The 144,179-nt window shown below is 41.0% G+C and overlaps 5 protein-coding genes across 10 annotated transcripts; 3 read left to right on the top strand and 2 right to left on the bottom strand.

The window, feature by feature from the left end:
• Positions 1–33,917: 33,917 nt before the first annotated feature.
• il17rel (interleukin 17 receptor E-like) lies at positions 33,918–43,852 on the bottom strand. Of its 2 annotated transcripts, none has more exons than XM_072453690.1 (17): positions 43,804–43,852; positions 42,873–43,022; positions 41,712–41,818; positions 41,357–41,471; positions 41,197–41,241; positions 40,954–41,096; positions 40,368–40,439; positions 40,242–40,296; positions 40,004–40,167; positions 38,076–38,120; positions 37,633–37,690; positions 37,176–37,318; positions 36,570–36,635; positions 36,435–36,489; positions 35,670–35,783; positions 34,592–34,651; positions 33,918–34,375 (listed from the first exon to the last, which is right to left on the bottom strand). In XM_072453690.1, exons 2-17 carry the CDS (start codon positions 42,907–42,909, stop codon positions 34,257–34,259), a joined length of 1,398 nt encoding a protein of 465 aa, XP_072309791.1. In that variant the 5' UTR covers positions 42,910–43,022; positions 43,804–43,852; the 3' UTR covers positions 33,918–34,256. The 2 variants fall into 2 exon arrangements, with proteins under 2 accessions (XP_072309791.1, XP_072309792.1); XM_072453691.1 differs by having other exon boundaries at positions 40,954–41,093.
• A 2,582-nt stretch (positions 43,853–46,434) lies between these two features.
• LOC140368131 (protein phosphatase 1H-like) lies at positions 46,435–74,436 on the top strand. The gene is made up of 10 exons (XM_072455029.1): positions 46,435–46,947; positions 60,920–61,109; positions 62,429–62,812; positions 63,921–64,033; positions 65,113–65,197; positions 65,786–65,904; positions 68,791–68,854; positions 71,859–71,966; positions 73,326–73,477; positions 73,792–74,436. Exons 1-10 carry the CDS (start codon positions 46,712–46,714, stop codon positions 73,937–73,939), a joined length of 1,599 nt encoding a protein of 532 aa, XP_072311130.1. The 5' UTR covers positions 46,435–46,711; the 3' UTR covers positions 73,940–74,436.
• Positions 74,437–83,150: 8,714 nt separating this feature from the next.
• LOC140368127 (ubiquitin carboxyl-terminal hydrolase 15-like) lies at positions 83,151–102,925 on the bottom strand. Of its 5 annotated transcripts, XM_072455020.1 has the most exons (22): positions 102,770–102,924; positions 101,966–102,093; positions 101,542–101,672; positions 100,023–100,149; positions 99,369–99,514; positions 97,267–97,328; positions 95,690–95,779; positions 92,630–92,777; positions 92,062–92,235; positions 91,828–91,986; positions 91,523–91,747; positions 91,365–91,448; positions 91,180–91,274; positions 90,444–90,632; positions 90,142–90,272; positions 89,435–89,716; positions 89,200–89,270; positions 88,434–88,549; positions 88,196–88,345; positions 86,502–86,605; positions 86,086–86,174; positions 83,151–85,691 (listed from the first exon to the last, which is right to left on the bottom strand). In XM_072455020.1, exons 1-22 carry the CDS (start codon positions 102,856–102,858, stop codon positions 85,236–85,238), a joined length of 3,246 nt encoding a protein of 1,081 aa, XP_072311121.1. In that variant the 5' UTR covers positions 102,859–102,924; the 3' UTR covers positions 83,151–85,235. The 5 variants fall into 5 exon arrangements, with proteins under 5 accessions (XP_072311121.1, XP_072311122.1, XP_072311123.1 ...); XM_072455021.1 differs by lacking the exon at positions 95,690–95,779; XM_072455022.1 differs by lacking the exons at positions 101,542–101,672; positions 101,966–102,093; positions 102,770–102,924 and adding an exon at positions 100,988–101,134.
• A 78-nt stretch (positions 102,926–103,003) lies between these two features.
• pyroxd1 (pyridine nucleotide-disulphide oxidoreductase domain 1) lies at positions 103,004–109,309 on the top strand. Its single transcript, XM_072455025.1, has 13 exons — positions 103,004–103,224; positions 103,313–103,393; positions 103,476–103,595; positions 103,724–103,852; positions 104,241–104,314; positions 104,445–104,641; positions 104,727–104,821; positions 105,428–105,530; positions 105,607–105,722; positions 106,125–106,247; positions 107,573–107,710; positions 107,814–107,903; positions 109,051–109,309. The coding sequence occupies exons 1-13, from the start codon at positions 103,153–103,155 to the stop codon at positions 109,207–109,209; spliced, it is 1,497 nt and encodes a 498-aa protein (XP_072311126.1). The 5' UTR covers positions 103,004–103,152; the 3' UTR covers positions 109,210–109,309.
• A 6,063-nt stretch (positions 109,310–115,372) lies between these two features.
• Positions 115,373–128,651, top strand: etnk1 (ethanolamine kinase 1). Its single transcript, XM_072455030.1, has 8 exons — positions 115,373–115,553; positions 119,363–119,622; positions 119,757–119,897; positions 121,172–121,314; positions 123,625–123,708; positions 123,785–123,945; positions 125,109–125,182; positions 125,758–128,651. Exons 1-8 carry the CDS (start codon positions 115,407–115,409, stop codon positions 125,828–125,830), a joined length of 1,083 nt encoding a protein of 360 aa, XP_072311131.1. The 5' UTR covers positions 115,373–115,406; the 3' UTR covers positions 125,831–128,651.
• The last annotated feature ends 15,528 nt before the right edge of the window (positions 128,652–144,179 follow it).

Below are 144,179 nucleotides of genomic sequence, written 5' to 3'. Positions count from 1 at the left end.
ACCATAAACTAGAACAACAAATCTGTAATCTGACTAATTCCACCACAGAACTCCGACCTGAATGTTGCGCTAAACACTGTAGAGAGACTTTTGTAACCAGTCTTTCCGGGACAGGCTAGCCGAGACGTAGCTGCAATCTGCACCGACCAGGGTGACGTGAGTTACAATATACACTGGTTATGGTTGGGATAAAACTGTATTTATAGCTGTAAATGCATTTTAACATAAGCACATACATAGTGTTTATGGAAAAAGGGAAGCCTCATATGATGAAATGTCTCTCTTAAATATACATTTATTCACCTAGTATTTTGGGTGCTCTGTACAGTGAGTGTCTTACTCATGCACTACTCTGGGAATAACTGTGAGAACCATGTACTGTAAATGTTTACTCTCTGAGCCAAAGAAAACATCATGTTTATTCAGACTATACATTAGACCCTGCCCTTTATGCTGTATGTGCGGCAGTAAATGAGAGATGGGGCGGTGCACTGGGAGTTGTATGGTAATATTTAATGTCTACGGAGACAATGTAGTCCTCCTCAAGAAACACGACATCTTTTCACTCAGAAAATACACGCTGTAAGAGATTTTTCGGTATTATGTGCTAAATATTGTATGTATCCAAATTGGTATGGTTCTAGTCTCTTAACATTGACCTCACTCTTGCCAGTCACTAAGAGAATAATAGTGTCAGGGCCTCAACCTGCCCAACACTCTATTGCCCCTATTCAAATGGAAATTAATCAACTGATGATTACAAGCCTCATGACTGTGAAGTGAATAATAAATGGCATAGAGTCAACGCAGACCAGCAAAACAACAAATCATATTTAATCAACATTCATTCATTCATTTTCTACCGCTTGTTTGTTCCAGTTACGGGTGGCGGGTGACTTTAGGCCCTTAGGCAGGGTTCACCCTGGACAGGGGCCAACTCGTCGCAGGGCCAACACATGGACATAGTGTCTCTCTTCTTGACTTTGGTGATCACTGTCCTATTGGGTGTGTGCAGAAGACAAACTGTTTTAAATCCAAATCAAATGACAGTGACTGTTAAAAGGTCCTATAAGCATTCTGAACAAGCATTTCCATCTGATCTGTACGATAGTGACATACCATATCCCAGAACCCATCACTGCACTGGACTTTTACATTAAAACATGTCATGATATTGCAGATGTCCCTCTTAAAAGAGTCAGGGTCAGAATAATCCCTGGTTTTGTCCAGATATTATCTCGAGAACGTGATAAAGCATGGGCAGAAACCAAGAAAACCAAATCAGCAGCAAACTGGCAAAGGTTGTTTCTATTGTTCGTAAAGCCAAAGCATCTTACAATGTCAAAGTTTCACTGAATCACAGGGAAATATATTTGTGGTGCGTTTAACCAGCCCTTTGCTGGCTCTGGAAATATGTGCTGTTACCCCAACACATGATAAAAGGGCTGATGATGACGTGTTTTCCCTTAAACCCTTTACATAGTATGAATTATTAAATATTTTGCTCTCTATAGATCCAAAAAAGTCCACTGGAGCTAACATCATTGAACCTAGGTTGTTATTGTTAGCAGCTCCACTGAACGTAAATTGTTTAACTCGTTTTTTAATCTCACAATTCAAACTGTATCCCATTACTATGGAAAACTGCTTTTGTTCTCCCTTTGCACAAAGGAGGCAAGAAAAATGATTTGAATAATTTCCATCCAATCTCAGAACCATCCTGCCTAGTAAAACTCTTGAAGAAGCTAATGCGTAACCAGGTACGTGCTTTCTTAACCAAATATTCAATTTTAATAGCTGCCAGTCCAGTTTTAGACCAGGGCATAGTACTATCACAGCTGCTACCAAAGTTATATAAATTATATTGCTATTTCATTGGACAATCATGCTAAAATGTGCTGCTGTTTTTGATCTGTCAAAGGCCTTGGATTCTGTAGATCACTGTATTCTCTTTGATTGTCTGGATGCTATTGGGTTTGATACAAATTCAAAAAAAGATCCTCACAAATAGAGTTCAAGCTGTTTCTGCTGATGGCTTTCAATCTGATCTTATCTTAAACAAAGGAGATCCTCACGGGTCCATCCTTGGACCACTCCTATTGATATAATTGATATAAACTCAATTGGCCACTATCTAAAACACAGCAGCATCCACTTGTATGCAGATGATGTGATTCGATATGGTAGCCCCTCCTGTTGCACAAAATATTCACTCAAAGCTTTATATCAAGGAACCACTCAGCCATTCACACGCACATTCATACACGCAGACATTGGGGTAGGATTCGAACGGCCAACCTTCAAACTCGCTACCAACTGAGCTACTATCTTATCTGTGCTTACGTGATTCCTAAGATGTACTCCATGCCAAGCCTTTAACACTTCCACCACTAGAACATATGACCCGCAAGTCTTCCTCTGGAGCATACTTTTCTTCTCTTGGCATTTTGGCTGCAAACATGTGGATGCCCTTTGCTCTTGAGATGGAAAAAGAAATATATGTTTCAATTAGGCGCTGGTTCCAATAGCACCACCGTAAACAGAGCTGTGCGCATGTGTGTTTCTGTGTATGGAGCAGCCTCCTGAATGGGCCCATAGAGTCACCATAACCACACACTGCCCATTACACCTAGTTACAGTCACCGTCGGATTGACCAGGAGACAGACAGTCTGCAGCACTGACAGGACTGCCACTGTGAGCGTGCACGTGGGCCTGCGAGTGTGCACGTGGGGGGTTGTACTTGCTACAGGGGTAAAGGGGATCCCCAGAGCTACTCCTGTCCTGTTACTAACACATGTTTAGGAGAAAGTGTCAACTGTCCTGGCCAGTGAACAGGGCTGAGGCGAGCTCTTCTGTCCCTCACAGAAAGCCCTCTGTGTGTTAGCCTGTGTTTGCTGCCCTACGCCACTTAAATGTCTGTCTGTCGGCTCTGTCTCCGGCTCACTGTGTCGCCAATGGAAACAGTGCTCCACTGTGCACATGACCACAATCAAGAAAGCATTCATGATGGTGAGACTGGGAGCTGTGAGGATGCAGCTTGGCACACGCACTCAAGGTGTCTTGGGGTTTGATCACATTTTGCAATGTTTATAAATGTTAACTGGTTTGTTTGTTTGTTTGTTTGTTTGTTTGTTTGTTTGTTTGTTGCTTGTCAAGTTTGCAAGTAAGCATATGGATGCGTTGTCATTACATATGCAGCTTTGCAGTATGTTCAATGTTTCAAGATGAATCATTTGTATTTATGTATTTTATTTTGGTCCATGGACTTAATTGGACAGGGCAGTATAGAAATGGGGGTTAAGTGTGGGGGGGACATTTAGTAAATTATTGAAGCCTGGCAGAATTGCTCCAGCTTAGACCGCTAGACTTCCAGGCAGCAGACAAGAAGCTGAACGTTTTGAGATCATGTGCAAGCAACTATCAATATGTAATGTGTATACCTGGAATGTTTAATATATACAGTAGCTATTGTTCATGTCATGCAATACATCCAAATATGTTTTATTTATTGTATTAACCTTTATTAAAGCAGGTAGTTTTAAATAAAGGTTAATAAAATAAAATACATTGCGAGAGTTTGTAAGTGTTGCATCTTCTGTCCGGTAAATCTTGATTTAAATGACAGGTTTGAAGAAGGTATTTCCTCTGCCTGTTCCCAAAAAAGTGAATGTATCTTTATTTAGAGCTGACAAAATATTAAATTATTCACTAAAATCGATTGTCTTAAAACATTATGTATTCACCAAAAGTCTCTGTCAAAGAAGTTATGACTTTTAGTCTATATTTCAACTGGACAAAACTACGGCGTCCCACTCGCGCATTCAACTTAAAATATTTAGACTGGTGTTGACCTGTGGCTAGTGATGTGAATTGCATTGATAAACTTTATTCAGTCTCAAAGCTTCTTTTCATGAGAAACTTGTGAGGAAAATGTGATGTGAAACTAAATTTGTCATTTTCTGAACTCCTCACTGTTTCTACACCAAGCCGCCTCAAGCACGTCTGTCTGCACACTGACGGCTATAGGGAATGAATGTTGGAAGAATTATCACTGGTGAATAAATCAGCATGTCCTTATTTATGCTCTTAATAATTTGTACCATCTTAGCGTGTTTTATTATTCTAGTCTTAGGGCAAAGTCCGCCTGTCAAAGCCATACCAAGGCATTCACACTACTCTCTGTCTCTCTACACAGCACCACTTGTCTCCTCCTGGCTCCTTCAGGACTCCCTCGCTGGCTCGCACTAGGCCTTAAATGGAAAGTCTATACATGTTTGCGAAGGCCGAGCGGGTCTATTGGACAGCTGAGCGTTTGTATTGGTCTGTTTATGTTTGAAAAGAGCTTTTACACAGTAAGCCACTGTCGTAAGTGTGGAGACATGGAGGAGAGGCTGCAGGGAACAGTAGCAAATACAGAGCAGAGCGAGAAGCGGGGATGGGGTTCACAAAAACGCAGATTTGAGTTTAATTGGTTGTGTTATTGTAATTGTAGTTAGTGCATGGTGGGTTGTGTCATTGGTGCATTATACTGTATGTATCAAAAGATGAACATACCACAACTACTGTATACCGTCCAAAAAGTTAGATATGTATTTCAAATTGCGCTGTAACTTTTCTGGTCCATTGTCAGCCATCTTGTTGTCTCATAGAGTTGTTATTGTTTAGACTCGAATGGTCCACTGTATGGCATTAAACATTGTTGCACAAAAATGCCTTAAAAAGCATGTTTTCTGTCCAGTCCTTAATATTCAGGTCCATTCCCTGTCATCCATCTCCTTGTGATTGTTTTTCTTTTCTTTTTTTTACTGCATCCAGAAGTACATTCCATAGGTATCCATCTCCCAAGTATTACAGCTGAGAGATTATTTAAGTAAGTGGATTATATAAGTCAAGTGGAATGTCGTTATTGAAGTCTGCAGTGCCTCATTAGTCTCAGTCCAGTATTTATGACTTGGACATTTACAAAATGGAAAGGCTAACTTTTGCAGTGAACCTGAAAATGAACAAATTTGATGGATATTGGGACAAATGGGAAAGGTACAAAATGTAACAGGTATTAAAGGGAACATATGCCAGACTTTCTTTTGACTATACTCTTTTACTTCTTTTGCTTTCTCACCCTCAGTGTCACATTTGTTTTGTTTTTATCATATGGTATATTTTACAAAAATAATAAAAAGAAAAAAAGATAAATTTTTTTGTGTGTACTTACAAAAATGTTGCGTATGTGACTTTACATGTTATGTTTGTGATCTATAAAAAACAACAACTTTGTTTTATGCCCGTATTTACATTTTCAGTGAGAATAATGGATTTCCAGAGTTACCTGGCTGTGATGTAGGATGGAGTAGGGACACTGTGATGCCCGGGCTACTGGACACACATAGTATTTTGTCCTGAGGGCTGTTACTCGCTTCAAACTGCCTTGAAACACAATCCATTGACTCAACCTGACAAATCCTCCTGCTAAGCCGCACAGAGGCCTTTGACTGAAATACAAAGCTGACTGAGAAGCGGGGTAAATGTTTCTGAATTTGAATTTTCTTCAGGATAAGTAAATTATCTATCTCTATCATTTGCTAGTTTCTGTTGTACTATAGATATGCCATCTAGAGCTGCACCTTTCCATCTGAATAATTAAAATACACAACACCATGGTCCTCTATGTGTCTCAAGTGCCCATGTGCTTTCTCTTCTGATACAGTAAAGCAAGCCCTCTTTGACTGGCAGGTGTCAGGCACTAATGGAGTTGTGAAAGTGGGAGGAGCTCATATTCTCTGTAGATTGATCTTGATGGAGAGGCCCCAACGACAAGCACACATGCACAAGGGCTGATATGTGCAAGAGGTGCTGGGGCGAGAGGGGCTGTGATTGGCATGAGGTTGGAGGGGTCGAGGTGTGGGGGCTGGGGGAGAAAGGCCCTGCTGTTAATTGTCCCTCTATGATTTATTCACAAAATAACATCGAAAAACCAAAGAATTTAAAGCTCTTAGGAACTTCTTGTATACAATTTCAAAACCAAATGTAAACAAAACCAAAAAAATTGTTTAAGTAAATTTGTTAAAATGCATTTTCAATAAGCAGTTATTCATTAATGTTATAACCTTGTTGCCATTTCAAATTACAAGAAGGAATCTTGTTGGAATATTTGTTGTTTAATTTTTAACAATACTTCAAATATACCCTAAGGAATGTATATTTCAAAAATGTAAATTATATTACAAATGCACATTGTAATTATAGTAATTGAATATGCCATGGATGGATGGGGGGTGAGGGCACCCGTGGTTAATTGCCCCTGCTCTATGAGTCGCTGGGGGGGTACAAAGCAGTGGGGGAGGGGTATATCTCTGGCCTGCCAGCTGGTCTGACTCCTGATCCCGCCCCTCCTCCATCGCACCATGCAGACTCTTCACAAATCCCACCTTTTTCCACCATCCATCCCTTTGGGGTTTGTTTCCATTATTCCACAATGAAAAGACAACCTTGTAACGCATGTGTGTTTTTAAATGGGGGTTGGTGCGCTCACCTCACATGCAAGCCACACCATCCCCCCATTACATCCACATGAGGAGCACAAGTGTCAAAGTACGGTGATTAGGAAGATAGGAAATGTAAAATGAGGGCCGCTTGTGGTCGAGTGGATAGCACACACACATATGTATGTTATCACATGATCTCTCTGGGTGGAGTCTGCATGTTCTCCCCGTGTTACCGTGGATTCTCTCCGGGTTCTCCGGCTCCTCCCACCGTCCAAAGACATGCATGTGTTAGGCAAAATTGGCATCTCTAAATTGGCCCCAGTGAATGAATGTGAGAGTGAAGTGAGAGTGAATAATTGTCTGTAATGTTTATGTCTCTGTGTTGGCCCTGCGACGAGTTGGCCACTGTCCAGGGTGTACCCCGCCTAAGGGCCAAAGTCACTGGGATAGGCTCCTGTCACCTGCGACCCCGAAAGGGAACAAGCGGTAGAAAATGGATGAATGGATATGTATGTGTTTTCTTTTACTGTTATCCATGTTATATCATTGTCCCCTCATCAAAAACGTGCCTATTGGATTTTGCTTTTTTAACGCTTAATTAATCCTGTTTTAAGGTCATCTTGCTCTGAGCCTCGCAAAATCAGCTCTTCAGTCCAGTCCAACCGGACCGCTTTGAGCATTTCTTCAGTCAGATTCAGGTACACATAATGATACCTGCATCAGATTACTACATCTTAATCTGTGATCTGTGTCCCTATAAAATAAACAATAAATTAATAATAAATATCTATTAACAAGCAGTCACATTGCCTAATGGCTTTGCTGACTCTTCAATCCCATTCAAAAGTCTTTCTTCAAGTTGATGATTTAAGGACGGACAGATAGCTGTGCCGTCCGGAACACAAAAAGTACCGTGTTCGACCCTAACATGAAACAGTTTATGTTGAAGTTTGTCTGCTTCTTCAACGGAAGCAACTTAACTTCTACTGGGTGTATATTTTGAGCGAGGAAAGAAGTGTCGTTGGTCTAGTGGATAGCACAGGATTAGGGTTAGGGTCTTGCCCCAGCCTCATCCCCATTTCACGCTATACTTTCCTGTCTAATAAAGTCTATGGGCCAAAAAAGTGATGATCCTAATAATTCTAACAATACTGATAAGTGACAAAATGAATGTGAGGAAATAAGAGCCTATTGAACAGTTGGAGTTGTTCAAGGGTAAATCTGATCACTATATATGCATAATTAAACAGAAACCTTATTCTTATTCAGCTGTTGTGTAGCTGTAATCTTACAGTAATCGTGTCATTTTAAATAAATCAACACAATTCATGTTCAGTGTGTTGTGCCCCTTTGTCCTTTACACACACTGTAGCAGCAGAAAGACACAGCCAGACTTCACTGTGATTGACAGTCATGATTTGTGGTTCTGACATATAGCCGGTCAAGCAGCTGTGTGGCTATATGTGCCATTGTAGGTCAGCTTTCATCCATTTTAACATGTTATTCTTCTACTGAATTAAAATCCTTGAATAGTGAAAATATAATGGAACAAAGCATGTATGATGTGGCTTCAGCCCACGTCTCTGGGGATTTCAGTCCTGGGTGCTCCAGAATGACAAGTGCACAGAGGACAGTCTGAAAGGGTAAAAAACACCTTTTATGTAAATTATTTTCCATTTTATAAAAACATTCAATAGCTGTTATGTGTTGACTATTGAAAAGTTATCATTATAAAATCTTGCCTGGACTGTATACCATAAACAGTATATCTGCAGTCACTGTCTATGACCACCACATCAGTATTCACCACATTTTGTGAATATGTCTTGTTTGTGCTCTAGGCAGTGTCATCTTTCCACCATGTTCTTCACCTGAGGCTCCTGTGAAACATGAAAGAAGCATAAGATAAAATGTCAACTTTAATAGAAAGTAAATTATGATGGAACATGCCAAATGGTCAGATTGCTTTTAAAGTTACTATGGGTGCAATGATCGCATTATGTATCAGAAAATATTTGTATCAAAAGACTGAAATTGGAGTCGAGCTTAATGTAAAATCAACACAATGCTCTGTGAAAATGCCTCCTCAGCGTTGGCTGAAGGTGCTTGTGTCTGACCTATGGGCCCAAATGTTCCCCTCTCCACAACAGCAACACAGTCCAACAGTGCATTGGCATTAATGGGCCAGCCCAGTGGCCCCCTGGGTTTTGTAGTATAATTACAGGTCATTCAGTCTTGGGTCGCCTCAACATGCTTGTCAAGAGCTGTCCCTTCAGAAAAGCACCACAAAACATTTTTCAGCTCTGGCTTCTTCAAACTAAGGGCAGATGTTTGTACATATGCATAGGCCAGCAGCTGGTGTAAACATAACCAGAAATATCACAGCATATTTACATGAATATATCATACACAACTAGAAAATTTCCAACGGCTGAAGCCATTGCTAGAGTGTCTGCGTCTCTCCCTCTCCCCCCATCTCCCTCTCACTCCCTCCCTCATTCTTTAGACTTTATTCTTGTAGTCTCACTCCATTTTTGTAGTTCCTCCTCTTTATTTTCCTGCCTCTGGACAGGCGAAGAATAAAGTCTCTTTATTTATAATCACAAATAAACGTGATTATTTTACATAATCACGTTCAGTATACAATTATATAATTAGAGTATATATATTGCATCAATGTATATAAAACACAAGATAATCTTACCTGTTGTTGACAAAGATCCCAAACTACTAAAGAATAAAGCCTAAAGAATAAAGTCTACCTCCCTCCCTCTCTCTCTCTCTCTCTCTCTCCCTCCCTCCCTCTCACTCCATCCCTCTCCCTTTCTCTCTCCCTCCCTCCCTCTCCCTCTCTCCCGCTCTCCCTCACCCTCCCCCCCTCTCCCCCCCTCTCTCTCTCTCTCTCTCTCTCTCTCTCGCTCGACTGGCTCCGTCACAAAATTCTTAAAGAATAAAGCCTAAAGAATTCCGCAGACACTCATAATGCCCAAATTCATTTAAATGGGGAAAACTGATACTTTTGAAAATTCGACAATTCTGCAAAAAGTACAAGTTGTTCAAATGTCAAAAGTAATAGCACACGTACTACTGCAAAAGCGATCGTAATGAGGTATAACATGTTGAAATCGGTTGAAGCGTTGTTGAAACTGGTTAAATGGAGTACTAATACTTTCGCAAATTTTGTGGTCTCCCAGGACGTGAGCTGCAGAAAGGTCTTGGGGCCACTGGGGGGGTTATGATTACAGCACAATCAAACTCCCAAAGGGGTGCTATATGTGAGAGGACACAGGCGACAATATAGGCCTACCATACGTATATGCTGCCACGATGAAATGCATTCCTATAGAGGCGTAATATGTGCATGCCTCAAGCCAAACAATGCAGCCCTCCCTCACCTTTTTATCATCTAATAAACCAAGGCCAACGGGTTCATGCTGACCGCTGAGATGCTGCAGTGTAACAGGAGTGTGCCAGCTCTGTCCTAGAGTTGTATATCGCTCTATATTTCCACGACTGGAATGTTGATCTGGAGCCAAGTAAAGTCACATGCGCATGGTTGAGGATGGTATGCTCAGAAAAGATTAGTCAGCCTTGAACAACATATATAAAATAATAATTACTACAATTGTAAAGCTAGTTTTACAGATTTGATTTCTTTTTTTGCCATGGCAAATGGTATTTTGGTATTTTATTGATCCAGTGTGATGGCCATTATTATTAGCACATTCAGCTGGGAGCTTTTTCAAAGGTTACAGTGCTGCTATTCACAGGTTGAATGTGGCATTTAACTGGAATCCTGTCAACCACAGCAAATATGTCATGGAAGTCTTTTAAGGAGAGAATAAAAGCATTTCCCTCTCGGAGCCAAATCTCCTGTGACTTGGTGATATGCATAGAAAATCCCATATGGAGGCTCGGGATTCACTTTGGCACTGCACAGTGGTTTCAGAGCAGTAGCAGTGTATCAGTGTGATGATAGAGAGACTACACCATATGTGAATACCAGCAGTACGTTATTTATCTGTATCCCATTGAGAAATATTATGGAATATTATGCCATATTTTTACTGCTTTTAGACAGATCATATATAATCCCTCATTCGTCCAGGAGTGTTCCATTGTAGAAAAGGATTCAGTTGTAGTCATCTGGACTTTTTGGGAAAACAAAACGTTTCGACTCTCATCCAAGAGTCGATTGACAATAACTCTTGGATGAGAGTCGAAATGTTTTGTTTTTGCATTCACATAAGATAAAGGCAAAGGTCTTCACAGCTGCATTGGAGTCGGAGCATTGGCTGTTCTGTGCCAAAAGCCTCAAACGCAACAAAACTTACAGTCATACCAATAGATTTACAGGCTACGGGCACAATAGCCAAATTAGCAGGGAATTAAGAGGGATTCCAACTTTTAACCTTTCAGATAAGATGACCGCTTCACTCCTAGACCAGTGTCTTCTGTCAGCTATCCCTCTTTACCAGTGGATATGTAAGAGTAAAATCCTTCTCCTAACTGACAAGCAATTGTCTTATAATCATACTTTTGGTCATAATACAAATGTCCAAACACTGATCATTTTATAATACTTTATAGCTAACATGCCTTATTATAATTATAGTTATAGTTATGGTTTGGACCGCTCAGAAACCCCTGTGGACCCCTTAGAATTGAAATCAGTTCCCTAAAGCACTGAGAATACAGTTCAAACAGGTTTGCTATTACATTTTAGATGAATAGCAAAAGTAATGTCCCATCGACCAAATAATATACCTTTTCTATCTAAAATGTCTAAACTGTTTTTTCAGTGAGTGTAATTATATCAAAAGTTTCAAATTTAGTGGATTTGCCATTTGCACATCGTTGAAACACATTGGAAAATGTGTGCAAATAGCTCAAACTGAAAGTGCACAGCAAAACATTCAAAACTAAGAAAGACTAAAAGTAGCTTATCAAGAAACATTTTGTAACTATGAAAATGAGCAAGCAAAACCTATGATGTTGCTACACATATATATATACATATTTTTTTTTTTTTTTTTTTTTTTTCAAAGTTTTCTCATTTTGACTTTCATCACCATGTCCTCCCCCACTGTGGATATATTTTATGTAAATTAATAATAGCCAATGAGGCTTTGTCTGAAAATCTTTCTTTGAAGAGCTTTGGACCGTTGCATATTATAAAATAAGCATTCTAAAGCATCAATCCAGTACTACCCACACGTTTGTGGAGTAGGGGGGCGGTACAGCCCTCTGAAGTCATGCCAGCGCTGATATCAGCCACACAAATGCACACATACACATACACACACGCACATTTTCAAACTCACGTAATAATCAAGATAATCCAAGTAAGGACCTGGCACTGTTTCACTACAGGCCTCGTAGCCCCTCCCCCATCGCTGCTGCTTAGCGCACAGCAGGGGGTTCCACAATATCCAATCCAGCAAAAATAGAAGATACAGAGCTTCTACCATTGTACTCCTATGTGTCTTTTGAATCCCAGGCAGCATTAGCCGCGAGGGCACAAACAAAGCAGAACCTTCACCCAGATAAAGACATCGCAGTGGCTCAAAGTGTGGAGGCCTGACAGAAAAACAACATGCTCTATGTTTCAATAAGGAGAAAACTGTTCGATTCATATCTCTCACTCTCTGAAATCCCTCAAAATCCAGGATACAAATTATTCATTTTGACTGCTAATTAAAAATTAAAAAAAAAAAAAAAAGTCATCATAAACTGTTCTGCAACTTAAAATACATATTCCTTTTGTGATGCTTTTCAGGGCACGTGCTGTAATATGAGCTTGAGGCCAGAAGGGTTAAAGTATGCATGCATGTATTTGTGTATTTTTTTATGTGTGGTAAATGTATATTTTTACATATTTTATAGGCTTACATGCACATTTAATCCCTACTTTGATAATACAGAAAATTAAATCAATTTCAATTTGTTTGTCAATATCGTATAGTTCACACAGTAACAGCAAGAAGGAGATCGTGTCTTTTCTTGATATGTATTTGTATGATTTGTGCCATTCATGACACGGAATCCATCACATGATGTCTTCATGTGATTTTCCATGGCTATTTATAGCATCTGTTGTCATTTTAAATACACTTTCTCCATTAAAGGACATTAAACCGTTTCTTTTTTGAGTGCCCATGTTACTTCTATGTTTTATACTCCAGTGCTTTTCCAGTTTATCCCACTGGCTCCTGACATTTGTCTTTGGATGAATTGGAAAAAATAAATCTTTTTTTGTCGATTGTCTTATTGATAACAAGTCAAATGGGTTTCAAAATCTCTCTAAACCACAAGGTCACAATGTTTACTGACAAAGGATTGGCTGAACCTGAATCCCAATGCATATCATTAATGTGAAAATATCTCAATCTCAAATATTTAATTAATAGCACATTACACATATTTTACAAGCTCACATACAGCATATTAGCTAGCAAACAACCAACACGGTTCTAGTTTACTGTGATCAGAATAAGCATTATGTTATTAAGGACATTAAAAAAGTGCATTCCACAATGTATACCACCTTAAATGTGGTTTGATTTGGATTCTGTCGAGTGGTTTTGTCTGTGTTTCTTATGTTTCATTGTTGGTTCGCAAACTGCTGCAGTTTATACTGAGAATTCTCAGTCGTTTAAATATCTACTTATTTTAGAGTTAATTTGATTCACCTTGATATCAACATTTGAGTTAGTACTTTTTTATAACTAGTAGCAATAAATATTTCAATAATATTGCAATTGCAATAATAATATTACAATATAATATAATTATAAGTAAAAACATACTGTCATATGCCACATAGTATTTTGTGTTGTGGAAACTCTCCAATCCACCTGTCTATATCCCACATTCAGCCCCTGAGCGGGGGTCAAAGGTCAGGAGTCACAGGTTGCCTGCAGCAGATGGACTGACTGTTGCTATAACGATTTATTCACGGGGCTCTAACACGACAACAAGAGCCACCAAAGAGAGGAGTGGGTCCGGTGCGAGTTGGCGTGTGCCAGGGTCACAAAAGGTCAAGGGTCATTCACGCCCCTTATTTTGCTGTCCTAGCACTGACCTGGCATTTATGATGTATTCCCTTCTGATCTGACCCTTGATGCATTGAATGAAGGGGATCTGCTGACGAAAGCTCGGAATTAATCTCAAAGATTAGCTGTGGTTATTAAGTAGTTTGGAGGAGGGGAGCAGATCAAATTTAAAATGAGTGAGACATAACAATAACATTAAAATTGTGTTTATTAGTTGAATGAAGCGATAAATTGCACTTTTGCCATGATCTAACCAAACCCATTTTTTTTTTTTTACCATAAATGGTAAAAAAAAAATGGCAGATATCTGTTTATGCAATTTCTTAATGTTTGGGTACCTACGTTTCAGTGAAATGAGGCAGTCGATGTCCAAACCGAACTCTTTCCTAGCTCTCTGGCACATCATTAGTATTCACATGTATGGTTTTATTTTTGTTTTAGCCACAGCTTTATATCAGCTTTTTCAGACACAAACGTGAAGCAGGGTGGTATCCCTAAACAGCCAATCAGCTCTCACCCCAAAGTGTCATACAGAGACTCGCATGTCTCTTTCTCTAAAGTTTGAAAATATGTGTAACAAGTAGAATAAGACAGCATGTGGACATCTGTTTTTCCCCCACAAAGTTCTGTTTTTACTTATGGGGTGGAAACAGAATGTCCTAATTATGAGGCGAAAAAGAGTTGTTGTACTCAATTAATAATGGCTGGACAATGATGGCTTATATAAACGAGTAAATACAAAATACAAAATCAAAGGTTTGCTGAATAGCACAGTATGTTTCATTTCATTATAGTTTAAAACACTCCTCTCAAAAAGAAAAAGAGAGGAGTTCTGCATGCACATAAACGTTTCACACATTTTGAAATATATTTTGGCAGTGCTTCTCTAATTTCCCAGTCAATACAAAAATGGATTCCAGCTACAATCTCCAGAGAATATTCTTTATTTCTTGTTTCATTCTTTCTGTTTACTCCCAGAAGATGACCAGCCTCAGAAAATATGGACCATGGACATCATAACATTCTCTGCAACAAATATACAGTACATCTAGAGAAACAAGCTACAGTACACGACCTCTGAACCGGTCAGAAACGTCCCGAAACAATCACATAAGCAATTCAATCCAACCTTAAACTGGACAAATCCAGATATGACGTTTCCACAGTGTAGTTCTTTGGATCATATCACTGCCCTCCACGTCGGCGTCTCCCCCCCCAGCTCCGCTCCTCCCCCCTCCCCCTCCCATCACACTGTAATCCCACCGCTGTTTACTGATGACTCAAGTTTGCCGTTCCTCTCCGGGTCCACGTGAACAGGGCTCCAGCACCTGATGAACCGATTTCCACTGTTTACAGCTGTGGACTTTTCTAGAATGACTCACAGAGAAACAAAGGGAGCTCTGTGTGAGAAAGAGTGTTTCCAATTTGAGTCAACAAGGCCCAGAGTGTGCCGTCCCTTTATCTGAACGCCCCACTACCTTGATACTGTTCTTTTTGTTCTCTGGGATTGGGGGGTATCGGATCTTAGCGGGATGTTCTAATTGAGTTCACTGTGAAATTTCTCCGTTTTATTTTTGATTGGCCTTTGGGGACTTAACAGCTGGGTCTTTGCTGGGATTTGAGGAGATTTTGTCTTTAAGAATGTTGTGAACAAAGTAAATCTGTTCACATGTGGGTCATGCTGAAGCAGAATAACATGTTTAAAAAGTACATGCCCAGCCACAATGGGAGGGACTTTCAATGGACTCTAAAATAGCTGTCAGGGAAGTTACAGAGTATTTGTTTTGGAGCAATGTACGATTAAGTTTATGCAACAGCTAATTTAATTCTATTTCCAAGCTTTGATTAATGGGAAGGAGTGTGTCAGGAACAGGAAGGGCATCGTACATGAAAGTTAATACCAAATCAATACTAAATCATGACATGGTTTAAGAGGCAGCTTGTTTTCTACGGCAACTCGTCATGAAAATGCATGAAAAGCAATGTGCTTTAAAATAGTGCTAATGCAAAAATACATGAATAAAAAGTAAGCAGACAGAATTATATTGTTAATTTTATGATAAACTAAAGGCGTCATGTGTTTTGGGACTGTCTTGTTGTCCATAAATATTGAACTAAGATTAACAAAGTACTGCAGACCATTTTTTTTTTGCCGTCTTTGCCATTATTTGAAATAAGAACTGTATCATGTATCTGGGCCTTAATGAATGGATACCTTTGGAGCATATTTTTGGCAGCAGGGAATAAGGACATTGCAAAGAAATGGATGACACAAAATTCAGACTTAATTAGAAATTTGGACAAATATGTTGGGAATTGTCTTTGGATGTCTTTTGTTCACTTTTTTCTTATTCTCTCTCTGAACATGCAGTGTTTTTTATGTTTTAAACGTTTAAAACTGAAAAAAGACATGTACCGATAGTTATCTCAAAGCTGGTATTGTTAGTGCACTCATACAGTATAATGCACAATATTTGGTAGGATTTGTACATTTTCTCTTATGCATTGCTTCATTAAATAGTCAATTATTGGAAAAAATGGTGGATGAAGCACCAATGACAGCACAGTCCTGCAGTGTAATGCTGGTTTGTATTTTCTTTCCACAACTACCCGAACATATGCATAATCACATCTGAAAACTCCTCACTCCAGTTACAGTAAGTGCTTTCCAACAAAGCAAGCCATGTTTCCCAATGAAATGTTTTAATGAATTACACAAAGATAAGTATTATGTTTATGTAAAATGCCAATTCTACAGATACAAAGATCCATAAAGATCTTCCCAAAACAACATTAAATACATAATTTAATAAGCTCATGAGCCGCTATGCTAATCTTCACTGTCGCAGCAGAAGCATCAGCCTCTATAACTTCTTCTCTATGTTGAGCGGCGGTGGCTGAGTGACCAGAACTCTTTCCTCCTGATCAAGCCGAGCATCAAGATCGGGAGATGGGTCACTCTGCGCTACTCCTGACAGTTTGCCTCAGGGTTATTGACGGATGGGTCAAAGGCAGAGGATACATTTCCCAACAAAGTGTACAAACTTTAACTCTGCCCTTCCCCAGTCTCATATTCTCCATAACAAATGTCCCCTCACTTGTCTCCCTCATCTGTTTTCTCCTTCAATGTTTTGTGGCTGTCTTAATCGAGATATTTGTTACTTAGGCGGATATCTGTTGACTTGATCCCAGCTCCGACCTTTTGTTGTGTCCTTCGGCAAGACACTACCAAGACTGTATGCAGAGAATTTGTGTGTCAATGATTTGTCGTGGTCAAAGAGGAAGTTGGTGCAGTTGGCCCCAGGGCAGATGTGGCTACAGAAATATTTTACCTCACAGGATATTGGATGAATAATAGACACAGAAGATTGTCAAAATGTGGCACACTGTTAATTATATTGTGTTATGGTTTTATACTTTGTTTTGCCTTGATTTGATTGAAAATAACATGGCGAATAACATGGCGAACTTGATTGATTGATTGATTGATGCATGTGATTTATGAATGTGTAAAGCGCAAAAATAATCCAAGCCATTATCATTATGCTCAGATGCTTATAACGTTTTTATTAATTAATTCATTTCAATAGAAACTCAGAATTGCAAGCAAGGAAGCATATACCGTTTAATTCCTTTACAATTATTCAAGAATATTTAGATTTTACAAGTTTGAACTCTGAAGAGGAGAGGAATTTCCTTCACTAATAGCGCTCCTGTTAAAAGCCTATTGGAAATCCCCTCCCCCCCATGCTTCCTCTTCTCCACTGATGAACCTTTCACCCTTGGCCCACTTTCCCAGCTCCACTTACCCAGTGTATATCCGTATAGGCCTAAGTGTATGAGCGCGGCACCTGGGGCTCTGAATACTCCAATGTGCTCAAACTTGTACATGAACGCAACTATTTGATGTTTAAATTTCCACCAGTGCACTCAAGGGGCATCTCTGTGAGCTCAGGGCCCATCTGAGGCGTGAGCAGTGGCGCTCCCCGATTATCTGTGCGGGAACAACACCCCATCGGAATGTCTGGAATTCGCCACAACAAGGATTAGCTCATCCCTGTCTGTTGTCTCTGGCTTCTCTTGTGTTTGCCATTCTTTCACCACACAGGCTTAGAGTCCCATAGATGGACATGGAAGTTGAGCAGTGATAAAGACAAGATAAAAACTGAGTAGGACAGTAGTGGAAGAACCCGAGGCCTGCACAAGTCAGATATGTGGTTGCAGTGAAGGCCGCACATCTTTCAAAAGTGGTCTGCATGGGTAGGCAGCTGTTGGCGCCTGGTTTGTTGTGAATATCCAGGGATAACCAGAGCCCAGACGACATGACATCATGGTGGGATATTTCCAGCATGACCAAAACACGGGCCCAGGCGAACAACAACAGTCTGTTTAAGTGGTTGAGTTGAGAGAGGCACACAGGCACTGCAAGTCAAGCATGTCAAACAACTAATCATATCATTATCACTTAGACCTTTTCTGGTTTTCAGTCAGTTTCGTTTTTAGTAAATGAAGTAAAAGAGGGCCAAGAAGGAATGACTTTGCATATTGATTGCACTACAATATTTAAGCCTGCCAATTTACTTTTTATTTGTTCGTGTAAGTTAGGATTGTTTTTATTCCTGGGGTAAGAAAGATTTGAGTGATCGCCTTGAGTTTTTCAGTCTTAGGATCAGCTCAAAATGTCTTCATGTCCCTCCTGATCAGCCCCTCCCATCCCATAATAGCAATAAGTTTAAGTTGAATTGCCATGAATCGACTTACAAAGTAACATGATCGTGGATTTACAGCTATGATATTTGTATTTATTTAAGATGATCACGCTCTTACAATTTAAATGCCATGTGTTATCTTGCACTAAACAGAATATACATAGTGAGACAAAGGTTTGACACTTACATACAAACAACCTACATTGTGTTTCCTGGAATAAGCTTCTATGTGTGACAGCTCGTTTCAACCTAAAGCGACAGAAGGCCATCAACCTCAAAAGGGAGAGACGAGTTCACTAAAGAGGCAAGCACAGATTATATCATAAACAATCCAATGAAATCAATAACTGCATATGCATTTACCAACACGGAAGGGATAGTGCAGCTAAGCCTCTTAACTGTGCGAGGTCTCATGAGGGTTAATGCTTTGCTGCATGTCCGACTATATGTCCGAGCACTTTAGTTATTAACTTGTATTTAAAGCTCTGGCTCACAATCCTTTTAACATCTATTTCTAAGAGACTTTTTTCAGGTAAAGAGCTACAGTGTCATGCCTTAGGCAACAGCGACATCTTGTGGTAGTACTTGGTTTGTCAAAATAAGAATAAAATAAAAAGTACAGTAGCCAAAATGTTCTCATGTTCGCTTAAAAAACAGTAATATTATTGTCCCAGTAGCACTTTTAGTATAGATTTTATTGCTTCAAAAGATGATCCAAAAGTCCCTTGAGGATCAATAAAATATACTGATTCTGACATGTACTGAAGTATTTGGAGAAAATTATTAACAGTTTGGTTGTAAAATGTATTAAAATTGTAATTTAGGATTTACGGATTACGAAACATCGCTGGTTTTAAAAAGAATGCACTCAACAATTACAAAAATAAATGAAATACATCTGAAGGTAAGGTGTAAGAAGTGTGATTGTTCAAATAATGTAATATTGTCAACAAAAAGCTTTTGTCACTTTATTTACTCTAGAGTACCAAGAAAATTACACCGAAAAGTATTTTAAAAGTCAGTATAAGTTAGATAAGTAAATAACAGTGTAAGTTTATTCAATAATAAATAGTAGTAATAATAGTAAAAATCCCAAACAAATGATAGAAAATTGGGTGTTGAAACAAAACACCAAAGGTTTTTCTCTCTTTAATGTTTTAGGTTAATTGGTTAATGATTGATTCTTTTAAATATGAAAAAGCCCTTGCAAGACTTTTGCCCGTGGCTCGTCTCTGTAAACCAGGAAGACATTTTTTTAATACATATGCTTTACCAACAATTACCCCTAGATGTCGTCACACTCTCACATTTGGAATAAAAAACTTGATAAAAAAATGATATCTGAAAATGCATTTAGGTATGTTTTTTAATAAGCTTATAACAATGAGTTCATATATTAGTGAAAATATGTATTAAAGGTAGCTTCTTCCATTCATCCCAATACCAACCAACGTCATTTTTGAAGTAGGCTATTCAAGAATGCAAACATACATGTAGCTCGATAAAAAAAAATATCCACAATACATTTAAAACAAATAATAATGATGGTAGCTCAAGGCAACTGAATACCTTACCTCTAGGCAAACCTAATCCCATGTTTGTAGATGTGGAACAAACACATAAAATTATGCACATAAGAGCTTTCTTTTGAATAAAAATGCAATTAACGTTCATAGAAAAATGTGCACTGTGTATTTGGCACTAAGCAATGATATAGTTTTCATAGTATCAGCGTGTTATTCTGGCATATTCACTGCAGCGTTGTGGAGTGTGGAGAGATCATATCAGCAACACGTCTCAATGAACTTGAGCAGGGCCGTATGACCAAGAAGTATTTTGCATCAGATTAACTCAGAAGAATGGTTTATTAAGGTTAAGGTGCACTTTATTGTCCCCATAGCAAAATTTGTCCCCTGCTTTTAACCCATTGTCAGGAGCCAGGGACCCATCCCCAGATCTTGTGCTCGACTCAAGGTTTTATGGTGTATGGCTCATGGATGATAGAAACATGCAAACGCTACACAGAAACGCCCAGGAATCAAAGTCACAACCTTCTTGCTGCGAGGCGACGCTGCTGGCCGCTGCTGACGCTAACTCAGAAATATGGTTTATCTGCGTCAGGTTTACTCAGAAATATAGTTTATTTGCATCAGGTTAACTCAGAAATATAGTTTATTTGCATCAGGTTAACTCAGAAATATAGTTTATTTGCATCAGGTTAACTCAGAAATATGGTTGAAATATAAAAAAATATATAAAAAGAGAAAGAAAAGAAAAATCGATGCTGAGGTAAATGAGGATAAGATTTAGGTTAATTCTTGACAAACGCAAACACAAAGTGTTTCTAAATAGTGTGAATTCCAGTATTGTAAAGGAACTCTGCATACTTTACTCTTGACTCTGTACAAGGAAAAACATGCACTACGCTAAATAATTTCCATTGTGTCTTTAGATCACCAGACTCCGGTTCTTAGCACGTGGCATTTCCTTTTCGAACTGTACCTGGAACTGGCTTCATCATTTAACATCGCCCTCCTCTTCTGTGCACAAGGAAGGAGCGTTCTCATCCGTGCATTCAAAATATGGGTTGAAAAGTCCATGCTGGTTCCCTGTAAATGTTTATGTATTTTTCACGTTGCTTCCTTCCCACTTTACATATTTGACGACAGAAATGCAAACGCACTATATGAGTGACTTATTTCCCATGCACTTTAGCTAAAGTTTGCATGCACATGTTTCTGTCAAATCAAAAATACAGGAAAAGGTTTATGACCTGAAGTGTATTAAAACTAGGTCCATGCAAAGTTAGGCCTCATTCTGAGACTGGCTTTTAGGAATATGTGTGTTTCTACCAAAATGTCTATTCCACGGAATGTAAGGGGCCCACATCTGATTAACTACCGAATGGGAGATGTCTCCATTGGCTGCGAGGCCTTGAGATGCCTCGTGTACAGCTGTGTTTTCTCATGATCTAATTTCTGTAAGTTCTCCAGTTTAGAGAGGAGGGCTTTTCGGTCCTCATCCTACCCAAATATGGATATTCTTTACATCTGATCTCTTATTGGCTAACCGGCCTTTACATGTGTGATATCATACCTGTCAGATATTGTTTATCGGTCTTTGTGCGGTTTCAGTATATAAAGGCGAGGTACGCCCAGAGACGGGGTTCGTCTTCCTGATCACCAGCGGACCCAGGGCGCTGTTTTCTGCTGTCCTGTATTTAACACTGCTTTCTCTGTAAATAAACTACCTTGAAAAGTTTACAGAGCTTTGTCAGCGTGAATCCTTTGTCTACACCCTACGCCCCAAACGAGCATTGATCCAGCCACCACAGACCAACATGAATCTCCTGGCAACAGAGATTTAAAGTAATCTAATTTCCTTGTGTTATGTTTTGGATGCAGGTCTGCTACCTCAGTTACACCATAGATAGATCACTGCTTCCTTTCTGCTGCTGCCGGTTCTGTGCAAGTCGATTTGAATATGTAAAATGTCGGCGTAGATGCAAAACTAGGGCAGGAAACATTTCCCCAATTCCAGAGGTCTTTTGTTGCCATGTTGGATCTAAAAAAAAAAGCATTGGCCCTGAGTGTTTGGCAACCAGCATACTGCAAAACTAAACTAAAAATCAATACACCGACCAAGTCTATTCTGTTAGTAAGTAATATTATCTTTTTGTGTTGGTGCTATTTCTTCCAACAGAATTCCTTCAAAACATGAGATTTTGTGGTTCTTCTTTGGGAAGTGCACACATTTTCCAACTGTTTTGTAGATACGCTGTCCAGGTCATGAATGCATTTATATACTTACTAGATATTATTCCCCTTGAAAGTTCTGATTTATTCATAAAGCTTTCAGTCAAAGTTACAATAATCATTGCTTTGTTTTATTTCTTGATAATAACGTCTTATTTGTAAATACCTAAAATAAAAGTCTTGTTTCTCCAAAAGGATTCCTTCAACAAATCAAAGCTTTGTATTTTAATTTATTTTTAAAAAAAACATTTGCCTTTTGTTATCCAAATCTTGAATTTCAGGTCGGTGCCATTCGGTCATGTGATTTGTCATTTGAAATCTGATTTGAAATCTTATGACAAAGCTTTTTCCATGTCTTGAATACAGATTTTACCCAGGGATTCTCAACTTCCTTCAGATGACTCAGCTGTTTGTCGTCTGCCAGTAAGGCCAATAAGGCCAATAAGGCCAGTAAGGCCAGTAAGGCCAGTAAGCCCTGTAATGACACAGCATTACATTCAATATTTTCTATTGTGCCTTGTACTCCAGGTCACACCAGAACAGCAATTACAGCAAGTGAAGTAATTTTTCAGATAGGGTAGGCCGTAACCACCTTTTTCACACTTAAATTTGATACAATAATGTTTTATACCATGCCATTTAAATATAGGGCAATCCTTAGACCAAAATATGGAATAAGGTATTTTTTTTCTTTCTTGAGGAAAAAAAGAAGATATAGCCTCATAGCTAACCCTAACCTTAACCCTAACATTAACCTTAACCCTAACATTAACCTTAACCCTAACGAAAGGGAGTGAGTCGGGGACAAAAGGGAGACTAATAGCCCAGTAAAGGACTGGTAGTAAACAAGAGGCTAGTTGATAGAAAACAAAGAGAAACCACCTTTTTTTTTTTCATCAGAAGGGCCCACACAGAATAGGATAAATATCGCAGATTGAGAATGACTCTTGGATGAGAGTCAAAAGGTTTCGTTTTTTCGAAAAACGGAGTCCAGATGACTGTAACTGAATATTTTTCTACAATTGTGCCCAAAACGTTCAAAAAGGTCCTCTGGTACGGTACAACATTTTCACCTGAATATTTACAAACCAAAGTTGGAACACACCGGCCCACATTTGACATACACTCACATGTCTCCAGTACAGTCCAAGTCCCTTTCATTGAAATAAAGATAATATAAGGGAGAGAATGTCACACTAGATCCGCTTCTTCTGCTGTAGTGAATGTTTTTTATTTCTCCATTTACATTGATCCTCAGCGTTGCATGATAAAGCAGAGCGTATTCCACGTTCTCTCTCTCATACAGGATTTCACCAAATTGACCACTTGCACCGACTAGTTGTTGAGAAAGAAAGAGACTTGGGGCTTGGTTGGTCTGAGTTGGCCTGCAGCGAGACGTCTGGACTCAGCCATGAAACGAGGTTTATCACTGAAGTTGTGTAACTTCTATATAATGTGTAGAGTCATAGTAGAAAAAGCTTCAGTTGTAGTCATCTGGACTCAGTTAGAAAAAATAGACGTTTCGACTCTCATCCAAGAGTCATTGTCAATAAAAGAATTTAGATCGAGAACTCCGATATTAATACTGTTCTGTGGTAAGTCCAGCCCATTGGGCGGAGCCTTCCTGAAGTAGAAAGAGTTGTTTGTTTCAACAGAAACTCCCCCCTTGTATCTACCGAGCTAGCCTATTCAGAATTTTAATGGGCTCTTAGAATCCTCTTTGTCTTTGTGAGACCCTGGCTCAACCACCCTGAGTACCTGATTAGCATCCAAATGTCCTGGTCCTGGTCCTCTACCTTTCCAAGGGTTCAGTATACCATTATAGATACCAGGCAGATTGAATCTTAACCCTCCATTTCTGTTTAAAGAAGGTCTTTCTTTTTTAACAAAAATAGCTTCCTTGACTCCTCTTTCAAACCATCTTTTCTCCCTGCTTAAAACCTTCACCTCACCGTCTTCAAACGAGTGATTAGAGGCTTCAAGATGGAGATGCACAGCGCTCTGAGGTCCTGAACTAGTATTTCTTCTGTGCTGATAGAGCCTCTTGTGTAGAGGCTGTTTAGTCTCACCTATGTACCGTTCTTTACAGCTTTCTTCACTGCATTGGATCGAATAAACTACATTGCTCTGTTTTTGAGTCGGCAACTTGTCCTTAGGGTGAACCAGTTTTTGTCTTAAAGTGTTTCCTGGTTTAAAATAAACAGGGACTTTGTGTTGTCTAAAAATTCTCTGCAGTTTTTCCGACAGGCCAGAGACATAAGGGATAGAAACACCCTTCCTTCTCTGTTCAGTTTCCCTTTTGTCCTGCTTCTTGGTTCTCTTCACTCTGTTGAGAGCCCAAGCGGGGTAACCACAGGCTGAGAGGGCATTTCGGACATGTTTTTCCTCTTTCTTCTTGCCCTCTGAGCTGGTGGGCACACCTTGAGCTCTGTGTTGTAAGGTTCTGATCACACCCAGCTTGTGCTGTAGTGGGTGGTTGGAACCAAAGAGCAGACACTGGTCCGTGTGTGTAGGTTTCCTATATACTTCTATTTGGAGTTTCCCGTCCTCTCCTCTGATCGTGGAACAATCAAGAAAGTCCAAGCGATTCTCCTTAGCGTCTTCTCTTGTAAACCTGATATGTGGGTCCACAGCATTGATTTGATCAGAGAAGGTTTCCAGCTCTTGTTTCTTGATTGTTACAAAAGTATCATCGACATAGCGAGGCCACAGTTTTGGGGTTATGCCTGAGAATGAGGCCAGTGCCTTCTTCTCAAAGTGCTCCATGTACAGGTTGGCCACTATGGGAGAGACGGGCGAGCCCATGGCACAGCCATGAATCTGTCTGTAAAATTGTCCCCGGAATTGAAAGTAAGTGGTGTTCAGACAGAGGTCCAACAATTTACATATGTGTTCAGGTGTCAGTTTGGTCCTTTCCTGTAGGGTGGTGTCTTCCTGCAGTCTGATCCTCACCGCTGCTACTGCATCAGTGGTCGGGATGCAGGTGAACAGGGACACAACATCATATGAAACCATGAGGTCATCTGGGTCCAGTTGGAGATGTTTCACTTTATCCATAAAGTTGTGCGTGTTTTCCACATGATGTTCCGAATTCCCCACAAGCGGAGCCAATATAGTTGTTAAATGCTTGGCCACATTGTAAGTGATGGAATCTGTGCTGCACACTATGGGTCTGAGTGGAACATCCTTTTTGTGTATTTTTGGAAGGCCATAAATGCAAGGCATGGTTTCACCAGGATACAGTCTGTAATACAGAGGCCGGTCTATCACTTCCTCTTTTTCCAGCCTTTGTAAACAGTCTATCACTTTCTTCTTGTAGCCACTGGTCGGATCTCTTTTCAAGCGTTCGTATGTGGTCGTGTCCTCGAGGAGGGTGTGGACTTTGGCTTCGTAATCAGCTGCGTTGAGAATCACAGTGCAACGTCCCTTGTCTGCTGGGAGGATGTTGATGCTATGATCTTTTTCTAGTGCTGAAAGTGCTTTTTTGACACTCTTCAGAGTCGCTGTGACACGTAACCTCAAGTCTGCAGCCTCCGATTCAGTCATTTTGTTGTTCCTAATTGCCGTTTCAGTGGCTGTGATGTAGTCCTCTGTAGGGATGTGTTTAGAGGTGACAGAAAAGTTGAGCCCTTTAGAGAGCACCTCCTTTTCTGCCTGTGTCAGAACACGATCTGATAGGTTCTTAATCCAATTGTTTTTGCTGGTCGCTAATTTGTCTGTCTCAGTCCTAATGTCTAGCTCGACCTCACCTGCATTCTTTTTGTTCAAAAGAATGTTGAACTTCTTGATTTGGCGTTCCTTGCTCTTCTTGTGCTGTGCTTCTTGTGCTGTCTGTGTAAAATCCAGCACTCTTTTGAAAGCTTCTTCAGGGAGTATGCTGGTTAATTTCTCCTGTAAAGTTCCTGTTCTGTCTTTCAATTTATCAATTCTGACGTTGTTTTCCTGGATCCTTTCACTGAGCATCTGCATAAGGCTCCTTCTAGAAAAAATAGACGTTTCGACTCTCATCCAAGAGTCATTGACAATGACTCTTGGATGAGAGTCGAAACGTCTATTTTTTCTAACTGAGTCCAGATGACTACAACTGAAGCTTTTTCTACTATGGAACACGCCTGGACCAATGAGGGATTACACCGACATATTTCCAAAAATTTTGGGCCTAAAACCTTGGATTTAGTTCGGGAACTCGAATCTGTAGCCAGGAAACTAGCAGACAACAGGAATCACTTGAGGTTCAATCTTAGATGCAGACAGAACAACATGATCCCGAAAAGCCTGCAGATCAAATCACCGGTCAGAGGACACAGAGCAGAGAAGATTTGGAGAAGGAGCCTTATGCAGATGCTCAGTGAAAGGATCCAGGAAAACAACGTCAGAATTGATAAATTGAAAGACAGAACAGGAACTTTACAGGAGAAATTAACCAGCATACTCCCTGAAGAAGCTTTCAAAAGAGTGCTGGATTTTACACAGACAGCACAAGAAGCACAGCACAAGAAGAGCAAGGAACGCCAAATCAAGAAGTTCAACATTCTTTTGAACAAAAAGAATGCAGGTGAGGTCGAGCTAGACATTAGGACTGAGACAGACAAATTAGCGACCAGCAAAAACAATTGGATTAAGAACCTATCAGATCGTGTTCTGACACAGGCAGAAAAGGAGGTGCTCTCTAAAGGGCTCAACTTTTCTGTCACCTCTAAACACATCCCTACAGAGGACTACATCACAGCCACTGAAACGGCAATTAGGAACAACAAAATGACTGAATCGGAGGCTGCAGACCTGAGGTTACGTGTCACAGCGACTCTGAAGAGTGCCAAAAAAGCACTTTCCGCACTAGAAAAAGATCATAGCATCAACATCCTCCCAGCAGACAAGGGACGTTGCACTGTGATTCTCAACGCAGCTGATTACGAAGCCAAAGTCCACACCCTCCTCGAGGACACGACCACATACGAACGCTTGAAAAGAGATCCGACCAGTGGCTACAAGAAGAAAGTGATAGACTGTTTACAAAGGCTGGAAAAAGAGGAAGTGATAGACCGGCCTCTGTATTACAGACTGTATCCTGGTGAAACCATGCCTTGCATTTATGGCCTTCCAAAAATACACAAAAAGGATGTTCCACTCAGACCCATAGTGTGCAGCACAGATTCCATCACTTACAATGTGGCCAAGCATTTAACAACTATATTGGCTCCGCTTGTGGAGAATTCGGAACATCATGTGGAAAACACGCACAACTTTATGGATAAAGTGAAACATCTCCAACTGGACCCAGATGACCTCATGGTTTCATATGATGTTGTGTCCCTGTTCACCTGCATCCCGACCTCTGATGCAGTAGCAGCAGTGAGGATCAGACTGCAGGAAGACACCACCCTACAGGAAAGGACCAAACTGACACCTGAACACATATGTAAACTGTTGGACATCTGTCTGAACACCACCTACTTTCAATTCCGGGGACAATTTTACAGACAGATTCATGGCTGTGCCATGGGCTCGCCCGTCTCTCCCATAGTGGCCAACCTGTACATGGAGCACTTTGAGAAGAAGGCACTGGCCTCATTCTCAGGCATAACCCCAAAACTGTGGCCTCGCTATGTCGATGATACTTTTGTAACAATCAAGAAACAAGAGCTGGAAACCTTCTCTGATCACATCAATGCTGTGGACCCACATATCAGGTTTACAAGAGAAGACGCTAAGGAGAATCGCTTGGACTTTCTTGATTGTTCCACGATCAGAGGAGAGGACGGGAAACTCCAAATAGAAGTATATAGGAAACCTACACACACGGACCAGTGTCTGCTCTTTGGTTCCAACCACCCACTACAGCACAAGCTGGGTGTGATCAGAACCTTACAACACAGAGCTCAAGGTGTCCCCACCAGCTCAGAGGGCAAGAAGAAAGAGGAAAAACATGTCCGAAATGCCCTCTCAGCCTGTGGTTACCCCGCTTGGGCTCTCAACAGAGTGAAGAGAACCAAGAAGCAGGACAAAAGGGAAACTGAACAGAGAAGGAAGGGTGTTTCTATCCCTTATGTCTCTGGCCTGTCGGAAAAACTGCAGAGAATTTTTAGACAACACAAAGTCCCTGTTTATTTTAAACCAGGAAACACTTTAAGACAAAAAACTGGTTCACCCTAAGGACAAGTTGCCGACTCAAAAACAGAGCAATGTAGTTTATTCGATCCAATGCAGTGAAGAAAGCTGTAAAGAACGGTACATAGGTGAGACGAAACAGCCTCTACACAAGAGGCTCTATCAGCACAGAAGAAATACAAGTTCAGGACCTCAGAGTGCCGTGCATCTCCATCTTGAAGCCTCTAATCACTCGTTTGAAGACGGTGAGGTGAAGGTTTTAAGCAGGGAGAAAAGATGGTTTGAAAGAGGAGTTAAGGAAGCTATTTTTGTTAAAAAAGAAAGACCTTCTTTAAACAGAAATGGAGGGTTAAGATTCAATCTGCCTGGTATCTATAATGGTATACTGAACCCTTGGAAAGGTAGAGGACCAGGACCAGGACATTTAGATGCTAATCAGGTACTCAGGGTGGTTGAGCCAGGGTCTCACAAAGACAAAGAGGATTCTAATAGCCCATTAAAATTCTGAATAGGCTAGCTCGGTAGATACAAGGGGGGAGTTTCTGTTGAAACAAACAACTCTTTCTACTTCAGGAAGGCTCCGCCCAATGGGCGGGTCTTACCACAGAACAGTATTAATATTGGAGTTCTCGATCTAAATTCTTTTATTGACAATGACTCTTGGATGAGAGTCGAAACGTCTATTTTTTCTAACTGAGTCCAGATGACTACAACTGAAGCTTTTTCTACTATGGAACACGCCTGGACAAATGAGGGATTACACCGACAATGTGTAGAGTCAATCTTTATTTTTTCAGTTTTTGTTGGAAGTTTGACATATTGTGGGATCCAGGTCTCCATATACTTGAGCACATCTTTACCTTCTGTCCTCTGGAAAGCCGACAATCTGCACATTACATTTGCGTTCTCAGCCTTCCAGTTTGTCTGTCAAAACACGCACCTGGTTTGTCAAACTACTACAAACCAAACCACTTTGGTTTGCAAAGTAGAGACGGTGTCTCTCAGGTCAGAGACCTCCTCCTCGGCCGCTGTGGCTCAGGTGACCAGTTCTTCTTTCTAGGATTTCATATCTAGGCGCATTATAAGTCTGCTCCCATATAGAAATATGGGGTTGGGATTATTTCCACAGCTGGAACCAAACAGACACGTCCAAACTAAACAGCAGCCATCATCAGGGAAGGTCTCAACTCTTAATGCTTGATGTTGGATCGTCGTAAAAAGTCCCAATATGTTTTATTGTTAAATAATCTATTTGAAATTTGGAAGTGAAAGCACTTAAAATAAATAGGGCCAGCAAACAGAGTCAAAAGATTTCTCAGCGTCCAAACGTGTATGTGGTTCATTGTCTGAGAGATCGACTTGTCGTGTGTTTGTCGTTTGTTAAGGCAAGGCTAGATTATTTGTAGAGCACATTTCATACAAAAGTGCTTCACACAGCAGGAAAAATGCATTAAAATCACAAAGAAATTACAGAAACAGAAATACAATAAAATTAACTAAATTAAAAATTATCAATCCAACTGATTGTCTAAACTAATAAAATCACAAACAAAAGAGAAGAGTGCAAAGAAAAAATCCTTTCAGTCATATGTGCAGCTAAACAAAACTGTTTTTAGCTTAGATTTGAACATTGTCAGAGTAGAAGCGTGTCTCACTTCTTCAGGAATAATGTTCCAGATTTTAGCTGCATAAAACTGAAACGAAGATTCACCATGTTTAGTCCTGACTCTGGCACCAGCAGGAGGCCGGTCCCTGAGGTCGTCAGAGTCCGAGATGGTTCATATGGCACTAACATATCCAAGATGTACTTTGGTGCTAGGCCATGGAGAGACTTGTACACAAGCAGAGCTGCTTTAAAGTCTATTCTCTGAGCCACAGGGAGCCAGTGCAGAGACCTGAGAACAGGACTAATGTGATCATACTTCCTGGTTCTAGTCAGGACCCGAGCAGCAGCGTTCTGGATGTACTGCAGCTGTTTTACAGCTCGTTTGGAGAGGCCAGTGAGCAGGCCGTTACAGTAGTCTAATCTACTGGAGACAAACGCATGGATAAGTCTCTCTAAATCTGGTTTTGACACTATATTTTTGATTTTGGCAATGTTTTTTAGATGGTAAAACGCTGCTGATGTTATTGATTTGATGTGGCTATTAAAGTTCAAGTCTGAGTCCATTATTACCCCCTTTCTAACTTGGTTTGTAGGTTTTAGAGCGAGACTCTGGAGGTGACCGCTAACACTTTCTCTTTGTTTCTGTGGCCAAAAACGATGATTTCAGTCTTGTCTGAGTTCAGCTGGAGAAAGTTGTTCTGCATCCACAAACTGATCTGTTGGATGCAGTGACAGAGTGAATCTACTGGTCCATAGTCACCTGCCAATAGTGAAACATAGATCTGAGTGTCGTCTGCATAATTGTGATAGGACACATTTTCACTGCGTATCAACTGACCTAACGGCAGCATGTAGAGGTTGAACAGAAGGGGACCCAGGACTGACCCTTGGGGCACTCCACAGGTCAGGGTCATGTGGTCTGAGACACAGCTACCAATTTCAACAAAGTACTTCCTGTCTTCCAGATAGAACCTTAACCAGTTTAGGGCAGTGCCAGTGATGCCCACCCAGTCCTCTAGTCTCTGTAAGAGGATCCCATGATCGACAGTGTCAAAAGCAGCACTCAGATCCAACAGAATTAAGACTGAGGCTTTGTCCGTGTCAGTGTTCAGGCGGACGTCATTTGTCACCTTGACAAGAGCAGTCTCAGTGCTGTGATGAGGTCTAAAACCTGACTGAAAAACATCAAATGAGTTGTTTATTAAGAGGAAATCTGTGAGCTTTTGGTAAACAACCTTTTCAAGGACTTTGCCCCAAAATGACAGATTAGAGATGGGCCGGTAATTACTCAGTACTGCGGCATCAAGACTGCTCTTCTTTAGGAGAGGCTTTATGACCGCAGTTTTCAAAGACATTGGGAATGTTCCAGATTGAAGCGACATGTTAACTATGTGAGTGAGTGGTGCTAACAAACTGTTCAGCACAGACTTTAGAAATCTGGTGGGTAACACATCGAGGCAGCATGTAGATGAACTCAGACTGGTGATGATCTCATGGACAGTTTTGTCAGTTACTGGTGCAAAGTGAGTTAGCTCTAAGTGTCTTGGTGGTTTTAGGGTAATTTTTTGCATTGTGGGATTTATAGCATTTTTAATGCCCTGAACTTTGTCATTAAAGAATAATGCAAACTCATTACACTTGGATGTGGAAATGAGTTCTAACGGCAGCTGAGCTGGAGGGTTTGTTAATCTGTTTACAGTGGCAAACAGGACACGCGAGTTGTTACTGCAGCTTCCAATAATTTCAGAGAAATATCTTTCCCTAGTTCTACATAAGATTAGGTTGTACATGTTCAGCTTCTCTTTGTAAATCTCTTTTTGAACCTGGAGCTTTGACTTGCGCCATTTCCGTTCGGCCCTGCGGCACTCCCTTTTCTGTGCCCTGACCGAATCATCATTTCTCCATGGCGCCTTCTGCTTATTTTTAACCATTTTAGCCTTCATAGGGGCAATGGTGTCCAGAACATTCAAAACACTAGATGTAACAGAGTTCAACAAATCATTTACATTAGAACATGAGACATTTTCAAAGTTTATCATTTCCATAAACAGTGCACCTGTGCCATACTTATGTGTCTCCTCTGAACAACTGCAGGACCAACCGGAGGTTTGGGAGAAACAGACAGGTCAAAGTAGACACAGAAATGATGAGACAGAGCAGCATCAACCACATTGACATTTGAAATATTTACCCCCTTTGTGATTATGAGATCTTGAGTGTGCCCTCTGCTGTGGGTGGCAGCATCAAGCTCTTTAGCGTTTCTGTCACAAATATTATCAACATGCACATTGAAATCATCTGTAATGACCAAACCATAAAAGTCTGTGCATACGACTTTGATGGTTAATAAATCCTGTCTGATCATTATGTATTATCTTAGATTAAATTAGATTGTTTTGGACATAATTGAGGTGTATATACGATAGTTAGAATCAATTCCCCTCTTTAAGTGTGATATGATGACTTCCTCCAACGGAGGGATCTGAGCTTTTTTAAGGGCCCAGTTAAAAGTTGACTAGAGCAGGAGAGTGAGTGTGTCTTCTAGAGCTTTATATCACTCTGAGGTGAACCCGCCACTCCCCGGTGATTTATTGTGTTTTACTGTTTTAATTGCAATTTGAATTTCAGTAGGTTATTTTAGAATCTAATGTTTGTTATACTTTTCTGTCATAGCGGGTAGATTTAGAGTATTTAGAAAATATTATATTTCTTCTTTTATTATTAATAATAAATTAATTAATCACATTATTCTGTCTGTCTCGCCTGTTGTTTTCTTTGAGGAATTTCGAAGCAATTTCTTAATATCTTTGTTTGGTGAAGAGCATTTTAAAATGATTTCCATTGAGGCCAGGTCATGAATCGCCCCTATTATCTTTTTAATTTCCTTTATCATTTGAGAATACTTGTTTTCTGCATGTTTAGCTTCTAACAACTTTAGTTTGCTCTGTTAGTTTTTTCTGCCTTTGTTTCCTTTATCTGAGGCGAAAGCCCCTGAAAACTGCTCAGCTGCATCCCAGCAAACGGGTGGAGAAATGTCACCACATCGTTATCCTCTACATAAGTCTTGTGGTGGCAAAAATCTCTAGATAAGACAAAGAAGCAAGTTGTCTCGTTTCAAAAGTAAACTGTTTAATCTTGTGGCTGAATCAGGAAGAAACTCGTGTGGACTCGGCCATTCTCATAGAAGGCCGAGTCCACGCGTCTGTCTCTTGCCTGCTTCCCAAACTGTGTGTCTCCCAAAATCCTCCCGTCCCACGTCTGTCCCCTGCCTTAAATCACAGATGGTCACATGACCACACACACACAGAAGGAGCAAATGGGACATCAAAGAAACAGTGGTTTCAGGAAGGAGACAGTACATAACATTTGCATTAATTCAATTCACATGTCTTGCCTAGTGTGAAACATAACGTGGGACTTCCAAGCCACTCCAGGGAGTCCGGACATGTAAATTTCCAGGCCAAAAGGGGTTGTCAGGCTGTTAGAACTAAATCTGATTAGAAATAGGATTGAAAGTTAAAAAGTAAAGGGCCAGATTATATTTTTTCCACAACAGTCTCATTTGACTTCTTTTTTTTTTCTGAATGTAATTGAGTTATATACATAAGGGAATCACTTAGATCTATTGTAACTATGTCTACTGCTTTAATTTTTAATCTATCTTTGTTGAAATTTACCAAAGAGAGTATTTTATTCTAGTATAAATCTTAGGTGGATTAGGAAAATGTGAATATTGGTCTAGACACTGTTATTTCCATGGTTCAACCAAACCCATTTAGTTTATAATCCAGTTGGCCATTTCCCCAATGCTTCTTTTTAGTAGAATCATTTTATGTGTAGTTAGTTAATAATCAATACACCCAATTTTAACATCTGCCTTCCTGTCGCACATCTGCTCACAAGCCTCATTTGAGTTAAGAAGTTCAAGATTTTTATTTTGGCTTGTGATTTGTCTTATTTTTGTCTAAACCACACATGGGACACATGGCTATCCAAAAAATATCAGGTTCTCTTTCACTGTTATTTCACATTTTGCCTATGACCTGTGACCAAAGCTGATTCTAAATATTGGTGTAAGGCCTATTTGCATATACTTGCACCATTTATTTACAGGGATTTACATCTATTTAATAGCAAACTATTTAGAGAATATTATGTATTTTCTGCAAGCTCAGAACATGGTTTTAGTTAAACAAGACAATGGAGATGAACATTTTATTGAAAAAAATAACAATAATTTGGTAGCTGCAACCCGAGTTAATACAAAATTGAAATTGCAACACCAAACTACAACAACAAATGGACGATATTGCTACATAAAATGGTAAATAAAACCACAATCAGGGTGAAATAAAAAAGAGAACATATCATATTTGTAACATAGAGGCTGCATTGGACAATGTTTTGACCCAAACGATGGAAAATGCAAAAATGTTACAATGTGTGCAGAGTATAAACAGGCCTGACCTCATATGATTACTGACAGATGCTGTTGCTTTGGCCTGATTATTATCTTTCAGCACGTAGTCCTTTTAACACATCAGTCAGACAGAAGATTGGCCTTCTCATTGTTCCTATTTTGAGGTGAGTTGACAAAGATTCCCTCGAGTGGAGTGGATTTACAGTGCAGTGCAGCAACCACACATTCACGAGCACAATCTGTAAAGACAACATATGATTATATTACATTATATTATAGTTATTACCAAGTTTTAGGTTTGGAACATGTATTTATTCTTTTCTTTTCTGGCGTTAACTAGCTTTTTTCATTTAAACATTAAATTTAGTGAGTCCAATATGGCTGTCAACATGTATGCAAATATAAAGTTTATTTACATTAGATATCATGTTCAACGGTGAGAATAAAATACAAACCTTTTTGCTTTTCATACGAACATAGGCCAATTCCCTGCGTCTGAGTCCTTCTCTGGTGAACTAGAGGAGAATATTGGTTTTAATAGCAAAGAAACTTCAACATAATCTTAAAGTATTCATTGGGTTCATTGAAATCAGCCAGAAAAGTAAAGTTTAGTTCAGTTGTACAATCTTCCAACAGAAAGATAAGCGGGATATAAGCTAGAGTGAACCAGCATTTTGGGTAAAAAAAAATCAAGTTGTGTATAAAATAAAAAAAAGTTTAAAATAGTTTCTGTCTATCTTTCTTCTGTGTTTAAAACTGGCTTTGTTTATAGGGCAGGTAGTTCTTGTTTATAGTTCAGGTAGTTCTTGTTTATAGTCCAGGTAATTCTTGTTTATAGTCCAGGTAGTTCTTGTTTATAGTGCAGGTAGTTCTTGTTTATAGTCCAGGTAGTTCTTGTTTATAGTCCAGGTAGTTCTTGTTTATAGTGCAGGTAGTTCTTGTTTATAGTCCAGGTAGTTCTTGTTTATAGTCCAGGTAGTTCTTGTTTATAGTCCAGGTAGTTCTTGTTTATAGTCCAGGTAGTTCTTGTTTATAGTCCAGGTAGTTCTTGTTTAAAGTCCAGGTAGTTCTTGTTTATAGTCCAGGTAGTTCTTGTTTATAGTCCAGGTAGTTCTTGTTTAGATAGAACATTTAGATGTCAAAACAGCATTTGTGTTCGGATTTAAATTGAAGGATTATTTTTACATTAAATGTAAAAATAATAAAAAAAGGTCATTGATATTTTAAACATGTTTTATTTTGGTTACATTTGGCACAGTTTATACTACCTTATGTTTGACGTGCGTGGGATAATTATTAGTGAACTTTGAGTGCTTGAGAATAATAAAAGAAACAAAGAAACTAACCTGTGGTTCCTCATACCGATTCATAATAATACTGTTTATACAGTATGCCATGTGAAAGTGAATGTGAAAGGGTGTGGTCATACTTCATTATAATAGAAAACATTTAGAGAAGTATTTGTTTGGTGCTCTCATAAAACAAATACTCCAACGACAACAAAGAAGTTTGATAATTATATTTTGAACTCACCAGTTAACCAAATATACAGCATCAAGCTGGTAAGAATGACCAGAGCAAGCAGGACTCCGGCTGGTACAATGATCCATGTTGGATTTACAGACGTAATTAGATCTGTTTGTAAAACTGTGGAGCAAAAGACATCAAAAACACATCATTATTATAGAAATAGTTACCCAATGCAACAAGAGCTGACACAAAACTGATAACTATTTAGCCATTTTGAATGTTGGTGGTGGTTTGTAGGTGGGTTAAAGGTTGGACAGTAGCTGGAGAGCAGAGGTTACTATGGTATGTTGTTGGTGTGTTGCAACACTGGAATTTCCCCCTGCGGGACAAATAAAGGTTTATCTTATCTTATCTGTATCTGTGCAGGCTTTAGCCCTGAGTAAACAGCAAAGTGAGAAATCAATTCACTTTGAAGGGAACAAATGAACCGTTTCATCTTACTCCAAATACAACTTAGTCATGAAAACAAAGCGCCTTCTAAGTATGGTGGGAGAGAAGAACATTTCAAATGCCAGATCTTTATAGGTACTCTGTAAGGACAGTACACTAAATATTGTTCAAGAGTCTTAACTCTTCCCAGGAGTCACCTTTAACAATTATGACTCCAACCATCATTAGGACTAAGTAGACAGTTCCTTGAGGCTCTTTTTGTTCTGTGTTTCAAAACTCTTGCAGGAAAATTGAGAGGATGTAAACATGCACTCCTGCTGCAAGTAATGGAAAAACTGGAAAGATTAGATCAGAGAAAACTTCAAAGACAATACTTACTTGGATCAAAACAGTGAACAAGTGTGGTTGAGTAGCGTACATCCTGCCTTCTAACCTGTTTTAGTAGAAAAATATTCATAGTTGGATGTATTATCAGCCATAGCTCACTCTTCACATAATAACAGCAGACTGTACCTGAAGGCAAAAAGCTCTGTGACATAGCTCTGTTGGTAATGGTACTTTAACTGATGCCAGCTTCTCCTGTAAAACATTAAAGAGGATGAGTTGGCAGACTTTCCACCAGAGAAGTTAAGAGAAGTGCACCTTTCATACACGGTAATGGCACAATGGGTTGCACATATTAAACTATAAATCTGATCTGATTAGTCTTATTTTCAAACCGCAAACAAGGAGGTAACTTCAATGGAAATCACAGCATGTGCCCTCCAGACAACAGATAAACAAGAAGAAGAAATACAAAATATACATTACAACCTTCAGTTTTTCCTGTTCTAACCAGCTTTTGTGCCAGACAGAATGGAGCCTTATTGAATTGTTTTTGCCAAGAACAGAAGCAGGAACATTTGATGCGGTGATCCTTTTGTTTAGTTTCTATGACATGGTTGCTTTGCAAAAAACAAATCCAATATTTCACGCCTTCACAATATTAATAAAGTACAAAGTGGAAGAAAGCCTACATTTACAATTTATTGGATGACGCACGCCTTGACCTTAAATGAATGTGAGCAAACTACTTTGTTACGCATTTAGATTGTCAACATCGAAGTGTGGCACACCCACCACTTTGACGGTGTAGTTTTGTGTGAACTGGCAGGCTCTTGGAGGCACCACAGACTCCACTTCACACGATTCCACTGAGAAGATCCCAGGACCCGGAGAGGACAAAAGAACAGCACCTTCAGGATGTCTGGACATCTCCCACGCTGTAAAGCAATGACACAACAGCAGCGCTACATCAGGACTGTTTAAACAGTCTGTTTTTAGCTCATTCGATATGACTAAGCCCATCTCAGTAGACTCATAAACCTCACATAAATAAATAACTAGTCACTGGGACAGGCTCCAGTCACCCCTAACGAGAACAAGCGGTAGAAAAATATTGTGCTACTGACTTTGAGGGAAAAAACAAACATTAAAAACAACATTCTTGTTTTGCATTCATCATCTACAAAAGCCTCTCTGTCTTTGTGGGGCATCTGGAGTAAACAATGTGCAAATGTAAGGTTTTAGGTGTTACCTGTGAATCGTCGATCATCAAACGGACATCTGATCCAGTCTTCAGAATTCATAGAAAACTTTATAGAAAAGACAAAACAATAAAAGAACAATCATGGCAGACAAAATGTTAAATACAAAATAAGGCTATTACATCTCTAAGAGTAGTACATCTAGTGTTTATACTGTTCCTGAAGATGGACAAACTACACCTATGGTTGTTGGTGTATTATACTCAATGTTGCCAGAAACAGTACTCAGTTTGATGGATTGACTGCTGTGATCTGCTTTTCTGATTTATCCCTTATTTACGCAGTTCATTATTAGATAGACTCATTGTTATATTTTCAGATTGGTAGAATTTGTATTAGCTTACAAGATTTGGATTTAAGAGTTAAACAAAACAATCTGTCAACATTTAAAAGGCTGTTTTCCATTACATCCATTTGTCCTGCAAACACATACCTTCATGCACAGCTGAGGATGTGACTCCACGTCAGTGTACTTGACCTAGAATATAAAAATACAAGACATATTGGAAAGTAACATTTTAAAATAAAATTCCATGACATCAGATATCTAGACAGGCTTTGTGTTGAGGCTTAACAGTGATTGGCGTCACAGGCTATTTTCATACAGGTTATTGTTAAGAATTCCCTTCCAGGTCCAAGGTAAACCCGTGACGCGCCCTTTTAAATTGCAGCCTAGACAGATTGTTTCATTGTAAAACTATTTCAGAATCTACAATTTAAATAGTTAAAAGGCTGTTACACGCTGGCTTATCTGAAATTGTAAAGGGCTCCTGATGTTTTATTGTTTTATTGTTTGTTTATCTTGGAAAAAGGGAACCCATGGCAGTTTATTCTCTATTTTGAGAGAACCGATCCATATTTGTGTATAAGACAGCGATGCTGGGGGAAGTATGGCAGCTTGAGCACTATCCTCTGCTTCCTCCTACTTTTCCTATTACAATTATATAATATTTTAGTGCACCTGTAGTCTGTTTATTACTCTTCACTTGTTTTTCTCCTTCTTCCACTCCTCTCGGGAGTGTTACTGCATCACACATTCCTAATGCTGCTCCAGTGACGACTGCACTTTAGGAGGTGCATCTCATGAGCCTGATCTGTGGACACGGATGCTCCTCATCTGCCTGGATAAACTCTCTAATCTGCCTCAGTCCTAGACCATCTGCAGCCTGGTTTTTTGTCATTTTTCCTCACCCAGAAGAAGAAACTAAGGACAGAGGATGATGGAACATTTATCCATGTTCTTAATCCTTGTGAACATTGTTTAATCTGCTTCTCTATTTCACTGTCAATCATCGAGGCAACTGCTGTTGTGATTTTGGGCGTTACAAAAATAAATACAATTTAATTACACAGCCGTGAATAGGTTGGTCTAACCAGACAAACTCTTTTATGTCTATATTGTCTCTTTTATGAAGAATTACAAAGCTATTGTGCCAAAGATCTCCATAGGTGAAAGCAGGTGGATGTAGAATTACCCTTACCTCTTTTAGATTAGTTTTTATTGTTAATTTACTTGTGTACACAATTATTAGATATGAGCTTCCACTAACACATGTAGATACTAATTCATCAGGCCAAGTCATATTTATGACCACAAGGAACTAAATGTGCAGTGTCATGGAGGAAGTATTTTCTGCCTAACCATTGTAGTTGTATATAGTAGATAGTAGTCACACACCTGTGCCAAACCTATGAGGGGAACAACGTGGCCAGTGTTATTAGTATTACCGTGTAAATATCTCATGTGACAACGTGGGCACATGCAGCTTATTGACAGGTGCGGACTGTATATGTACTATTTTATTTTTCTTTGTAAATTTGGTTAGTTATTCAGGAGCCCGAAAAGTACGAGTACTCCCCTTTAGCTGAGTCATTGTGTTATCTAGATTCCGTTAGCTCAGCAGTATAACTGATACTGAGACAGTCATTTAGTCATGGTTTAGTCATGGTTTAGTCATGGTTTAGTCATGGTTTAGTTGGAGGCTCGTTAGTGATTTGTCATAGTTCAGGACTGAAAGTTTTAGTCCAGGTTTAGTTCTGTTTTTGAATGAGCTAATTCTTCATGTAGGTTCAACTTAAAGGTTCACTGCGTAACTTTTCTGGTAGCAAGTAGACCACCACAGTATGGCATTAAACGTATCAGGGAATTTATTTTTAACTGCGGGTGATTTCTTTGGGCTCACCTCTCCACAGATCTGACTTGGCCTGGTGGAGCTTGTGTCTAGTGACATACATGGAACATTTTAAACAGAGCAATGGCCCCATGGAGAAGAGCAGGTGAGGTAACAGTCATGACAAAGGTTCCACGGTGCACCTTTAACCTCAATAACTGATAAACACCATTTGTACTTGGACTCGCACCTTTTGTCTGGTGACATTATGGGATGTGTGCGGTAGATCAATGCAGTCGCCATATTTCTGTTTTTGGCAAAGTGTGATCCGTGCAGTTACTGGGCAGGAGGGTTGCCATGACAGTGTCGCTTCAATGGGGTCAAAGGTAATCCCGGTCCACAATTCCTCCACATCTGAGAAGGGAAATGATATGAAATGAAGCCTTTGGTATCGCTGCATTAAACGAGTAGAGACGAGGGAGACTTACGCTGTCGGAAAGGGCACACCCGGACTCTGTGTGCGTCAAGAACAGCAGACCAGCCCTGCAGAGGTACAACTGTAAATGAATATTGTTGATGAAGCGAGAGAATATATAGAGACAATAACTGTTTACCTCGATGCAAAGACAAGGCACGAGTCTGGAATAGGAAAGAGTGGTGCTCTTGATTGTATCCTCCTTTTTTATCTAAAAGACAAAAAATAAAAAGGATTAGAAAATGTAAATGAAAAGTTTGAAAAATCTGTACAGCCGAGAAGTTCTCAACTAAACCTAAGATAAGATAAGATAAGCCTTTATTTGTCCACACAATGGGGAAATTTCAGTGTTGCAACGCAAGTAGATAACCAAACCTCATAATAGCATACACACAGTTGCAAGAAAAAGTATGTGAACTCTTTGAGACTACTTGGATATTTGCATAAATTGGTCATGAAAAGTCACAACAACAATAGAAAAACAGAGTTTGCTTAGACTAATACCGCACAAACATTATGTATATGTATATATTACATATTTCGAACTGAAGAACTTGTTTCCACAGCATTTTTGGAGAAGTTGAGCTGTTAAACTGAGTAGTGCCATGTCATCACTGCGGTCATGACTCTGGTTTAGTGTAGTTTTCAGTGTAGTTGAGTCTCGTAACAGGGTGGATAATGAGGTCCTAACTGTGAAGTCCGTGACACTGGCCTGATTTACTCACCACTGTCAGAGGTCCAGTGCTCGCACAGGTGTACCCCTTGGCATGGCACAGGCGGAGGTTGTAATTGTGGCCTTCGCGCATCTCAGTCACATTGATGGTGACGGACTTCTCCATCGGATTTACCCTGTACAAGAGTTTCCCTGCTGAGATCCACACACCCGGAGATGTGCGGCGGACAACGTTAATGTTAGACGGATACTATAGGGGCCCGGCTCTGTAAATCAAATAAAAAACTACACCTACTGATGCAGTCGGCCACATTGTTTTGAAGATCTTTATTGGCGCATCCTGTAATAGAAAGTATTAAATATTTCTAAAGGAGGAATGGCTTAATGCATCAGGCTTATACAGATAATTCCAGTTTACAAAATACTGACTTGCAAGACAAATAAGCCGTTGTTACCTGGAGCTGTATACACCTGTGTCCAGTCGGTGCCGCAGTAATGAGGATAAGTTTCCACTGTTATTTGAACTTGTTGACTCAGTGACAGCTTAATACAGTCATCTTCTAAGTCCACCTACGCACAATGTAAGTATATATCAGTTTAATATTTGACGATGCAAACAAAATATGTGCGTTTGCAACATAATCATTTGGCCAAGATGAGTTCAAGATGAGATGAAACTAGAGCTACAGTGTGTATGGTAAGGTAAAAGGTTGCACCCGAAAGAGGATCTGGTATGAACTTTAAATACGGAATGAAATTTAAATAAATAAAACGCGTAAAACCAGATATATCACCGGTAGTATGACTTACCAGTGATCCTGAGAGTCTTTTTCTTGAGTCCTTGCTGAAGCTAATGATTCTGCAGTTTGGAAATAGTCCTGGGCTTGAGGTGCAGATAGACACACCATGAAGAGAGTCTGTGAAAGAAAATAATCGTGGTGAGCAAATGTATATTTTAACTCGAAGTGACAAAAAAAGTGACCGAATGAACGTTTCACACAGAGAAATGGCTCTGGATTCTCTATTTAAAGAGTAATTGAGTGATAGTTTGAACAAAAGGCAGATGGCTATTTGTATTCAAATATGAATTATATTTCCGTCAGCCAACTAATTACTGGTTTAACATTTAGAGACAGGAACAGGAACCAACTGGAAACATCAACTTCCTTATTGACCTGTGAACAGATGCCATGTGGATATTATATTTATTTTGGCCAAAGCAATTAGTGATTTCATGTAAGGATTTTGACAATGCCAGTAAGGTAAAGGTTATACCTGTAAATAAGAGTGTTCTATTTTGTTTTTATCCGGTGTACTTACCTGCTAATAGTATTACCTAGTCTTGTGCTAGCTATTTTCACTTTATTTTATTTTTATTTTATTCTATTATCATTATTTTATTATTATCTTATTTTTATCTTTTTATTTATCTATTTTATTTTATTTCCCCCCTCCATTCCCTATTAAGATAGGAGAGGAGTTTTGTTAATAAGAGTTTTTTGTTTTTGTTCATAAGAGTTCTATTAAGAGTGTGTTTTTGAAACTTCCTATAATCTGTCCTTTCCTCCTGTTCTACTGCGTTGTAACAACAAAATTTCCCCTTGCGTGGATATTAAAGGATTATCTTGTCTTATCTTATCTGTTAGAAAACATCTACCTTTAAATGTACGTGTCAATTCACGTGATACTATTTCATTTATTTGACAGGGACAGTCAAATTAAATATGGCCATCAAATAGGTGACAGATGTCACCGTACATAGCTTCTGTGCAATCTTCAGGTCTGGATGTTCCCAGGGCGGCACAAGGTTTCTAGCTACAGTCTAATACAGCCCCCGTCTCTGGTTAGGTTTTTAAAAGGTTTCAGTACAAACAGAAACACATTTTGCAATGTAACACACAGTATTTTAACAATAAAATACATCCTCAGCCACACAAGTATTGCTCTAATCATCAGAGGACATGTTCCCACCTCTTATTTGCAACCTGGTTTGAATTCTCAAATGCATTGAGCACTTATGTCTCTCCTCACACCTCAGGACTGTGGACACACTGATGTTCTGAAACACTGAGACTGTGTTGAAATCATCTGGAGGGCTCTGACACAAGGGAGGGAACAGAGCTATACAAGGAACAAGAGAAGAAATACAAACATAGAGGAAAATGTCAATGATACAAAACATTTATCTAAATACATTTTGGACCAATTTTGGAATAAGTGGACCAGATTTTCCTGCACCATAACATCTTGTGCTCGCTGTATACTGGGTATAAAGTATCTAAGTTAAGGTTTTAGTGTACTCATTAATCTTCTGCATTCGGTGCTCCTGGGGCAAATTGTCAGTAGTAGTGGGCAACAAACAGTACAGTGCACATCTCTAGATCTTGAGCTAGGCTTGGTCAGGAGGACTTTCGCTTTAGAATTACACATATTATACAAAAAGGCCCCATTAAACTGCGAGCCAATTCTATGTAGTCCATACATCAAAAGTCTTTGTTGTGGCAATAATGCTAATCTCTTCTGATATTATATTTTGGAGGGTTCATATCTCACTTGTGAATGCACTTTGTCAAACAGAAGCCTATGTCAGACAGAGTTCTTCAACTTAATTCTTTTGAGACAGAACTTAACTTAACACATGTCATCAGATAACACTGGGATCATAGCCAGAATCTTCCCTCAATTTGTCACACTTAAGACGTGACAGCATGTTCTGAATCTCAGGGTTTGTGCTTGTCATATCCTGCTAGAATTGCATACACACATTTATCATGTTGTAGGTGTGGTTCTGATTTGGAAACGTTTTACACAAAGTGCATTATTGGCCACAGATAAGACATTTAAAAGTGTGCTAAGTTAGAACAATGTCACTTATGATACCAAAGAAAATGCATATACTCACAGTTGGATTTCAGCTTACAGCCAAGACCCTACAGAGAGACAAAGAGTTATAGAGGTTTACCTGGGGACACAGGTTATGTACAGCCCCCCCCCATGTTTTGTTGCCACAACAGAAGAAATACTGAATTGAATTCCATTTATTTTTGCTACACCCAAAATCACAACAGCATTTGCCTCAAAGGGCAACAGTCAAAAACGTGTCCTTAGATTCTCCTTCTACTACAAAAAAACCTACAAAAGTCCTCTGGGAGTTCCACAGTGAAGGAGATATCCCATGGACAACGCTCAATATAACTTATAAGGCTTAAGTGAGGGGATTCCCCTAAAAAGAGATTTTACATCCTCATTCAGATACAGCATACTTTGTAGTACAAATATAAACATACTTGTGCATGATATATTTATAGTAACTACTAACTGATATATATAGTAACTATTTTTTTTAATACTCAAATTCAAAAACAAATATTCATAGTCATAATCAAAATGTGTTATATTGTGCAAGATAGCAATTGTATCTCATGCATGTTAGTTTTAGCACCATTGAGTAAGAATGGCAGTGACAGCATGGATGAGTGACTGAAGTGTGTTTCTCTATGATTAATAGTCTATTGCTTGAGGGTCTTTACTGAAAACTGAACAGCTATTACGATATTGTTGGAATTCCAGTAAATTCATCTGATATAGTTTCTATGTAATTTGATGAGCAATACACTTATGAAACATTTGTGCATAACATATTGAATAAGTTTAGCTGTAGTTTCAAAACTTTATAAATAACAGTTGCTGAAAAAAACTTTCTGAGGCCAACTTTATTGATCCATGTAAAAAATGCATCTGACACAACAATACTAAAAAAATATAGAATTAAATCAATAGTAACAAAGTGTGTTGAAGACATTTTCAGTGTTTTTTTTGTTTTGTGTGTGTGTGTGCGCGCGGATAAACAATTTGAGTATTTGATATAAGTGTGAGCAAAGATGTAGCAGTCAATAGTTTTACCTGAGAACATTTGATGCCGCACGCCTCTATCTTCTGTAATCTGTTTTGATCTTCTGCAGCTCCTGTCCAACTTACACAGAAAACTATCATCAAGGAAGCTAGAGATAAGCTTTTCAGGCAAAAAAAAAAGTTGAGAACTTCCTCCATGGTGTTCACAGGCGCCTCTATCCTCTTCAGTCTTGCAAGAAATAAGAGGATAGAAGAGTGATTGTTTTCCTTGGTGACGAGTGAACTGTGCTGTGCCAAAGACAGACTAATGAAAAGCTCTAAAAGGGAGGACATAAATCAGAAAAGGGGGCGGGGCTATTATGATGCTTGTAACACTATTTCCAAGGGAAAAAAAAACAAATACATTCTTGCTTCCAATTCCTGGCATTAGTATTTGTGATACCTTAAAATGTACAAATTCAGGAGATGCCCATAAAAGGACACTGGGAATTTTGTACGGATGCTGTGCAAGTAGTGACCAATTCTGAGAAGCCATGTTTCAAACTGAAACGTGTATTGCAACCTCGGTTCTGGTCTCCCAGTAAATGGACTTAACTAAGCTTTTTGTAATGTATATTTAACAGTTAACCTCTATAGTTTAGGGTTAATGCTACAACCGGCACTAATCCTCGAGAAACAAGCCCTAAAGAGTTAATTTTCTATCACATAAATCAGGCTTCCTGTTTGCCTGGGTTTTGTCAACCATAAGGCAGAATTGTAATAATAATTGTAATAAAAAATTGTAATAATAATAATAATAATAATAATAATAATAATAATAATAATAATAATAATAGGGGTTAACCATGGATCAGCCAAACAAATAAACCCAATGTTTTATTCTGTGTTGTTGTGAAGCACGTTGTGACTTATGTCTGTGAAAGGTACTATACAAATAAAATGTACTTACTTACAATAAGTGACGCCTTAAGTCACTTATTGTACTCACTCAAGTGTGGTCCACTACAAGGAAATAGGAAATAGGAAGAACGTTCGTTATCTTATCTTACAAGCAGTATGAGGTCAAACAAAAGTCAGTGATGACAGAATTTTGGAACTGCAAGTAAAATGAATACAGTAGCTCACATATCCATGTAGTTCATCCAGAGCAGTAATTGAAAAAAAAAAAGACGAGTAAAGTCTAATTCAAATAGTGACATCCTGGGTCATCATGGGATATGGCGCCATTTACTGGGACTACCTAGTACTACAGGTGGATGATGCATTTTAGACTAAATAACCCCGCAGCAGTACTAGCATGCAAAAAAATATATATATATACAAAATAATAATGTTTTTTTTGGCTATAATTTATTGATAATTTGTCAAACATAGTATAGCAATTTGTTAATACAAGGTACGTTTTGTGTCACTTTGAATTTACCTGACGATTATTGCCTAAATGCTGACTGTGTGAGCGAAATGATATATTATTACATATTATTAACCTATTTATCTGGATGATAAATAAGGCAAGATTATCGACAGTTCTATATCAATGATGGGCATTAAATTAGGCAAAACAGAGCACTCTCTTCTGTGCGCTCAGGTTGACACGAGTGGATGATGTACAAAGAAAAGCATTTTTGCAGCGCTCATCCGCCCGTGCGTCACGTGACCCGTTAATCGCGTGTATTTCCGCGTTGACAAAGCCAGGCTGTTATCAATGACCGTCAATGGAGATGTGCTAAAGCATCCTCGCTGTGCGCACCAGCCCAGCCTCGCACGTCCACCCCGGGACGCAGCGTGTTCGCGCCGCTGAATGAATGAAGCGCTAGCCCTTCATCCAGCGTCCTCCTCCGCCGCCTTTGTCGTGCCCGTCTTCGTCCTGCGTGGCCGAGCTGGGGGGCAATCCGGGGAAGGGCAGCCGCGGCGCCACTGATCGGCCCACGGAGCCTCCGCCACGCCGCTCCAACAACATGCTCACGCGGGTCAAGTCTGCTGTGGCCGGCTTCATGGGCGGAATTATTTCAAGCGGAGGGTCCGGAGGAGGAGGCAACGGCGGCTCCGAGCTGCCCCTCAAATTCCCCTATATGAGACCTGAATTTTTGGGGCTGTCCCCGGATGAGATTGAGTGTTCTGCGGATCATGTCGCTCGGCCCATTCTGATTTTGAAGGAGACTCGGAGATTACCCTGGGCCACGGGATATGCGGAGTAAGTATCCACCGTGAGTCAGGTGTAATGACAGTGTAATGCTTGGCTCGGCTCCTGACATCTTTATGAGGTCATGTCAAGAGTTGAGGCCACTTGCTGGGAGCACCTGTTGTGGCCATGCAACTCCAGTGCATCTTCAATACACCTCCAGTACACCTCCAGTACACCTCCAATACACCTCCAATACACCTCCAGTACACCTCCAGTACACCTCCAATACACCTCCAGTACACCTCCAGTACACCTCCAGTACACCTCCAGTACACCTCCAATACACCTCCAGTACACCTCCAGTACACCTCCAATACACCTCCAATACACCTCCAGAACACCTCCAGTACACCTCCAATACACCTCCAGTACACCTCCAATACACCTCCAATACACCTCCAGTACACCTCCAATACACCTCCAGTACACCTCCAATACACCTCCAGTACACCTCCAGAACACCTCCAGTACACCTCCAATACACCTCCAGTACACCTCCAATACACCTCCAGTACACCTCCAGTACACCTCCAATACACCTCCAGTACACCTCCAGTGCACCTCCAATACACCTCCAGTACACCTGTAATACACCTCCAATACACCTCCAGTACACCTGTAATACACCTCCAATACACCTCCAGTACACCTCCAATACACCTCCAGAACACCTCCAGTGCACCTCCAATACACCTCCAGTACACCTGTAATACACCTCCAATACACCTCCAATACACCTCCAGTACACCTCCAATACACCTCCAATACACCTCCAGTACACCTCCAATACACCTCCAATACATCTCCAGTACATTTCCAATACACCTCCGGAACACCTCCAGTGCACCTCCAATACACCTCCAGTACACCTCCAATACACCTCCAGAACACCTCCAATACACCTCCAGTACACCTGTAATACACCTCCAATACATCTCCAGTACATTTCCAATACACCTCCTGTACACCTCCAATACATACCTCCTGTACACCTCCAATACACCTCCAGTACACCTCCAATACGCCTCCAATACACCTCCGGAACACCTCCAGTGCACCTCCAATACACCTCCAGTACACCTGTAATACACCTCCAATACACCTCCAGTACACCTCCAATACACCTCCAGAACACCTTCATTGCACCCCCAATACACCTCCAGTACACCTGTAATACACCTCCAATACACCTCCAATACATCTCCAATACACCTCCAGTAAACCTCCAATACACCTCCAGAACACCTTCATTGCACCCCCAATACACCTCCAGTACACCTGTAATACACCTCCAATACATCTCCAGTACATTTCCAATACACCTCCTGTACACCTCCAATACATACCTCCTGTACACCTCCAATACACCTGCAATACACTTGTAATACACCTCCAATACACCTCCAGTACACCTCCAATACACCTGCAATACACCTGTAATACATACCTCCTGTACATCTCCAATACATACCTCCTGTACACCTCCAATACACCACGTACACCTCCAATACACCTGTAATATACCTGTAATACACCTCCAATACACCTCCAGTACACCTCCAATACACCTGCAATACACCCCCAATACACCTGCAATACACCCCCAATACACCTGCAATACACCCCCAATACACCTGCTATACACCTCCAATACACCTGCAATACACCCCCAATACACCTGCAATACACCCCCAATACACCTGCAATACACCCCCAATACACCTGCTATACACCTCCAATACACCGCCAGTACATCTCCAATACATAACTCCTGTACACTTCCAATACACTTGTAATACACTTCCAATACACCTCCTATACACCTCCAGAACACCTCCAGTACACCTCCAATACACCTCCAGTACACCTCCAGTACACCTCCAGTACACCTCCAATACACCTCCAATACACCTCCAGAACACCTCCAGTACACCTCCAATACACCTCCGGAACACCTCCAGTGCACCTCCAATACACCTCCAGTACACCTGTAATACACCTCCAATACACCTCCAATACATCTCCAATACACCTCCAGTACACCTCCAATACACCTCCAGAACACCTTCAGTGCACCTCCAATACACCTCCAGTACACCTGTAATACACCTCCAATACATCTCCAGTACATTTCCAATACACCTCCTGTACACCTCCAATACATACCTCCTGTACACCTCCAATACATACCTCCTGTACACCTCCAATACACCTGCAATACACTTGTAATACACCTCCAATACACCTCCAGTACACCTCCAATACACCTGCAATACACCTGTAATACATACCTCCTGTACATCTCCAATACATACCTCCTGTACACCTCCAATACACCACGTACACCTCCAATACACCTGCAATACACCTGTAATATACCTGTAATACACCTCCAATACACCTCCAATACACCTGCAATACACCCCCAATACATCTGCAATACACCCCCAATACACCTGCAATACACCCCCAATACACCTGCAATACACCCCCAATACACCTGCAATACACCCCCAATACACCTGCTATACACCTCCAATACACGTGCAATACACCCCCAATACACCTGCAATACACCCCCAATACACCTGCAATACACCCCCAATACACCTGCTATACACCTCCAATACACCGCCAGTACATCTCCAATACATAACTCCTGTACACCTCCAATACACTAGTAATACACTTCCAATACACCTCCTATACACCTCCAGAACACCTCCAGTGCACCTCCAATACACCTCCAGTACACCTCCAGTACACCTCCAGTACACCTCCAATACACCTCCAATACACCTCCAGAACACCTCCAGTACACCTCCAATACACCTCCAATACACCTCCAGTACACCTGTAATACACCTCCAATACACCTCCAATACATCTCCAATACACCTCCAGTACACCTCCAATACACCTCCAGAACACCTTCAGTGCACCTCCAATACACCTCCAGTACACCTGTAATACACCTCCAATACATCTCCAGTACATTTCCAATACACCTCCTGTACACCTCCAATACATACCTCCTGTACACCTCCAATACACCTGCAATACACTTGTAATACACCTCCAATACACCTCCAGTACACCTCCAATACACCTGCAATACACCTGTAATACATACCTCCTGTACATCTCCAATACATACCTCCTGTACACCTCCAATACATACCTCCTGTACACCTCCAATACACCTGCAATACACCTGTAATACACCTCCAATACACCTCCAGTACACCTCCAATACACCTGCAATACACCCCCAATACACCTGCAATACACCCCCAATACACCTGCAATACACCCCCAATACACCTGCTATACACCTCCAATACACCGCCAGTACATCTCCAATACATAACTCCTGTACACCTCCAATACACTTGTAATACACTTCCAATACACCTCCTATACACCTGCAATACACCTCCAGTACACCTCCTATACACCTGCAATACACCTGCAATATACCTCTAGTACACCTCTAGTACACCGCCAGTACACCACTAGTACACCCCTAGTACACCTCCAATTCACCTCCAGTACACCTCCAGTAGTAAGTAAGTAAGTAAGTAAATTTTATTTGTATAGCATCTTTCACAGACAGAAGTCACAAAGTGCACAAAGTCACAAAACACAGTACACAGTACACGTCCAATACACCTCTAGTACACCTCTAGTACACCTCTGGTACACCTCTGGTATACCTTTGGTACACCTCTAGTACACCTCTGGTACATCTCTAGTACACCTCTGGTACACCTCTAGTACACCTCTGGTACACCTCTGGTACACCTCTGGTACACCTCTAGTACACCTCTTGTACACCTCTGGTACACCTCTGGTACACCTCTAGTACACCTCTGGTATACCTTTGGTACACCTCTAGTACACCTCTGGTACATCTCTGGTACACCTCTGGTACACCTCTAGTACACCTCTAGTACAACTCTGGTACACCTCTGGTACACCTCTAGTACACCTCTGGTATACCTTTGGTACACCTCTAGTACACCTCTGGTACATCTCTGGTACACCTCTGGTACACCTCTAGTACACCTCTGGTACACCTCTAGTACACCTATAGTACACCTCTAGTACACCTCTGGCACACCTCTGGTACTCCTAGTACGCACCTCTGGTACACCACTGGTACACCTCTGGTATACCTCTAGTACACCTCTGGTACACCTCTGGTACACCTCTGGTACACCTCTAGTACACCTCTGGTACACCTAGTACGCACCTCTGGTACACCACTGGTACACCTAGTACGCACCTCTGGTACACCCTGGTACACCTCTGGTACACCTCTGGTACACCTCTAGTACACCTCTGGTACACCTCTGGTACACCTCTAGTACACCTCTGGTATACCTTTGGTACACCTCTGGTACATCTCTGGTACACCTCTGGTACACCTCTGGTATACCTTTGGTACACCTCTGGTACACCTCTGGTACACCTCTAGTACACCTCTGGTATACCTTTGGTACACCTCTGGTACATCTCTGGTACACCTCTGGTACACCTCTGGTACACCTCTAGTACACCTCTGGTACACCTCTGGTACACCTCTGGTACACCTCTAGTACATCTCTGGTACACCTCTGGTACACCTCTAGTACACCTCTGGTACACCTCTAGTACACCTCTGGTACACCTCTAGTACACCTCTGGTACACCTCTGGTACACCTCTGGTACACCTCTAGTACACCTCTAGTACACCTCTGGTACACCTCTGGTACACCTCTAGTACACCTCTGGTACACCTCTGGTACACCTCTGGTACACCTCTAGTACACCTCTGGTACACCTCTGGTACACCTCTGGTACACCTCTAGTACATCTCTGGTACACCTCTAGTACACCTCTGGTACACCTCTGGTACACCCCTCTAGTACACCTCTGGTACACCTCTGGTACACCTCTAGTACACCTCTGGTACACCTCTAGTACACCTCTGGTACACCTCTAGTACACCTCTGGTACATCTCTAGTACACCTCTGGTACACCTCTAGTACACCTCTGGTACACCTCTGGTACACCTCTGGTACACCTCTAGTACACCTCTGGTACACCTCTAGTACACCTCTGGTACACCTCTAGTACACCTCTGGTACACCTCTAGTACACCTCTGGTACACCTCTGGTACACCTCTAGTACACCTCTGGTACACCTCTAGTACACCTCTGGTACACCTCTAGTACACCTCTGGTACACCTCTAGTACACCTCTGGTACACCTCTAGTACACCTCTGGTACACCTCTGGTACACCTCTAGTACACCTCTGGTACACCTCTAGTACACCTCTGGTACACCTCTGGTACACCTCTAGTACACCTCTGGTACACCTCTAGTACACCTCTGGTACACCTCTAGTACACCTCTGGTACACCTCTGGTACACTAGTGTCCTGCCAACAGAACCACCGCGTCCTGGTGCCCACTGTGAGACAACAGATCTGTGCTCTTAGGCCCGTGGAGGATCCAAGTAGGCTTTTGGGTCATCAAATATCACTTATCTTATTTTATTTACTCTTTTATCACATGGTGGTATACTCTACACCTTTTTCAAATAAAACTTCTGTGTTTTTGTAGATAATGAACCACAACAACAGGAACAAAACCATTGCTTTGATATGCTTGTACCTTGACAAAATGTCACCAGTCGAATACTTCCGCACGCTCATACCTTTGTACAAGGAACCTGCAGTGTAGAGAAAATACAACACTTTTCATGTTAATGATATGTTTTCTATGGAAATGCATGAGATGCATTTATCTCTGGAACACTACAGTCACAGAGTGTGTGCACGTGCAGAGGACTGTGTAGTATTAACATGAACCTACTACTACAACTCTATGTATTACGCTACTATGTCAGCATCAGCATCTGCCCCGCCCACAGCACTGGATGTGGCAGTTCTATCTGAGCTCTTGCATGTCCTCTGTAGTAGTTTAAGCACCTATCATTATTAACTATATGCAGTGGTAAATATCTATTAAGAGTGTTTCTGTGGGTGCATTCATAGGGTTTCTCAGTGTAGTTAGTTTCAGTGTTAAGATCAAGAGGAAGCAGTAACAGCAGTAGTTGTTTCATGGTCATGAAGAGTAATATTTTCTACCATGTTGATAGAAAATGTTTATCCGAATCAGCCAAATGCACTCCCACTATCAGAGTTTTTCCCACTTAAAACTCTGACTGTTTGTCGATTCACTCCACTTGCATTCATGGGTTCTGTTTCCTGAAAATACCACAAATTATGATGGTGAATTATTAAAGTCCTGCTGTTTATGTTGCATATTTGTGCAGCAGATTACACCCTGTCTTTGCAGCACACAATGCATTCTGCGCTAAATGCTATGGAGAATTTTGATCAAACCCAATCCCCCGCCAGATATTTAAACATCTACGTTTTTGCGTCAAGGGTCGAACTTTAGCGCGTCTTGCCAGTGTAGCCTTTAGCGGCTACAGTAAGTATGTGTGGTGGCTGGGTGTCCACTGACCAGGCACATTTAGGCTCTTCCCCCGCACAAAGAACGTGAACTCAATGTCACAATTACATTTACGACCAATCAGTTAAGAGCGGGCTAGAGCGAGAGCCAAAGCTGAAGAGTAAAAAACAGCTGATGATGTACAGAACTTTACAGTGTTTCTCAGCCTGGTTTCCCCTACCACTAAATGCACGGATAATAGGAGTGGCTATCATGGTTAAATATTAAATTAATAATAAATACAAATAAAATAGGATTAATCTTCTTGTACCCAGACCCTAATAATGTTTTGCTCCTGCCGTGCAGCTTGTTCATTGTAAAGAATCTGAACTCTAGTGTTGGCAAAAAGGCATAGCAGCCTCTTTGGGACTAGTGTGGATAATGAGTTCAACTTCCTCTGTAATTAAAAACCATGATGTCATCATGAAAAAAAAAATAATAATCTTAAAACGTGGCAGGTAAAAGTGTCAGTTTGTGCCTCATGCTAATTTCGAGGTTGTGTCCGTGGATAAGGCACCTCGAAAATGGGGCTTTCCACTAAATAAAATAAATAAATAAAGAAAATAAAGAAAATAAAGAAAATAAAGAAAATAAAGAAATAAAGAAATAAGATTAAAAATAAATAAATATTAAAAACAGTAATAATTACGGTAATAATGTGATCGACTGTGACAGGAAAGTCCTCCGTCTTAAAGGAAGGACATGTAGCCTGCAGCTTCCTGTGCCGTTAAAATCACAACTAGACCTACAGTAGGCGCAGCGCCTCAACCTACAGGAGCTGCAGAGGCCAAACGAACTCTGATTCATGATCGGCGCAGGGGTTGTTCAGCTCAGAAAGAGGCATTTTAGTCATGTCATGTTTATGCATTTTTAAATCAAAATTGTTCATACCCTCCAATAAGGAGTTCATAGGTTCGATTCCTGCCCTGGTCAGACCAACATCACATGATCTCTCTGGGTGGAGTCTGAATGTCCTCCCCGTGTTACCCTGGGTTCTCTCCGGGTTCTTTGGCTTCCTCCCACCGTCCAAACACATGCACGTGTTGGATAAATTGACAACTGTAAATTGTCCCTTGTGAGAGTGAATAGTTGTGCAGTGTTAACCCTGCAACGAGCTGGCCCCTGTCCTTGGTGAACCCCGCCTTAAGCTACGTACAGACCGCCGCGGCCTAATCGCGCCCGACGCAGAATTTGAGCGTGTGTACATTTGAAAGGTTTGCGCACCGGACGCACGCTATTTGTGGCTGGGGCGCGCTTGAGCTCTCTGCGCACATGCGCAGTAGAGGTGTTGTCGCATGAGCAGTGGAGTTGTTGACGGTGTGGCCTTTCATTGTCTAAAATGGCGGATATCGAGAGTGTTGTTTTCACATATTTGGTTTTCAAAACCCTCACACGGAGGCGCCGGTCTCTGTTTTCCACCGTGAATACATCGTACAGCTCCTTTCTCCCACAAACAGCCACAATCAATCGTTCGTCTGCCATTGTTGACGAGCAAGGAAAAAGTGGCGCATCTTGGGGAATTCCACGGGAAATACCGGAAATGCGAGGGGCAATACGTACGAACGTACGTCACTGGAGCGTCAGCTCTGATTGGCTGCTGCGGCTGCTGCTACGCTTCAGCTGCCAGAGACCTCAACATATCTGAACGCGTCGCATAGCCGCTTTCGTCGCCCCGGCTGCCTGATACGCGCGCTCAAAGCGTCGAGAGCGTAAAAAAACGCACCAATCGCGCCGCGAAAACGAAGAAATCGTGCCGCGGATAACGCACTACGTGCTCGATGCGCATTTACCATAGACTTTGAATGTAAACTGGACGCTTCGGCCGCGGCGGCGTGGACGGGCCTTAAGGCCCAAAGTCACTGGGATAGGCTCCAGTCACCCACGACCCCTAATGGGAACAAACAGTAGAAAATAAAATGAATAATCACACTGAAAATGTGGATTGATGTGAATTGTTTCATTTATAATTCCTGTAGATTACAGAATGTCTTTATGAAATGACCTGACTGTTAAGACAACACATCTTTGGTCCCGCTTCTGCCCTTGTACGCATGCATTCAGCGCCTTTGATGCTCTCCGTGTCACCATAGTGCTCTGCCAAATAATTATCACATCCTCACGGGCCCGAGAGTGCTGTGGAGGACAGACAGACAAAGAGGGCATTAGACGTGTGACAATGGATGGGGAAATTGGATTTTGTTCCAAATGGGGAGGAAGCTAATTGTGCAAAAATGAACTAAAAATGTGATTGCCAGCAACTCAAATTGTCATCATTCTTTGTGTAAACGGTGAAATGAGGACACACACAAGAGCACCAGCTGCACCTTTTTATCCAACACAGCCCATAATATTCAAATGTATTGAGAATAAGGCATTAAAAAAGGCAAATTGAGATGTTTCGTTCTCACATTTTATTCAGCTAGTTGTTGAGAGCAGATTAGGAGGGCAGGACAAAGCTTTTCGTATATCATTGTGGGCTGCTGTGTCAGAGTGCTTTATGGCTGTAATCAGCGGGCATTTTCAGCGGCGGTAATGGGGCACTGGCAGAGCACTCGTGCAGAGCACTCGGCTGGATCAGAGCTGAGGGAAAGGAGCGTAATGTGGGGAGGACCTGATGCCCAGAGAAGGGTGGGACTGGGAGTCGTGTTTCTGTTAGTTTAATGGGATCTGCTGCTCAAAAGCCTTGTGTTGTCCAAGTTATCTATAGGAACAGCATTGCAAGGTAGTTTGAGTTATTGAAAGATCTATAATGGCAGATTCCTACAAAGTATTGCAACATTATGATTACCGTATTTCTAGACTATAAGTTGCACCTTTTTTCATAGTTTTGGCCAGGGTGGGACTTATTTATACTTATATACTCCGGAGCGACTTTGTTATTTTCACACTTGCAACCGCATTTCATACTCCAGTGCGACTTCTATATGTTTTTTCTTCTCTATTATGCATTTTTTGGCTGGTGTGACTTATACTCCTTATAGTACGGGAAATACGGTATATGGTTTCAATGCAGTTTTTTAATGAACGATTAGAACTTAGAAATGCCTTTCACAAGATTAAACTAAACAACTAGACTACAGACTAACCTAAACTTCTGCATAATAAGGCTATGGAGACATTTGTTTGTTACAAAGCTCTGCAACAAGTTATTGGATTAATCGCAACTACCGGTAACCGATTATTGAAATAACTGTAAACTAATTGAGTAATCGAATAATCCTTAACTTGTTTATACCGTACATAGGTTCCAAGATATGCCATGAGCTGAGAAAATACGTTTTATGACTGAAATTGAGCCGCAATTTAACTGAAAACGACGTGGGAAATGTGTAAGTTTAATGTACTTGATGAAAACACTCAAATGTGCTCCACCAGATCCTCAAACGCGTCACTTCAGCTTCATCTGGGTCAAATCGAGTACAAATCTTTTCATCTTTTGGCCTTCTAAACACCAGATAGATAAGCAAAATGATGCAGCTCTAGTACAACCCAAATAATTACTGCCTTGGCTAATTGCAAAAGTTGCTGTTTCATTGCATCTAGCTCCAATGAATGTCAATCCAGTCATTTAATGTGTGTTTTATGAGACCGAACTGCACACTGTTCAAAATGTCTCTCAGTTTTTTCATTGTTATTGTTTATGTAATGACAGAAAGTGGTAGAAAAGCTGGTCTTATTTGCTAATTTGCCAGTCCTAGCATCTTCCAGACGTCGGTCCTCTGAGTTTGTCTCTGACCGATTCTCCCCAACTGAGCTTTGTCAAGTCAAAACGGTTGTACGACTTTGAAACGGGCTTGGGCTGCTGCTGCGTTGTGTCAGATCAAAGCAAACACATTTTAGAACATGCTGTGGAGTTGTGACTGACAGGACCTCGTGTATCTCCACAGGTTATGAAAGAGACGCTGTGATCTGTTGAAAAGTGTGATCCGACTCAAGTCTTTCTCCTCTATTATTACAAGCAAATAGAATATGTTTTTCTCTTTCTTAAAATATAAGATAAGATAAGATAATCCTTTATTGTCCACACATGGGGAAATGTTGGTACAACGCAGTAGATACAGAGGGAAGGACAGATAACTTATAGGAAGTTTCAATAAAAAAAATAATAAAAAAAACACTCTTAATAGAAGAACTCTTATTAACAAAACAAAACAAAACAAAAAACTCTTATTAACAAAACTCCTCTCATATCTTAATAGGGAATAGAGGGGGGAAAAAAAGATAAAGATAATAAAATAAAGTAAAGTAAAAATAGCTAGCATAAGACTAAATCATACTAATACTAATGGTAAGTAAATGCTCTTATTTACATCAGTTATATGCACATGATTATGGCCTTAATTGCTTGTGAGTATGACAGTAATTGCACATGAATATGATGGTATTGCACATGATTATGTGAGTCAAGTATGTCTGTGTATTGCACGTGTTCAGGGCTGTTGAAGTTCTAATAGTTTTGGTATTTAAAGGGGAAAAAACAAAACAAAACGCAGGTTGTCTGTATAATTTGTGTGCAATTAGTCAATACATCTCATAGAAACCTCTAGTAAATGTCTATTCTTCCCTAATGGATGCATGACTCAGATCTTTAAGAGCAAATCAATGAGACCTTTTACACAGACTGTCCTTTTGCTTGCTTTTATCTGCTTGATTATGTAGCACTTTGAGATTTGCCTGATAATGTAAAGTGTGTTATGAACAGAATGAATTATTAACGATCCATTATTCTGATCGACAAATGTATTGTTTTTATGCTGTTTTTTAATGCAATTTGCAAACATATTTCGAATGTTGTAATCCCTCTTCTGTCGTCCAGTTTTGTCCAGTTGACAGAATTTTCATTTCTTTTGCTATTTTAAATGCGTTGATCACATTATCCCATTGTTATTTGAAATGATCAGAATCAGAATAAGAATGAGAAAGGGTTTCTTGCCATTGTCAATGAACAGAATTCACAAACATAGTTAACTTGTCTTGGTGATTCGGTGCAACATAAAACAATGAACAATGAATAAGTCAGAAAGAGAAACAATTTAAATCTGCTATGGATAAAAATAACAATAAGCTATTGGATAAAAAATAAGAATAAAAATAAAAAATAAGCTTACAAAGTACACAAATTTACAGTTGAGTTTACATATGTAGTGCAAAAAATTACACAAATACACAAGTTCATTTACAAAATTAGATATCTCCAGTTTGTCGGTGTAATCCCTCATTCGTCCAGGCGTGTTCCATAGTAGAAAAAGCTTCAGTTGTAGTCATCTGGACTCAGTTTGAAAAATAGACGTTTCGACTCTCATCCAAGAGTCATTGTCAATAAAAGAATTTAGATCGAGAACTCCGATATTAATACTGTTCTGTGGTAAGACCCGCCCATTGGGAGGAGCCTTCCTGAAGTAGAAAGAGTTGTTTGTTTCAACAGAAACTCCCCCCTTGTATCTAGCGAGCTAGCCTATTCAGAATTTTAATGGGCTATTAGAATCCTCTTTGTCTTTGTGAGACCCTGGCTCAACCACCCTGAGTACCTGATTAGCATCTACATGTCCTGGTCCTGGTCCTCTACCTTTCCAGGGGTTCAGTATCCCATTATAAATAACAGGAAGATTGAATCTTAGCCCTCCATTCCTGTTTAAAGAAGGTCTTTCTTTTTTAATAAAAATAGCTTCCTTGACTCCTCTTTCAAACCATCTTTTCTCCCTGCTTAAAACCTTCACCTCACCGTCTTCAAACGAGTGATTAGAGGCTTCAAGATGGAGATGCACAGCGCTCTGAGGTCCTGAACTAGTATTTCTTCTGTGCTGATAAAGCCTCTTGTGTAGAGGCTGTTTAGTCTCACCTATGTACCGTTCTTTACAGCTTTCTTCACTGCATTGGATCGAATAAACTACATTGCTCTGTTTTTGAGTCGGCAACTTGTCCTTAGGGTGAACCAGTTTTTGTCTTAAAGTGTTTCCTGGTTTAAAATAAACAGGGACTTCGTGTTGTCTAAAAATTCTCTGCAGTTTTTCCGACAGGCCAGACACATAAGGGATAGAGACACCCTTCCTTCTCTGTTCAGTTTCCCTTTTGTCCTGCTTCTTGGTTCTCTTCACTCTGTTGAGAGCCCAAGCGGGGTAACCACAGGCTGAGAGGGCATTTCGGACATGTTTTTCCTCTTTCTTCTTGCCCTCTGAGCTGGTGGGCACACCTTGAGCTCTGTGTTGTAAGGTTCTGATCACTCCTAGCTTGTGCTGTAGTGGGTGGTTGGAACCAAAGAGCAGATACTGGTCCGTGTGTGTAGGTTTCCTATATACTTCTATTTGGAGTTTCCCGTCCTCTCCTCTGATCGTGGTCTCCAGTTTGCAAACGTGTCAATGTTTTCGAGAATAATTGAACGATTGATCAAGGAGGAATTGAAATATATTTGCACTGCACTAAAATAGATTTTGAGCTTTTGAAAACACCTCTATACAAATACAAATACAAATATCAAGCATTCAACGTTTTTCTTTCTTTTTTTTTTTTTTTACACGCATCTGTTTTTGCGAATACACTCTTCAGAACAAGTGTATCTCTGAAGTGTCTGTCAAGATGACACAGGTTCATATTGTGCACACAGCGTTCAGTCTTCATGGCTGCATGTGTCTTTTCTTATCTAACTGGGCCTAATGAGCTTCTGCAGCAGACAGAGAAAGTGCCCAGAACACAGCCCACAGTCTGAGGCTATAAATACACCTGCCAGTCTCCTCTCGGCTCTCACACTCACCTCAGGGTTTGTAGGCTACATCTACATCTACAGATATTAAAATGTGTTACTATGTGTTACTGAGTCGAGACACTGACGGGGAATAGGAAACTATCTTAAATTTAGAGATATCAATGTAAAACCTCTTGTGTAGTTTACGCACATAAAGGTAAGAAAATATATTACATCATGTCACGTTTTCATGTAAAAATAGGCATTGAATATGAAAAACATACTACATTAAAACAATTTTGGATATCTTTATATATTTTGGTTAAAACTTGAATATATCAGGTTTAGACTTAGATACAAAACAAAGCCTTCAGGATGATTCTGCAAAATGTTGGTTTGTGTATGTGCTACGTTAACAGGTGATCTATATGAGAAATCAATGGACTTAAGATGGTTAAATTAGATTATGAAATATCTTATCTTATCTGTATCAATGTACAGATTGTACATTGAGCAAATTGACTTGAGAAAATAAAAAAGTGTCAAATGTATTGAAACTAAAAAAATGTTTTACTAAATATGCAAAATATAATAAAAGCCTGGAATGATGTGTGGCTGTACCCATCAAAACAAAAAGCAGGGAGCAATCTTGAACAAAAATAAATGGACTACACAAAATAAAATAAAATCAAAACAAAAAGCAATCACAATTGATTATTCTCACAGCTGTGCTTGAAATAAGTTTGATTTCCCACGTTTTACCCCCATAATACTTTCCGTATGTTCCTGCAGGGTAATCAACGCTGGAAAGAGTGCCCTGAACGAGGACCAGGCTTGCTGTGAGGTGGTGGTGGCCCGCAGACGTCCCATGAGCTACTGCCCCCCCTCCACCCCGAGCAGGACCCCCACAGCCAAGAGGCGCAACTCTCTGCCCAACGGAGAGAACCTGGCACTGCGCGTGGACTATGGCCGAATGGGAGAGGTATGAAATTAAACATAAAGGAAGGTTTAAGGTTCAATTTGCTAATAAAATACAACCGCATTTTGAAGCCATGGGGTGGGATCAGCTCAATCCATTCAGATGCTAATCAGGTACTCATCCGTGATGAGGGCAGCCAGCTAACAACAGGATGTCTATGATCCATTACAGGGCTGTTAGGCTGACAAAGAAGGTTAATTCCAGGGGAAACTTAGACAGGACTATTGTCAGGAGATTCTGCCTGGTGGGCAGGACTTATGCAGCTCAGAGTAGGTTATATATATCCGAGTTCTCAGGTCCACAGATGGAGAATGCCTTTGGATGAATGTTGGAACGTCTTTGTCAGAACTGATTCGTTTTCTTCAATAGATAAAGTGATATAAACGTTCAACTCCAAAAGGTCAGAAATATAATATAACAGTATTATGTGAGTCATTGCGTCTCCAAGGTTTCTCTCTTCTTAGGTGAGTCACACTATTATATTAGGAGCATTTGTCATTCCCTTTAGTCTGTTTTTGATTCACCTGTCAAATTATGTCCAACAAAGTAAATGACAGTGGGTTTAAAACAGGACAAATATTGAATATTTTGGGTGCTGCAAATACAAAACAGTATATATCCGCGCAAAATATGAATAGGCATTTAATTTTGTTGTATTGACATCACTTTGTCTTTACCACAGTTTGACGTTTAATTTTGTATTTAGTTAAGTTGTGAAGCCTAGTTTGTTGCCCTGTACAGCTTATGTGTAGGTCTGTCATAATAATTACAATATTGACTTATTGTTCAATAAATTAGAGCTGAAACAATATTTTTTGGAGCTCATTCTTACATTTTATTATCGTTATTATTTTGCAGTACAGTAATATTTTAGCTGTAGAGTTTCATACATGACTTGGCCCATTATAGATACTGAATAAATACAAACATTTTTCATTCAGCTATGTATTTGTTGCAGCTCATTATCTTTTAAACAATATTGTACATAAAAAGGGTTTACTATGAATATCCTTCTATAAGGTTATTGTATCAATGCCATAGAGTAGATTCAATATTATCATGCATCATGATACGTTCTGTAGCAGTATTTTGCCCTTCAAAATGTTTTAGTGTTACAGACAGGAAAATATTGTGTTGCAGCGCAAACCACATCTAGAGCCATTTTTTTTAAACAACAATCAAATGGTAAACGTTCCATTCCATTTCAGTTGGTTGAAATGTTTTCTGGTAGAATAGACTTTGGTGAATTGCCGATCGAATGGACTTACTCCGTGAGAAACCGTATTATTAAGTTCTTTGTTTGTGATTTTATATTCGTGCAGGACAATGAGGGCCTGGTGTACCACTACTGGGCCTTGTTTGATGGTCACGCTGGCTCAGGAGCAGCAGTGGTAGCATCCAGACTGCTGCAGCACCACATCGCCTGTCAGCTCCAGGCCGTCATCGAAATCCTCAGAAATGTAGCCTCCCCACCTCCCACTATTCTGGGGGAGGAGCCTGAGAACAACCCTTACCTCCAGGGAACCACGGCGGGACCCCAGCGGCCCACGCTGACCCGGGCCGCTTCGCTTCGGGGCGCAGCGGGAGCCCCAGGAACACCCGGGTCCCCCTCCAACACCCCACCTCCACCGAGGTTCTTCAGTGAGAAGAAAGTCCTGCATGAGAGTCTGGTCATAGGAGCCATCGAGAATGCCTTCAAAGAGATGGTGAGACGGACAAATGAACGGCATGAAAATAGAAACACATGAACTCTTCACGTTTTGTTGAAATCTCAAGTTACCAGGAGTCCAGGCCCGCTTTTTAGCTCCATTTAAAGACCAGTGTGGAACATTTTAAAATATAGTTGTAGTTACATAGAGACAAAGGCATACTAGCACAACAGAGGTTAGTTTAGTTGTGCAGCAAATGACAATTAATGTGCACAAGGTTTACTTACAATGGCAAACCTTTAATAACCTTTTTAATTACACAAAGCCATTCGAAACAACCTCAAAACAACCTCACCTCTGGAAGATAATACAAGTAATTTAAGCATGTTCCAATGTCGTTTCTAACCATAATAGTGTCAATTTAGGATGATTTTTATCCATCTATTTGTATATTATTGTCATGGGCATATTTCACAAAAAATCCATTCCCTACACTGCTAAGCTGCACAAATACCACTAGATGGCAACAGGCAATAGGAGATTTCCCTTAAAATGCCTTTCTGCTCCCTTCATTCTCCCTCAGAGCCTCATCTAAAACACTTCACCATCAAGCGTAATGGTAAAGTGTGTGGAGCGTCTAAAAGAGTTCTCCTGTGGCGAAACAACAACATGTAAAAAAAAAAAACAATCATTGGATTTCCTACAAGGGTGGCAGATAACTCGCTGCATGTTTCAACCGGCAGTTTAATTGACTTTTGCAAAAATGTTCCGAGTGAAAGGTCCTTTTTCATTTCATTCAGCAGTCATTCATTAAACATAGTTGCAGAGTAATCAGTGTAATGCAGTAGGAGATTTAAGGACATTAGTATGGTGAATTAGGTGTGTGAGAAAGAGGAAATAATAGCTTTTTAATACGTCACATCTGGACTGAAAGGAAACTGAGCCAACGAATGCTGGAAATCATCGTGACTTGCGGTGCGATCCAGTTTTCCCCCATGACTATGCAGTGTTTACAGCGCAGTGAGTGATGGCGACACAGAACAGTGCTATACAAAAGTACTTCTCAAATCTGAACACGCCCGACTGCAAACGACGAGTACTTGCTCTTACCTTATGCTCTACACGACTGGTTCAATGTTGTTTTGGTCTGTTTTTCCATTCTCAGGACGCACAGATTGAAAGAGAGAGACACGTGTTTAACATCACAGGAGGCTGCACCGCGCTCACCGTGGTTTATCTCCTCGGCAAACTCTACGTGGGGAATGCAGGAGACGGCAGGTGGGCGCTTTTCTGTGTTTCATCCGTCAAAAGAAAGTCTAATTACACTGCAGGGAGCTTCAGAGTGCTCACAAACACGGGTTTGACCGCAAGCTGTTGGTTGAGGTAAAATGTATTTTTCTTTTAAGTTCCAACAGGTTTACACAGCGAGGTATACAGCACAACGTAAACTGGGATAAGAGATGTTTTTTTTTTTTTTTGTATTGATTTGTGTTATTGTGTTATTGTGTTAGTTTCGGGGTGCACAGTGGCAAAGGCGGTTAGCGCTCTTGCCTCCCAAGAAGGAGATCATGGGTTCGATTCCTGGACCAGACCAACATCACATGATCTCTCTGGGTGGAGTCTGCATGTTCTCCCCGTGTTACCGTGGGTTCTCTCCGGGTTCTCCAGCTCCTCCCACCGTCCAAAGACATGCATGTGTTAGGTAAAAATTGGTGACTCTAAATTGGCCCTAGTGAATGAATGTGAGAGTGAACTGTCTGTAATGTCTGTGTCTCTGTGTTGGCCCTGCGACAAGTTGGCCACTGTCCAGGGTGTACCCCGCCTAAGGCCCGAAGTCACTGGGATAGGCTCCAGTCACCCGCGACCCCGAAAGGGAACAAGCGGTAGAAAATGGATGGATGGATGGATGGATTTGTGTTATTTGTCGTGACTTGTTGCGTTGCTGGCAGTTGTGTGTCTGGTCATTTACTGTGGCAAATTGTATAGAGCAAAAAAGGATATACTAAATGATTTTACTACCAGACAAAAATTAGAAGTACCATATTTTCTGCACTGTAAGGCGCACTTAAAAAAGCCGCACTTAAAAGCATTTAATTTTCTCAAAAAACGATATGCTCTATATATGGATTAATTCTGGTTGTGCTTACTGACCTCAAAGCAATTTAGTGTGGTAGACGTTTTGTTTCGCTTAATGCGCCTTATTTTCATATATGAAAAATGATCTAAAATATTCATTGTCAGTGCGCCTTATAGTGCGGAAAATACGGTATATCATGTCTCAGTTCAGTATGACTGGATTATTTACTTAAGAAGAATAAAACATGGACTATCAAGAACCTAATTTGTTGTTTTTGCAGAGCAATCATCGTTAGAAACAACGAGATCATCCCCATGTCGACAGAGTTCACCCCTGAGACAGAGCGGCAGCGCCTTCAGTTCTTGGTGAGGACAAAACTTTGTCTATATTTTGTTCCAAAGCAATCTGCCTGTGGTGTCTTTTTATTGTGTGTTTACGAAGCAAATCTCAATCAGCCACTTTATATGCAGCTTTTTTTCCAAAGAGCAGTGCTACACAACAAAATCAATTAAAGGGAAAGAGGGAAATAGGTTTTATCGTTTAGTATTTGTACAAGAGAGAGAAAAGCAAGTGCGCAAGGTTCAAACGTACAATTCAGATTCATATTGTTTCACCGGTAACTACTTGAATACAATTTAGCCATGAGCAGTAAACTTCATATTCAGTGTGTCTTGTTTACCTGCATGTCCTTTGTGACGTTTGTTTGCTTTTTTGTTTTTTTCTATTAAACTGCAGAGTAAAATAATTTACATTTTGGCCTTTTATTAGTTGTTTTAGAATGGTTTTAATCAATGTAAAAGTAGAACGGTAATATTACTAATCAGTATTGGGATCAAACCTCACACTCAAATTTGAAAATGTACACCCCAGATCGCCCTAAAATGCCATCTAAAAGTCACCTACAGGTTAACAATCTCGTCTCCCTCCTTCACACTTGTTCCATGCCTGCGCAGGCTTTCATGCAGCCTCAACTGTTGGGAAACGAGTTCACACATCTGGAATTTCCCCGGAGAGTGCAGAGGAAAGAGGTGGGCAAGAGGATGCTGTACCGCGACTTCACCATGAACGGATGGTAAGACACGACCTCGCGCGACCTCGTCTTTTCACCCGCTTTCGCCGCACCCCGCATGCTATAAATTACACCTGTCAAACCGCGCGCCGCAACATCACAATCCGATCCATGAAATATTCAGACCTGCAGTATACGCGGTGGAGAGCCCAGCAGCAAAATAATTGGGGAGAAGGCAGAAGTTGGTGTGATATAATGATGGGGAGTGAATGGCAGTGGATGGATGCAGGGATGTTATGTGGTTTATAGGCACCATGCTGTTTGTCTGGGGCTACAGCAGGAGCCAGTAATGAGACCGCCTGACACACGCGGCACGGTGTACTGGCTCCTCTTTGTGCTTTGTGATATATATTTCAGCATAAGACAGGCGTCCCGAGAGGAGAGGGGCGCAGGCTCTACGTGTGGCACTGCGGCAAGTCTGACTATCATGTGTGGGACTGTTTGGAGATGTTTGTTTTTATGCAGGAGCAGTTTTTAACATTGTGGATATGTACGGGAGGAATAAACAACAATCCTTTTGGTTAGAACTTAAACGAATACTAACTGAAAACTTTATTTCAGGAGAATAACTTGCCCCCCTCCTACATAGACATGCATGATCAGTGTCCTTACATGTAAAGTGGTTTTGGACACAGAATAGATGCTGCTGGTCAGTCTGGGGAACATTCTCGCCCCTAGAACATGATCAGTCTCGTATGTAATGATGAGATAAATGTGAGCTTGTGACCAACATTCAATTGGGCAAATTACGTTTTACAAAGTATGGTACAATTTCGGTATAATCCCCCAGGGGTTCATTTAAAGCTGCAGTGCCCAGCTTTTCTTTCGGAAATTAGTATATTTCGTTCCCCGCTTAAGAAGTATTTTGTAGAAGCAGTACAGTGAAATCTGACCGCTTTGGAAGGGTTTCTTGGCTGTACCCTTTTGGATCTTTGTGTGCTTTTCAACTGAGTGATGTGGCGTATGAGCTCTTGTCTTGACTGGACAGCGACAAATAATTGCTATAAATTAAATATTGTAGCTTTGCTGTCTTTAAAAGTTATATTCCAAAGGAACTTTGGCCACTTTGGCCACACAACTCTTTCTGAATAACCATTTAAATGAATCTAATCCTTCCTTTACAACTACTAGAACTGCCAAACTGAAAAAGAGCATGTCCGTCATGTTTCATTATCATGTTTACACGAACACCAGGTTATCAGGTTATTGAAATGTCATATCCAGTACATCTGGTTGATTTATTTATTATCTAAACCATTTCTGATTGTTCACATGAGACAGTTTTGTCAAGGAAAATTATGTACAAAAGGACAAATTCTTTTAAACATTTAAAGTAAATAATAAAGTGCTTTGTCTTCCAAATACAACTGTTCTTAAATCCACGAATTACATGTCACCCGGGGCCTCATTTATAAAGCTTGCTTGCGTAGGGCGCCCTCTGCGCCATCCGTGGTATTTATAAAACCTCCACTAGGTGCAGGAATTTGCTTATCTCTGCATAAAGTGAGACCCCTCCACTTCTTGTTCTTCTTTGAGATCTTGCTCTTAAGTCTAACTATATTAAATAATAGGCTAAGGTGTGCTCGACTCAAGCGTGTGGACTCAATGAAGTCACTGGAGCGTTCACGTTCACAAGTTTTATACTGGCAGAATCAGAGCGTCTGAGAGAGCTTCATGTGTTTACATACTTTTGTGTTTAATCTGCACTATCTGCTGAAGGGAGGGCATCTGTGTCTCTCGTAGGCGCTCACAAACCCTCATTGCACTACTGCACAAGTACTAACAGGGCCAATCCTCATGCACATCTGATAAGAGTCGGAGCCGAATGAGAAAACAACTGTATCTGCAAAAATGTACCCTACCGCCTAAATATTCAGTGTAGGTTACTAAAACACTATTTAAATTCCTTTTAAGAGGGAGTCACTATTATTTGTATGTAAAAAAGGCTTCCGTGTGACTGCTGCTGCCGAGCGAGACTCCCTCTGTCCCTTGTGCCCCGGTCAAAACCCACTGATTATCGGCTCATGTAGTTAAATCTCATTCATAAGTCACTTTGCATGGCTCTTTTATGGCGTTTTGGAGGTGCAGATTCCAGCTGCAGGTGGATTGGGTGATGGAGAGCACACAGAGTATTTTATAGATCAGGAGTTGGCCTAGCTTATGAACTTCTTGTGGCCACTAGGACACACACATGCACATGCTCAGCAAAATTCCTATGTAATTTATTAATGGAGCCCCAAGTGTTAAGTAATAAGATTTGTCTTGTGCATTATTGTCTTATCTGATTATTCTAGTAAGGTGACCGTTTGAATGAGGACAAACTGAGTCATTGTCGCCTTGTACATGAAAAAAACATGTATATTCTACCACTTCCTCAGTTCAAAAAGGCAAAAGTACGGTAAGTCAAGTGTGCGATGCCTTTAGGTCACAGAGAGTTCACGCGTCACTCTCTCAGACTACAGAGGAGAGAGTGGTCAGGCAGAAGTGTTTGAAGTGTTTTGTAGATATGGATGAACTGACTGCTAACGCTCCATACGTCTGCAGCAGACAAGGAGGAGCGCTGTCACTTCAAAGCGCTGCCTTTTCAGAGCTCATAATCCCAATTGTGAACTTCTCTCCTTATTTTTGATATGTTTCCCTATGCAACTTCCTCTCACAGTAGGAAACTAAATGTAGAAATAACTGTATGCTTAAGTGTTTTCTCTTTTCCCAGGTTTGGTAATTGTTTTTGGCTTCTGGGTTCAAAATGAAAATTCATGAAACCACAGACTAAAAGAAAATGCCCATATCCCTTGCAAAAAATAACACACTTTTTCTTGTTGAGATTCTTCTATGACAGTTGCTTATGTCAAAAAAGATATATTCACCCCCTCTTCTTCTGACATGCAGGGCATACAAGACCATCGAGGATGAAGATCTCAAGTTCCCTCTGATATTTGGTGAAGGGAAAAAGGTAGGTCTGAGTCAACTACATTTCTTCCACATCTTGCACAACCCGGAGTCAACCTTCGCTGCCTTTATGTCGTTCAGTTTGACGTGTACATATGTGGTTCATGTCTGCCAAGCGCCAGTGTGAGTGGGCGAAGGCTCGCTCTGAGATGCATGCTGCCTTTGTGTGTTCAGTGTCAAAATCTATAGAAAAGTCCCATCTGCTTCCCTCCTCCACGCAGACACAGAACAGGCTGTAACACTGTGAAATCTGGGCTAAAGGTACATCGCCCCAAAAGTGTTAGCCGCCCCTCAGTCACTTACTAACAGGGAAGTGTTGTGAGTTACTCCTAGCCGCAGCTGCCCTGGGGTAGACTGACAGAAGCGTGGCCGCCAATCCGCGCCTAAATTCAGAGATGGTGGATTTATAGGTGCTAATGTCTGTATCAGAGATATCAGGGGATTTTGTTTTGACTCTTTATCTGTAACATTTCCATATACCGTATTTTCCAGACTATAAGTTGCACCTTTTTTCATAGTTTTGGCCGGGGTGCAACTTGTACTTTTATACTCACTATATTTATACTCGAGTTATATGTGATATTATTGTTATTTTCACACTTGCAACTGCATTTCATACTCCAGGTAAGGTAAGGTAACTTTATTTGTATCCGAGGGTAGATTTGGTTGCAGGTAAAAAAGAGTGGGCTGCTTACACACACATTGACAACATTAATGACATTGACAGAAAACGGACAGTGACATAACAGTGCTACTTATATATGTTTTTTGCTTCTCTATTATGCATTTTTTGGCTGGTGCGACTTATACTCCGGTGCAACTCATAGTCCGGAAAGTACGGTATACCGCAATTATATTTTTGTACAGTTTATTTATTCATATATTTTCTGTTTCTAATGTAAATACAAGAGCAATGAAGCTGAAGAGGTGGCTGCGTGTTTACATAACCATCAGGAAAGGAACAGCTAATTATATCCTTGAAAATACATTCTGTTATCAATTTTATGAAGCAAAAAGTGAATTTGTGACCGTCACTACAACTTCAATTCACTTCAACATGTGGGCTATAGATTTAGACAGTATTGATATCAGCAAATATCTGTTATTGCACACAACAGCTAGACGAATATCGATATCGGTACTGGACCACGCCTACTCTGGTTTGCAAAATCCTAAAATCCTCGAAAATAAAAACCTGCATTGTGCCGTATTATTAATATATCAACAAACATGAATCCGTGAGTGTAAATCCCTTTTGGCTTCAGTCTGCAGATGGGACTTAAGCTTAGGCCACTTCGAATAAATGACACCAATTCCTCTGCCTCTCTGTGGTGACTGGTTGTGTTTCATATTTCTGTGTGTGTTTGATGCACCAAAAAGACACAATCCAAACGTCAAGTCGCTTCTGCCCACACGCTGCGCCATCGCTGCCTCTCTGAATAGTGCGATAATTCTACGTCTGGGTTCAGTGAAAAGAAACGTGATAATGAAAAAGTAGAAATAAAGGAAAACCGCTGGGCTCAGAGGCGTGTGAACTTGTGCATGCAGAGGAGGGTAGTACATTTGCTCTTGTACATTAAACGTGAGTAATATGTACCAGTTCTCTTACTCGAGTTGGTTTACTATTGGCACTTTATGTTGATGATATGGTTTATGTTTTTTCTCATTTTTGTGATCTTTTTTTTTTCAGATTTTGTGCATTATTTATTATGTTCTTCCATTAACATTGACTTCAAATTATAAATCAGATGTTACTCTCTGACAGTTACTTACTTGGGTAGTTTGTTTACTCACATTTCTTGGAACATTTTGTAGTATTATTATTTTTGAAGTAACAGTAGTCTTACTCTTATTTAAGAAAAATGTGTGGCGAGTTTTAAACAACAGTGAGAATTTTGACTATTTCTGCAATATTGATGTTGTTTTTTTATGATAGAATTGTAAGAATCTTAACATGTGCATCACTCGGAATTGAGTTCTACACAATATCAATCTGGACAGGCTCTCGCCCACAGCAGTCGGGAAAAGGAGAAACATCATGATGAATATTTTAATCTGATTGGTCAAAGCGTCACAACAACAACAAGCTGGAAAATGAAACTGCTGTTAAATCCAGTCAGAGAAAAGCACAAACGTCTTCCACGTCCTCAAATACACAAAGCGCTTCAATGTGCACGTTTTCAAAAACTCAATAAAGAAAGTTCTAACCAATAGTTCTTAAATCTACTAAAATAGGTCAAAGTACATCTGTCAGCGTCGCCATGTTTGTTTAGGTTCGTCCTTTTGATTTCCGCCCAAACTACAATGCTGCGCTGTGATTGGTCCGTCACACAGCGGCCGAGCTTAAACCGAACAGGGTGAACCTGCCCAGATGGATTCTCAAGAGTTTGTAAAACAAATATTAAGAGAATTCATCTGGTGTGAGCCAGCTCACATCCATCTCCTCTTTTACTGTATATCAAACTGCACTAGCCTTCCTTGTACATACATTACACATACATACATGTGTAATCTACATTATGCACGTTTGTGCTGTCTGTAAAGCCCTTTGATAGACACTAAGCAGAACCTGGTTCTCTGCCAGCATGTGTCAGTGTTTCAGGGTGAAGGGCTGACACTGTGAAGCAGTGTGTTATATGGACTCAAGATGGTGTCCATATGCTCAGTAACAGTGAACAGGCACTGCAGTCTCACATACTACACTTTCACAAATATATGTATGCAAAATGTTTCTGATATATTTAAGACACTTTAACTTGTTAGTGGTTTGCCTCTCCTCAGACCTGACCTCTAAGTTTAATGCCATACTTTGGAACTTTCTAGCCTAGTCGATTACATCTTCATAGAGACAAGCAGGTGGTGTGCCCTCCACCATCAAACTTACAAAGTGCACTTTTAATTATTTTGGTTGTTCTTTATGGAGCTGTGTGTGTTGGTCTGCTGTGGTATGATCTGTATAAGCTCCTTAAAATAAGTCTAAATGAAGTTGCTTTTTTAATCCTCTGCAGGCACGAGTGTTGGCAACAATAGGAGTGACTCGAGGCCTCGGGGACCATGATCTTAAAGTTCACGACTCAAACATCTTCATTAAACCCTTCCTTTCATGTATACCTGAGGTAAGACATTTCTCAATAAAGCACAAGTTTTACAAGTTTTACTTCGAGGTTCTCTTGAGTTGTGTATGTATTTTTTAAGTTTACATGAAAACAGAATTGCTATCAGTAAGAATATTGTTATTGATTTGACTGATGTGAACCTGTGTATGAACATGTAGAAATATTTTTTTTTATATGGAAGGAGCCTCCATATAAACAAAATATGTCTTACAAATTTGTGTGGATTTCTTTTGTGGGTCATTTTTTCCTCTTCAATCTTATATGCACAATAGGCTAAACCCTCCATCTAGATACTCCTGACTAAGCCATGGAAAAGCACTTTGGGCGCTGCCTTTGAAAAGACATAAGGTATAAGAAGAGCTAGACTTGTAAATCAGTATTTCTGGAGTTATGACATGAATTGGCTGAACAGTTGGTAAGAGGCGTTTTCTCCCTCCCTCCCTCTTACTCATACTGTTCACCTCAATAACCTCTCCCGCTCTGAGCCGTTGCTAAAGGAGTATGTTTGTGTCTTTTGTCTGAAACGTCCCTGCGTGGTTTAGCCCCGGCGCTCACCTGTCTGTCTGCCTGCCACACTTTCATCTCCCTGTGTAGTTTCATCTTATAGCTGTGCGTTTTTCTCTCAAGAGTTTTGGCCTTGATCTTTAATTCATTCATACCCAAGTTCAGACTTGGTTCATGTTCGAGAGTTAACTTCATTCTTCAAGTGGAATAAGGAAACAACAGCTTGCATAACATCTTGAGACTGTTGCTGTGAGAACAATACTGTACTGAACTTTTGCCTCCTCCCACACTGGATAGTAGAATATATTATTATTGGTGAGGTGATATAGTGAGCCATAGCTCCCTGTCTAAACATGGGATGCAGTATGTATTCAAGAATATAAGAATACAAGAATATCCCACAAACCCCAAATTCTTTGAAGATAAAATAGTGTACAGAGAATATTGTCACCGACATGTCGCTCGGCAGGTCACTTATTATATGCCATGTTCAATTATATGGCCAATGTGATTGTATATATGAGTCAGTGGTGTTTAAAGGGAAGGATATGCAAGGAATTAGACATAAATCATTGATTATCATCAAGGGAAATTACTTGGACACACAAATCACATTATAAGATCAGCTTTTAATAACTAGGAGTGAACAGAATAGTAATCCTCTCTTCATAGTGATAGTAGTAGTTATTTAACTTAAACTTAATGTCTGGTAAATGATCTTAAGGAAATTGAGATTGAGCACAATACATTAAAAACGGTGCTGTTATTGTAATTCAGTTAGATACTGTATAAACATGATTATATGAATTGCCATTGACACCGATGCATTTTTAGAGTTTTGTCCTTGTTTTTTAGGTGAGGGTGTACAACTTGATGCAGTATGAGCACGGAGCGGACGATGTACTGGTGATGGGGACTGATGGCCTCTGGGACGTCTTGTCGAACCACGAGGTGGCTGAATCTGTCACTAACTTTCTGGCCAACTGTGACCCGGATGATCTGCACAGGTGAGATAAACATGTTAAGGCTTTAAGTGTGTGAGAACAATATGAGTAACTAAATTAGTCTTGACTGCTCCTATACAGATGCATAGTTATAATATGTTGAGTGTGTTAATTATTTTAGCAAACAAACCACTTACATAGATAACTTATGGATGATAGAGATTATGACATGTTACTTAGATTTATTAGGAATATTTAATCGTGTTAGTGTGCTAGTTAAATTACTTCTTACGGATCCAGTTTATTCCATGTTAAGTGTGAAAATGCGCTGTTTTAAGCCTGTTGAGTAGCATCATAGTTCTGTCTTCCCCCGTCAGATACACCATGGCAGGCCAGGACCTGGTGATGCGTGCCCGGGGGGTGCTGCGGGACAGAGGCTGGAGGATCACCAACGAGAGGCTGGGCTCTGGAGACGACATTTCGGTCTTCATTATCCCCCTCATGTATGGAAACCACCAGCACTGAACCGCCCTGAACCGCACTGAACCACATTGAACCACACTGAACCACACTGAACCGCACTGAACTGCCCTGAACTGCCCTGAACCACATTGAACCGCCCTGAACCGCACTGAACCGCACTGAACCACACTGAACCACATTGAACCACACTGAACCACCCTGAACCACCCTGCACCACACTGAACCACACTGAACCACACTGAACCACACTGAAACACACTGAACCGCCCTGAACCACACTGAACCACACTGAAACACACTGAACCACACTGAACCACACTGAACCACACTGAACCACACTGAAACACACTGAACCACACTGAACCGCACTGAACCACACTGAACCACACTGAACCACCCTGCACCACACTGAACCACCCTGAACCACACTGAACCGCACTGAACCACACTGAACCACACTGAAACACACTGAACCACACTGAACCACACTGAACCACACTGAACCGCACTGAACCACACTGAACCACACTGAACCACCCTGCACCACACTGAACCACACTGAACCACACTGAACCACACTGAACCGCACTGAACCACACTGAACCACCCTGCACCACACTGAACCACACTGAACCACACTGCACCACACTGAACCACCCTGAACCACACTGAACCACCCTGCACCACACTGAACCACACTGAACCACCCTGCACCACACTGAACCACCCTGAACCACACTGAACTGCCCTGAACCACATTGAACCGCCCTGAACCGCCCTGAACCACACTGAACCGGACTGAACCACTGAACCGCCTTGAACCGCCCTGAACCGCCCTGAACCGCCCTGAACCACACTGAAACACACTGAACCACACTGAAACACACTGAACCACACTGAAACACACTGAACCACACTGAACCACACTGAACCACACCTTCTTCTACTTTGGTGTTGAAGTTTGGTGTTTGGTTATTTATTTCTCTGCAGAAGTTTAGGAGGTCCAAAAACACATTTGGGGAACCACAACTACTGAAGTTCATAGCATGTTCTCAAACATACCCTTTTAAGAACCAACAACATTGGCTAATTGGGTGTAAATGGAACAAAAGCTGGTTTAACAAAAATACTACATGAACACTACTTTAATAATATGGCAGGATATATAAACCAGATAAATCCCCCCAAAAAGAGGAATTCAAAGGTGCTGTACCAGATTTTTACCACATTTGCTACATTTAAAAACACCACAGGGGCCCAAAGTGCTAGCATGTTAACATTGCACTTCCTGGTTCATGGAGGATAAAACGGCACACCGCTGTCTCATTTTGACTCTAAGAGCTGCTTTTACCATATATATGCACCGGTGAAAGCAAATTTCAGCCTTTTTCAATGGCCGCAGTACCCTAGACCAGTGGTTCTCAAACCGTAGGTACCACCAAAGAAAATATTTGGCTTTGCAAGTACCACCAGATCTAAATCAGGTCTATAACAGGACAATTTCAGGGCTAAATTGAGGATAAAACAGGAATACACCATTGTTACAGTCGTTTTAACTAAGAAATTACTCAAGGAAGAGCAGAAATGTATGGAAAAAATTTAATAAAAATGACAGAAACACAAGAACCACGCACCACCTAAAGGACCTGCCGTACCACAGTTTGAGAAACGCCGCCCTAGACAACATTGCCTAATATTGCCCAGAAATCTAATCTGCAGAGAAATAAACAGGACGAAGTGAACGTGCTGTAAAATACTGAGCCTCTCTCCCAAACCCTTTTCCCTAAATGTCCTTAATGTACAGCAACCCTGTTTCTATTCTATTCTGTAACACCTCTAAACCGTTACGAAGATGGAAACGCTTGTACCTCCAACAGTGACAATGTGTTACTAATCGTATATAACTGTTCTTCTAAAGGCAAAAAAATACTGCACTGAATTGCATGACATTTGAAAGGGCATGTGTCGAGAACAAGCTCAGACGGTGATTAGTTTATGGCAGCGGTGACTGACAGGAGAGCTGCTCCCGGAACGGTTCTTTACATTTCATCTCACTCACTCATTATTCTATAGGTTTTTGTTGGAAAGGAGACGGTTGTCATTTTAGTATAGACAATAAACTGTTCAGTATGGTGAAGTTCTGTAAGGCCAAAGTAGAGACACCAAAAGTTTACAACGTGGAAAAGGCAAGGAAAGTCCAGGCTTTCTTGCATTATGTAGGTTAAAACAATGTGTTTAGTAGCAATAGAACCTTCATATCTACATTTGTATTTCTATTTTAAATCTGCACTTCACATGCCGTATTTTTCGCACTATAAGGCGCACCGGGATTATAAGGCGCACAGTCAATGAATGGTCTGTTTCCGATCATTTTTTCATATATAAGCGAAACAAAATCACACAAAATCACTTCGAGGTCAATAAGCGCGACCAAAATTAATCCATATATAAGGCACACTGGATTATAAGAAAATCAAAGGCTTTTAAGTGTGCCTTATAGTGCGGAAAATACGGTACATAATTACATCTATGACAGCCTCAGATCAAGAGGTTAACCCAGATCAGGCATTTACAAGGTGGTATAATCCTTGTATTTTGGCATCACAAAGCTGGCAACTGATTCTAAAATGACAAATCCTTAAATTATAAATATTTAAATCAGAATCAGCGCATTTGGGTGACACTGACACTGTTCATCCTCTGCAGTTCAAATTTTGCCAGAGCAGAATTTTTAAATAATATAGACTTTTTAAATGACATTTTTTTACCACCTTCACCGCGTGCGTATGTGCTTTTTACCTCGTCTTTGCGGCTGGTCCTGTTGCAGAAGTGGTTTCTTCCAACACTCATGTCCAACATATTCAACCGGTCAGGATAATTGGCCCTTTGACGCCAATTTATTCTGAATGAAGTGCTATCTCGCTTGAAGACGCCACTCAGATCGCCAACGTTAGCACGAGGCGTATCTATTTCATTAGTGGATTTAACACTAGCTATTCAGTTACGGAAACGTCCTGCAATGTCATAAAGCGTGTGTCGTTAATACGGAACATATTGGGTCGGTTATGATTTATTTAAACTATTTGTTGTGGTAATATAAATGCCAGTGTCCTTCCTCCGAGCCACAACAGGAAGAGGCGTGGATAGTAGGCGGGGCCGATCTGATATTTGTAACTTTGTGAAGGGGCAATCAGACACAATGTTTAAAGCTGTTATTTGCTTAGCTGTTTTTGCATGTGTCCCAAACCTGAAGTACTCGTGGGGAAGAGGAACATGTTGATTTGACGTATAGTACTTTTCAAGTGGGTGCATGCATCTGTTATTATAGGCCCGACCAAAGCGGGCTCACATTAATGTCTGTTTTTTATACAGACCATTGCTGTAGTAATGTTATTTCTTTGTGAACGTGTAGGGGCAGTGCATATATTTATTGATTTATTTATTAGCCTGGCCAGACATCTTGACCTCAGAATCCCTCCTCTTGTTACTCACGTTTGTGTAAATTATGCTTTTGTTAATTATGCTTTGGATTTTGTGGCGTTTATTTGAGTTAATGTCTTCGCAATGGAAAACAATAATCAGACAAATCTCCAAAAACGGTGCTAAACAGAAGGAAACGCAAATAAACTCTTGCGTTGTTTATTTGCGTTGCAGTGTTTGTGAAGCATGGGATTGAGTTATCAATAAGCCTGTGTACCGTATTTACTGGACTGTAAGTCGCACCTTTTTTCATAGTTTTGGCCGGGGTGCGACTTATACTTGTATTTATACTTATTTACTTCTACTCCGGAGCGACTTATATGTGATATTATTTGTTATTATCACACACCGCATTTCATACTCCACTGCAACTTATATATGTTTTTTTCTTCTCTGTTATGCATTTTTTAGCTGGTGCGACTTATACTCCAGTGCGACATATAGTCCAGAAAATACGGTATATGTATCAGTTTGACACATAAAGCCATAATAACTAATAATAATGAATAGAAAGAATAAATCAAATATTGTTGGGCTTTTGCTGCGATCTCCCTACAGCTGCAATATACCTCTTGTGTGTGTATCTAAACTACAAAGGGGGTAATCCACATGTCTGCAGTGATTCTGGTGAAGTATAGAGGTTCGACTGGCCAGGCTAATGTTTTATTTATTACTATATTGTTATAGTAGACGATTCAGCGATGTAGCGATTGAACGACACGGAGTAAAACACTGGGTACTGGACGCGAAATGGGTAAACGGCGCGTTGCCAAGTCCGTACATGGACTTTTGAAGTAGCGCTCGCTTATTACGGAGTTCACAGACATGCCTAAAGAGATGACGACGGATACAGTAGTTTGTGCGGGATCTTGAGAAGTTGTTGGAAAGTCGGTCGCAAACGTGCCACTGGGCCACGCGGGCTTCGATCATTTCCGCTTTCGAGTTGAAGGACTTGACATTCCTCAAAGCAGCAGTACTTGACATTATTACATTCATACGGTGCATTTTCCTTCATGAACATTCCATTATGATTAAGTCTAGTGTCCAATGCTTTTCAAGGTGTGCTGTTTATGAACGTTATTGTCTATTGATTGGTCAGAAACACGTGGGATTTTATTTCATATTTTGTGATTTAAACATGGCTCTTTTTTCCTCGTTGTCTTAAGGCGCAGTAACCAGGGCAGCAGAGAGGATGTCCTGGAAAGTGAATGTTTTGAACTGCGTCTGTTGCGAAAAAAGATATGTTTCTTTAGGGGCCATTTTCACAACAGTGTCCAATCTATAGCACTGAACTGGACCTGTGTCTAGTAGTAGTAGTAGTAGTAGTAGTAGTAGTAGTAGTAGTAGTAGTAGTAGTAGTAGTAGTAGTAGTAGTAGTAGTAGTAGTAGTAGTAGTAGTTTAGGGATCCTCTCTCAGGACAAATGTGCGGACTGAATATGTCTCTACAAATGTCTTGGTACAGCGGGAGAAAAACGATCAGTAAAATCAGCAAAACTGCGCGATACAGACATTTAAGAATCAAACTTTAATAAGGCTGCACAATATTTTGTAATTATATTTTTAAAAATGCAGTTTAAATTGGCTCTGTTATAAAACTGCAGGGCTTCCATTACATTATTTAGGTAATGGAATTATTATTATTATTATTATTTAGGTCATGGAATGTCCTCTGTGATAGAAAGAGACACCATACAGCTCTTCAAACGTGTATCGAATTGTATTGGATGATTGTATTGGCTAAGCAGCTCTTACAGTAGTTCAATCTTCTCTCGAATGTGTTTAAATGTGAATGTTGATTTTAGATTTTTTTTTAATACAAAAACGTAAAATCTAGGCACGGCAAGTTTGTTTTTAGAGCATGCAACAGGAAAAACATTGCCTTAAAATCTATTGGCAATCGCATTGTTGTCAGATAGAAAAGTGCAGTTAGATTACATTCCTAACTCATTCAGGCCTAACCTTTTCATGTCAGTTCATGAGAATAAATAAGGAATTAACAGTTCTCCTCACACCTAGATTGTCTCTGCCGCGTTCCTCTGCCTAAAAGCCTTCTCGTGGACACCGGCTTGACGAAATAGTCGCGTAACTGACCACTGTCCAGTTCGTGTCCCGCCGCGAGCACAATGTGAGTGATGAGACCGATGAACACAATAATTAACGATCAAGCGCTCTTGTGAAACTGGCCGTCTTTTGAATGTGACTCATAACTCTCTCATAAGTCTTTCTTTCTCCTATTCATGAATGTCGAAATACTACGATCATTTCTCTCACGCTCGTGTGCCACGGTCACTGCTGCTCGTAGACTCAGGTTCAGCTCTCATTTTGTATCTCTCGGAAGGACGAGTAGAAGGTGCCGGGGTCTGTACTATAGAAATGCAAGTTACTGTTTACTTATAGTCCATCCCTTTTTAAACTTGACTGTAATGTATTGTTTTCTATCGTAACATACTGAAATCCCCCAAAAGGACCGTCGTGCTACCCTCCACCTCTCCTTTGTTTGTGAAGTGAACTTGTGTTTTTTTTCTTTTGTAAGGACTGATATTTTTTTATTTTTCTGTGTGCAAACATGTTTACCCTTCGCTTTTTTTTTCTAGAAATAAATAAATGATGGTCAAGGCTTTGTGTGCGTCATTAAAAACATAGAAAGCACTTTACTTGGAGATCTCAAGTGTAGGTCGATAGTTCCCAGGTCGTTTCTGCGATCGCTGAGCAGACTGAATCCATGTGAAAGAAAGAAACGGAAGAATAGAAGTAGGAATAATCAATAAACTCGTGTTGCTCCCCCCCCCCCCCCCTGTGGAGCAGCTATGCGACATGTAAAGGGATTTGTTAAATGCTAAAGATTTAAACCAATCTAATGACAGCTAAAGCAGGGTGAGAGCTGCAGTGATTACACATGACATGGTTTCCTGTCCTGTAATCACATAAAGACAGGAAATGCACAAGACACAATTATAGATTTAAATTCACTAATTCATCTGGTGTTGGGAAAAAAAGAGCCAGATTTCTATTTCTCAGCAGAAGTCAGTTGAAATGTAGAGTGCTTTTAGGAAGTGCTGTATCATTTCCCTGATAGATGATGGTACAATGTGTTCAGGAGTCATGAGACAACTTTAAGCACTCAAGTGAACGTTATTCTTCATAGGGATTGTTTCTTTTAAGAGTGTGAAATATGGTTTATCACACAATCTCCACATGTTGCAGTCCCAGTTTTAGAGGAAAGATCAAAACAAATCAGAAATATGCATACACTACTGCAAAAATGTTCATTTGGACTTAGTTAGACTTTTTCAAACCAGTGCAACGTTTAGCCATAATAGATTTGATATTTAGAGGAAAATATGCATAAACTGCCTTATACTGCAGTTATAGATTGCTATACTTATAAAAAAATAAAACCATTGTTTTACTTTTAGTCTGTAAAACGTAAAAAAGTAGTCTCAACTAAATGTTTTCAGTACCTTGTGTTTCTTGTTGTATTTTTTTCTTTTTTCAAGAAAGGGGCAAATATTGAATCAGATTTTATCCTTCCCTTTGCTCCTTTCTTATTGTGACGGTAATGTATATTAACGTAAAACAACACACAATTAATAAATAAATACCTCCGGATCACATTTGACCTACATAGGCAACAAAAGACAACGGGACACAACTTTTTACGCACACTGCACGTTTATTGCACGAAGATTCCGGACGTGACACTCTGGACCGGACCTCTCCACGTGCACTGCCCACGCGCCACGGTGACACCCCCCCCTCTTGACACGCGCGCGCGGGGCGGGCGTGCGGGGCTCCTCCTGTGCGTCGTCGTGAGTGAGCGGCGCGGGCAAGGCAGTAGATTGCGCAGTCATCTCCACTGGGGGGTAATATGACGACCCGATCAACAGCACAAACTACTACCTCAGCCCGCGCGCGGCTCTGCGTCTACGCTCTGGGTCCCGTGAAGTGCGCGCCCGCGAGCTCTTCTGGGGACGCGGCTCTCTCTCTCCTTTGAAGTGAGCGCGCGGCGGCGGCCAAAAACGTGGCCGCCGCCGCCCCCGCCGCGCGAGACGAGACCCCACCCAAAAAGCTCGTGAAAGAGGAAGAAAACACCGCGTGGGAGCTTTACCTACGGCGCGTTGATCCTGGCGCGAGCCCGTCTCCTCAAATGACCCCCAGACACAATGTTTTTTTGACAGCCAAGACTTTGTAGGAATCGAATGCGGGGCGACGTTGAAAAAAGTACAACTCGACACATCCAAACAAGAATTAAAACATGCACACTGTGGGAAAATAAGCCTTAAGGTGACATTGGCGAGGTTCACACACGTCCAGAACATGCACTTTGATGACATTCGAGCTCCATTTGCGAGTCAAACAACGCAATCACACGGTAAATAACACATAATTCTGACACATGGAACGTGGAACAAAAACGCGCGCGCGGGGGCTACAGACCCCACGCGCCCCTCGTGCACGTTCACCTTGCAGCTCAACTGCAGCGGACTATTTTATCATCTATTGTTCTGGCCCCGCTCCACACCGACCGGTTCAAAACTTCTGCCCTTCCGCGCACGAGTGGCCATCCGCGCGAGCCTGGAAAACCGAGCCCAAAAACATAATATCCAGCGCGTGGGACACGGACGCGCGAAAGAGCGTCCACCGGTCCCACGGTGAGCGCGAGCGCGGGCACGGCCGCCGGAGGTGAGCGGAATGAGCGCGAGTGGCGGAGGAGCGCGTGGATAAAACTCGCGGGGAACGTCAGGAAAGGGGGCGGGGCGGGGCGGGGCACTAGAGATGGGGGATAAAATGAAGATGCGCCACACTGAGGCTGGAAAAGCGAAAAGAAAATGTGCGGAAGACGTGCGCCATCAGGTGGTCACTTTATAAACTGACGCGTTTCGGCTTTTACAGTAACTCATATGCTCGTGATTTATCGTATATTTATTGTGTAAGCAGTATCAGCAATGGCATGTTATCGATACATTTCCTTACATTACGGGATGCAACGTGGGTGGAACAGTTTTGGAAGACAGGTTCAGGAAACAAGCCAAACGTGCTTCTGAAATGCACAAATATGGCTTGACATGGGGAAGTCGGACTGTGCGGTGGATTGTGTTAATATAATAGATCCGTGGTGGTTAAATCCAAGCGGACTTGACTGGATCTCCCAGCCTGGGGTCTGCGAGTGGGAGTGAGCCGCTGTCTCGTGCAGGCTCTCTCTGCACGCCTCCTTCCATTGGTCATGAGGGGGGCGCTCAGGGGCCCTCCCAGCTGTGCACAGACTGGGAACCCTCAAACTCACCGGGAACACCGTGTTCCAGCCGCACGCGCTGTTGCTGCTGCTGTTGCTTCCATTTCCTTCACGGTTTGACATTGATGTCACGGGAAAGTCCGCGACAGGTTTAAAACAGCGGCACCTACAGACCTTTGCAGCTTTACAGCATCTGTGGAGCCAACAAGGCGGCTTTGCCTGACCAGTCCCTCCTGCATCTGAACAGAATGTAGGAGGGACTGGCTGCTCAGGAACAAGGCGGCGTATGTGGGTCAAGCCCCTTTTACTGTGTCTAGTGCCTTTGCAGAGGGAAACCATGTAGGCCCAGCTGTAGTTTAAATTACCATTCTTACGCAGAGACAGGCCAATGTCCAACACGAAGTTGAAAGGATCAAGAATCAAACATCACTAACATAATTCACTTAAATTATTTATTGTAAAATAAAAAAAAAAATCTGATAAACTGTTGCTCAAAAAGTAGATATAATGTACTTCTAGCAACAAGAATTGACACACAGTGACAGTGCCAACAAAGCATTGCACAACTTTATTGAAGATTGTGTAGAAATACACATGCACATCTCAAATGTAAACCCAAGTGAACTCAAGTGCAGCCAAACCTGGCAACCCCACTATGTCATGTCATGCACAAGGATGTCCAGAGATTTTTTAATGATTTTTTTTTTTTTTACAAAAATGTCCAAAAACAACATCCTTTTGTTAAAAATATTACCTCCCTGACAAGAGCACAGGCAATGTATGTGTGCGCGGCCTTGAGCCACACGTCCCTCAACATTTCAGGTGTTGTCTAAGGTTTAAATATGCCAATAATAAATGCTTACATATAAATAAATAAACTTTATCAAATGTGCACTCACAGAGTGAACTCTTATGTACAATATTGTATAGGCCTATAGTAGTAGTCACATGTCCCTCAGGATGAGTCGCCTGAAAGCCAAGGCAACAGTGACAGAACACACACATCTCACTACGGCATGGTACACTTGGAATATCCTGAGGAAACAGGACAAAAACACAGCAGGAGAAACACGAGGCCACACTCCTCCATGGACAAACAGTCTCACACTGATGAAGGAGAGTCCTGCCGCTGTCAAAGTATTTCAAATGTACCATGATCCTAAAGCTCTAGGTCTTTTGACCCCGCTCACCAACCCCACGCCAAAACCTCCTCAAAGCTCAGAACCATTGTACATTTACCCCATTCAGCAGTACCTAATCATGACTACAGCTAAGATCAAAGGCAAGAGCACGTTCCCACCACATTCAAAGACAACAGCGAGAGCCATTCAAGAACTCAAAGGCATGAACCGCAGACGGTGGTTTACGGGTCAGTGTTTCATTGATACATTCCGGCCCTCTTGTGGATAAAAAAAAAAGAAGCAACACGCAAGTCATACAAACTCTGTGGACATTCCTACACTGTGTTTGGTGAAAACGGGCCATGCAGGAATGACGGCCTGACAGTGGTGTGCAAAAATGTGTTTTTTAAATTATTATTATTATCTTTTTAAAAGGTGACAGGTCTGAGATTAAGATTTAAGGCTGAGGTGATACAAATATGAGACCATCCAAGCCCAATTTGTCATCTGCGTTCCTAATCTTCAACAATGCCTCTAAAGATGGGGAGCAGAGCCACAGTAAAACTTTTGAACAGCACTGCAGCCAGGAGGAAGGGAGTTCCCAGATTCTTAGAACATAGACATACTGTATGAATACTTCTGTTGCCAAAGGCTAGTTAAGACTATGAACTCTGTAAGAACTTCAAACCCTTCATGATAACGAGTGCAAAAAGAACATGGATGTTTGGCATTCAGTAACATAGGAAGTTACCCAATGCCAAAAAAAAAACCAACAATGAACTGAACTGGACTGTACTAAATTGGTCTTGGGGCCACATTTGCCCCCGGGCCATAGTTTGGACACCCCCCTGGCATTAAATAAAAAGCAAAAATTAGGTCTTAACTTATTGCAGCACATTAAAATGATAAGCAACAGCAGTGCAGTGTTTGGCTCTTTGTCATATAAATTTAGCGCAGTCATTGTTGGCTTCTTAAAAAGGCATATCCTAAGCTTCTGCTGTGCGAGTGTGAATGAGGAACTCAGTCGAGGTCTATTAATTGCAGTTTCACTGGCAAAGACATAAAACATGGATTGTTGCTGATTGTTCAAGTTCAAAATATCTTAAGCACACCATAAAAACCCATCAGGATTCAGTGTTTAAAATATATACATGTACATATTTTAAATAAAAATAAAATGATATAGCAATTCATTGCTCTCAAAACTAGTAGTAATAATAATCCCTGGTGGTGTTCAGTGACTGTTCAGAGCAAGCGAAACCTAAACAAATGGACGTGGCTTTACACTCTCATTTCACACACAGTGATCCAACCACAGAAGAGGGCCCTGGTTCGTTAATGTCATTTACCCCGACCAATCAGCATTCATCCTACAGAGGCTCTGCCACCACAGCAGCCAATCACGGGCCGCGGCGTGGGACCCCATGGCGCCTGCTGCTGCCATGCTGTGTCCATATGGCTTTAGACAGAAAGAGCAGTCTCTCTTCCCATGTATGAAGTCACTCAGTTGATTTTCATGTTGACATCTCGATTGGGCGTCTCCTCCTCTTCGTCCTCCTCCTCCTCCTCATCTTCATCATCTGCCTGCTGGTCATTGTCATTGCTGCTATTGCGGTTCTCATTCAAGTCCTCTTCGTCACTTTGGGCCTCTGCAGCGGTGGACGGCGCCTCCTGAGGAGCACATGAGGAGACGTTCTTCTGCTCTGGTCCATCTCCACGGTCTCCACGGTCTCCACTGTCTCCACTGTCTCCACTGTCTCCACTGTCTCCATTGTCTCCATTGTCTCCATTGTCTCCATTGTCTCCATTGTCTCCATTGTCTCCATTGTCTCCATTGTTAGCATCTTCTTCTCCTTCTCCTCCCTCCTCTTCCTCTTCTTCCTCTCGATCCAGAGAAAAGTACCCTGTGCCTTTTACGGTGTCCTGGCGCTGGTAGAACAAGACATAGCCTGCTTTGGACTGCAAACACAAAACAGAATCGGTATTAAATGTTTGCCAGTTATGACTACAAAGCATCTCGGGTGCAATAGGGCCCTAAAGATTTTTTCTCAGCACTCCCTTATTGAAAAAACTTAATGAGACTAAATTGGTTCTTTCTCCTTTGAAATATTAAATACTTTGTGCCAATTACTGAACATCTTGACTGCTGCACTGCACTCATGAAAACAAAATGCCCACAAATGCAGTCTGAGTATAACGGTTGGGAAAGTAGCAGCACAGCAGGGGGTCTTTGAATATTCACTTTCTGGCGATGTCATTATGATTCTCAAACGGCTGCGAGTGTGCAAATAAAGCCAAAAGCCTTTGAAGCATAAACACAGGGATGGACGGGGTTATTTAAATAAGGACTCACCACGATCTGATCTTCACTGGCGGGCGATACGCTGCTGTCATCGAAGTTGTACCACTTTCCATCATCTTTATTCTTGGCATATGCCGTATCTTAAGACATGATTTCAAGTTATTAGAAGGTCATACAGTAAAGATTTTTGCCTTCTGACAATTATTATTGGTTATAATCCAGTTGATATATTTTTATGAGAGGTACAAGGTAATACAATGTGTAACACCCTGTAATATGGCATTACATGTTATAACACAATGCATTACACAGTATTTTAGTACTACAGCGAATGAGAACATAGTGCTACCAATAAACATTCAGTTAAAAACATATTAAAGACAATTTCAAATGTACCTGTATTATTAATTACCAAGTATTATTAAGTAATAAATCAAGTGTTAAGTATTATTGTAGTAAAGACTCACAGTGGCCTCCGCCCATCCCCCCGTAGTGGTTCGACACAGCAATGAGGTTGTAGATACAAGGCCCAGAATTGGGGTTTATGAGGAATTCAGACATGTCCAAATCGCTGCAAACACATAAAAACAACAAGTTGAAAAATAAAGTCAAATATTCATGATCAAGAGAATTTGTATAATATGTATATAAAATATTTGTAACTGAATGGCTACACAAGCCAAACACACAAGACAAATACAGGGACCACCCGGTGCAATTACATCCTTCACCAATTACAACAGGCCTTTGCATTACACAGGGGGGTATTTCATCCTGAAACTCTTGAGCTGAATCTAGCTCCATCTGAAGCTTCAAGTTGCTCCATGAAAAAAATAAGCCTGGGTTTGTCCAAGGCTAAATCAAGTCTGAGGTTTAAGCTGCACTTTACTCTATGATTCTGGAGAGGCCAGATCAATATAGCATTGAAATCACTAACAATGAGCTCAAAAGGAGCATCATGTTTTTATGATCTGATAAATCAAGAGAGGAGCCAGAGTTTCATTTGTAACCCGGAAGTTTTCAGTTTATTCTGATCAGAGGAGCGGGAGGACCGGGGGCAGAGCTACAACGCTTGCGGCGTATTCAGTGCAGAGAATGAAGTTGCCTGACACTTCCCGATGCGCAGTAGCCAAAGTCTGCACCTCCTGCGCATGAAAGTGCACGTAGCAAGACTTGGTCAATCAAATCTGTGCATTTTGTGGATGTGCAGTTCCATAGGGGAGTGAGAGACACATGGGATAGAGAGGAGGAGGAGGGAGAGACAGACGTGAGGAAGGAGGATACAGCCTGTTCATCGTCAGGGTCCAGCTCCAAACCAGCCTCCGTCTGTGCTGCTCCACAGCTTTAGCCCTCAGTCAGCCGCAGCTTAAATATAGGCCAGTTTGATTAGTATTTTAAACACATTAACTGATAAGGCATGATATTAACTAAAACGATTGAGACAAATGTAAAATAGTCCTGACCTGACAGTGTTTGTACTTGAGTGCTTGTTACTACGGCAACACACAGCCAACTCTGGTTAGCCACGTTGGTGGAAATGAGGATTTGTTTAGCCTGGTTTAGGTTTAATCTTGTTTCATGGAATATCCCCATAAAATGAATGCAAGTCAGTGAATCTACCGTATTTTCCTTTTTTCATAGTTTTGGCCGGGATGCGACTTATACTTAAATTTATATTTACACTCCGGAGCGACTTATGTGATATTATTTGTTATTTTCACACTTGCAACCTTATTTCATACTCCAGTGCAACTTATATATGTTTTTTTCTTCTCTATTATGCATTTTTTGGCTGGTGCGACTTATACTCCGGTGCAACTTATAGTCTGGAAAATACGGTATGTCATCTTACAGCATGTGGCTTGTTACAACAGGTACAGAATATGTGTTGTAACTTAGTAAACACACATTTCTGAATAAAGTTAGGGCCATAAAGATAAAAAGATGAAATGACTAACTACAAAACAAACTTGGCAGTGGACAGACAATGAGCCTCACTTTAAATTGAACTGTAGAGAAAATCTGGGAATCATCAAATGTACAAAAACGCTGAGCAAGAGCAATTATAAGACTGTGTGGACTGAGGAAACTGCAGCCAAACCAACAGAGCTAAAACCTACTGAACTGTCATTTTCCCCCCCACGGTGCAGAGTGGCCATACCTAAGTGGGAAGTCGACCAGAGAGTCCAGTTTGTCCCTCATATAACGACTGTAAGAAAAGCGCTTCAGATGAACCACCAGCACAGGAGGCAGAGACCACAGATCGAGCTTCTTTGTGGCCTGCTGGTGCTCTTTACAGCTCGGACAGTACCTGCAACACCAACGACATATTCTGAGTGTAAGTCTGTTGTCCAAAATGTACAGCTCACACAGGTTTACAGGAGGACAATGATCGTCACCATGGGTCGTCTGCTCCCAGTTTCTCTTTCGTGGTGAACAGCTCGATGCAGTCCTTTAGTTTAAAGAAAGCCTTTTTCTGTGGCTTGTACTCCATGCTTTCATGCTTGTCGAAGTCCTGCAGAGAGACACAAACGAACACAGGGTCAGATGGGAAACGGACTAATCGCAACTCATTAATTATAGAAAAAAAAAAATTGTCTATACGCAGACTCCAAATCCATGAGTTGAGAGACGAGCGAAGACTCAAACAGAGCAGTAACGGTAATAAATCTCACTCATGGGACATTTTGCAATCAAAATAACTAATCAATTAAAAAAATAAGTGTTAGTTGCAGCCGTATAAAAGATAATAGTACAAAATGAACAGCTGCATGTTAAGAAATTTCATTCATAAAGGCACATTTGCAATCATGTCAATTTAGAAGTTCCTTAAATATGTTTCTCAAAAGGGTTTTAGGCCCAGGCAATTCCCAAAATAAAGTACTTTTAAATGCAGTTTCTCAAATGTTTCCTGTTTAAATGCTTTTATAAGTCTGTGCTGCAAGTTTCCCACTTTGCCCCAGGTTACCCTTGAAAAAATATGAATAATAATAATTTTAATATGTTTTTACCTGGTTAAATAAAAAAATAAATAGAAAATAAAAAATGAATTAATAAATAAATAAATATACTAATAACTGAGCTAACAAAATAACATAATTTGGTCGAGAAAGTTACAAACATATTTAAACAACGACACAACGACACAATAAAGCAGGCGTTTACCTCGACAACCGTCTCATCAAAGTACTTATTTTTCATCTCCGGTTCCCAATCCAAGGAAAGGTAAGATCGATCTGCGATGACAATGACAGGATTTTAAATGTCGGTATTGGCATTTTTGCATTGTTATTAATTACGCGAGTCATTTTCTCACACCTCACTGTTAGCGTTACCTTACACATGTATACTGCACGTTTTTTCCATCAACAGAATCAGAAACGGTCACATGCCGACTCACCGCTGAGCCGCAGGTGGCCCTCGTCGAAGCGGATCTGCCGGGTGTCGTCCTGTATGAGAGTGAAGTCCGTTTTGCCCATGTTATTGAACTGGAATGTGAAAAGCCTCTTTCGGTTGGGCCCAGCGCTCTGTTGGCCCTTCGTGGAGTTCTGTGGGCCGACAACCCCGTTCTCCAAGTCGTTGTCTCCGGCCACCGAGTCCTCCGATTGGCTGTTGTCGTTTTCCGACGGCAGCTCCTGATCCTGGCTCGACTCGTCATCCTGATCGTCTGTCTCCATCTCGCCTGCGATAAAGGATGATGCATTGTGATATGAACAGAGTCAGCAAATGTCTAGATGAATGGACATAATAAGAACGCTTTGTAGCCACAGCTGCCCCTCCGCCCACCAACACCAGCTGCCCACTCACACAGCACATTCCGTTTAGAGGAACTTGACTGAATAATGTAATGTAAAATGCTAACGACAGAATGAATTATGGCTTTATTCCATCCAGTTAAAAGCCTTTACATTACCTGAACTTTTATGCAAGGTATTCATTTGAGTGTATTCAAACAGCAGTCAGCAAAAACCTAACTTTCAGCAATAACAATTTTGGATTCTACTGACAACTGGACGCCCCTAATTGGCTATAATAAATGTCCGTGTTTGCAGTTTGTTAGTACTTTTAAATAATAGACTAATTCAGATGGTGTCTTCATGCACATACTTGGCGAGCCCTCTTCTAACACTCCATTAGTTGCGTTCCCGTTGACGGTGTGTTGTTTTGTCGTTTGCGTTTCCTCGCCGTCTTCCTCCACCTCCACCTCCACCTCCTCCGCCGAAGATCGCACAAACCGACTGCGAAAAACAAAAACAACTTACTTTTAGAGGACACATTAACGTCTCGCTAATAAGCTCTGCGATTGCTTCCAGAGAGCTTGCCAAAAATATGCTGGACTACACCCAGACGTCGCCGTAAAAAGTGAAACAATTTGGGCAATTGACAAAACCAAAAAAACAAGTTCCTACCAGAGGCGCTGGAGAAGCATGTTGTACAGCTTGTCTTCGCTGAGCGTTCTCGGGACGGCGAGGAGGAACGGCTGTCCGAACAAGGGCGTGCTGGTGTGGTTGTAGCCCGACTGCTTGTACTTCTCCCTCAAGTGGACTGGGATCACCACGTGGTCCGTGTCTTCCACCCGGTTCACTGCGATTTCAAAGCTAAAAGCACAACGGTCAGTCATTCAAGCGCTGTTATTTAAGCGTCTTAGGTCATTACAACATTCATTTTATATTTGGATGAGAGAAGTTAAGGGGAATTTCTTTTTTGATTTGTTATTTGCTCACTGCCGTATTTTCCGGACTATAAATTGCACCTCTTTTCATAGTTTTGGCCGGGGTGCGACTTATACTTATATTTATACTCCGGAGCGACTTATGTGATATTATTTGTTATTTTCACACTTGCAACCGCATTTCATACTCCAATTTAACTTGTATACGTTTTTTTCTTCTCTATCATGCATTTTTTGGCTGGTGTGACTTATACTCCAGTGCGACTTATAGTCCGGAAAATACGGCCGTTGATCAGTGCAGTCAAATTCATTCAATCAAAATCGCATGAAAAACCATAATTTAAAATGATTAACAGGCGCTTTAAATACATGGGGTTTTGTCACATTCAACTCCATTCCAGATCTCTCTTCTCTGGGTTATGACTGGGATGAAAAGTAAAAATCTTCACACACTAGTGGACTGGAGCACTTACACATAGATGTCATCTCGCTCCATGATACTGCTAAGGTTTTCGTTTGTGGCGAAGATGCGGTGAAAGCGATGGTTGTAGATATCCGTTACAATCATCTGTAGCGCGGTAGAAGATTTAAATTAAAGCTTCACACAAATAAAATGCATTGTACAATGTCATAATCGGTTGCAAGTTAAGTAGAATACCTTCTCAGCAGGCACGTCAGACAGAGTTGAAAGCGAGGTACAAAGGTCAGAGATGTATCCCACTTTTGGCACGGTCAGCTTATACTGAAAAATAAAGTTAACATCAATAAAACAATTCGACGCGTGGATGTATTTTCATGTATGGACGAGCGTGTTACCTGTGTGGGTTTAACCAGAGGGTCCAGTCTGACCAGATAGACCTCTAATGTGCGCTCCTTTTTCATAGGCAGTGGCAAAGTCAAGTAGCAGAAAGGGTCAAAGGTGACGGAGACCTTCGAACAAACCGGACACACCAAAGTGGATTTGAAAAGACCATGAAAAATGTCCACTATGATGGAGTTGTTTCTTTTGAAATGGTTCTCCCAAGCCTCCTCTGCAACAACCTGCAGCAGCGAGAAAAACGTCAACCCCACGAAAAAGAAATTGCAATAAAGAGAAAACATCGATTTGGTTCTGTTTTTACCTTGTCGGCTCTGCCATTGGCATCTTTGAGTTGTATGTAGGGCTTCTTCCTGATTCGGTTTAGGTCTTCGTGAAGGCCGTCGAGTAAAAAGGCCAGCAGCTCGTGAGAGTCCTGCTGTTGGTAGCCGGAAAACTGTGGGGCAAAGCGTCCTACTTGTGTCTGGAGAGAAAGTAACAAAGATGAAGTTTTATACACAGAGTCTCAAATGAATACTAAGGGAAATCTGAAAAGTACCTTGAAAGGCCTTGGTGTGACATAACTGTATTTGCCCGACCACAGCTGTTTGATCATCTCAGCATATGAGCGCGCAATCTCTCCCTTCATTCCCAGTGGATTGTCCTCGTTCAATTCCTCCACAAACTTATCTCTGAGGAAGTACTCGGTCAGGGGCTGGATGTTGCTTAAACACTTAAGTTCAGAGCAGAAACAATGAATCTTAGATTGATCAAATTCATCAATAAAAATGATTTAAGTAACTTGTAGGGATGGGCACCGGTATCATCTTAACCTCCATTTTAAGTTATCCATGTGCTTAATCAACCAATGACTGAACACAAAAGTTGATTTCAGAAAATCAAACAATGAATCAGTCTGCGATTTGGGGATTTACAAAAACGTAATGGAGTGAAATTCATTTGAATTAACAGTCCATTGGATAAATACGCTCAAGCATTATACTAAAAGTATTGATAAGAGTACCATGAGATTCCGTATGGATAACCAGTATATATAAGAGTGGTAGTATTGATAAATCCTTAATGAGACCCATCCATACAAACTGTACGTGAGAATAAACATTTACCTGCACAGCAGAGTTCATGAAGCAGGTGTTTCCCAGGTTGGAGAGTCCACAGAGGCCTGAGCGCTCACTTTGTCTGGTCTGGTCTGAGTAGTCATAACTGTTGCTGTACGGATGGTAGGACGGTAGGCTATAGCTCGAGTTCTTCACACTAGAAAGAAGGCAGGTTCAAAACAAGAGTTACATTGCCACTTTGACAACATAATCTGAAAAGTATCTAAATTTGACAAGAAGCATGGATAGTGCATTAGCACTAGCATTTGTCTAACAAACATGTTGTCCCATAGTAGAGCTCGGCAGCAGACCTCTGGGAGTGTTGTACAGTACTGCTGCTGCTTTTGGCTGGCTTCCATTGGTCGATAGAAACCGCTGTGATGGCAGTGGAGGCAGCCGGCTCACAGCTGAGCACACGGTCCACTCTCCTGTTATCCAGCTCCACTGCCTCCGGCCTCAGGCACCACCAGCAGCACAGGAGCATGGCATCTCAGCCCCGCCCCGGCCGCTGCCCAAACCATGTCCTCATAAATCACCTCCAACAGCCCCAAAACCACGTGGACAGGATCCAAAGCATGTTCAAACTGTAGTTCAAATGTTGGTAAAGTAAGTCCAGGTGGAGCTCTGCTGTTGCATCAAGTCAACAGTCGTCCCGTAGCAGGTGAAGACATGTTTCGGCCTCAAGCTGACTTTCCAGCACAGCGCTAACCAAATACTGACCAAATGCTGACTTAACCAAACTACCTCTTCTTCTGCACCTTGACTTAACTCCAGAGTTCCCCTCTATCTGCTCCCCTGTTCCTTTCAAACATTAGTCTCGTCCTCACTCTTCGCTGCATCTCTGTGTCCTGTCCCGTCCTCTGGTCCTCCTCCTTATGGCCTGCCTGCTGCTCTCTGCTGCTCTACGGCTACAAGCGGATATTTATAGCAGCATCAGCAGCAGTAAGGATGCTCAAGACTACGCTACAAAAGCTAGAGGTGCACCGAAAGTGAGAGGGAGGAGAGTGTCGAGGGGGGGAGGGAATGGACAGTACAAGGGGGCTGACGGAAGAGAAATGAGGTGGGGACGGAGGGAGCAGCTGATTCACTGCACACAGCTGATCCTGCAGTATCCACAGGCCTTACTCACACATCTACTTTCATATTCATCTGCCACAAATACCTACACATAACACAAATGCCTCTCCCATCTTTTTCTCATGTTTCTCATTAGCCTGCCCCATCACAGCCTCTTGTTATTTTGCCTTTTTATGTTCACCTTCTGTATGACGGCTTTTAACGGGCTTAAATAAATAATGGTGACCTTGATATTGCACGGCTTTCATCCGAGGGGTTCCATACGAGCAGAGGCAGCAGCAGATCAGATATTCTGAAGGTCAGTGCTGAACGTGTGCATCGCAATGAGCTTTGTAGGAGGAGTGTGGGAGAAACAGAGGGAAACAGCTCTGCCCTGCCTGACTAAAAGAGGATGTAGTTGTACCCGACAACACTTATGGCAGTTATACACCCGGGAGGCTCCCTGCACCGAGCCAAAACCGCAAAATCAAAAAGACAAGTGTTATGTAATGCAAAGATGCTTGGAAAGGCAGGCCATGCATAATTCAGGGGAAACGGTGGCAGTGACACTACAGAATCAAGGACAAGAGGATATCCATCTAACCAAGTGTCTCTGTCCACTTATCATTAGAATGCAAAACTGTGAAATGGCAATGTGCACCACAGAATGCAGCTCAAAGATTACTGATGAAGGAGAAATGGGTTGTGGCTCTATCAATATTGATTTTTCTTGTGGCGATTATTTGTGCGTTCCGGCAGTGCTCTCTAATGCTACAGCTAAAACACACACACACAGCAGCATGCAGTAAATCACACCCATTATGAGGAGGCAGGGTCAGTAACGGAGACCACAGCAAAGCTCCACCCTCCATCTCTAGCATCCTGCACAGAGCAGTCAGTGCCTCCAAGTGTCACTCAAAAATAATGATCAATTTAAAATTTAGATGGACTGAATAATGATTTTTACATAATTACTATGCTTCCTTTCTTAATATAAATTAATTCTATACTTTCTCTTTTGAGACATTATTAATATCGATTGAAGTCGTGAAAAGGTGTCACAATAGTCCTCTTTTGTCAGTTGAATGTCATAGAGAAGACACAAGGAGGTAAACACCCTGTTTGTGGAGAGCTCTGCTGTCACTCCCTCCATTTAACCCCGCCCCTCTGTGCCACCAGCTCTTACAGCTGAAACGGCACAATCAGGACATAGTTTCACACTGTACAACAGCCAGAGATAAACAGAAAATAAGATACAATTAATGTTTCTTATCTACACCATTATGATCTTCAGTGTAATATAGTCACTGGTGACAAGGGTGGAAGAATAAACTATTCCATCAGAGTCTGCTAGTTTCCTGGCTACAGATTCGAGTTCCCGAACTAAATCCAAGGTTTTAGGCCCAAAATTCTTGGAAATATGTCGGTGTAATCCCTCATTCGTCCAGGCGTGTTCCATAGTAGAAAAAGCTTTAGTTGTAGTCATCTGGACTCAGTTTGAAAAAATAGACATTTCGACTCTCATCCAAGAGTCATTGTCAATGACAACTTTGACAATGACTCTTGGATGAGAGTCGAAATGTCTATTTTTTCAAACTGAGTCCAGATGACTACAACTGAAGCTTTTTCTACTATATTCCATCAGAGGAACAGTTTGGACTAAATATAATGTCACTGCCCAGTATTGGCACTAAAATGCTTTTCTGCTCGTCAATGGAAAAGTGAATTGCCTAAATGTTTATGTGAGTTAAATCTACAAGGAACTGTAGATGAGCCTTTTGAACTCTAAATTAAACAAGAACAGCAGAAACGGCAAAACAAGTAATATTTCACGTAAAATGAATCCTTTAAATTCATTAATACTTTCAATTTCATTTTGACCTGGTGTTCTAAGTGCGTATGGATTCCAATGTAAACCTGAGAGTCCACAATCCAGTTAACGTGGGCGTTTAACCTCTGACTGTTGCCACAAAGCCCAGCCCGTTTACATATCAAACTACAACTATGCCTTACTTCCTGCTGTTGAAGCTGCTGTTATGATTGTTTGTGAGAGATGAAGGAGAGATCTTTGGCAAAGCAGAGAGATTGGAAGCACCAGATGACCTTAAAAAAGATAAAAGAATAGATTATGAGTTAGCGTTGAGGAGCTCATCCAGAAGAAAAGGGTGTGCAAAAGCCATTTAAATCAAGAGATGAAACACGTGAGATATGTCAGCAACAAAAGGTAAAGCTAAATGTGTGAAACTGCTATCTTGGGAAAGGAGCATATGATCAGGTGGTTTGGTGACAGAGCCATGTAGTGGTGCAGTTTCGAGGAATAAATAAAAAGGAGGCTTTGTAACTGCTGCGACAAATATATACATGTATTTTGTTAAACATGCTTTATAATAAGAATCAAGTGAAAACATCGAAGACAACATTCTGATTCAGGCGGTCTCCCCCTCAGACATTTGGCACCTAAGAAAACCAATAACATTATTATTTTTTTATCACTCAGATAACTTCTAACCCATTGTAACACACGGCCCCTAAACCCATATCGCTCCAATTTCCTGAATACAATTTCCTGATATATAGTGTCAAAAGCTTAGATCCACACAGACGGCCATTGAATGCATTTTTTTAATCTAATTATATTTTAAACAAGATGTTTCGACTATCACCCAAAAGTCCTTCTCAATCTGTGAATCTAGTCTGAGAACTCGGATATTTATCCTACTTTGGGCTGCATAAGCAGGAGGGGAGATGGTTTGAAAGAGAAGTTAAAAAAAGAGAATTGCTCTTTAACCTGAAACTGAGGTTTATGGTTCGATTTACTGGTAATGTACAAAAGCCTTTTGAAGCCATGAGGCATCATCAGCCCTGGTCATTCTGATGCATTCTGATGATCAGGTACTCAGTGATGAGGGAGGTAACAATATGATGTATACAGTCCATTACAGGGATGTTAGGGTAACAAGGATGATTAGTTTCAGGGAAAACTTAAAACAGTGCGAACAAATACATAAACGGGACAAACTGTCATCAGGAGGTTTCACCCGACATCTGAGTTCTTAGACTAGATTTGCAGATTGAGAATGACTTTTGGATGCAAGACAAAACAGTGTCCAGATGACTAAAACTGAATCTCTCACTATATAGTTATCATCATATACAGTGACCACAGAAAGATGGTCACTGATATCCCGGAGTAAGATTCCACTTATAGATTTGTATGTCATTTGTCAGAATATTATCTCTACGAGTTGGGATGGGGATATGTCCACGTTTGTTATTTCTATTGCATATTTCGATTATTGTTGTCTATGAAGTTATTTACAGTAAGTGACATCTCATCCACAACTCAGAAGTTAATATTTTTGCTGACATAGAAGACTACACCTCTTCCATGGTCATTTGTTCGGTCTGCATGGACAAACCCATAACCATACAGCTCAAAATGCTGTATGGTTATGGGTCAATTCTTCCTGAACAGACCTTTTTTGTTTTAGGTCAAGCTATAAGTCCAGATGAGGAACTATATGAGATACAACGTGGCAAGAAATAACATAGGAATGGAATAAATGGCCATAGATGCAGCTTCGACTCACTTTGGTGCTGTCGAGCCTCGAGGCCATGTCCCATCCTCTTTCTTCTGCTCTATGACAAGAACCTGTGACAAAAATACAACTGTAGTTCAGGATTTGTGCATCACCAAATACATTTCACAATAGCTCGTGCTGGATTTTACAAGATTCATGTTGCTTAAAGATGTTCATTAATTGTTAGAGGGTTATTGCATGGCAGAGGCTGAAGAAATGTGCTGAAAGTGGCATGTTTGTGTTTGAACAGAGAACTGCATGTTCCCTCCAGATCAGATAGATCTCAACAGAATATATATTTCCCTTGAAATGATTTAGCAATTAAGCAAAACAGCTGAAATAATATCATCTACATCCAACCAATTTCTCTAATTGCTGTTCGTCGACCAGAAAGTTTACATAGTGACACGTAAAGCCAAACAAAGCAATAAAATGTGCTCTAGAAGTAAAAAGGTACAATCCATGAGTAAATGTTCCACTCAGAGAAACACCTGTGTGTAAACTGGGAGCACTAAAGAGTCAATGGCAATAAACTCGATTATAAAAATTGCCTTTCATTTAAAATTAGATTTTAACATACGGTACATTGTGTTTTGGATATATTTAAAACCAAACTTGTTTGCATGAGCCCACATAAGAACAGACTTCAGATCAGCATCTTTAAAAGCAGTCACGCTAGGGCTGGGCCATATCATTCCTTTCCCCGTGATACCAGTTTTGAGTGATGATAGAAAAGGAAATATTGCGACATTGGGCTAAAACGTGCATGCGCAGTTCTGTTGTTTTCACAGAGAGCCAAACATTGTGGTGGCAGCTGAGGAAAGGGAGAAAGCAGATTGATACTGACGAACAAGAATTATTTATTATTCTTTTACGCTTTGGTGGAAAGGTATTACAGCAAAACCCCAGGTCACGGGAGAGAGACTGCAGGCTTCTCCAACAAGTCAACTAAAAGGAGAGGGGCCTCATCATCGCGGCACACGCTTGACATAGATGTAAACCGGGTTGGACTGTGAGGATTGTCTTTTATTTTAGCTCCAGATCAAACCAAAGAGGAACGATACAATAATATAATTAATTCGTTAACACAAATGTTTGAATTCATATTGCGATAAAGATGTTTGGCCACATCGACGCTGCCCTAATTCAAGGTGCTGGACAGTGCAGTGGATGAAGGAGGCAGATATATGATGACGTCGTGCGCGTGCATGTAGCTTTAGCGTGATCTCAGACAGTCATTGGTGAAGATTGAAAACGGCCAAGGTCCTCGACTAGGATTGTAAAAAGATCAGATACTAATCGACACTAAAACTAGTTACTCATTAACAAGGATACGTCACATACAATTACATTTTTCCTGAGCAGTTTTAGAATGATCGAGCTTTATCCGAACTATTATAAGACCTCATGGTGACAAATAATATACCGTACTATTATTTTGGGTTGTAATTGAAATGTCTATTGTGTAAAAACATTATCGTACATCAATGATTCTTGATGATTGAAACGCAGAATATGCACAGTTGAAATTGTCTGAATAGATCTTTATCTGTAAGGAATTGTTCAATTGTTACATGCCATTTTTTTCTAGGAATTTTAATGAAGCACTGACAGCTGGCTAATAAGTCTATAGTGGCATGTTTCTTGATTGGGATTACTTTAGCGGTTGTCTATGAAGGTTAAATGTAATTTAATCTGCACTTGCATTGAAAATGTGGCATTGCAACTGGCTGGTTTCTCCATCATGTATTGTGGCTTGTAAAACCTGATGTAAATTTCATCCCTCTCCATTGAGTATACTGTGAAATTAATATCAAAACATTGTATCAATTTTGACCACAGCTCTAGAAAGAAATTTCAATCATAGAAGATTCACAAGCCTTATGTTCCCCAACAGCTGAATATCAAAACATATTCCAAATAATTACTAAATAAAAGCCTAAAATGGTGCCCTCTATTGGTCAAAATGTTAACAAAGGCTCTTTTTGGACAAATAAAACTGAAGTTCTTCTTTACAGATGACAGAACCAATGTGTGTTTGAGCTTTTACCCTCTCTCATTCCCACATAAATGTGTCCACATGTCTCATTTAAAAAGGTGACTGTGCTGACCTGTCCTTGGTAAAGCCCTGCGTCCTGGATGGTGCTGTCCGGTTTGTTGAGAGGCTCAAAGGTGTTGCTCATGTACCTGTTCCAGAGCCTCGTCTCCTTCTCATCAGGGATGGTGAACAGCTTTCTCATCTCTTTCTCAATCATATCTACAGCAAGGTACAGCAAGAAAAAAACATGTAGTCAATCACATTTATTTCATTATACACATTACAGAGATAAAGAAAATGGTCAAGGTTGGGTTATTTAAAAAGGTAGACTATGTAAGGGGTCTAGACGCTATTGCTTTACCTGGAATGTTCCACAGTAGAACATTAAATATATTCATCTGGCATTTGTTCAATTATAGATGTAATGCTCAGAAATACCTTGAAAAATGCCTCTGGCCTATGACTCAATCACTATGGCGATAGATCGATTTAATGCCTTATGGTTTCGACATTCTAACATCTCTATGGAGACAAGCAGGTGACCAGAAAAATAACATAGTTCCCCTTTAATTTGACATAAATATTGAAGTAAATATTGTATCACCAAAACAAAGCAATACCAGCATATGTTTAAAAAAAGACATCATCATAAATAATGTGAGTACATTCACATTCACCAGCATTAAGTGTTAATAAAGCATATACAAAGTCTTATATAAAATCTTACCTATTGTGTCAGCTTTACTGAAGCGTCTGGTGATCACATTGTCCATGTTACTGTCTTCACACAGTTTAAGCTCAGTCAAGTACACTTCCACCTTACAGTGCTTCACGAACATACCCTGTTCCACCACCTTTAGAAGAATAGGAAGAATATCCATGTAAAAACTTCAATCAAACCCAAAGCAGAAACAAGTACCAAATCAACGCAGACCAAATATCGCTCAACTGAATCAAGCACCTATCAACTACACAACAAAACCACAAACATTTCATTTGAACAGGATTGCTGACTACGTAACAAACTGGTTTTCCATCATTATGACACTGTAATACAAATCACATGACTAATTGTAAGTCACTAGTGAATGAATGCCCAGTAAAACTACTGTTGTGTTAGTTTCGGTTTCAAGCAGATAAAGTGAAGTATGCAGTCTTGATGCACTGTTTGCCATTTGACGTCCTGATAGGAGCCGAGTCAGAGTGAGACGCCTAATTTAGCAGCACTTCGCACAGACAGCTGAGGGGTCCCAGCCTATTTATTACACTGCTGCGACTTAAGTACACAGCACTCACACAACTACACCAACTTCACAAATGTTACTGGGAAATGAACACACATAGCTCTTCTCCCCTCTTCAGACCTCCCCACCGCAGCCAAAACCTACTTCTATGAGGGCCCATCCTACCACCGTGAACACACAAAATAGGTAAAACCAATTTACAAAAACAACTAACTGTCCCGGTTCTGCCACATGTTATCACGTTCCACTCAGAAGATTTCACACTGCCATCTCTCATAGTGACTTCAGCCGGCATTCCTCCACCTCAAAAAACAAGGGCACGCTGAACACTCCACCGACAGTCACAGAAGAGGACAAGCTGACAGCTACAATCCACTACGTAAGTTGTGTTCCACTACATTTTAAGATGAACAAGCAAAGAATAAAAGAAGGAAAACAAATATTGAACCTCCTGCATGTTGTGTCTTGCAGATTGCTCCATGTAGCTTTTCAGTCATCTAGAACGTTGCCTGAAAATAGAAACCCTGCAGCTACCCGATACGTACCACGACATACATGGCAAAAAGGGAGGGATCAACCAAACCGGGGCAAAGGGACAAGTGAGAGTATGACAGAGAGAGGGGGAAGAAGACTCCTACCAAGCAGCCATGATGCCATGACTAATGGAAATATGTTATATTGCTTATATGCTTGCTACAGTATTCAAAAACATCTTAAGAAGAAACATTTTCTAAAGAGTTACAATGTGTATATGTGTGTGATTAATATATTTCATTATAATATAATTATATATATATATATATACACACACACATACACAAACAATTAAATATATTATTTATATTATAAAAAATATTATACAATAATAATTATATATTTATATATATATATATATATATAAATATATATATATAAAATATATACAATCATACATAATTTATTCCATTAAGACAAAAGATCATTAGTGTAAATATATAGTATTTTAAGCATTTACTTGCATACCTTTCGTTCTATTGGCTTCTGACCATCCATCAGCCCATACCAGCTGATGAGTTTATTCCAGCCCTCAGTTGGGACCAGGATGTAGTCAAGCTCATCGATGAGGTGCTCTTTGATGGCCAGCACGTCCCCATCTAGAGGTGGGACGGAGTGATAAGAAATCGGTAAACCATAATCCATATGGTTAGACTAGCCATGGCCTTCACTGTCTCAATAACAAAGGCTAAATGGTAAGCTGGAGAGTTTTCTATGAGCTGCAAAAGGCTCATCTATACAATTGGAAGACAATGTTGTTTTTGTGTACTTTCCTTTAAACTTCCAACACTTCTAGAATAACATTGTTCTGGTGTAGACGTAAAAACAATCCTCTTGTCAGTAAATGTATACCTCATGCTTAAGCTATATAGTTAAATACTGTATGGCTTACCTCTGAGAAGGCCAGAGTTGTCCACTGGCCCTGGGTAGACGTTCTGGTCACCCATCTGGTACTTGTCCCAACTATCGAATCCCACATATTTCTTCCACTGTTTGAACCAGTGACTATCGACCAAATACCTACAGCAATATTGACAGAATCAGCGCTGATCAAAGTGTACGACAATTGAATTAGGTGCGATTTAGATATGTCACTTACTACTTGCCGTTACGTGACCAAACAACAATGCATAGATCAACTATACATATATAAAGTAACGCCTCATCTCATTAACAGAATGTCACACGTATGCTACCTCCGGATGGCAATGGAAATGTCCGGAAGGCTTCTACAGAAGTAGTCTAAAGGCAGAGCTGCTGCTTGTGGAGCCAGCTGGCTGTGATTTTGACAGGTGCGTGTTTGCAGACGCCGCCCTGAACCCGCTGGCAACCCACTTAAATGTTCGATGTGCTAACCAATTAGCCAGCTAGCCTTCTAAACGAAACCAACTACTCTGCGATTCAACCACTGCCACAGCATAAACCTGACATGGAACAATATGTTAGAAATACATTTTCCACAGCACAAACATGTGGCGATTACGCGGCCACGTTTGAAAACATATAAATGGATCAACTGAACAAAATGCCAGCTTCTAAACTCGTGAAGCTGACTAGGCTGTGTTAGCATTTAGGAAGCTGGCTGTCAACACGGCCCGTGGCTGAGACTTTATTTTATTTCAAAGCGATGACAACTTCATACGAGACGATCAGTGAACAGATAGCTTGATTGTGGAAGTGTCTGATCAAGTCTTACCACGTGTCCCCTTTCCTTAGCTGTGTTTTTAAGAGTCCCGTGATCTCTCCTCTCTGTGTATCCAGATCAGCCGCTCCTCCTTCCGCCATCTTTACTCAGACATCTCTCACATTGCATGCTGGGAAAGTCAGGGGCGTCACAACGTCATTACGCTGACGTTTCAGCCAATCAGCAATGTCCGGAAGAGCGAGCTTGTTCATGCTACACAAGCACTTAGCACACGAGTGAATTTACACAAACATGGGTTAATATCCTCATGTTTTACTAGTGTATTCATAGCAAGCTGGATTTATAGGTGAAAACGGTCCTATTACAGCAAATGCCCTTGCACGGCAACGCAATTTGTGTTAATAAAGTTGTTAGCTTAGCCTTATTTTATAGCAATGGAAAATCAAAAGACGTTTAAATTTGTTGTTGTCGGAGGTGGTATCGCCGGTGTCACTTGTGTTGAACAGGTAAACAGAAATACAGAAATAGCATGTTGTTTAAAATGTGTATACGCATGTCGTTGAGAGTCATGTTTGTTGGTACTATTTCTGACAGCTGGCATCACAGTTTCCATCCGCGGAACTCGCTCTGGTCACTTCAGGTCCACACATCAAAACAGTGACAAATTACAAACAGGTATGTTTTGTTTGTTGTTAATCCCAAAATGTTTGATAACAGAAAATAAACCGTTGTTTCTCGTTGTTTCATTCTGGGACAGGTGTCCAGGACCCTGGAAGAGTTTGGTGTGGAAGAACGACCATTCACTGTGTTGGAGGAGAAATATTCCAATCTCACGTTTTTACAGACAAGTGTCAAAGCTTTGCACGCAAACTCGCATGTAAGTTATACATCTGTAATGAACAAACAGGTCCTAAATTTCAAGAAAGAATCATCTACTGCCATCTTGTGGGCGTATGGCATAAAAGTAATAATAATGTACATTTGTTGTAATTGTTGTAATTGTAGTGTTTGGAGACTACAGATGGCAAAGTCTATGGATATGAAAAACTCTGTATTTGCAGTGGAGCCAGGCCAAGGCTTTTTCTTGAAGAAAATCCATATGTGCTGGGGATAAGAGACACCGATAGTGCACAGGTAGTGCTACACAGCTTTTTCAAACAATATTTAAGTGTAGGGCTGGGTACCATTTTAAATTGCTACCAAAACTAGTTGTTATAACAAGTTTTGACTGGTGCGAGAGCACTATAGAAAGTTACAGTTTCACAACACATCACTTTTCTTCATTAAATGTATTTAATTGGAATTGTAAACATTGTATTTCTGTTTTGTGGTTCTATTAAAATGATGAATACAGTAATAGGTACCGAAAAAAAAAAAGTATTGTTCCGGACCGGTACCAAAAAGTAGGTATTGTTCAAGTACTGGTCCCTGTAAAAAAATATTGAGTCACCCAGCTCCATTTAACTGTAAATCCATGTCATTGATTGAAAGCACACAAACTCATATGTATTTTTATACCCAGGACTTCCAGAAGAGACTGTCTAAAGCAAAACGAATTGTTGTCATTGGAAACGGAGGCATCGCCCTTGAATTGGTGTACGTGTGATGTAAAGTGTTAAATACTGGCTTTTGTAAACAGAATGATGTCGTATGTTCAATTTGCGCATTTTGCACTGTAAATTTGTAAAACTGTCTAACACTATACATTACTGTTTACGTTGAATAGACATGAGGTGGAAGGCTGTGATGTGATCTGGGCTATAAAAGACAAAGCCATAGGAAACACTTTCTTTGACGCTGGAGCGGCGCAGTTCCTCATCCCGTCACTAGAGGTGCACAAATCTCAGAAAACCTTCCCATGTAAGCGGCCTCGTTACACGGTTGAGGAAACAGCAGGAGGCACAGCTCACACCTTCACTGCAGGTTGGATGGAAAAGAAAAAATAATCAAATTTGATACACATCTCACGAATAAATGTTGTCTTATGTGTGGAGTTGTGTTTTTACAGAGAGAAACCACAGGCAAACCTCCACTCCAACCGAGCATGGCAGTGCCCTGGGTCCAGACTGGCATGAAGGAATACAACTACAAGGAGCTGAACAGGTTAGGCAATATATATATGTATATATAAGTGGAATATTTTGATGATACATGCCGAAAGAAGTGCATGATGTGGGAATCTTCTGGTACGGTCTATTGCAACCTGGAATGTAAAATGGGGCAAACTAATATTGTTAATGTATTAACTACAGTCAATTTGATCACAAAACAATTCTTTCAAACAACACTTTTGAAGTAGCAGCTTAACACAAAATAGAAGAACATTTTTTACAGTTGTGTTATTTTTTGGGCTTGAGGCACTTTCAGAAAATAAGAGTTGAATTAGAGTTTTGTTCAGTTCAGTTTCACGTTAATTGACACAATGAGATACAACCTGTAAATCTTTAAAATATGTTAATTAAGTCAAATATGCACATCTTTATAGTGATTACTTTATATTGACTTTATAGTTATCATTTTAACTAGTTGCATCTTCCTTGGGTTTATTTTTGTGGGGCTTGGGTGGTTGTTTTGGGCCATAACTCCATGTTTGACTCCACAATAAGAATAAAAGATCCTTATAGATCATATTTACTCTGCTGTTTTTTCTAAATTGAACAATAGTTCTGTTTTTTTACGTGCTGTTTTCTTTGCCTGCTCTGCACTCAGGGGCGTCACAAGGTTATGGTGGAATATCAGTGTGAGGTAGAGAAAATCTTCACGCCCAGCGACCTGCTCAGTTCTCCTGAAATAACACTAAACCTTGAAACTGGTGAGAAATTGTACAAAAAGCAACTTTCCCCCCTTATTTATTTGCCTTTTATGAATTTATACAACTCTCTTTTTAGTTGGGTCATGGCCAGTTTACATTAGATTGAACAATGGCAAGACGTACGGTTGTGACTTTATTGTGAGTGCCACTGGTGTTGAGCCGAACACAGACGCTTTTCTTCAAGGTAATAACGTAAGTAAAGCATTTTTCTAATGCTACTTTGTACCTAGCTTTAGCAAACTGTGAGCCTGCACACGCACGCACGTACACACAGATACATGCACAGACACACACGCACGTACACACAGATGCGCACAGACACACATGCACGTACACACAGATACAGGCACAGACACACACGCACAGACACACACAGACACACGCACACAGACACACATGCACGCACACAATTGTATTCTATCTCAGTTGGTGTTTTTTTACAGCAACTACTGATATAGAAAAAAAAGTAAATGTATTTACTATTGAGAAAGAGTTTTGTTATATTTTTTCTTTTTACAGATTGCACAGTTACCTTTACAGTTTGAACATTTTCATTAACACTTGATGTTAATCCCAGTGATCTGTGTTTTATAGTTTGCACAGGCTGATGATGGCGGTCTTCAAGTCGACCATCAGATGCAGACATCAGAGTCAGACGTATACGCTGCAGGGGACGTGTGCGCTGCAGCCTGGAAGCACAGTCCACTCTGGCAACAGGTATCATTTATATTACAAGTTCAATGAATGCCAACTTAAACCTTTTTATTGCCTTAAAAAAGGTAACTAAAGGTAACTAAAGTCATCTGTTTCTTCTTTACACTTAATTGCAAACTGGTGAAATCCAGTAACTCAGGACATTTCTGAGAACTTCAGAACTTCTCTGTTCTAGGAACAGTTTATTCAGAATCAGAAAGGGTTTATTGCTATTGCCAACTAAATTCACAAACATAAAAACTTGCTTGGTGACAACAAAATACTTTTAACATCAGTCACTGATGTTATTGAGTGTCATTTACACAGAAAAACTGAAAATGTATTGAATAGGTTATTAGGTTTCAACAAAACAATTCCATAGATCACAGGTATAATCATTTTGGTTTTGGCACTCACATTTTGCTTTCCAGCTAATCCAAGCAGTGGAACAGTGAAAACATGTGTGTTTTGTCAATACCAAATTAAAAACCAGTAGAACACTTACTAGGAAATGTGCTTTACTGGATGTGAGCTGGGTGGCACTGATCTAAATGGCAGAACAAATAAGGGCTTGCAGTTGTTAAATAAAACCATGAGGATCACAGTTTAACCTTTAAACTTCTTTCTGGTTAAATCTCTGTATCTTTTGGCCCAACGGCTCAAAGTGACTGTAATGAAGTGAAGTATTGGTTCTTGGAGGGATCTGTGTGAAGCACGTTCAGAAGTTAATCAAGGGCAGAATAAGTCCATCATTAACATGCCGTCCTCAAAAGTGCAGCTGCTCTGCTCTGTATTTGATCAGTTCTAGCTATTGGTGGTTTTCAGATGTGACGATGTCATGACGTCAGACGAGGAGAAAGAACATTTCCCTCTAGATTACATTGTACTTTGCCATTCAAAAATGTACAATTTTTACCTGATATTTTTATTATCAATTTAAAATGTCCCCATCTGTATTAAATATTATTGCACTATAAAATGTTGTGATGTCATCTGAAACCCAGCAATATGTCTTACTGTCACATTACAATTGTTGTTGTTGTTGATGTTTTTTTACTTATGTCAATGGAAGTCAATTAAAATTTGATTAAGATTTGACCCTAACCCTTCGACATTTGGCTGTTTAAATAGTACATTATGTGTGCACGTGTCCTTGGAGAGTTTTAGAAATACGACTGCACACAAGGGATCTAAACCCATTTTAAAGTACAATTAAAATACCTAAAATGATGCACACTCCTCAGTTGGGTCAGTGTTCTGTATGAAGCCTGTATATCCAGTGTGGGTCGAGCTCTTTGAGTTGCCATGGCAGAGGTTTCTTCAGACTCAGAGTGTGGCGTTGTGCACAGATGCGGCTGTGGACTCAGGCTCGTCAGATGGGTTGGCACGCCGGGCGCTGTATCGCTGCACACGTCCTTTCAGAGCCCATCGAGCTCGACTTCTGCTTTGAACTTTTCTCACACATTACAAAATTCTTCAACTACAAGGTATGCCACAGTTTATCACTCAATCTACTGCAATGTAATAGTTTTTAAATGTTCTCAATTTCAAGCTCACACTGGTTCATTTATTTGCAAACTTTTATTTTAGGTGGTGCTCTTGGGGAAATTTAACGCCCAAGGTTTAGGGCTTAATCACGAGCTGCTTGTTCGATGTACCAAAGGACAAGAGTATGTCAAGGTAAAGTACACAAGAAACATTTTATCGGGTCTTGTGGGGTTGGACACATTTTGCAGTATTTAATCAGACCAAGGTCGTTTATATCTGCTGGGAACAAAGAATGCTCTTACATCTCATATTGAGCTCCTGTAAACCTTAGCCTCAACAGACACTTTAGTCTGGGACTGCTTTGTCAAAATGTTAAAGTGGGAGTAAACAGAGCAAACTGACATTAAGTGTTGATTTCCCCCACAGCGAGTCGAGACGGCAGGATCATGACAAAAAAACAGCTTTTAAAAACAAAAAGCTCACAGAGATGTTTTGACCTTCTTATCCATCGAATGTGGTCACGAAAATCAGATTCTATTGCTAAAACTCCTTTCCTTGTGATATAATTGGTCACAAGAATTCTCCGGAGGAAATCCAGCCTCCATCATGTCATAACAAACTGAATAATGCATGTACAGGAAGCATATTAGAAATGTATTATACACCAATAAATATGAAGAAAGTCACACAAGTATCATACAAGGGACTTATATGATACTTAAAAATATATAAACATGTTCATGCTTTCATTCTTTGTATTTACTGTGTGTACATGCATCAAAATAAAATAAATTACACAAAATAATACATTTTCTCCAGAGTGTTGCGAGAAAGTCACTCTGGCTTCCCAGGCTGTGAAAACCTTGGACTTTTGAGTTATTCAAACCCAAGTCAGTTCAGTTTTCCACAATCACAAATAAATCAAGCACACAATCACCAGTTAAATGTCTGTTGAGTGTTAATGTTCTTAAACTAATGTAGTGATAATGAGATACTATATATGCTTTGTCTTCATAAAATCATATATCAAGCATTTTAGACATTGAGTTGTAGAAATGTTTCTGTGGAGATTAAGAAACAGACTGCATTCGACGATTGTTTTAGTAGTTGACTATTTTTTTACAAATAAGTGTATCAGTGATGAAAATCTAAGAAATAGTTTATTCTATGTGTTATTTAATAATGCCACCGCCGTTGTCGAGTCTGTATTGTCCAGATACAACGATCACATTATGACTAAAGTTATTTTTATAGACGTGAAGTATCGGTTTAGTTGATTAACGGTCGCGGCGCTAGCGGAGCGTGCTGAGGCTAATTAGCGTTGTGATGTTTGGTTTAGGTGGTCCTCAGTGGAGGGAGGATGGTGGGAGCTGTGCTGATCGGAGACACTGACCTGGAGGAGACGTTCGAGAACCTGATCCTGAACCAGATGGACCTGACGCCGTACGGAGAGGACCTGCTCAACCCCGACATCGACATCGAAGATTACTTTGACTGAAGACTGTGAGAGCTCGTGCAGGGTTTACAGGATTCTCTTCAAGCTGCACCTGTAAAGAGAATATCTATTTTTGAGTTTGAATAAATGACCACTTGAAACTGAAACGTCTAAGTCAGCAATCACTTGGATACTCAAAAGAAGTCAGTGAACACAATTGTCCTCCCATGTGTCTAATGCAGAACATTGTAAAAGTAAACATAGCCCGCACATTAAAAGCTGAAGAAAGTTTCCTTTGTATTTGTAGAGAATAGGATATGTTCAACAAAATGTGTGGTAAAATAAAACACCTTTGTTCCGATGTAAGTGATACGTGTTCATGTTTCAGGCGAAGTGGCTCACTCGCCGTCTCCGCGGACGCTACAACAGTAGGCACGATCACGTTCTCAAAGATCTGTCCTTTTGTGTGGAAGATATAGTACTTGGGATGTGTCTGTTTTGCATAAAGAAGCGGAAAGGCTGGAAGTTGAGGTGGATGTACCGTTGATCCAGGCGTTTTGAATCTGAAAGGGCACAGCCACGTATTGCTTCATGTGTGTTTGACTCAGACTTGTACTGCATGGCCCTGCACCCAACGCAGGTATTTGTAATAACAGTGTATTAGTATGTGAGTTATGTATGTAGTATGTGAGGCAGAACTTTAAGGACAAAAACTACTGATTTAACCTTCACTTCAGGCTCCAATCTTTCTCCCTACGTCCATTAACGTAAAGATGTAATGCAGTGGTTTGTGTAAATCCACTTATCTCTCCTTGGTAAGTATCAATAACTGTGAAGTGTTCATCCTCCTCTGACTAATCATTGTAGGCCTATAAAGTATCGATAGTGTGTTTTCTGGGTCAGAGGTCACTAGGACCTGTCCATTCTTGCTCTGCTGCTTTGGCTGATAAGGGTAGAAACGTGACATGTCCTCTGCTTTACTCTTTAAAGCTTATGTTGCTATGACAATGTTCAAGTCTAGGATAAAAATGCACACGACCTTCTCCCTTAAAGTTACTTTTATCATGATGAGTTTAATACATATGTTCCTACTATGTAATGTATTTTGAGTTACTTTGTGTGGAAAGTGTGTTCTACAAATGAACTTTCCTTGCCAAATGAGGTCATATCAGGGGACAAGGGCGTGTTTGATATATTCTGTAATAAAACTCATGTAACACATGTAGTTTACAAGTCTATAAAGTCCAAGATAGTCTGTTTTTAACCTTCAAGATCCATGTGATCGTCTGTGTCTTTGGAGGATGGATTTAAAACACGTCTTAGTGGCAGCACTTTTGACATTCAAACTCATTTGAAGATGGATCAGACTCATGCAAATCTATTTTAATTCAAGTAGATTACGGATGTGACGTCTTTACGTCGATACTTCTATGGTAAAGGTCGAGTTACGTTTGTCTTCTGGTTTAGGTCTTCGTTGTAATCATGGATCTTTTCAGATGGTAATGCAGCGCTGGACTGTTGTAAATCCACTTTTATCTTATTCATTCTATAAATGCGTTTATATCTGGAAAGTTGTGCGTCTGTTACATAATTATCAAACACTTCCCGTGACCGTCGCGTCATCGCCTACGTGTGTTGCGTGCCTGCTATTTATTTAGGTTGGGAAATAGAACCCTAGAGGGATACTGCCATGGCAACAGCAGCCATATTCTGACTGTCAGAATCAATAATAATTAAAACCGCAAGCAGCATCCCTTGACCATATTTTTATTTATTTAGCTTTCAGCTGGAAACAGCATTGTCCAATCTGCACCTAAAGATGATTGTTTTTTATTTAATAAATTCGTTATTAAATATTGTGTTCAGAATTGTGAGCGCTCAAATGTCTTGTTTATGAACTTCGAAGCCATAGCAATCCCAAGCTCTATTGGGACAAAGATATTTTGTCTGCTGTGTTGTTGTTGTTGTTGTTGTTGTTGTTGTTGTTTTGTTGTTATGCTGCACCCTACTGGACTGAGTGTGGACTGGAGATCAACAGAGACCATAATAACAAAAGGGGACTGTAATGTAACACTACGATGCTCTTAACTCTATAATACTCCAATTAATCTTGTGATATATCGGTAAGTAACTATAGCTTTACATAACATTTGCAACTGGACTGTAAGAAGATTCAGCAGATTGATTTCCTGTTTATTATTTTGAAACCATAAAACTAATTCAGTTCTTTCTCTTCCTATAAGTGATCTGTTCTTTTCTTCTGTATCTACCTCTGTATCTACCTGCGTTGCATCAATGAAATTTCCCCATGTGGGACAATAAAGGATTATCTTATTTTATCTTGTATGCTGTACAGTGAATGAGCACATGCTCAACAGTTTCTGGTTCTTGACAGTGATGACATAAACCGGTGGTATTCAGTGACCTATTGAGTCCAGTGTGGTCCATTCTCATGTGAGTAAAGGCTCTCTCTTCCCCGTCTTCTGCCCTTGGATCTGCAACACTTACTTTCATACTTTGTATCTGATACAGACGCCGTCAAAGATTCCAACAATCCTGCCAAAGTTTATATACATGACTCTTCATGATAGGCTTGATTTCAGATTTACTTATTTCAAATCATCACATCAAAGAGTGTTACTATTGTTATTTTATTTTTATTAATTTTTTATTAAGAGTATAAGATGTTTTATATAAGAGTGTTTTTTATTAGTAGTTTTGTAAGTTTTTTATTATTTACTTCTGTACCCACTTTGTGTTGCAACACTGGAATTTCCCCATTGTGGGACAAATAAAGGCTTATCTTATCTTATCTTAATTGATCAACAGTTTATGAGGGCATTTTTAGGAGGCCTTCACCTCTTTCCTGGACAGAGAGAGTATCAAATAGAAGATGCTGTATAGAATATCCTGTCTACGATCAGATTTGTCAGATTAAATTCTGTGCAGTGCAGAGAGGCTGTCAGAAGCACAATGTTGTGACACTGTACATTGTTGTTGCTGTTGCTTTTAGTGGCGTCTGGCAGCCAACTAACTGCAAAGGTGCTTTTACCGCCATCTACTTTATTCTTTCGACTCTATTCTTCAATTCTAAAATACTAATTAAATAATAATGTTTTCTTCTTCTTCTTTTGCATTGTCATATCTGCCATATTGTGATGTCATAAAAGCCAAGATTCTAGCCAACTTCTTCTTTGGTGTTTTACAAGCGTTACATTACCGCCACCCACTATAGTTCTACATCTTAGACTTTAGACTTTATTCTATAGTGGCTCATGCGAGCAGGTAAAGGTGCATTTACCGCCACTACTGTAGTTATATGACTTTAAAGTGTTGTATGCTTTAAAGTCCCTGACTAAAGAATGAAGTCTAAGGAAAAAGTCTGAAGAATAAAGTCTAAAGTCTAAAGATGAACAACTACAGTGAGGGAATAAAGTCTGACGGTAATGTAACGCTTAAAAGACCAAAGAAGAAGAAGTTTAAGGGGAGGGAAGAGTCTGAAGAAGAGTCAGCCCTGGAATAAAGCCGGTCGGACTCTGGAAAATGAAGTCTGAAGGATAAAGTCTGGCGGTAATGTAACACTTGGATGCCAACCACCATAAAACAACGAAGACGAAGACGAAGATGAAGACGAAGACGAAGACGAAGAAGAAGACGAAGTAGAAGAAGAGCAACAGGGGGAGGTAACGTAACACCCATCAAACACCAAAGAAGACTTTTTCAGTTGGATTTGGAAAGTCTAAGGTCTTAAGAATAAAGTCTAAAGAATAAAGTAGCTGGCAAATAAAGGCACCTTTGCAGTTGGCTGCCGGCCACCATTAAACACAACAACAACAACAACAACAATTAAAGCCGCAAGCGGCAATGATCGGCCCTTGCCACGCCGCCGCCGCTACGCCGCCATGCCGCAAGAGGAGGGGGCGCTAACGCGCCCCAATTGTCCTTTTATTACGCCAACTGCTGAATCTGTGACGCTGTCACATCTTCTCCCCTTTGTTTTACCATCAAAAAGCAATTTTATTTCGAATTCTTGGCAAAATGTGCGGCTTTGCCGCACAGAGACCGTGACTTTTTGAATAAAAATGTGGATACCTTTTGATGGTCCACCCCTGAAGATGAGTCTCACCAAATTTCAGGTTAATAGGACGAACGCCCTGGGAGGAGTTTGTGAAAGTCTAAAGTGTAAACATGTTCTGGCGATTTCCCCATTGGAATAACGTGGAAGGTTTTGGTCATCGTTACGGCAACGCATAACAATTATGACATGGGTCTCATTGACTTTTTTGATGGGGATGCCAAAATTGAGTTGTGTGTCAAATTTCATATAATTTCGCAAAACTAAACATTTAACCGCCATATAATATCTGTAGGGGGCGCTGTGGCGCCAAATTAATTTATTTCACTTCAAGTAGGTTTAGGGCAAAGAGTTTAACAACTGATTCTAATTTGACGCAATTCGGACTTTATCTGCGCAAACGACATAAATGTTAAATTTGGGAGATTTCTGAAATTCTAGCTACAGTTTGCGGCTTCGCCGCACAGAGACCGTGAGAGGTATCAATGTAATTTGGATAACTTTTGATGTCCCACTCCTCAGTAGCATTTTCACCAAATTTCAGCTTTTTAGAGCCAACGCCCTGGGAGGAGTTCGTAAAAGTACGACGTTTGGAAAAACTCCTGAGTCATGCTTAGCCATTTTTGAACCAATATGGCCGACATTTGGTTGGGCGGACGGCGTTGCCGTCCTAATATTTTCCCGAGAAGAAGAAGAAGAAGAAGAAGAAGAAGAAGAAGAAGAAGAAGAAGAAGAAGAAGAAGAAGAAGAAGAAGAAGAAGAAGAAGAAGAAAGAAAGAATAATATTCCGATGCGAAAACAATGTTTCCCATTTTTCAAATACCATAAACTATACATTTTCGGAAAGCGCTCGCGCTTTCCTACCTCATGGTGTGGGTCCCTCGTCACTGACGGGTACTTTCGTTAATTTTGAGTGGGCTCCGCCCCCTTTGTTTTTGACCCTCTTTACAGTAATAATGTTCAATTTTTGCATTACATGCTTATATGCACGGAACATGCAAGAGATGGGGAACGTATTCGTGAGCTACTTAGCGCAAATGAGTGCTTTATATGGGGATGACGACCAATGTAAAGTGCTCGTTTAGTGCGCACTTTTGCACGGGCTTCGCCCGTTTACAACGGTAATGTTCCATTTTCCTACTACTAATTAGTATGCACGGGGCGTGCGTGAGTGACGGAGTGCTAGTGAGTGCTTGGAAGTGGGCGAGCGCTTTGCGCTCAATTTCGCGCGCACTACGTGGGCACTTTCGCAGCCGTGCTTTGCACGGCCTTACGGGACTAATATGCCTCTCGCCAGCTTGTGGCGCTCGGGCCTAATAACAGTTGACTTCAGTCGAGTGGGTTCACCTGTTGTGAAAAGTCTGCTTCAATTGTGTTTTCTGCTTTTGTGAGGCGTGTCTCAATCAGGGTAGGACATTATTTCCTTTGAACTCTAACTGGGTTTATGGGCCTTTCATATCATAGTTTTTAAGCATTTGACGAGTAATCACGATGTGGTTTGATTTTTTTTCCAAAGCTTACGCGCTCGTCGCTCACCATTCCACCGGGCTTGCCCACTCACTCCCCTTTGACTTTCATTTGAGCTGATATAACTTGTATCTGTACTGTCTCTTGTCAACTGTTTTATTGCTCTAAAATGTATAACAACTTTGAGTGCATTATCAGGACCACATAAACACAATTAGGCATATACATGTCCAGGGCCGGCCCCAGCACATTTGGTGCCCCCCCCAACAGAAAAAATTTGCCAAGCAAAAACACATATATATATATATATATATATATATATATATATATATATATATATATATATATATATATATATATAACAATTTTCATTCGATTTATTTGTCAATTTTCATTCGATTTATTTGTCAATTCCAAAATAGTGTTTGGATACATGTCAATCAAAACAATGTAATAATTTCACTTTCATGCCGCTCTTACAGTCACAAGATGGCCGCTGCACTCGCCGCGCCTGCACAATTCGCCGTCTCTCTAGATTCCGTTGCCCTCGCCGGTTTCTCCTTGAAGGGAGGGAGTTGTCGGAGAGGCGTTGCCGCACACGGAGCACTCTCGGAGCATACACCCGCTTCCCTCCCGCACAGCCCCAGCATTTCACCGACAGCGCCCGCCAATACCTCACCTCGACGCCGCTGCAAACGAACGAACGAGTGCAAAGACCATGGCGAAGTACATCCACGTCCCCGCGGAGGCGCCCGCCGTGCCCAAAATAGCCGTCACTGTGGACGAGAACGACTACCGGCCCGACGCGCTGAAGCTCCTGAAGGCGCTGCGGCCAAACTGGAAGCCGTCTGAGGTCAAAATGAAGGTGCGGTTCACGTTCACGCTCACAGTTTAATCACGCGTAGAAAGATAAATGACAACAAAGCTCGCGGATCTGCTCGAAACGCCACCCGTGGTCGCGTGGCGCTTATTCGATTGTCGCGCGCTATCGAGACAAGTGTCGTGGCGTTAAAGGTGTGCTGCGGTTTCATGTGTTCTAAATGTGATTAAATGTGATTTAAACGTGCTTAAATGGGTCACCGTTTCCTTTCATTGACCCTCATCTGCGTCAAACCGGGCCATGGCGGCGGCGCTGCTGCCACTGCGTCACCAAACACGGAAACGCTAACGGAATTATTTCGTCTTATTATAATGCTGCGCGCAACACGGACACGCGGGGGTGAAGGGACGATATTCTTATTTTTATTTTGTTGCTAAATTAATAAACTGTCGTCAATTTGATGCTGACACGGTTCTTGTGACAAAACGGGCATATTTATGTCTGCTTATTCCATGATAACTATCGCTCCTTATCTGTGGCATTAAACGTGCGATAAACGTGACTTTGTACGCGATTACGTAGTGACGTGTTGGGGACCGTTTATTTTGTGTTCAATGTGGGCAAAATGGATACTCAGCAAATGCCAGTCATTGCTTCGTGGTGGAAAAATAAAAATCCTAACAATCCTGTCGTGTCCCGTGTGGTGGGAACGTGGAGGGAGGGACTGTGTCGTTTTAAAACAGGAAAAACTGCAATAACACTGTATATTTATCAGTTTCAAGCAATCCAAACGCACCCAGAGCAACAGGTGTCAACGTGTTACACGCATGAATACCAGTACACTGAAAAAGTCTTCATTTCTTTGCGAGATAAACGATATTAGTTTGTAAATCTCATATTTTTTGTCAACAGGGGGCATCAATGACAGATGGGACATTCTGTAAATAAGTGGGATGAGGAACAGGGGCCTAAATGGCTCTATATGTCTCGAATAAAACCTGTCCTGCTCCTTGCCTGACCCGCCAGCCCCGCCTGCATTCTGTTTGAATGCGTAAGGGTCTGGATTCGGACCATTGGGGGGCGTCAAAAAAACTCTCCAGCATTGACCTGTCCAACTACCGCTGCTAATTTGTCTTGTGTGTCTCTCCGACGCGGAAGACTTTGTGTCACGTGTCTCTCCGACACGGAAGAAGACTTTGTGTCACGTGTCTCTCCGACACGGAAGAAGACTTTGTCACGTGTCTCTCCGACACGGAAGAAGACTTTGTCACGTGTCTCTCCGACGCGGAAGAAGACTTTGTCACGCGTCTCTCCGACGCGGAAGAAGACTTTGTCACGCGTCTCTCCGACGCGGAAGACTTTGTGTCACGCGTTTCTCCGACGCGGAAGACTTTGTGTCACGCGTTTCTCCGACGCGGAAGACTTTGTGTCACGTGTCTCTCCGACGCGGAAGAAGACTTTGTCACGTGTCTCTCCGACGTGGAAGAAGACTTTGTCACGTGTCTCTCCGACGCGGAAGAAGACTTTGTCACGTGTCTCTCCGACGCGGAAGAAGACTTTGTCACGTGTCTCTCCGACGCGGAAGACTTTGTGTCACGCGTCTCTCCAACGCGGAAGACTTTGTGTCACATCTCTCTCCAACGCTGAAGAAGACTTTGTCACGCGTCTCTCCGACACGGAAGAAGACTTTGTGTCACGTGTCTCTCCAACGCGGAAGACTTTGTGTCACATCTCTCTCCAACGCTGAAGAAGACTTTGTGTCACGCGTCTCTCCAACGCGGAAGACTTTGTCACATCTCTCTCCAACGCTGAAGAAGACTTTGTGTCACATCTCTCTCCAACGCGGAAGACTTTGTCACGCGTCTCTCCAACGCGGAAGAAGACTTTGTGTCACGCGTCTCTCCAACGCGGAAGACTTTGTGTCACGTGTCTCTCAACGCGGAAGACTTTGTGTCACATCTCTCTCCAACGCTGAAGAAGACTTTGTCACGCGTCTCTCCGACACGGAAGAAGACTTTGTCACGTGTCTCTCCAACGCGGAAGACTTTGTGTCACATCTCTCTCCAACGCTGAAGAAGACTTTGTCACATCTCTCTCCAACGCGGAAGACTTTGTCACGCGTCTCTCCAACGCGGAAGAAGACTTTGTGTCACGCGTCTCTCCAACGCGGAAGACTTTGTCACATCTCTCTCCAACGCTGAAGAAGACTTTGTGTCACATCTCTCTCCAACGCGGAAGACTTTGTCACGCGTCTCTCCAACGCGGAAGAAGACTTTGTGTCACGCGTCTCTCCAACGCGGAAGACTTTGTCACGCGTCTCTCCAACGCGGAAGAAGACTTTGTGTCACGCGTCTCTCCAACGCGGAAGAAGACTTTGTGTCACGCGTCTCTCCAACACGGAAGAAGACTTTGTGTCACGCGTCTCTCCAACGCGGAAGAAGACTTTGTGTCACGCGTCTCTCCAACGCGGAAGAAGACTTTGTGTCACGCGTCTCTCCAACGCGGAAGACTTTGTCACATCTCTCTCCAACGCTGAAGAAGACTTTGTGTCACATCTCTCTCCAACGCGGAAGACTTTGTCACGCGTCTCTCCAACGCGGAAGAAGACTTTGTGTCACGCGTCTCTCCAACGCGGAAGACTTTGTGTCACGTGTCTCTCAACGCGGAAGACTTTGTGTCACATCTCTCTCCAACGCTGAAGAAGACTTTGTCACGCGTCTCTCCGACACGGAAGAAGACTTTGTGTCACGTGTCTCTCCAACGCGGAAGACTTTGTGTCACATCTCTCTCCAACGCTGAAGAAGACTTTGTGTCACATCTCTCTCCAACGCGGAAGACTTTGTCACGCGTCTCTCCAACGCGGAAGAAGACTTTGTGTCACGCGTCTCTCCAACGCGGAAGACTTTGTCACATCTCTCTCCAACGCTGAAGAAGACTTTGTCACATCTCTCTCCAACGCTGAAGAAGACTTTGTGTCACATCTCTCTCCAACGCGGAAGACTTTGTCACGCGTCTCTCCAACGCGGAAGAAGACTTTGTGTCACGCGTCTCTCCAACGCGGAAGACTTTGTCACGCGTCTCTCCAACGCGGAAGAAGACTTTGTGTCACGCGTCTCTCCAACGCGGAAGAAGACTTTGTGTCACGCGTCTCTCCAACGCGGAAGAAGACTTTGTGTCACGCGTCTCTCCAACGCGGAAGACTGTCACGCGTCTCTCCAACGCGGAAGAAGACTTTGTGTCACGCGTCTCCAACGCGGAAGAAGACTTTGTGTCACGCGTCTCTCCAACGCGGAAGAAGACTTTGTGTCACGCGTCTCTCCAACGCGGAAGAAGACTTTGTGTCACGCGTCTCTCCAACGCGGAAGAAGACTTTGTGTCACGCGTCTCTCCAACGCGGAAGAAGACTTTGTGTCACGCGTCTCTCCAACGCGGAAGACTGTCACGCGTCTCTCCAACGCGGAAGACTGTGTCACGCGTCTCTCCAACGCGGAAGACTTTGTGTCACGTGTCTCTCCAACGCGGAAGAAGACTTTGTGTCACGTGTCTCTCCAACGCGGAAGACTTTGTCACGTGTCTCTCAAATGCTGAAGACGTCGCTCATATTTTCGTAACATCCATAACAAAATACATAACTTTATTTACCTGTTTGCTTAGACACGAACGGACAATGCGTTTGATTGGTTAATCCGCCTGTCAATCACTTTGTTTGGAAATTGGAGCGACTGGGTTGGATCCCAGACCCTCAGGTTTTGTAAAGTAGTCAAAACGTGTTGGGAATGGCTGGTCAGGCAAGTCTGCTACATCAATGAACGGTGAATACATCTGTAACATGTTGGTTTGTGTTGTTAATCCAGTTCTTCACAGATGGAATCACCAACAAGCTGCTGGGGTGCTATGTGGGCCCCGTCATGCAGGATGTGGTTCTGGTCCGTATTTATGGTAACAAAACGGAGCTGCTGGTGGACCGGGAGAACGAAGTGAAGAGTTTCCGGGTGCTGCAGGCGAATCGCTGTGCTCCTGCCCTGTACTGTACCTTCAACAATGGACTGTGTTATGAATTTCTCCAAGGAACTGCCCTGGAGCCAGAACACATTCGCAGCAAACCTGTTTTTCGGTAAATGTCTGTCTGTTTTGTAAACAACATAAAGGTCACGTGGTTGGCATGATAAATGTGGTGAATTTGTGGAATCAAAACTGGTTAAATAACACATTTTTCATATGTTTAATGATCCTCTAATCCCTCTCTAGACTCATTGCCAGGCAGCTTGCCAAATATCATGCCATCCATGCGCACAATGGCTGGGTGCCCCAGTCCGACCTGTGGCTGAAAATGGGAAAATACTATGCTCTAATCCCCAAATATTTCAACGATCCTGAGCGTCACACAAGGTGAGATCATTTAACCTCTAAAACATGTCTTGGACCTAATAGTTGCATGTCTTTTAGTATTCCACTCAAGTTTGGCATATCCACTTTATAGTTTAAGTTAAAAATGCTATTCTTTCCTTCAGTCTAAACATCCTCCTCCTTGTGAATATTTAGCAATTGTGAATTTGGGTAGTTTAATTTTCAAATGTGTGTCTGCCAAGTTTATGGTTAAGCCCGCACTTAACCTTCATCTTATCTGTGAGCTATAAACAGAGTAGTTGTGTGTTATTGTACAACCAAACTATATATTATCAGTCAAGACATAACCACAAAGAGGAATGCGACAGGAAGTGTGCAGAACTTACTTCATGTGACTCTGGCACCAGACAAAAAGTTGTTTTTGTTCAGGGACAGGCTGTTACTTTTCAAAAACCTCATGGACACTCTGTTCTGTATAAACCGATTACTCTTATTATTTATTTTTGCCCACACAAACCATAAACCGTCATATAAATGAAAATGCAGCATGAATGTGGTTACCCTTCTGTCTCACGTGACTAGGAAGTACTGGTAACTCGTGTGTTTAAAGCTAACACTGTAGCTAAGATATCTGCCACTGAGACATTGTGTTTCTAACTTCATGCATTGAAAACAAAAAAACTGGCTTCTGGTTGTCATGGATGGCACGAAACCAGTTTTTGTCTTTGTGAATACAATTTGTAGGAGACTGTTTGTGGGCAGTGTGTGAATGTGTGTATGTGTGGCTGCTCCTCTGGGGAGGGGCGAGGTGTCACGTGGTCATGGGTGTGTGTGAGTGGAGATGTAAAATTGAATCCACCTGCGGCGCAGGGCAGGGAGAGTTTGGTTCTAGGTAGCTGTAATTTTTGTTGACCGCTTCCGTTTCACCTTTTGATTTTAGTTTCCTTTTTTATCAACTCGCTTCATCAATGCAAAATTCTGGCATCTGTATTCACACCCGCTTATGTTCTGCTGTTACCTTTGCACCATTAAATCACCTTAAATGCAATATGGATCCAGCATCTTTGTTCATTACTCTTAAGCGCGTCACGCAACATTACAGGACCCGACCCGACAGCTCTATGAGGAGCAGGTAGCCGCTACGCAATTAAATATGACTCATCTGTCATGTTTGTTTGTTGGGGTTTCACCTCGTTCGTTTTGTTTACTTCTCATAAGTCATTTGTCCACATGTGGTTGTGGTTTGGTCCTGCCAGACTTCCCTTTATGACTCGACTACCACTGTAGTTTTAATTTACTCTTTCATTTCCGCACAGATTGACCACAGAGGTGCCCAGTCCGCGCTGCCTCAGAGAAGAGCTGCTGTGGCTGCAGCAGGACCTGTGTCAGCTGGGCTCCCCTGTCGTCCTCTGCCACAATGACCTGCTCTGCAAGAACATCATTTACAACAAGGAAGCTGGTGCGTGTTTTTGCCTCTAAAGTCTCTAAAGTCTCTAAAGTGCAGTTGTGTGACTGTTTGTTTGAAATGGCCTTGGCCTGGGACTTGGTGAGCCCTAATCACATGCTTCACTCATTGTCAGTATTTATTTTGAGCTCTACAAATACAACAGGCAGACCCCTCCTATGTTATCAAAAAGAGACTCGTGCTTTCCACCACACCACAGAAATGTATACAATAAGGTTCAATTAATTTGATTAGTTGTTGACCACTGGTAAATGTAATGTCTTCTTTTAGACCTGTTCTAATTGTAAGCTCAACACACAAAACAAGCCGCTATTAATGGCCTGAACAAACTTAAAACAATTAAGAATGAAGCTTTAATGACCACTTCATAGTGGTGGTTTTGAAGGCGAGGAATTGGTCAACTGAGTGGTCTCTCATCCTGTACGTGTAGTACTGTGTAATAATGTATCAGTAGTATGAGGTCTTTGGGAGGGACGTTTGGAGTCGGTTTCATTGTCGCGCGGGTGGGGTCTTCTCACCGCTCCTTGTGTTTGTAGCATTTTTTCCCCCAGGACTGAAAGCTGAGGTTGTGGCCGCCCTGCTCCACGCATCTCTGGGATAATAAAAACCCACCACACAGGCTTAGAGACTTCAGTAGAGGTTATTTACTGTACCACCAGAACTCAACACGTGGTGCATGCAGTGAAATGACTAGAAATTATTAGCACTTTAGGATCAGCTCCAGATCCATACTTTACCTTCATATCTCATTTTAAATGACTAACATAATGTTATGTTCTTGAGTTGCATATCTAACATACCATCCATAGGTTTGAACATGGCTTCAAGCCATAATTTCATGATGTCAATGCTCTGAGTTCTGCCCAAAAAGCCCTCGTTCTAGTTGGACTGGTATGGCCTGTGGCAACATCAGTACCTCATCAGACCCCAGTTGTTTCAGAGAAAAGTGAACACTTTGTACTGGGCCACATCAGCCTGAAGGAAGACTGTTACAGTTTGTCATTACACCAGTGTCATTCCATTGGGCCCAGAGGGAACCAATGAGAACGGAGCTTTGAAGGGGCGTTGTGGGATAAGCAAGTAAACTGCTTTGTCTGATCTTTTCAGCTCCCCTCATGAACATGGTTAAAGACTTGAGTCAGTTAGAGAGTGAGCATGTGTGAAAGATGTGTTTGCCCCAACCTTTTCATCTGCTGCACAGGGGGGCTATAGCCACTGCCTGGAGGTGTTCATTGTGTCCCGCTAGGACCTACACGGCGCCGGGTAACCCACCTCAAAGTGTCTTTCTCTGTAGTCCACCACCTCAAAAACTGTTTAGATGTTACCTTAAACGCTACTAAAGACATTCTAGACTTACGGTTTCATTGCACATTTAATGCAATGAGGTCTGTTGAAGTAGGGCTTGGAAGAATAAGGGTTTGGATTTTGTGAACCACCTCTGTTTTCTGAACTAATGTGTTTCTAACACCTGTTTCCACTCTCCTTGCTCAATATAATTGTATAAGTCAATTACCCAATAATAATAGAAATAGTTTCTGCACCAGGCCTAAACATAACTCAACGTCAGGCTCATAGCTCGTTGCTTTGTTAATGCATGCAGCCTTTTACCATCGCACGACTATAAAAGTCAATAGTTGATGGGTTGTACTTAAGTACTCACTCAGGCACTTTACTCCTGACAGTTGAGTACACTAAGGCTTTAGGTAAACAGCCTTCTGAGCTTTGACTGAGGGCAGGAGATTGAGAAACTGGGTTTCCATTGAACTAACATGCTTTTTTTATTTTTTCATTTGCCCTTTCTAACCTTAAGCTCCTTTTGCATTTTCCCGCTTTCCACATTCTTAGTTACCTGTATACAGTATATTTCCTGCATGCTTTACAAATATTTGTACATACATTTTTGTTAGTAATTAATCCCATTCGTCTGTTTTTCAGATTAGTAAAAAAAAAAAAAGGCAGAAAATGCTACTTCATACAGTCTTATCTTTGCATTACCATATCTTTAATAAGAGACTAAGCTTTAGTCAAACACTAAACAAATCAAACATGTAGACATGTTACATCATCTCTACCTTTAGCGATGCACCTTTCCTTATTTATTCATTCTGTTTTTGGTTAGCGTTTCCCAAAATGCAAACTCTTCATCCCTGCCCTGACTATTGGTCTCTCAGCGTAACACTAGAGATTACATAATGCGACCATGACAACAATTTCACTTATTAAAAACGGCAAACTCATCATCATCATCATCATTATATGGCATTCTCTGTGTCTCTGTCTAAATGATGTCCGTTCTCTTTTCAGGAAACGTAAAGTTTATAGACTACGAGTACGCTGGGTACAATTACCAAGCCTACGACATTGGGAACCATTTCAATGAGTTTGCAGGTAACTAGGAAAAAGAGTGATCGCCGGGTTGTTCCTTCTGACACGCTGATGCTAACGCTGCGCGCTCGTGTTGCAGGTATCGACGAGGTGGACTACAGCCAGTACCCCAAGCGGGACTTCCAGCTGCTGTGGCTGCGCTCGTATCTCGAGGCCTACAAGGAGCTCAAGGGCCAGGCCTGCGACGTGACGGACAGAGAGGTGGAAACGCTTTACATCCAAGTCAACAAGTTCACTTTGGTACGCGCTCAGATTTTTAACACCAAAACTGTCCACTTTACAGCGCACATACTCGAAATATTACTCATAGGTTTTGTTCAAAAAGCAAAGGCAAAAGGCTGAACTGTTCGCGCATTGTCTTTCTCAGTCTGTTTTTCACGACGGAAGCCATCCTTCTCTGGTGTTTAAACGAAAACAGATGGCGGTCAAGGGTTAAAACTTTGGAAATTGTGCCATGACTTGCTTCTACAAAAGTGTCTAACAGAAAAAGTTTATCATCCCTTTGAAATAAACTATAAAATAACAAATTGTAAATCGGCAGTTAAAATGGTGACTTATTACGATCCGCCACAGGTTTCATTTACCTCGTTGGATCAGTTACTGGGATGGACTTTCCTCTCCGGAGTTGTGGTGTTGCCCCGGGACACAATGGCTATTTTTTGTCGTGCGCGTTAAACAAAAGCGCATACCAAGAATAGACATTTAATCTAGAAATGCAATTCAAAATAACGGAAATGGAAACATGATGAATAGGTGTACGTATGCTAACGTAACACCTTCAGCTACATGACGCACAGACAATGAACTGTGGTAAGTGTCTGGTATGTTAACATATTAACAGTTATTCAGATAACTATAGCATAAAGAACATGCTAACAAGTTTACCAAAGCATCAGAATTATCCCAAATCACTAAATCTATTGAATTCTTCTTCCTCTGTCACAAAATAATCATGTGAAATGCGGTTGCCAGTGTAAAAATAACGAGTTAATAATATCACATACAAGTCGCTCTGGAGTATAAGTCGCACCCGGGCAAAAACTATGAAAAAAGGTGCAACTTACAGTCCGGAAAATACGATGATCATAAGGGCTGCGTTACGTGCCCTGCATCATCCTTTTTCGCTGGAAGGATGTGGCCTATGTTGTCGTGGCTGCAGTTCAGTTGACATGTGGGCGGGCAGGTTTGCTGTGGTTACCGTGTGTGGCACTCGTCCCGTGAGTCTTTATCGTCGAGCAGAAAAGAGGCCAGGGGAGAGAGATAGTTGAGCATGTCATTGTCTTGTATGTCAGCAATTTGCCGTTGTCATAGAGCTTCTGCTTCAGAGTACTTGTGTAAATATACAGTCTTTAGGTAAATGTTAAGCATGTTTCTTCATTTGTTGTCCATTTATGTCTTCGCAGGCTTCTCATTTCTTCTGGGGCCTTTGGGCACTGATTCAAGCCAAGGTTTCGACTATCGACTTTGACTTCTTGGGGTATGTGCTAAAATATAAGGAATAACCCACAGCCATATCGATGTTTCTGCACTTACGTTAGAGTACATCATCATACAATCGCAGTTGTCAAAACATAACCCTTCCATATCCCACAAATGTCAGTCTTACAAACACATTTAATAATAACTGAATCTCTCGACAAGGATTTCACCGATAACGCCAATATATCCCTGGACATTATTTGTTATTGATGGTAAAATCCACTTGTAGATTGTCAATACAGATATTAATTCATGTTAAAAGTAGTATCAAAACAACATTCATTTGAAGTATTGATACTGAAGTGGTAAAGAAGTGTATAAATAGAAAAATATTGGACTTTTATAGTTTTAGAATAGTCTTAATCAGAAGAACCAGATGAGACCACATTGTTACAGTAAAGGAAGTACTTTGTGTTGAAAATCACACTATTCTGTCTATAAAGACTTTTTATTATTGTGGAATCAATCTATGAGCCTTTCCCTCAATATAGAATTGTTTTGTACCTTGACGACACTTTCCATTTGTCAGTTTTAATTGATGTATTAATTCCCGGTGTTTTTGTTTACTTCTAGATATGCAGTTCTGCGTTTCAATCAGTACTTCAAGATGAAACCTGAATTGGCGGCATTGACCTTACCTGAATAAGAGCCCAGCCTTCCATTTCTTCTCCCCATTCGCCCCTGCTCCCACCCTGCACTGGTCCCGCCCGGACACTGTAGAGCGCCCTCTAGAGGTCTTTGCAGGAATGAGCACGACTGGGAGTCCGACCTGTTCAGGTCCAACTCTCCCAAGATGTTCTCTAATGAGCAAGTGGATCACAACAATCTTCCATTATTCTCAGTCATACCATTGAAGTAAGGAGGGGCCCAGATATTGCTTATATATGTGAGCAAAAGTAGAAATCCTGCTACAATAATGTGAATCTTGCACGGTTGAGTTTCGTCTTACTCCCTTTCCCCCTGTTAGAATGAGCCCACGCTCTGTCACTGTCAACTAGATGGGAATACCACCCTTTTCAACCCTTTGATCAAGTTTTATTGTGACGAATTGGACTCTGTTCATACAGTGATGTGGATCCAAAAATGAACGCCAATAATCTGATGGTTCATGTAGTTACAGCAGAACATCAGGCAAAGAGAAAGTGACCTCTTTATTTGCAAATACACACTTTATCAGCTTTAAAAAAAAAGATGAATTCTCTAAGAACATCTAAAGAAAAGTGTTCCTTCCACCTACATTTTACTGCAGATAGAATGTTTAACACTACTGCTTAGTTTGCTTTACATGCAAGGTCAGGATTGGCTAATGTTGTCTTAAGCAGACACACCCCTTGTCTTGTGACTTCTTTGTTTTTTTAAACCACATGGACTCGTGATGGTTACATAACCATGTGTTTCTCATTGCTGTGCACTTTAGAGATGCCTTATAAGAAGGGCAGGCAGCAACTTGAAGTACTATGAAAGACAGCAACTGGTTTACAATGTTGAAATTTAAGGCAGGTTTTGTGGATCTTACTTTAATTTCAACATTCCCACATAGGCAGGGTTCCCACACGGTCTGGAAAACTGGGAAAAGAATCACCTTTCCTGGAAGAAATATTTTGTCCTTAATAAGAATTTCTCCATGCAGTGAAAGGACATCTACAAAGATTTTGTATGTCCAGTAAAATAATAATAATCACAAGATGCTGTCGACTTGGCCAAAGCCTTTAAGACATCATATTCTATGAATTTGCCCCTATTTTATGCAAGGCAGACCAACTGAATGTATCAAAAACCTAATCTAAAATACAGGAAATTACAGGTTTTGTACAATATTTCTTGGTAGAAGGTGTCCAAAGCCCTGTCCCCTTTATAATCCTGCTTAATGTGCATAAATGTACAGCATTATCACCACTGACTCACAAATGCAAACAAGAAAATGGTAAGCGTAAAGTGAAAGATGGTGATATGTTCCCATTGTCCTTTTTAATTTAGGGTTGGGCACCCTTGCAGTACCTGTATCAGCCCCGATGATATGGGGGAGTTTGTCCATACTGCGTCAGATTTGTCAGACAAGTAAAAATGGTCAATTAGGCTAAAAATTTGGCTTTATATTTACAAAATCACGCCACCAACGATTTTATGTCCCAGATAAATACATTTTGTTTCTATTTTTACTAAAAGAGAAAAGTTATTTTAAAATCCTAATATCTGATATTGTCCATAGCAACAAGCCAAATATTGGATATTGGCATCTGCTCAAAAATTCACATTAAGTTTTCAAACTATTTTTCAAGCCGAGTGTGGGATCCTGTTCATAGTTAAGTTAGTGACTGATGCTAACTGCTATAGCCATGTCATGTTTATAATATGAAAGCACTGTTTGGAAAGAGGTTACCTAATTATCAAAACATTGCAATTTGTTTTTGTATGTGAGAACTTTTATTGTGGGCCTTATGTATTTATTTTTTATTTTATTGGATTCATATGGTTTCTCTTGCTGACAGATGACGGCAGTTTTGTTTTTGAAATTATATCATTTGAAGTGCCTCACTTTGAAGTTTGCACAGAAGAAAAGCGCTAGTTAGTTGCTTGATTTGCATTGAAAGACAAACTACCAGCTCACTATAGGGACCTGTGAAGCAAGACGGTAAACGAGCAAATACAACGGAGCTAATAAGCTACTGCTACACGTTTCCATGCGGAGAACGTGTACATGTGCCTTGAGCTACTTTTGGCCACTATAGAGCTCACACCAAAGTGCAGAGACTTCATATCACTGTACATAAAGCACGTTAATGACTATGTAGCGTCGATTTATAGTTGTATAAAAATGTAGATATGATGCGTCAGTGTTCAGGCACAGTGACAAGTAGTTAGAAGATTCAAATTCATTCCGTAGTCTGATAACAACATCTGGGTCCAAACATGCTCGAGTGACGAATGATCAGTAAATAAATTAAGCTCCCGAACTCGTCTGATTGGCTGACTTGGCTTGCCGTTATTGCGCGCCTACGAAGTTACACGTGGATGTTGTTTACCTAATTTATAGTCCGCGTATACAGCGTCGCTTATGCAGTACAAAGGTGAAACTCGCGGGCAAACCTGGGGTATCCTCTTCCATAAATCCAGAAGTATATGATAAAAGAATTGTCGGATTGTGGCATGAACGGGACGTGTTCTTGCGTCTCCATGTGTACAGCACAGACCGTCTCATCAGTTCAGTTTCTCTAACGTTTGGATGTTCCATTTATCCGTGCAAAATGGCTGCTGTAGCGTATGTCAATATGTACATTACTGTAATATGAACTCGTCAAATAATAAATGATTGTACATAGAAGGAGGAATGTTTATTTTCTGTTATAAAAGTTGCATTTAACTGATTAACTTTTTTGTGGGTGTAATGACGAGTTTATAATTGACCATTTGAATACTTTAAACATGTTTTGAAAATTTAATAAATAATAAAATGTATTTACCGTTGATCTCTTGTAACTTTTTATTTTTTTTATGGTTGAATGCAATTTGTGGGTTTACTGCTGTAGTGCAGACAAATGTGGATTAACAATGTTAGCCTGCGTTTATTTTGATTTCACTTGCAGTTTTATTACAATTTTCTCATTTAATTTTGAAGCCATTTGTACATGGGCCTATTCACAAAATTTTAAGTGGCTGGAGAGTATATCAAATAGTCAAATAGCTGCGCAGTTTCAGGGACCCCGGCATTTACCTTAAAGCCTCATGCCTTAACCTTAACCCTGACCTTAACCGCGCTAAAACTCTGCAGACACCCCCAAATTTTAAGGCATACTTTGTGGCGGGATTCCGGCCAGTAGAGGGAGCTAGAACTGCATGAATCCATGGTTGTAAGGACTAAATGCTGGACTAACTGCTTTGAAATAAGTAATGATTTTATCTTGTGTGAAATGCACAACCACCATCTTACTCACACACATCTTTAAAGATTAATGCCCTCAATAGCCTTTTGGCACACCATAATAAATATGAAAAATGTGTATGTGTGATGTGTAAAGTAAGTGTGTGTGCCACAACTGTTGGGAAGGAGAGATCCTAATCCCACTGACGGACAGGCTGAGGTGCTTCCATTTGCAGATAAACTGGAGACAGAACCACTCATCTCAGTTCATCCAGGCAGATGAGGAGCTGTTCCTCTAGAGTAGAGGAGCAGGCAGATGAGGAGCATCGTGTCCACAGGTCAGGGTGATGACATGGACCTTCTAAAGTGCAGTCGCCCCTGTAACGGTCCCTGGAGGAGTGGAACACGTGAACAGCAATGAACAGACGACAGCTGCATTAAAATATAAAAACGTATTTTGTTGTTACATCTCTACAGTTCGATACGTCTCCAGTCACATATCTCCATCCCAGTCCCTCATGACCCTGACAATTGAGGATCTTTGGAAACACTTTGGATCTGTGGACGTGAAGGATCCAAAGAGTTTCAGTTCTGAGTTGTCAAACTCCTGGTCAGTAATCTCCAGAAGACTGAAGAGATGCCATTGCCACTATTTGTGACAAGGAACATGTGTTTTTGTTTGGAAGTATTTATTTTAGTGGTGAGGGAATCATTTTTGAAAATTCTTTCAAATTTAAGGAAGGACTTTTATTCACAGAACACTTTTCAAAGAGATTAGCTCACAAAGTGCTGCAGGTCTAAGTTGTTGTTTTTTAAAGTTAACAGCTGCTGTTCAGCAGACCTGAGATTAGGACATGATTGTGGAGAAGGTCACACAGACAACTGGCCATGAAGGGCTCTGAAGGCTGTGGCCAGGATTTTGAAACGTACCAAATAGCCTTCTGAACAGGTAGTGCGAGGACGAGTTTAAAAAGATAAACCTTATCTAGGCATTTTTCCACAGCATTATTTTCTTAGGTCTCACAGGAGACAGAACCAAAGTTTAACACCCTAACTATATGAAGCAGGTGATTCAGGAAACAACCATGCAGCCCTCGTGTACGCAGTGTCATAATTTGTCCACTAGATGGCAGTTTAAACCTGCAAAACACATCTACACTTGTCTTAGCTGCCTCAACACTCCAAGTAGACTTCAAAAATAATTCATCATCAGTTACATATTAAGGCAACTCTGCCTCAACAATTGTCTTTATTTCTGAAAAAACAAAATGGTCAATGGTCAATGAACAGAATTTACAAACATAGGAACTTGCTTTGGTGATTCGATGCAACATAAAACAACAAACAATGATAAAACAACCTATATAAGTAAAAAAGAAAAAGCCTGCTATAGGTTAAAAATAACAATAGGCTTTCTATATACACAAAATTCACAGTTGAATTTACATATGCAGTGCAGAAGTGAACAGTGCAGTGAGTGATTAAATTATGGTTAAAGTGACAAGTGTTAGAAAGTGTTCATGAGTCCAACGGCAGAAGGAAGGAAACGGTTCTTGTGGCGGATGGACCTCCTGCCTGAGGGGAGTGGCTCAAATAGTTGTTTTATTTTATTTTGTCCTACACTGAGAAAAGTGTTGCATTCACAACTCTTATTTAAAGTCTATATGACAGGTTCTCTAATAATAACTTAGTTTGGTAAGATGGGACCTGTGGTAAATAGTTATAGTTTTACTTCTGTTAAGTCATTTTGAAAAATAAAAAGTTGTAAAATTACAGGAAGTACAGCTGAGTTCTAAACAGAATCCTTCTGTGATGTCATCAAACGGTGACGTGCCATTGAAAACACAGAGACAATTTACAATTTTCTGACAGTTTAAACAACCATCAAACAAAATAAAGGTGTTATATGTTATATATATCTTTGTTAAATCATAAATATTGTGTAATTTGTATCGATTTTGGCTCTTGTTTAGGGTCCGGTTGCTTGGTAACAGTTGTAGAATTACCTCTACCTATGTCATATTTGCTGCCCACGTCCAACCAGGAAGTAACATTATAAACTTTTTGTCAAACTGGTTGACCAACAGGCAAAATATTAAATGAAATCTTAAATGTAATCATGTTCACTACGTTAATGTAAATGTGTAGTCAAACCTCTCATATAGACTTAACATTTTCCATTATTGCAGCTATTTATGTGTCGTTGTGACAAGCTTTGCATTTTGTATTTCTTCTGCAATATATTTAATAGTCCTAGTTTTGTGTTCAACATGTCTTTTCTCTCTTCATGTGACCGTCCTCTAAACAGAAAACAATACAGCCCTCGTGCTCTCTCTGGATGACCCACAGGCGCCTATAGAAGAACACTTCCCTCCTCCCCACGCAACATGAAAGTGTTTTTAACCCATGCATGATCTTTGAGGGTAGCACAAGGGATCAGAGCTTTGAGGAGGAGTATTGTCTTGTGGGGGACCGGACCAGAAGTATGGTGAACCTGGCGCGGAGTCTGAATCTGACAGCGAAATGGAAGCAAATGTTAAAGAGACGACTTAGAAGAGGAAAAAGACTTAAATCAATCAGAAAGTGAGGAGTCATTTTGTGTTGGACTGATGGCCGTGACTATTGAAACGGTATATTCAAGGATCCTCATGTTGTTGGAAAGGTAATGACTGACAGTGAGAAGACATCTGTGCCTCCGATGTTTCCCACTTGATGGAAAGCCCAGAAGTTATAGTGTGCCTATTGGTTTTGATGTTGAGGACTTTCTGGATGTTCCTGGTGTGTGTGGGGAGGATGTGTCGATTTATTGGAGGAGAGTCTGTAGAAAGTATGTGTGTGTGTCTAATGTTTGAGGGGAAGTTACCTTTCGACGGGCCCCCCTGAAGTGCTTCTCCTGTACGCTCATGTGGCTGCAGTGTGCAAGGGAAAGTGTCAATGTGGCCGGTGTGGAGGAGAGTGTGAGTTTGAGGTGTGTGAGAGTGACACACCTCACGCCACAAGGGTGCATCGTCCTGGAGCCTGTGAAGACCCGAGGAAATGGGAAGTGAGGTAAACTGAGTCAGGTTAGAAAGGTTGGAAGAGTAGAGTAAAATTGCCTTCACACTTTTCAATTCTGAGAATTTCCTGTTTTATTTAGATTATTTATCAGAAGTGTCTCTCTGGACCTCTCCAGTACGGTGTCGTCATCGTGTTCAGCAGCAAAGACAATCCCTCCTCCACAGAGTCTGTATGATCAGATACACAGCTAGAGCTGGGCCCCGTTATTCGGTTCTAAGGAGGAATCAGCCGAAAACGTCCAAGAATTACTGGAACCAAAAGAATAAAGTTCATTATTTTCTAACTTCCAGTTCTTTGGCTTTAGATAGAGGCCTCACTCAGTGAACACAACACAAAACACAAACCGCTCTGTGAGCATGACCGCGCCCTGCCCAAGCAGTATATTTTAACTTTACTCCTTCATGTCCAAACAAAGTGCTGTGTATCATCTTACTGGTAAACAGAAGAGCTGAAGAAACAACAGAATATACAGTATTCAGTGCAGAGCATTTCCCCGCTCTACACACTGCATTCTCTTTTCTCCTTTCCTGCTTAAAGGCGTAATGGACCATTTTATGGTGCTAAATCTGAGTCTCATTCCCTCGTGGCTTGGACGGCCGATTAGTCCTGCCACGTATCAGTCTTAAGATGCACCTACTGCTCACCTGCAGCCTCGTTCTGGCTCGTCCCAGGAGAGCAGCACGTTTCCCTGTGTCCAAGTGCATGGATCTATCATAATATAGTTCCCTCAGTGTACAGGACAAAATGAAGACAGAGAAAGAGAAATCTACGGGAGACGAGAGATGCGATGCGATCGGTCGCGCTAATAAACAAACGCACGTCCAACCGCGAGGCTTTTATGTGCTTCCGCCCGGGTGGAGTGCGCATGCGCCCATTACGCCTTTAAGGAGCGCTCAGACTGCGGCGTCCAAATCTGGACCCCTGACTTTATCTAAAAGCTTCTGCAGGCAGCCAATGCCTGTATATTTGAGGCTGGCAGGCCTTTGTAAATAAAGTCCCCAGCAGATGCATTTGCAGAGGAGGAATTGTTGTGTTTCCTGGTGTTTTCAAAAACTGAGACGATCCTCTCGTCTGGGTCACACAGAAACTTCAGAGGTGAGCAGAGTTTAGTGAATATCATCATTTGCTCCAAGAGCTGTGTCTGGGTGATTTTGACCAGTGCAGGGTTTGTTTTGGTCCTTCTTCCAAATGTGAATGCGTAGGTCACTGGAGCGTCATCTTTGATTGGTTGCTGCTCCGTGTCGGCTGGCAAAAAGTTCAGCTTTGTCCAACTTTAGCGTCGGCTGCTCCAGAGTGTCCAGAGAATCCGATGCTCTAAACGTGCTGCCAAAATACTGGACATCCTGGCTGTGCGTCCACATAGACTTTGAATGAAAACAAAATACTTTGACGGGCCTTTAAAACCACTCACACTAAAGTTATATAGAGTAAACATGTCTAAACTGATCATTTATGAGGAAAACTAGTCAAATGATGTCTGAAAAAACATCACGTTTATCACGAGTCGCAAGTGCCTTTGTCACGCATATAATTAATGATAAGTTTGGACTAAAACCTTTCTAGAGCTTTTTAAACTCTGTAACTTTGTCATTTCTGTTTTTTTCTACTCAGAATAAAGACTGGATTCAAGTTTACAGCCTGTTGTGTTCGAATATAGCAGCAGAAAGCCTCTGTCCAGGAGCTGTTGTTTCTGAAGGGACAGCAGAGTCATTACCAGGAGGCATCAGGGTTCTTGGCTGATACCGATATTGCTCAATGATCTCAATATTGGCCAATACCGATACTGGACCGATATATCGGCCCAAAGAAGCTTCTTCAGCTCCAGATTGTGGCGGTAAAGCACATTTTCATGTTTGCCACCTGCCAAAAACACACAGGTGTGTGAGAATTTAACACAAGTTTGTAGCAATTTACCATTAAATACAAAGCTATAGCCTATATTTAACACTGTTTGCATTCTTTATGTGAAGGCACACACAGAAAAAAGTGTTTAGTTTGAATAAACCACAGCTTGATTGATAAAATTGTCAAGCTAGCTTTTCTTTTTCATTTTGTAAACTTTGGAAAAAACATTTCAACCATAGCATTTAATATCAGGATTATTTAACTCCGTAAACCACAAAACAATCTTACCCTCTCAAATAGACACCCAGAGTCCAGACGACAGCAGATCGAAGTTGTGTTGGGGAAATACAAATCTGTGACTATTGAATATATTGCAGAAAACATTCTAAATAAAAAGCACAAAGACTTTAAATCACAAAGACACATAAATATCTTTAAAAGTTGTGAATGCAAAGCTTTTCTCAATGTATGCAAAGAGGGTTTAGCTCGTCTCTTTGTGGAATTCAATATAATGCTTCCTCAAATGTGGATTTTAACTTATTTATTTGTGTTGAAAAGTGCAGTAATTACAGAAAGACTTTTGCTGTGCAGATAATCATGTCTTGGGTCGATTTAGCCTCTCATTCTCGCCTCACAAACCTAACAACTCATTTCTCCCTCCCATTCTCTTCAAGCTAAATCAGGCCTGCCTTCAGTCTCTCTAATGTGAGCACTGTCTTAGACATTCAAACAATTATAACAGTGCATTATCCAAGTCGCTGACTATAATTCAATTAACCGCCTCCCCCCGGCTCCATCCGCCCGCATAATACACACATTAATTAACAACAGAATCCAATAACGTCCTCTGCGCCTACACTTATTTTCATTTCTCATAAAAAGGTCATAGCAGCCACTTCCCGCTGAACACAATTGCTGTAAGCTGGAATAATGGATTAGAAATGTGTTCTGGCCGCTCACCGAAAGCAGGGAAATAAGTCTCAAAGGTTGTCTTGATTATGCCTATAATTTATTAAAGTTTTGATCCCAGATGCATTAGGTGTGTAAACCCCGAGCGTTTGGCTGCAAAAAGTTTAGACCAACATGAATGGGCAGAGAAGCTAATGACAGAGAAGGCCAAATACTGCAAATACTGTACATTATTGCACCAAAGTACAGGGACCGGCCTCCTGCTGGTGCCAGAGTCAGGACTAAACATGGACCGGCCTCCTGCTGGTGCCAGAGTCAGGACTAAACATGGACCGGCCTCCTGCTGGTGCCAGAGTCAGGACTAAACATGGACCGGCCTCCTGCTGGTGCCAGAGTCAGGACTAAACATGGACCGGCCTCCTGCTGGTGCCAGAGTCAGGACTAAACATGGACCGGCCTCCTGCTGGTGCCAGAGTCAGGATTAAACATGGACCGGCCTCCTGCTGGTGCCAGAGTCAGGACTAAACATGGACTGGCCTCCTGCTGGTGCCCAGAGTCAGGACTAAACATGGACCGGCCTCCTGCTGGTGCCAGAGTCAGGACTAAACATGGACCGGCCTCCTGCTGGTGCCAGAGTCAGGACTAAACATGGACCGGCCTCCTGCTGGTGCCAGAGTCAGGATTAAACATGGACCGGCCTCCTGCTGGTGCCAGAGTCAGGACTAAACATGGACCGGCCTCCTGCTGGTGCCCAGAGTCAGGACTAAACATGGACCGGCCTCCTGCTGGTGCCAGAGTCAGGACTAAACATGGACCGGCCTCCTGCTGGTGCCCAGAGTCAGGACTAAACATGGACCGGCCTCCTGCTGGTGCCCAGAGTCAGGACTAAACATGGACCGGCCCCCTGCTGGTGCCAGAGTCAGGACTAAACATGGACCGGCCTCCTGCTGGTGCCAGAGTCAGGACTAAACATGGACCGGCCTCCTGCTGGTGCCAGAGTCAGGACTAAACATGGACCGGCCTCCTGCTGGTGCCAGAGTCAGGACTAAACATGGACCGGCCTCCTGCTGGTGCCAGAGTCAGGACTAAACATGGACCGGCCTCCTGCTGGTGCCAGAGTCAGGACTAAACATGGACCGGCCTCCTGCTGGTGCCAGAGTCAGGACTAAACATGGACCGGCCTCCTGCTGGTGCCAGAGTCAGGACTAAACATGGACCGGCCTCCTGCTGGTGCCAGAGTCAGGACTAAACATGGACCGGCCTCCTGCTGGTGCCAGAGTCAGGACTAAACATGGACCTCTATGAACTAGATGCACTGTGTCCTTAATAAAGAATGTTTTCATTTCTTTGTATTATAATTTGAATGTGTATTTCTGTGAAGCTCTTTGAATTGCTTTTACTTATTGGGCTCTGCAAATAAACGTGCCCCTTGCCCTGTCCGTCTGAGAGGCTTGTAAAGTAAGTAAATACATTTGAGCGATTACTCCTTTTCCTGTATCAGCTTGTTTATGGTCTGAGCACTCAAAAGAACAGCGATCTGCGAGGAGAGATTTAAGAAACACCGCCCTGGAAAGGTTGGCAAACTCAGAGATGTGTGTTTTTGGAAGACATAATGGAGATTTATCATTTTCCTCCAAATCACTCCTTAAAAGATAAAAGCGAACAGCAATTGCACATAGTTTATAATGTAAAAACTGGGCCAACAACCTGTAAATATCCACTCTCCTGCCCAAAAAACACCAGAAAACCATTACCACTTCATTTCTCGCACACACACGAATAAGATGAGACAAAAGATGAATCAAAACACACTAAATGATGAACGCGTCGGCGTGCACTCATGCCGAAGGTCAGGGTGCAATCACAGACTATGGGCGGTGTTCAGGGGGTGCACGGGGGTCAGGGCGGACCGTCCCATTCACCGCTCCCAACCTAATTACCAGCGTATGAGAGAAGCGTTAATTAGCGCACCGCCTCACCTCGCCGCTCACAAAGAGCTTCTTCTCTCTATTTATACGCGGTTAATGGCTTGCTTAAGCGCATCGGGATATTTATGTTTCGGCTAATTGTGCGCGGCTTGTGTGTCCACCTCCTCTTCTCATTATTGTGAACCGAAACTGAGTCAAAGCCGCTAAAAGGCCCTAATTTGCCCCGTACCTGATCTGTTTGGACGCGACGCAGTGGTTTCTGTTTCACCGCCGCAGGAGGAAGAAGTCTTAATGCAGCATCTTTCACTCGGTTTGGTGCCAAAATCAACGTTTTGAGGTTCAGTGTTAATAGGATATGTAGATAAACCTAAATAAACTGTACCTGTGTGCGTTTTAGGGGCTAGATTTGGAAGGGTTATAGACTATTAGGTAAAAAATGATGATGATCCTCAAATGTTGGACCTCATCATCATTTATAAAGTTGTTTCTGTTTCTTAAAGTTTAGGCTTTGGGACGTGTTTCTTCTGATGTTTGTTTTACCCTTGAAACATAAGATAAGATAAGATAAGATAAGATATTCCTTTATTGTCCCACATGGGGAAATTTCATTGGTGCAACGCAGGTAGATACAGAGGTAGATACAGAAGAACAGATCACTTATAGGAAGTCTGAAAAACACTTTCACTAGAAGATCTCCAATAGATAAATAAAAACTCCCATAGACAAATAAATACATAAATACCATTTCATGTGATCCCGACAGTAATTGCACATGAATATGTGTCACGACAGCACATAGATTGCACATGAATTTCACAGTAATTGCACATGAATTGCACATGAATTCCAACAGCAATTGCACATATGACAGAATGTCAGACATAAGATGACATACCGTAATTTCCGGACTATAAGTCGCACCGGACTATAAGTCGCACCAGCCAAAAAATGCATAATAGAGAAGAAAAAAACAGGTTGCACTGGAGTATGAAATGCAGTTGCAAGTGTGACAATAACAAATAATATCACATATAAGTCGTAAGTATAAGTATATAAGTATAAATACAAGTATAAGTCGCACCCCGGCCAAAACTATGAAAAAAGTTTGACTTATAGTCCGGAAAGTTTTAGGGGCTGGATTTGAAAGGGTAATAGATTAATAGGTTAAAATACTGTCACTCTACCAGAGATTTACTGTTTCAGAAGATGATCCACAAATGTTGAACCTCATCGTCATTTATAAAGTTGTGAACACAACCTTTTGTTTCTGTCTCTTTGGACGTGTTTCTCATGATTTTTGTTTTTTGACATCATTTGCAAAGACTGAAAAGCTTCCGAAGAGAGTCCAACAGAGCAAAAACACGATTGCCTTGGATATTGTTGTATGAATATAGCCGATTAAAACATGTGCTATTTTCTGTTATCAGTCCAACAGCTCAACGTGTATTTTTGCTGTTGTGATCACATTGTATTTGGTTAGCTCAGTCCTCACTGCACCACTTCTCTGCTCTCCTCTCCATGGTATTGTTGAACCTGACCATTTCCCACTTGAACAGTGAACATTTCAATCTCAGCTCCTGTAATCACAACCTGAAGACTGCTATTTGCTCTCACTTTTTTACAGCGGCCGGCTCTGACAGCCTCAACAAATGATGGAGTGCAACGTGTGATTTCCTCCGAGGCACCTGTCCATTGTCTGTGCGGGAGCCGTGCAGAGAAAACTCAAACACATCTGGTAATAGTAGCCCATCATGGAGGCGCTTTTATGGCCCACCACAACCTTACCTTTGAATTACTTTAAACTTCATTCTCCTTATTCAGGTGACATGCATCATACAAGCTTGGTTTATCCGTCTTCAGTGTTGGGAAGTAACAAAACAAGTACCAAAAAATACATATTCAGAATACAAATGGTAACTTTACCCTTTCATTTGGTGGTTTTCAGAATACAGTTACTTTCCTAAAAAACAAAGGAATACATTAATGTACTTGCTGTAGAAAAACATCTTTTGTTGAGGTTTTTTTTGCACTATACCGTATTTTCTGGACTATAAGTTGCATTTTTTTTTCATAGTTTTGGCCGGGGTGCGACTTATACTCCAGAGTGACTTATAGTTGGTATATGTTTTTTTTTCTCTATTATCCATTTTTTGGCTGGTGCGATTTATAGTCCGGAAAATATGGTAATCTATTGCAATTTATGTGAAAGAATTCAGAATTCAGCACTCTGATTGGACTATGCAACCAAAAACATAACAAAGTACATTTTAATGCAAATGTTCAGTTCTATATTATATGTATCTATGTTATATTCTATAACAGATACATTTTCAAAGTATTCTTCCATCACTGCCTGTCTTTTACTCTTTTTACAGTTGTCATTGTCTTTCCATTTCAAAGCCGACATGGCCTTAACAATAGACCAACAAATGTAAGATGAACAATTCATCTTCTTTTCAATGCATGATTGTGCAAAGCATATTGAGATATTTTGACAATAGAATTCTGGAACAATAGCGGAAAAAAACCCACACATTCTATTTACCTATTCATTTCATTCAGATAAGTGGTATCATTTCCATTCAAAATAGATTTATTGATTTTTATTAAAACAACAAACTGAAAACAGTTTTTTGTTTTAATATTCTGGCAGAAATATGGGTTTTTCTTCAATAACTTCGAGGCTTTGTCACCCATTCATTAAATAGTTTTAATTGATGATTAGGATCAAGTACGGTGATTTAATTATTCTGAATATGCATTTTCAAAGTGTGTATAACTGTGTAACTATGTAACTCTATGGAAAATTCACAATTTTTAGAAGAAATATCCAAAATACAAATAGACAAATGTTTAATCTCATCATTATTCAGACCATTATTTGTTTGGTAACTATTTGAAATACTAATCTCATGGTTTTAAAGTCCTTCAGTCATTCACAATACAGAATTGAATAACGACACCACTGAAAAACATGAAAAAACATGATTAACTTTAGTTTATTCACGCCATTGCTGACAGAGAAGACGTTGGACTTTGTGCCAGTATTTGTTTCATGCGGATAGACCTAGTAATAAGACATGATCCATAAACCTGGTCCACAAATCTGCAATCTGACAGTTAAACAGTGAATTCCTCCATAGCTTTCTGACCTATTACTCTCACTTCAATGGTAGTTGCCCCACTTTTACTTGAGGAATATTGTTCAAAGTAATGGTACACGCCTACAATATTCGGACACTCTACTCACCTGTGTCCTCTTTCTCCCACTCTTCCACGTTCCCCTCAGTCTTCCCACATTCCGGGACGGGAGAGAGGAAGAGCATAATGTGAGCGGATCAAAGAGCTAAGCCGGGCTGACGATACCGAGGCAGATTAGCGATGCTCCCCTACTACGACGACAGCTGCTCGTAACCGCGCCGGGCCCAAAGATATTGTCCCAGATTAGCGGCGACAGCTACAATGGCCCGCTCCCAGATGCTTGTTGTCTGACTCACATGACACAATAGTTTAGAGCGAGAGGATCAGCGAGCGCACAGCAAAAAACATGTGTTATCATCACAAAGGGGATTGTCAGCTTCAAACGTCCCCAAGGATAGGGGGAGAAAAAATAAAAATGGCTGCCACTTATCACAGTCTAGTCTCTTACGTATGTCGCTCCGCTGCGCCCCCTCCAGCGCTATAATCTCTCTAACTTCTGGTCTAAGCCATAATAATATGACATCGCTGACGGACAAATCGCTAAGACAATCGCCTTTGTCGCTACTTCATCTCTGACTCTCAGTCCTGCCTCCGACACAAAACGGCGCCTTTTCTAAAAGCGGCTTGATGTGTCTCAAAGCGACGCATTGTTTGACTTGAATTCTCCGTCGTCTTCGCAGCCGTAGAGGAGATCGTAAAAAGGGGAAGTGTCTGATACGGATAGGGCCCGCTTTGTTCGCCATTGTAAAAAGATGAAGTCTCAAACTCGAATAGTGAGCGCGCCGCCGCTGAATAGGAATGAATGTGACACATTATGAAGCAACAATTAGAAGAATGGCGTGAGGATTGAGCTTGCGCTAACGTGGCATTCTTCTTCCACACTGGATCATCCGTTAGCCCGCTGTCGAGGCACAATGAGCGCTGATTTGTTTGCAGATTGTGATAAAGGCGTGTTCCCGTTTCAGGCGTGAGAGAGGGCCAACAGTGAGGGTTTGAGGTCCAGGCCAACTCTTTACATTTTGGGGCTTTTGCAAACTACATTTGACACAGTAACTTTACAGTATCTGGAGTAAATAAAAGCTCCATTCACCTTCTTAAGCCCTGCCCACTTTTACCTGGGACTGCTACTGATCGTCACTTCTGTTGTCCGGGCATTTCCGGTTAAGTGGGAATTCTGAAAATATTAGATAAAGTTGGTTGATCTGAGTAAAATCTTCAATGTGGTGCACCAACAAGTCAATCATGCATTGTAATGTGTTTATAACTTATTTGCAGCCCAATGCGTGATTAAACAAGTGGAAGGCACAATAATGACAGCGCCTGTGGTGAGAAGTCACCACTGAAACTGAAACAGTTGTGTGAAGCTAAGAATCAAATTCCAACTACACAGTGAAGACAGTGTTTACGTAATGGATCCGATCAATTCTGTTAAAAGTGTATGGACTTTAAAAGCACGGACGAGTACCATTGATTAGAATCTGCTTACGGTACTTATTTATTTATTGGTTTATGTGAATAGGGGCCATTGACTGGCTGCCAGCTGCATGGCCCTTTAGGTGACAGGTGTCCTCATTTTAACAGTGTTGGTGCATTCTATAGTTTCTGTCTACTGTCTATTACAGCATAAAAGCACTACAAGCTGTATTGAAAAAGTTGCAAAAAAATGTTCATTTGTAGTCCTCTGGACACTGTTTTTGGAAAAATAAGGCACTTCGATTGGGTCAAAAACAGTGTGATGACTACAGCTGAATCTCCTGGACGAAAGAGGGACGTTCTTATCCAGTAGTAATTGCCAGGGACAAGTACAGTAATCATTGCTATTCAGACGTCCTTCTCTTCCATCAGCTCCTCTCAGGATGTACCACGATCCACACAGGACACGGCTCATACAGTCATTCAAAACAAAGGTGTTTAAAAACAAAGAAAATTGATTTTTTGAAATGTTTGGGTTGGCTTTTCCCCAAAGTAATCTGGGATTATCACATATATTATTATTATTATATACAACTGAGTCTGTTCTTAAGTATTTTATGGCTGAATGATGTACATTGCAGCAGGTCAAGACAGTTCCAGGTCCCTGGGGTGGGGTGTTGCAGAGTTTATTTGGGGGACCAAAAAATCTACAATTGCACCTTTTGATAAATGTCACCAGTGGAAAGTGGTGTTGACAAATTGAATAGAACAAAATACAAGCAACATGATCTGTGGGGTCACATGACTGTCATCTGTGGGGTCACAGTTCACGCGGGCGGTGGAAATGAGGGTTCAAAGTAAATGTTTCTTATAGTACGTGTCCAGCTTCAGCCTTTACTGGTAAATCACGACCCAAGGGTTTATAAGTGAGTTTACTATCATAACTCCACAATAATTCCAAAAGGCTTTTCACATGTGCATTAAGAGTAAAATCAGAGTTCAAAGGAAGTGCTATAAACCAAAATGAGACTTAGAGGAAAATTGCTTTAGCCAAGTACACAAATAAAAAAACTACTTGTATTCATATATTAAAATGAGTTCAACAGTGTCCAAATTGTGCCATGGGAGTTTGGGCTTATGGCAGTGGACGCATAAATTGTGAAAAAGTATGCAATAAAATATTTGCCTTGAAGGGCCTCAACTCTGCACAGATTTGTCTTTTATTCCCTATTTTTTTTTTAAGATTTATGTTGCATTTTAAAGGTCCAAAAAAAAAGGGAGGAAATCACTTGTTTTTTCCTGTTATTTTTTTTAGAATTAACAGAAATTCACACTCCCATTTTGAACGCTGCAAACATCGAACCCGCAATTGTAAACCAGCGTGTTTTGAGCGTTTGGCACGATCAGAAAACACTTTTTTTTAGCAAAGACGCGCGGCGCAAACAGTTTTGTCTTTATCCAAACGCCAAGTGGAACTGCGACGTTTCCCTCTTGCTATTAAAGGTATGAATCCAGCGTGGCGTCGGTTTGAGGTGTTTGTGTGGGATCTGCCTCCTCGTCTCCAGTAGATGCCAGCAGCGAACCGTTTTACAACAACTTCTGCCTCTCTCTCTCTCCCTCTCCCTCCTCTTCCTCTTCCTCTCTGTCCCGGAGCGGCTTCCAGGGCTTTTCGAAAAGTGCTTTGGAGTTGGATGCGGTACAGATGGCTGGCCTAAACGCAACACTTATCCAGACATTTCACTGTTCGCACAATGATATCAAAGTCAACTCAAAATGGAGGCTGTGCCATCAACTGGAAACAAATTCTAACACTTTCAACAGAATTGTATTGTGAGTAAAGTGGCTGTGGATTTGGTCAGCGTTCAGCACAGATGTCCCTCCCCCTGAGTGAGTGTGCTGGGGTGTTAAGTGGAACTCTCCGATCACATCCTCTTAAAAAAGAAAGAAAAAAAAAATCTGATATTTTTAGGGGGGATAAATAGTCACAATTAAGGGTTTAATCCAGATTGGGCTCAGAAACATGTATTTATTTTAGAGCTGAAATCCTATGTTTAATAAAAGTCACGAGTGGGTCCTGAATGGAAGAGAATCACATTGGAATCGTGCGAAACAAATGATGATATATAAATAAATACACAATGTTGAATTTATAAACAAGCTTATTTACCTCTTACTATGTATTTTGTGTTATGGTTTTCAACATGTATAATTTTGTTAAGTAGGAAAATAAATAAATGTTATGCATTTCATTGAAAATTGACATTAAATGGAGATTAAGTATATCATTAGTATTATTAGTGGTGATTTTCTTATGCAAAATCAATAACATTTTAAATGATTTAAGACTATCACAATTATAAGATGAATTTCTCGTTTGGATGAAGTTGAATAAATCTAAGTCTGCCCTAAATGGATTCAAAGGGGGAGTCTTCTCTTTTTCTTCTTTGCAACCTTAATAGAAAAAGAAAGAAAGAAAGAACATTGGCCTTGGAGCAACAAAGGCATTGTCTTAATTTTTAAACAGAAGGAGACAGGAAGTCAGCAAATAGCATTTCTGCAAATATGTTAATCATTTCTACAGGTAAAATCCCTCTTAGTGATTCAAATTGCCTGTATAACCTTTTCTTTACATGTATTAAGTACTACTGCGCGCATGTTTATATATAAATGCCCTGACAAACGTTGTAAAAATTCCGAAGTGCTCAAACATTTTATATTTAAACCAGAATCATTTTTAAAGCTTTGAAGATATGTTTAGGGAAGAAGTTTACGAAAATCAGAAC

This window comes from Eucyclogobius newberryi, unplaced genomic scaffold (genome assembly GCF_026437365.1).
Source record: "Eucyclogobius newberryi isolate DKJ021-1_F unplaced genomic scaffold, fEucNew1.0.hap1 SCAF_2, whole genome shotgun sequence".
Lineage (NCBI taxonomy): Eukaryota > Metazoa > Chordata > Actinopteri > Gobiiformes > Gobiidae > Eucyclogobius > Eucyclogobius newberryi.
The sequence above is the reverse complement of the archived record's forward strand: the minus strand, read 5'-3'. Positions and strand labels throughout refer to the sequence as shown.

What these genes read in the sequence shown, in the direction of transcription:
- il17rel (XM_072453690.1), bottom strand. Translation starts at nt 42,909, where the DNA reads ATGCATTTGAGAATTCAAACCAGGTTGCAAATAAGAG. An exon ending in GCACTGGACCTCTGACAGTG is followed by an intron (nt 40,440 to 40,953) that starts GTGAGTAAATCA and finishes TTTGTCTTTTAG; the next exon opens with ATAAAAAAGGAGGATACAAT. An exon ending in TGTTCACTGTTTTGATCCAA is followed by an intron (nt 35,784 to 36,434) that starts GTAAGTATTGTC and finishes TTTGCTCCACAG; the next exon opens with TTTTACAAACAGATCTAATT.
- LOC140368131 (XM_072455029.1), top strand. Translation starts at nt 46,712, where the DNA reads ATGCTCACGCGGGTCAAGTCTGCTGTGGCCGGCTTCATGGGCGGAATT. An exon ending in TGGGCCACGGGATATGCGGA is followed by an intron (nt 46,948 to 60,919) that starts GTAAGTATCCAC and finishes ATGTTCCTGCAG; the next exon opens with GGTAATCAACGCTGGAAAGA. An exon ending in GGGAATGCAGGAGACGGCAG is followed by an intron (nt 64,034 to 65,112) that starts GTGGGCGCTTTT and finishes TTGTTTTTGCAG; the next exon opens with AGCAATCATCGTTAGAAACA.
- LOC140368127 (XM_072455020.1), bottom strand. Translation starts at nt 102,858, where the DNA reads ATGGCGGAAGGAGGAGCGGCTGATCTGGATACACAGAGAGGAGAGATC. An exon ending in CTCTGGTTAAACCCACACAG is followed by an intron (nt 91,449 to 91,522) that starts GTAACACGCTCG and finishes TTTATTTTTCAG; the next exon opens with TATAAGCTGACCGTGCCAAA. An exon ending in CCAGTGAAGATCAGATCGTG is followed by an intron (nt 85,692 to 86,085) that starts GTGAGTCCTTAT and finishes TTGTGTTTGCAG; the next exon opens with TCCAAAGCAGGCTATGTCTT.
- pyroxd1 (XM_072455025.1), top strand. Translation starts at nt 103,153, where the DNA reads ATGGAAAATCAAAAGACGTTTAAATTTGTTGTTGTCGGAGGTGGTATC. An exon ending in GAGACACCGATAGTGCACAG is followed by an intron (nt 103,853 to 104,240) that starts GTAGTGCTACAC and finishes TTTTATACCCAG; the next exon opens with GACTTCCAGAAGAGACTGTC. An exon ending in AACACTAAACCTTGAAACTG is followed by an intron (nt 105,531 to 105,606) that starts GTGAGAAATTGT and finishes CTCTCTTTTTAG; the next exon opens with TTGGGTCATGGCCAGTTTAC.
- etnk1 (XM_072455030.1), top strand. Translation starts at nt 115,407, where the DNA reads ATGGCGAAGTACATCCACGTCCCCGCGGAGGCGCCCGCCGTGCCCAAA. An exon ending in GATCCTGAGCGTCACACAAG is followed by an intron (nt 119,898 to 121,171) that starts GTGAGATCATTT and finishes ATTTCCGCACAG; the next exon opens with ATTGACCACAGAGGTGCCCA. An exon ending in CATTTACAACAAGGAAGCTG is followed by an intron (nt 121,315 to 123,624) that starts GTGCGTGTTTTT and finishes TTCTCTTTTCAG; the next exon opens with GAAACGTAAAGTTTATAGAC.